The following is a 108,912-nucleotide window of genomic DNA, read 5'->3' on the forward strand; positions in this document are numbered from 1 at the left end:
AATAATTCTATAGATGTAGCACATGCCAACCACAAACAGCTTTGTTGCGTCCTGTGTGCGCAGAGTTTCAGCATTAATTAAATCACTTTGTTGCAGAAGGAGCCAAAGGAAGCTCATTTAATCTGGTATTAAATAAGCAAACAAGCAAACAAGCTCTCTGCAGTTCCTGGAGCATCTGCCTCTCCTCAACCATGGTGACCATGATGAGAGCAGGTTGGTGCTGAGGGTCACCGTGGTCTGCACCCTACAAAAATCCTAGAGTGTTTAATGCTGTTCAAGCCCCAGCAGATCTGTGGTTATAGTCAGTCTGCAAACATGTGGCTCATGCCAGTCACCAACAGTTGCTGGAGCACAAGGTGCTGCTCTGGTTTATGAGGTGGCTGCAGTGGGAGATCAGGTAGGAAAACTCACTGTCTGAGGTGGGGAGTTCTGCTACTTAATTCAGTTCATTTTTTTCCCTAGAAAAATAGAATTTCTGTTTCAGAAAGTGGTAAAATATACATTAAAATCCAGGATTGTGAAGGCCTGAAAGCTTTGTATAGGTGGATGAAAATCAAATTCCTTCTCCCTCCTCACGGCCACCCTGGCCAGACCCCAATGTAATTTCCCCCTTTTCCGGCTGCTTCATAAGGTCTGGAATGTTGGGTCACCCAAACCCCCGCTGTCAGGTCTGGTTCCAGGGTGCAAACGGGAACCTGTGTAAGGTGAGCCTGGCCAACGTAAGGAACCTGCCTGGTGAATATTGCCAGCTCCTTATCCCTACACTCTCCTTGCTTACGCTTCACCCAGCTCATGTAAATTAATAGCAGTGTTGGATTTCCATCATATCTACCTGCTGCTCTTGACAAGTTCAACTCTGAGCTGGGGAAAAAAAAAGCTTGGCTGTTGCTATGGAGACCATTAGATAGAGTGATACCAGGAACATCTTCCACACTGGTACCACAGGATGCTCACATGTAGGTCCCAGCACTCAGCTGCTGGCTGTGGAGGGAGTGGGGCACCCTTGCTCCTCAACCTACCCCTGTAATGCTCTGTGGGACTCCAATGAGGACTGATCTCTTGGGTCTCCTACAAGCTGGATTTAGGCAGGTCTTCCTCAGCTTGAAGCTTCTCTCAAGCTCTCTTTGAACAGGCTTGTGGGTTGGACATGTCCCCAGGAATGGATAGAGAAATGCAGGGCAGCAGGTCCTTCCTGATGCTGGCTCTAGGACTCTGGGAGCCTACTGTGTGATTGGAAAGGCTCAATGAAACAGGGTGTGTGACAAAACTGGTTGGTGGAGGAAGTTTCAATCATTTTCAACACTTCTGCTGCTCGTTCTGCCATGGCAGATGTGTTGGGAGCGGGTCCTGAGATTACGTAACACAGGTCCTCTGTTGAAGAGCAGGATGATGGTGACATTTAATGCATGTGCTCATAATGTCCCCAGTTCCTTGCCAGCTTTTTTGCTATAGTCAAAGCAAAGGGAGTAGTTCATGCACTGTGGCACAAAATCTCTAAATGTCCCTTCCATTTCTTCAGCACAGAGTGAGCTCAAAGATTCTATGAGGCTGGAGGATGCTGCCCAGAGCAGCCAAAGTGACAGGTTGTCCTCCTTGGAAATGATCGTGCAAGGAGCATCCCTGTGTGCTTGTACAACAGCCTCCCCTGTAGCTCCTCTAGACAAGGTCATGCAAGTTGTCAAAGCTCAGGTTTCAGCTCCAGGATGACTGACAGAGCCCTTTCATCCAGTGTCACAACATTTCAACCTGCATCAGAGGCTGCTGTGAGGCCTGTCAGGCTGACATGAATTTTCTTAAAGCTACTACAAGAAAAATTTGTAACCTGATGCCAGGCTCTCCAGGCCTGCCTTGCGTGATGCAGGCAGATCCTTATGGGACTCAGACACTTGACTAAACTGGGGAAACTCGATGTCCTTGATCAGCCCAAGGGAGAAATTAGAGCTATGGAGGAGAAGCCTTGGGCAATGGTATGACCGCTATCCAGAGAGACCAAACCAGATTACACAAACACCAGCAGCTCAGTGTTTTGAGTAAAAAAGAGCTGGATTTGGCATTTGTGAAGCAATCTCCTAAAATGAAATCCAACCTATGCCAGCAAACCACCTATGAAGAAATCACCCTGTCTAGGGACATGCCAAATCACACCTGTGGCTTTGTAGCTCTTCTGAATTATCCAACTTACCACTTTCCTCAAAAACAAGGAATAAGTGTAACTGGTAGTGTTTGTGAGGTCTCCCTGAAGAGAAGAGTTACAGCTGGGAATACTGATACTTAAAGCAGTTCATCAGTCAAGACCACTTCTACTGCCCTTCCCTCAGTGTTTAACAATGCCACTGATGAACACCCTGTATGGAACAGAGTGGGTGGATCTTTACAACCACTTGCATCTGGAAGCTGGGCTCTGGGCATCCTTGGCCCTCTTCCAGGAGAGAAGGGCATGATGGTCACCCAACATCTCACAGCTCAAGAGCTGGAGCATCCTACAGTTGACAGTCAAACAGGGAAGTGAGCAGTGCAATCACAGAAGTGGCAAATATTTGTTAGAAAATAAGTAACTTTAGTGTACTAAATAACTAAGTAACAGAGAAAGGTTATAACTGTTTATTAGATCTTGTACTGGGCTTATGATCCAAGCTCTAGATGTGCTCCAGGCCTTGTTACCTCTCACTCTTTATGACGGCAATGAGCTGATGGTTGTGGTTGGGCATCCACCCAACCCCACTGTCTGCTCCTCAGCTCTCAGGAGTTACAGCTCTTAGCTTTGGAACAGCACAGTGTCAGTGTATCTTCTGCCTGCAGTTTGCTTCTGCATCCAAAATGGATGATGTGGGTTTTTATCTTCCTTTGCCCTAAGCAATGCCTCCAAGTGAACAGTGACTTACAGGAAAAGCAAAACCCATCTTCTCCTTAACTCACCTGAGTGGAGGCTACAGAGCAAGTGGAGCAGAATAGGGCCCTCAGAGAAATGCATGTGGTGTCTTGGGACAGCTCTGCTCAGCCTGATAAATGCAGCAGAAGTGATTTGGAGCTCTGACCCCATAAAGTGAGTAGTTCCTTTACTTGTGCTTTGGGAGATCGAGCCTCTGCCCTCCAAAATTGCATTTTCTTGCCAGGTGAATAAACTGTTTTAAAAAGCATAAAGGAAAGCAGCAGGAGATGCTATTTAATTTTCTCATCTACTGCAAATAGATGATTTCTGGATCCATCATGTGGAGACATAACAAAAATACTTTAGGGAGAGACTTCAGGCACCTGGCCAAAGGAACTACTGTGCCATGCATATCAGCAGTCAAGGAAATCTCACCTTAACAATCCCTCTCTTCCCACCAGAGACGTGATCATCCACCCAGATCCCTCTGTCTGTTTGCACACACTCTCTTTGTTCAAGCTCCAAGCATTGATTTACTGAAAAGTAGCTACAACAATTCAAATAGCATTCCAGAAAAAATGATGTATTTCCAGGTGGAGAGTGTGAGGACTCAGCTGAGCTGAAGGCAATGCAAGCACCTGGGCCCGCCCTGCCCCAGCCTGACTTCTGACAAGGCAACAGAGGTGCTCAGTGTCCAGCAGCAGATCAGAAAAATGCAATGCAAACAGGGACTGGTGTGTTAGAGGCCAAGCAGCCTCACACCAGAGCTTGCAGAAGAGCCATGACTTCAATCCAAGCAGCATACCAGTGATATTTCCTGGGATGAGGCCACCTCATCCTGTGAGCCAGGGAAGCGCCATATGCCCCTCGCATTACATGCACGCGCTTCCCATCGCTTCTCCACTCTGCTGCTCTTGTGATCAGTCTGGTTCATGCACATCAGGATGAGTTTGGAGATCAGCATCCCCAGAAGTCCATCACTGCAATGTTTCCACCAAGCTGCTGGGGAGGGACCTTTATGCCTCACTCCAGTGCCTTTGCTTGCCCTGAGAGGAGGCACAGCCATATAATATGCTCAGGCTGGATACAGTGGAACAGCACATTTTCACAGCTGTGCAAAACATTTGCATTAAGCAAACTACTAGTGGTCACATCTAATGAAGGGCAATGCTTCGTTGTTTTTTCTTTTTCTCAGGAGAACTGCTCATTTTATCTGTATTCATACCAACCCACTTCATTCTGCACTGCAGGGCTGGCAGGATGCTCTTTATGCCCACACATAGAGCTGGAGAGGGAATGAAAAGGGTCCCAGTAAGTTTGGACTGCCAGCCCTAGCCAGGCACTGCAATTTGGAAAAATTGCAATTCAACAGCTTTGTGTATTTTGAATAGTCATTTTATCAATCTTATAGCACCTTCTGCTGCATCTTTGCCTTCATCAGATAGCTTCTATTCTAAATTTTATTCTCTTCTGTTTATCCCACACTATCCAGAGTTGGGCCACACTAACAATTACTCAGTTGAAGACAAATAAATATGTAGCACTAGTGGAATGGAAACCAGGTCCACTGGCACAATGTCTAAATCCAAATCTTGTTACTATAAATGACTGATGCGTCTACTTAACCCCAGAGTTTTAGTTTTCTTGGTAAGCAAAATGAAGGGAAAGATTCTATTAAATATGAATTACCACATTAAAAATGAACTGATAAACATATAATCATATGTTTATATATGGTCCCACATAACATCCTTATCTCCAAATTAGAGAGACATAGATCGCTGAATGGACTATTCAGTGGGTAAGGAATTAGCTGGATGGATGCAGCCAGAGGGTTGCAGTCACTGCCTTAATGTCTAGGTGGAGGCTGGTGAGGAGTGCTGTCCCTCATGGCTCTCTCTTGGAACTGGTGCTCTTCCATATATTCATAATTGACACAGAGGAAGGGGTTGAGTGCACCCTCAGCAACTTTGCAGATGACACTAAGTTGGGTGGTGCAGGTGACATACCTGAAGGATGGGATGCCATCCACAGGGAAGTTCAACAAGTCCAAGTGCAAGGTGCTGCACCTGGGTCAGGGCAATCCTAGACATAAGTACAGACTGGGAGAACTCACTGAGACCAGCCCGGTGGAGAAGACTTGGGGTTTCTCGTGGATGAAAAGCTAGACATGAGTCAACAATGTGTGTTCACAGCCCAGAAAGCCAGTTGTATTCTGGACTGCATCAAAAGTGTGGCCAGCTGGCCCAGGGAGGGGATTCTGCCTTTCAACTCTTGCAAGACCCCACCTGGAGCACTGCATCCAGCTCTGGGGCTGCTAACACAAGAAGGACATTGACCTGTACGAGCAGGTCCAGAGGGTCACAAAGATGATCAGCGGGCTGGAGCACCTCTCCTATAAAGTCAGGCTGAGAGAGTTGTTCAGCCTGGAGATGAGAAGCTCTGGGGAGAGCTCATCGCACCTTCCAGTACCTCAACGGGGCTTATAAAAGGGAGAGAGAGAGGACTTTTTATAGGGGCAGATAGTGACAGGTCAAAGGTTTTAAACTAAAAGAGTATAGGTTTAGATTAGACATCAGGAAGAAATTCTTTACTCAGAACAGGTTACCCAGAGCAGTTGTGGATATCCCATCCCTGAAAGTGTTCAAGCCCAGGCTGGATGGGGCCCTGAACAACCTCATCCAGTGAAAGGTGCCCCTGCCCATGGCAGGGGGGTTGGAACTTGATGATCTTTAAGGTCCTTTCCAACCCAAAACTTTCTATGATTCTATGTCTGAAACTGTTCTAATTTACTCAAAGTGAGCAGTTTTGTTGTGCAGGTAGGAACACAAAGCTAGCTATAACTCACTGCTAACTGCTCTAGAGATTTTTTTTTAATTAAACAAAAACAGCCCATCAATGAGGAAAATGAATCTTTATTTATTTTTTTTCTCTAAAAGCAGAATCCATGTACATGGTTTTTTGTATGGTTTAAAGGTGGTATAAAGATGTGAATAGTCACATCACAGAAATAATACAGAACAACCAGTGAAGGAACGAAGAGCCAGTTTGACAATTGCTTTATCAAGTAGTCCAAACATTATTTTTAACTAATGGTTTTGCCAGAATGGACTTCAGGACAGTATTAAAATCTCACCTACTCAACACAAGTCGAGAGGAAATGAGTGGGAAAAGAACTACAAAACACAATTATTGCTGCTGTATCTGCATTTGTTTCCTTGCAGGATATTCTAGTATGCTGAGAAAACAGTTTTAAAATATTAGTTTCATTAAGAATGTCATTCAGATAAATAGAAATTAACCAACCAGCCAAACTAACATGGTAAATTAGACTTCATCTGAGACCGAAAGAAAAAAAAGCGAAGAGGTTTTGTTTTATAAGGCAAAGAGTTGATCGTTATACTTTGAAACACTGAGAATATATGTGCTTAAACAGCTCAGGAAATTTGGTTTGTAGTTGTTCCCAACAACCACAAAGGGCAATCCTGGCCGAGTGACCTGTCAACACCAGGGAGATCTCACCTCTGTTTGGGAGGAGGTGGCTCTCCAGCTGTGCTCCTCAAGGCCCCAGCCCTCCTGCACTTACACACATGCCAGTTTTACCCAGGTCTTCTCTAATAGCAGTAGAATTGGCCCATGCAAGTACTTCTGTTGAAATCAGGTGTATGTGTCCGTGTTCAGGAGACTGGGCCCTCCAAGGGCTATTGAGTACGAGAGGGAATGAGAACTATTGCAATCATTTAGGTTAAAGGGTAGACAGAGTAATAAACACTTCAAGTACAAGTTATGACAACCCCTTAAGATCTGAAAATGGAAGCTGATAAATTATTTAAAGCAAACTCTTAACTATGAACTGCACACTGTATTCGGTAGTGCCTTTATAAACACCTACTTCATAGTGCATGTGTATGAGTGTATTACCTTATACTGCATAACAAGAAAAACCCAGCATACAGTAGGATGTTTCACACCAAAGGGACATTTCCCATGGGATTAGGTGCCTAGATCATCAGTTTCTGATGAAACCTTAAGATATATGAAATGTATTCTAGAACATCTGAAGATGAAGTCTGAACATCTCTCATGTTACTGAGCAAAAGGTTTTCTGGAGCAACCATTTCATACAGATGATTCTAGGTTTAGTTACATGATTAATCTAAACAATGTGCCCATACATATTTAATTTGAAGAAAATTCTTAAACTATGCCTCTAAAATTTATGAAGTATATAAAATACATGATTTTACATTTATAAAACCTCAGCCCTTTTATAAAAAACAAAACAAGGCCATAGTTTTAATTTTAAATCTATTGGTTTTTCTTCTCAGCAGTTTTAGTTCCTATGATAAAAAAAACCGCAACAAACAGCACTCCACCATGGCCTTATAACGCCAGGAATAAATTATCAAGTCACACTGTAAATAAAAATAAATAATTTTGAAGTTATTTTTATTAAAAAAAAATGGTCTCTTTAATTGCACAGTATTTTAAATTTTCAGTAGCAATGAAAAGTCATTTGGGTATTTTTCTAAATGCTCCAGAGAGTAGGAAAGCATTGTGTCTCATTAAACAAAATACCTCAGTCAAACTCATCAACTGATAAAACTGATAAATATTTTGGTAGTCTCTTACTGTGGCAAGATGCTGTGGTATCTCTCACCCAAGGCATTTAGTCCTCTGGTGCTCCCCTTGCTGGGCAAATGCCCCCAGCTTCCCATTCCAAGTGAGGTACTCTGGTTTACAGCGACAGCTTTGATATTTTTGGAAAGGTGTTCTCCATGAGCTACAACTTTCCCAGCAGAAGTTCATCAACAGCTCAACAACAGTCCACATCCTCCAAGGCTGCAAAAGTCTCCTTTGAGGGCTTCACCAGAATGGCACACCTTCTTTTTGGGGTGTCACATGAACACATCAGGCTTTTGGCTCTCCCCAGACCTATTCTGCAGTGGAGGACTAAGCTACAACTCAAACATACCAAATCAAATAGGACACCTGAAAAGATATGATCTTCAGACCATTAGCAGTATCTTAAACCCACTTGCCAAATATACATGTGTGTATATACAAGTATATATTTGTGAGTCCACAAACATATTTTAAAAAATAAAAGACAACAAACTGATTAATACTGCCATAGCCTGGGCATGTTTAGCTCAAAGATAATTATCTACAGGACATATTTAAAAAATTTAAATATTGGCAACAAGTTGTTGTATAGAAAACAGTTGTGGGCAGATGCATAATGTATGTGTATTCAAAATACCGTGTATCTATATACTATTACTGATGTAGCTACAACAGCTTGGGATTTTATCTAAAAATACAGAGTTTCTGCTAAGTATCAAAACAACTCTCAAGTACTGAAGACAAGGGAACGTGTTGCCCTCTTCTTAGCAGAGGGACAGCCCTAACTTGAAGGTGCTTAATCCTTCACTGCACCTCTACAACTCAGTTTGGGCAAAGACAGTATCACTGAACTACCTTTACTATTTAAGTATCATGGGACATTACAGGTCAGTTATTTGCATCAATGCAATGACATAAACAAAGGCAGTATTTGACCAGCATAATTGTGTCCATGTTTCTTACTAGTGTCCTCTTTAAAAGAGGACTGATCTCCTCATCATGGAGGAATTCACACACAACTCCTCCATCTGTTATCTCAGCAAAACAAAAGGAAGTATATTTTGTCCACAGTAAATTTGCTTTATCCAACAAAAGAGAGTCTAAGGAGGACTAGCACAACATTAAAACCCACCAAATCACTCCTGCTCTTACATTTTTAATGCATTTTCAGTGCTTGAGAACAAAACACAGAATCTATTACAAGAATTCTCTAGCAATCAACACACTTTTGGGGATTCAATACTGCACTGAGTGTACGCAGAGGCAATCAGTACTGACAACTCAGGTCCGGGCACAGCACACACGGTCCCACGCACCTCCTTGCACCATTATCACCACGTGGCTAAGCCTGCTGGTCCAGTGCTCTAGACCAGACTGCCACATGTACATGGTAGGAAGCATTCTGATGCTCACATGATAGAGAAAAAGACAAACCACTTCTATTATATGCACATGTTCCTGTTCATGCTCAAAGGAATTGAACTTTTGGCAGAAGTAAATCCCTACATAAAAAACAAAGGTAGAAACCCATTAAAAACACAAATATAATAATTTCATTATTAAAATAGCTGTATCTACACTATGGTGTAGTACTCAGTTTAATTCAATTTAAAAAATCTTAGTGTAAAACTAAGATGAGACCCATTTCCCAGTCCAAACCTCAGCATCAGCGCTGCATCGATCTCTACTTTAAAACATGCTCTACAGATGATGACCAACCAAATCCAGGGAAAAACTGTTGCCACAGGTGAAGAGATCTTCTCCCTAAACAGACAATGCAGGACAGATGGTGGAGAGCCCCTCTGGTATTGCCGCAGGGACGGGCAATGGCAGAACCTGCAGAACACCAGCAGTGGGAGCTGCGGGAGCACTACGTCCTGAATTGGTTTGCTGAACATGGTTCAGATTATTGGATATTTCTATAGCACAATGCTCTTTAGAAGCATTTACTGTATACCCAAACTCTACTTGCTGCAACACATGGTGTTGCACAAGTAGTGAAAACGTCTTCATATTCAAAAGTGCTTGGACATCATTTTCAGGCAGCATTTTACCTTTATTTTAGTGGGTTTCCACTACAAAGATTTTAGAAGGAAGATGCCAATAGTTTACTTTTTCTTTTTTATATGTGAAATTGAGACAGACACCTAAACGAATACCTACTGTTACTTGCCTTAGTCTATTCTATGTCTGAAATCTCTAATTTTTAAATAAGGGATAAAATGTTGCCCAAAAGACTAGTTATAATTATACATTTGTGTTTCTACTAAATCTAAAAATCAAAATAGTTCTCAGTTAAAAAGATACAATTTGTATCAACAGTGAAAGGTACTTTCTGGTTCTTCAGGGCCTTACTTAAAATTCCAGCAAGTGTATCAAAATTATAAGCTGTAATAGTGTAAACTAGTGACTTTTTTAAAATACTGAACATTCTTATCGTGGATGAAAACCTAAAACTGTCAGCAACTGATTATGTCACATAAGTACATCTGACATCAATTGCAATATCTATTTCTTTTATTTATATTTATATATGTAAGGTTATGATGAGGTGCTAGTAAAACCCATGATTTAAAACCAGAAATATCCCTTACTAATGCTAAAACAGACTTAGTTTGTCTGTTTCTAAAACTACACTATTTGTGGCAAGAATCAGGCCTACATGACGCAAAAGGCGAAAAACTAACTTCAGGAATGCATATGGTATCTTCTCTCCCCACAACCCTCCCCTCCCCCCCCAGCCGAAACAGAAAGGAAAAAAAAAGTTTAAGTTATTATTTTGAGCTACAATATCATTACCATAGTGCAGTTAATAAATGTTGCATATCCTGAACACACAAAACCTTTTCAGGCCAGCCTTGATAAATAGCAAGAAAAATCAAACAGTATCTTAAATACAAAACTTGCATTGAGATAATTAAATTCATTTAAAAACAGGTAAATATTTTATGAAAAACCATATTTTATCCAGTACAGTTATGCAGCAATACAAAGAAAAAACACATAAAACAACTAAACATGACCCTATGATTTCAGGTCCTCTTCTACTGACCAGAAATACACAGAGCTGGGTAACAACACAAGGGAACTGATAAAGGGTGGCCTGATTTGGGGCGGTTCTGAGCATTTGCAGCTTCTCTTACCTTCAAAGGGGGATGCAAATTCTCAGTACCTTTGAAAATCAGGCATTAAGGCTTTTACCATATCCATAAATTAGTAAAAAACAATTTTTTTCCTCCTCTGTTTGCATCTGATCTTACTAATTGACTGCATCAACAAAATATGTAACTATTTAAAATAAACAAAGAAAATAATGAAAAGTGCCATACTATAAATTACCAATATATTGTTATCCATTTCACTGTTAACTGGTAACTTAATTATTTGTTTAAAAAAACGAAGTCAGTGCTGTAGTAAATCTTTGTTTTCTATAAACAGATGATTACAGCACAAAAAAAGCTCACAAACCCAAACAAACATACATCAGACATACTTCTGGTGTTGTAAAAAGTTCACAAACTTGGCTTGAAAATTGCTTGCCAGAAGTAGCAAAATCCTCTTTCTGTAGGTTGTTTTAATACCTCACAGCCCAAGGACACGCATCCAGCAAGTTAAAAAACTAAACCAAAAATCCCAACAACATGTAACAAGGATAGAAAGTGCTGCATATAAACCCCTGATGCACCAAAGATTATAACCAGAGACCACAGATTATTTTTATATATATATATATATATATTAATTTAAACTGGAGCATCCTCCAGCTGTGAAAATAGCCATTTAAAAATTTTCAAACTAGAACACAAAACATATCTGGTACTTCCAATGCATGGGGCTATACACACAGACTCCATGATACAGTATTTCACATAAACGGATTACTATATAACCTCCTTGCTGAGAAGGAGATCACAAATGCTATTGTAGCAAACCTCCCTCAGCGTTAGAGCTGAGCTGAAAACTACTAGACACCACAAAGATGCATCATCTCTCAATAACCTAGCTGCGATTTTTCCACTAAGATGGCTGCAGCGAGCTGCTGAGCGTCCGTCACGTGAGGGTTCTTCTTCATGACAATCCTGACAAGATCAGGGGGGAAGATGTTGCAGAGGTTAATGTAAACCTTCTCGCGGGTGTCTTGATGCCTTGGAGGGTCTTGAGGGATTCCACAGTAAGGTACACGCCAAGTCTGGTCCTGCTGTTCAGGGAGGCTTTGGAAGGCAAACTGCTCATAACACGGCTGTGTGGGGTTACTCGGCAAGGAGTAGGTTTGGCGGTAGCCATATGCATCCATCCCGTAACTCTGCCTATCCCAACCTCCGAGCCCATCTTGGCCAGAATAAGGCTTTCTGTGTCTTAAAGGAGAATTATCATACAAACGTGAGTCTGAAATGCTGTCTATTCTCGTGGATACAAGGGCTCTCCCCAGGTGCATGGTCTTTGAATGTGGCGAACTCTGAGATGTGGAGTAGTCATTTGGACAACTAGACCGAGCACCGACTATCGGATGCTGCAGATGCACAGCCATGTATGGAATAGGAGATTTGTGGTGATGCTTTGGTTCTTCATGACTATAGCTCTGCACTCGCGTGAGAGGCTCATGGTAGCTCTGTAGGAAGGGCTGAGTGTTAAGGCGGCCATGTGGGTGCATATGTTGGCACTTCAAGTTCTCCTCCAGCTGTGGGTCAGGCGAACTCATGTAAGAGCGATCGCTGTAACCCATGTAGGAATCACTACTGCCACAGCTAATGCTCCCTTCACTGCTGCAGTCGGAAGCTACAGAGCTAATCCTATAATCTGTGTCCAAGGAGAAGCGCCTTTCGGGACTACGTGGACCAGATATACTTAGATTTGAATATGCACTCAGCATAGAGTAATACCCTACATCCACCGGAGATTCACATTTTGGATACTGGTCATAAGGCATTGGCGTTCCATGATTTTTGGTTGCCATCATCACTGTAGGATACTGGCCCTGTGGTCTTTGATCCTGAGGTGGGAAGTGAACTCCGGATGGAAGGCCGTTAGTTAAAGGTGCAGTACTTTGGGCTTTTCCAGCAGAGGAACTTGGTATACTAACTAAAGAAGGTACAGACCTGGTTTCCAATTTGTTTTTGGTGGGAAGCTTTTCCTCCAAGTCTTGATAGACTTGAGTCCTTATACTAGGATCCGATTGCCTCTTTGGAGCAGCACGCTTCAGCTCAGAAGTGCTATCATTTTTAGTGCTACAGGGAACACTATTGCTTTTTACCAGTCCTCCTTCACTTGTAGTTTTGGCAGCTGTGCTTCTAGACATGGCACGAAGTTCATCAGCTACAGAACGCTGAGGCTGATTTCCTCTTTCTGGATGATAGTATTTGCATTTGTGTCCATAGGTACATTTCTTCCCTATTAGTACAAACATAATCAGATTAAAAAAACCCTTCACATAAAATCTGTTTGAATTGAATATAATAGAAATAATAATAAATATCAACATCATATAAACATCAAATAATAGAAATGCCTCTCATTTAAAGTTTTACTGTTGATTTGAAAAGCCTTGCAAATGGTTTTGTGTGACATAGGGCAAGATTAAAGATCTCTTTTGTATTGCAGAGAAAAAAGGGGCAGTGGTAGCGTGCTGCAGCTAGTGCTCTACGAATGCAGACCAACAGTACCAGCCACATTTTGAGCTGAATGTGACACTGTCAGTGTGCCTGTACACACCTGCTGTATTGGGCCAGGACGATACACTGGCAGAAAACTTAATAGGAAAGTCCCCCAGAGTCATAAGACCAGCAGGTTTCAGCTTATCTTCAGATGCCTGTAGGGTTGCTCAGTAGCTAAACTTCAGATAATTCACTAAATTTTCTGGAAGAAAACCTCATTGTCTTATCACATTAGAAAAGGGCTTCTGGAGCCTGTAAGATTTAGGTGTTGTTTTGGATCTATTCCTATGAATGATTAACAAAGTTGCTCCGTAGATAGAAATGTTCTCTAACTAGCACATGAAAAAAAACACTTCAGTTTCCACCATCAGCTCAGCATTTGAACCACTATTAGGCTAAGACAACAGTGTTAAAACCAATGTTAGAGTTTTATTTTTGGCAGTGTTAAAATAAAGCAGGAGCTTGGTCCCAGCAATACAACAAATTGATGCGTTAAATCAAATTACCATAGGGACATGGTTGCTTCTTATGTTCTGGTACAATAGGCTTCTTCCTAAGAAAATTGTCCAGACTTGGACCATGGCGGCCAAGAGGATCATCAGGAGGCATAAATCTATAAAAAAAGAAAGAAGTATTACTGAAGCAAACAAGCCTTTCCATACTCCTTATGCAATGATCAAGAACCTCGTGACTGTGTCCCACACCATAATCTGCCATCTTGTAATTTTTAAGCCTGGGTACCTTGAGAGCAGTTTTGGCAGGCCACCTTTCTGCTGCAGGTACTGCCTGAGAGGTGAGTCATAGAAATAGTCTGCTTCAGTCTAGTTCAGTTTACGCTCTGTGGCAAAGTAGGGCTGCACACAACCCATCCCTAAATCAACAGTAAGGGCAGCAATACAGGCAGCATTTTCTTAAAATGCCTCAACTAACTTCACAAAACTGTGCTGACTGCCCAGGACTCTTGCATCAGTGTTCGGGCACTCACATACAAGTGTCTGCTCAGCGGAGCAAAGAAGCCACCTGTTGTAACTGCAGTTGATCTGTACGCCAGGGCACAAAGTTACTATAGATGGATCTAATCAGACAGTTGAACTACAGACCTCCTGAGGTTCATTCCAACATGTTTTTTTCTATGACCCTAGAACTTAGGAGTGTAACCACAGGCACTCAGAAACGCTGGCTCAGCATATCAAGAGATTTGAAATATTATACCATAGCAGACATAAAGATATCACTATAAAACCAGAGTTTTGAGTACTTTTAATTAGAAGAACAAATCTAAGATTGGCTATTCCTCCTGTTTTTCTACAGGTACCTAATGATTTGGGTGTAAGATAAAAAAATCATACAAATATTCAAACAGTCCTTTCCTACATTATTTTAGTGGCACATATAAAGACAGAATGACTTACTTGTCATTAACAAATGAATACATCAACAAGCGCTCATCTATGAACTTCTTCCATTCCGGCTTTTCATTAGCTAGATCCCTGTAATTATCATTAGAAACAATGATGCCATCTGACTCAAAGGCCAACTTCACTATAAATCGGTCATCGTAGCACACTACCCTTCTCCCTTGCACTCGCCGGGATGGTGTGAACACAAGAATCTTCTCCTTTTCTAATTTACGCAAGATTTCTTGATCTACAAGGAATAACAGTCAAAAGTTAAACAAGGAAGAAAAGAAAAATAAGTTTGTCTAATCCCTAAAGACATTAGATTTGAGGAAGAAAATCCAGTCATCTAGGACTAAAAATGTCTTTAAATGATTATAGTCCAGCAGAAGGTGTCCGATATATGATATCTGAAGTTAGAGTCAGCAGTCAGCTGGCAACACTTTCAAAAAAACCCCACAAACAAATTAAAACCTCCTGCTCCACACTAGTTCTCTAAGACTAACCCAAGGAGACTTCGGTCACATTCCTCTGGTTCAAAAGAAATACTACTTATCAAAACGCCCGTGAAAAACTCCTCTGGTTGAAAGAGTGGTTTTAAACATCACTGAATGTTTCAGTGAGTAGGATGAATATACCCAAGCCATGGGTTTCCTGTAACTGAGCTCCTAGGTAAAGACAGACCTTTTTCATCTATTTGTGGTACCCAGCAAGAAACACGTTTTGAAAGAATTCCAGTAGCACACATTAATGGGACTGTCTCATAAAAGTCTCAGCCCACCAAAAGAAAGGGTTGCTACCCATAAGTACTAGAAAACCCACATTCAGTACAAGCACTCAGGTTCTTCACAAATATTAACAGCATTCCCCAAAAGGACCTCTGATGTCATTTTGTAACCAACAGCAGAGGTGGTGGTGGTTTGGTTTTGGTTTTTTTTGTTAACATCAGCAATTGTTCAGATTGTACCTTTCCTTGAATGGTTTATATATTGTTTATACATAAATTCTTAACAAAGCCAAACAGATTTCCCTTTAATCCTGCTAAATAAGCATATTTAGCATTTTATGTAATTCCTTCTTGTCCTACACAATCTGTCAGTCACATATGCAAAAGCATTTTCTCTTTGTCTGTGTGGAAGCTGGAGATCCTAAGGAGCTTTGAAAGATGGACCTCAGGCTACTAAGGAGGTTGTACCTAGCACTGGGGCACCTACCCCTTATGTTAATTCTCCTACCTATCACCCTCCTCAGAGCAGACAAGCTATGAAAGAAAAATATGCAAAAAACTAGGCAACATCTAAACCAGCAGAAGAGTATGACTCATGGCTCTTAATAATGGTTAAGATCTCAAATAACTCAACTGTTTTGTAGCATAAGAAACTTGACAGGGAACGTGTTCCATCTGAAAATAAAAAAGACTCCAACAGAAAGAAATACAGCATTAATATTACATATAGGCAATATATTTGATACAAGCATTTATCAGCTTAGTAGAAAAAGCACAAGATTTTAAATTAAATATAACCTTTTTGTATTCACCCCTCCACAATATGGTAAATGATGAATGACAGCGCGATGGAAGTTGATTTTTTTCCCCAGTAAGAAAGAATAAAAAAATCTGCCATGTGATGACTGGCAGGTACTAATAACAAAGATGTGGCTGTTGTTTAGTCCAAGAGGCTTCTCATGAATACTGACAGTCTAGAGCCATCCTCACATTAGTCATCTAGGGCTTTTTCAAAATTCCAGGTGGCCACATGTTCCAGGTGCGTATCTCCGGAAATGGAGTGTCAGCACAATGTATTTCACAAGACTGGTAGCACACAGGCTCCCTGCATCCTGACAAGAAAACTGAAGAACCTCTGTTTTACAGAAAATACAATAACCTGCTTTGATCTTCCTCCCATTTTCAGGGTCCATGATGACACATGGAAAACTGATTTCTCATTATTAGGCAACTGGTCAATTCTGTGCATTGCTACTTTCTTGAAACTCCTTCTGGAGCTTCCAGCCCTATGCACACTTCTAGCTGATGTCACAGTTTATTTCTAAGTAGCCAAATTTTTATTACTTAGCCAATGTTCTTCCCATACCTCAAACACCAGTACAGTGAAAGAGAATGGCTTCAAAAGAAAGGCTCCACACTGCTTGTGAGGATGGGAGAACACCAACTTTCCAAATATTTTCTTGCATTAACTTGATATATTCTAGTAGCAATCAAGCAAAGAGAATGAAAATCTTTCCAGATATCTGAAAATCCACATGGCAATCAAAACACGTTTCCTTTTAGAAGTTAGATCTACTACTCTCAAAAGCTTTCCCCCCTTTAAAGGTAGCCACGTTGGGCCTCCCTCCAAAAAAAAACCTTTCCTTCCTTAAATTCTAGGGTTTTTTTAACCCCCAAATTCCCCTCTGTTTCATCTTTAGGGCAGATGGAGCATGCCTCTCCAGCCTTCACACAGAATCTGTTAGTTACATCAAGAAATAAATAGTTCTTCACCAATTTTTTTTCCTAGATAAACACATTCAAAATTAAAATATTCAAAATTTGTCTCACTTGTTAAAAGTAACAATGAAAAGAAAACCATTCCCTTTCTGTCAGAATAATTCCCATAACTCAAAGCACAGGCAGTGACTCACTGCAGGTGACTAGCAGACAGGCCAGCCTGTCTCACCACAATAAAGATCACCCAGCAAATGACTCACTTCAAACCTCTTCACTACTAATGATGCACGCGTATAGCAGATTTAAAAAATGGCAGTTACATTCTTTCAAGAAGTAAGTAGCAACATTAATGGAAACTTGATCAGATGAGCAGAAAAGGAAGACTTGGAAAGGGCATTGCTTTGTCTTTTTCTTTCCTAAAGATCACAAGGAAGTTACTACCCCAAAGATATTTTATTAGAACCTTTTACGTCTAAACATTTGTTCATTTGAGGAGTAGCACTCAAGATGTGCAAAGCATCGAACAAACCACTGAAGACGGAAAGGAGCTTACCTGTTATAAGAGCATCAGGTCTTGACTGTTCTTTCCTCCATGCTGGCACAAACACAGTAACATCCTTGTGGCCTCTTTCCAAAAACCAGTCTACTGCCAATTTGATTCCTCGACAAGAAAATACTTCTTTGTTCCCATGGCTGAAACACACATTCAAATTCTTTATTAGATGACTTTATTTTTCTATGACCATAAATGGAGCTCAACAAAATGCAAATCTCAAAGCCATGCTCTTCACTTGCTCCATGGTTCCTAAAGGCAGCTGGGTGTCAGTCTGAGCCTTGCTGAAACATGGCCATCACTTGCTCCATGGTGTGGGAGAGGGCTACTAAATCTGCCAAACATTTTCATCATCTGTACACAGATTTGACAAGTAAGGAAAGACATAAGCAGGGCGTGTTAAAAATCCTCATAGCCCAATGAAAAGTATGGGGTATAACGGGCAGCTTGGAGACTTGATGAGGGAAACTAAAAGGCCTGAAATACCAACATGGGAGTGCAATGTGTTTAGGAAATGCTAGCAGATGAGTACTGAACACTGGTGTACATGGCAGCAGGGGAAGAGACAGCACATCCCTGCTGGAAGAGCTCTGTCAGCTCCCATGTGAACAGGGAAAGAGAGTGGAGAAGGTTTCCAAGCCCAAGGGGATGGCAGGCACTCTGCAGGACAAATTAGGCAATCTGGAGAGACTGTCCAAAATCAACATGACAAAACTAAGAATTTGCTTCGTACTGCACTTCAGAAGAAGAAATTAACATGTATTAAAAAAGCCGTGGAGAGACAGTTAAACAGAAACTGATCAGACACAAGCAAAACAAAATATATGCGTCTGTTGTGCAATAACTGTCTGAAGTAAGGCAAGAGATGCAATTATGTCATATTCTAAAGGCAGACAAGTCCTTGCTCAACTTTTACATCCAGTTTTGGGCAGGACATATTATAAAAGACACAGATGAAATGGAAAGAATCCAAAAGAAAGTGAAATGAGACCTATGGGAAAAGGCTGAAGGAAGTACATTTGGTTAATCTGGAGGAAAAAAACCAGCTTGTGGAGGAACAAAACAATCTTCAATATATGAGTTAATTAAAATAGAGGAGAGCAATCAACGACTGGGTGTCCACAGAAAAGTTCTGGGAGCAAGGGGCTGCAAGGTGGTTGCTGGGAGAAGAGGTTGGGTCTGTCCCACACTGGGCATACCCAGCTCTAGCAGGCTCCACAATGAGGGAGAAGGGAATGAGGGAACACTTAGGCTTAAAGAGGAGAAGGTGCTTCATGAGGAGCAGGTACAGCCCCAGAGGGACTTGCAGACTGTGGAGAACAGGAAAAGTGCAAGAAGAAAGGAACAGCAGAGAAAAAGTGACAGCCTGACTCCAATTCCCTGCACTGCTCATGGCTGCTCTGAAGGGACTGACTGTCACCTGCAGCCATGACAAGCTGTGAGAGGTGTCTGAGTGAGGCTGTGATGACGTAGCATGGAGGACACATATTTGGAGTTTAGAGAGCCTGGGAGAAGGAGAGACATTCTTCCCCCCTGAATACTTTAATGTTTGCCTCTTTTGTTTCATAATACCTGATTCAGAATTAAATATTTATGTTAACTGGCTATAAATTAATTCAAATTCCACAAGATGAGTCTGTCTGACATAAAAAATTACTCAGTGAGTGATCTCCCTGTCATTATTTTGATCCAGGGGTTTTCTTGCTTCTGTTCCTCTTGTTTTCTCTCCGCCATTCTGCTAGGAAGGGGGGGGGGCCACAGTCAACCCACCATAGTCCCGCTGGGTAAGGACAGAGAAGTCCTTAACTAGCATCAGGCACTGTTAAGCACTATGCTAGTAAAAGCTTTCAACCTGATCTGTGAGACAGTCTGGCTGTAGATTTTTGGATCTCCTCACTGGACACTTTGCAGAACAAGTTAGACAGCTCCTCTGGGGCCATTCTGGGTTCTCCATGCACAGGAGGAGGCAAGCAACTTGTCTTTTGTGAGGTCTCTCCCAACGCCACAGCTCTGTGTAGTAAAAGAAACAGGGGAGCACGGAAATAAGCTATCACCTTTCACTTGGCTGGCTTGTTGTGTATAGCAGGTATGCCACAACCTGCTTTCCAGAAGGGTAAAAGACAATTCTTTCTCCATGATTTGTGAAGGGGACAATATTATGACAGATAGCCACAGGAATTTTAAAAGCTCCTTCTACATGCATGTTTTGAGGTAAATACAACCGCCAGAAAGTTACTGAAAAATACTTTTCCCCCCCTCAGTAGGGAAATTTTAAGTACCTATTATTTGCAGCTTTCTAAAACATAGCACTGCTGTATGTTTCTTGATACTGAGGGTGCTTGAGTAATTGTGCAATGGACAAAGTGCCAAAGTAAAAGTGAGAAAAACTTTGAAACAATGTTCAGATTCCAGAAGTCTGTGATAAGAGGTGGTGTACACATTCACCTGTGTCGAGAGAGAATGAGTCATGGCTAACACCTCTCACAAAGCAGCATCCTCAGCAGAAGCTGTGTTGAAGGTCACAGATCCCAAATAAAAGAAAAAAATAAGTAAAAAAAAAAAGGAAAAAGGAAAAAAAAATAGCCTACTACCTTTAGCTGGATTTAAGCAAGGAACTGTACTGTTTCCTCCTCTAATGATACTGGAGAGAGTACCTGGAAAGTTAATTATATAAGATATTGCAATTGTTGCCAGCCATAATAATCAAAGTTTGTCGATTTTAGCTGGCATGGGGTACTCCAAGGATAGTTTTAAATCCATCTTCTGTGCCTACACTAGGAAGGCTGTCAGGGACGATACAACTGTGTACCTCAATATCCTATTTAGCTATAGTTACAGGCCTCATATAGGGTATGGTTATAGGCATTCTCTGTTTTATATGATAATATCATGCAATACAGTAATGTAATTACCATTACACAGTAATGACACTGTAATAATAAAACACAGACCAATATTTTTCTAGGCACTGTTTTATACTACACAACTATTCTTGTGCTTATTTGTCTGAAAGAGTAGTATATTTGTGTATTTCAGGACTTATTGGGAGTCACAGACAGATGTGTCATGCTTAAAATGCACATGCACATATGCACAGCAAAAATGGTCAACAGTATTTCAGCCACAGAAGGTCTAATTACATCTCCCCACAACAACACAAAACCAGAACACCTGGTGTGCATTCAGTGCCCACTGGGCAGCCATAAGGCCTCCTTTGCAAAGCCTGATACAGGACATTACTGCTTGTGCTATCAGCAGGTTGTGTGCAACCACAAACATATTGTGAACCATTTTAAAACAGTCAGGAAGGGCTTGTTCCAGCTACTAAATTCCATTGGAATCACTGTGCTGTTATTACTCTAAACAATCTCTATGGTTTCGAATGGATAAAACCACTTTTCATTCCTGACACTGAACAAAAGGTGAGTTAGACTACATTTTAGTAACACTATGCTTCTTCCCATAAGTCTGAAAAATCATTTCTGGAATGAAATCCTGGACTCTCTGAAAGAAATGGATGTTCTTGCCTATTGCTTTCCATCCTGTTGTAATTCAGCCACATTTTTAAAGGCAGAGGGAGGGCCAGGCAGTTCAGCTCCTTAGTTTTTTCTAAGGAGTATTAAATAAAATTTAATACAGACTATTAAAATTCTTTCATCCAGAACATAAATTTTAAATATACTTACACTCCATGAAACAGAAATGGGGAATGCATTACCATGCATACTAGCTATTCTGCACTGCTGAGCAAGTGAATTTATAACTTGTGTAATTTTTCACTTTTTTTCTGTTCCTTTTCAGACGCATGCCTAAGCTGACAGCTGAGTGGATACAAATTCCAAGAAACTGAAATGATTAGTGAAAAAGTCTGTGAAAGAGATGTGCAATTAAAATTTGTTCTTTTGGTTTGTTGTCATGCAGATTTGACGCTGTTCATTTTGAGATTTTTGTGCTTCATCAGCTTTATGATACATCATGTGGTGAAAAGACTGGAATCATGCTGCTGCTTCTGACTTCTTTTCCTTCCGCTTAGTTGTAAAAAAGAGGAGAAATGTTTGTACTTCTTTGTTAAGAAAAATTCTTTTAAAAGTATCTTCCCAATTATTAGGAGTATGTGAAAACTCAGACCACTCAGGTTGACAGCTGTAGCCCTGGGTGAGATATTGGTGTATACTACTTTGGTTCTGCTTGCTGATTATGTTTAATCTAAAACTCCTAGTTGGAAGACACAGTATATTCCTTCAGAAGTGCCTATTTCTCTTTCATAGTACGCATGAATGATTCTTTTAAACATCGCTTTTATATTTGGCCTGTTGATAGTTGTAGTTTCATTTTTAAATGAAAAAAAAACACCTCCCGGGCAAAAATCAATCAATCATCTTCTAGGCTAGGAGAGTTAGTAGAAAGTGGTGAAACATCTGATGAGAACACTTTCATTTACTCTGTTACCTTCCCAGACTCTAGATCTTCTACTAGATTTTCTAGTGATCGTCTTGAAAAGACTTGTGGTACGCACACCAAAAAGTCTGACTGCTTAGAATACCTGCAAGACTTCTGGTGTGCTCTAATGCAATATTCAAACCAACACAGAGCTCACATTTTGAAAACTACAGCAAACATACACATTGATGACAAGAGCTGAGGTCTACAATAGTGCCTTGTTGCAATATGCATACAGTTTTTTATACAACTGAAATCTGCACACATCAAGGCACTTCCCATGTAAAAGCATATTGACTAAAAGCAAGAACAAAACTCAAGCTCAGTATGAGATATTACAGAGTTACAAACCAGTTTTCTTCTGTCATATCATAGGAGGAAAATAGTGTTCAGTCCATAGCACAAACAGAGAAGAATTTCCACCCTGTATCATATCAGTGACTCATAACCCTGGCAGCCTGGCTTTGTAACTAGCCTCATCCCTTTTTAAATTTTTTTAAGCTCTACTAATTTCCTAATCACAGAAATCATTTGTCCCAGAGCACTTCTCAGTAACGTGGGCCTTTTATCAGCCCTGCATTTGTTCCTTATAGATATATATATATTGGTGCTGATGGGAACAGTTCCCAAATGGGTTTTTTTGGTTTTTTTTAGCCCATGGCAAATTACTTCAATGCTTTGAGGTCTTTGAAGGAAAAAAAGCCTTGGAAGTTGTAGGGCTTCTAATGCCAGGGTACTGTATGGGTACAGTAAGCGCTGTCCCCAGCCAGACCTGCATGTGGGTGTCTGACCGAGCCAGAGTCACACACTCAGCAGTCAGAGGTCAAAATAGGCAAAGAGAAGCTATACTCAAAGCTGCCAGTGACAAGCTCCTATCCACATGATTGTTACTTGCTGGAAAAATGTTTTCATCTATTCCTTACAGTGACATCTCAAAATAACCTAAAAAAAAAGACAGATGGTGCTACTGAAAGATGTCTGAATCAATGTACCAAGATACAACCATGTCTACCAAACTCAGCAACACACAATCTGAGGAGGAGATAATGTAGCTAAACTGTTAGTTTTTTAAAATACATAAGCAATTAAATTTCCATATGAAAACTCCACGTGGCATAGACAAGACAATTGAGCCATCCTTTGGTTGACACAATTTGCAGTTGTGGAAAAACTTCTATGTAGGCAGGGTATCAGTGAACCTTTTACTACAGCCAGATAATCTGCCTCATGGTTAATACAAGGGGACATGACTCAGTTGCCTGAGCAGAGATATCTAATGCTGGTTAGGCACCCTAGTAACACCTCCTTCAGCTGATTCCCATTCCTGAATGGCACTGGGGTCCGAGCCATGACTGTCAGGCCTGGGTGTATGTTTCTGATGCCACCAAGCACCTAGAACATCCACAGGTGGATGGATGGCTGGGCACAAAAGCTGTAAGAAAATTGTAAAATACCTGTCCTAAAGTGGGAATGTATTTAACCAAAAAAAAAACCCTCCCCAAATCAGCATCTTCCTCTCACAAATAAAAATTATGTACACTAGTTATCTAGTGGTGCATTTCCCTTGTGCGATGATGTACAATCAAGGACTATTTAAATATACAGGCCAAGGTTTTCCAAAGAGGGAAACTGAAGTGCATCACCTTCCTGGCCTGGGAATCCTAAGGGCGAAGTTTTGAGAAGATGTAATTGTTCAAAACAAGATTAATAGATTTTGAGCTGCAAATCAAGATGACGCATGATCAAAATACTTTGATTCTTTTGCCTATAAAATTCTAAAAGTGGTTAGTTAAAAATAATAATACAGCAAGTAAAATATCCAATTATTTGCTTATCAGTGTTATCTTCACGTTGCACTCTGTAAGCACAGCAGACTTCTTTTTTGCCTATATGTTTTCAATATAAAGTTTTATATATATTTGAAACACTCTTTTCACTTTTAGCAAAGAAAGTCTGAAGGCACTCAGGGTAGCCATGTGGAACAAAAGTGAATTATTTAAATAGTTATCATTTCCCCGCAGTATTTGTAACTAACAACTCTGTTTCTTATTCCTTACTTCTTGGTGGCAGAAACCTGACTTTGATTCCAGCAAAGAGAAGTATCATAGCAATAACCAATTTTAGGCCATTTTCAGCATCCCAATCTTATGCTTGAAAAGGACAAGCAAAGGCAAAGGGCTGGGCAAATATGCTGCAGTATATTTCTCTCTTCAGAAGCAACTCCTTTGCTTTCAAACGAGCAGTAAAAGGAAGTCTTAAAACAAAGGAACAAAAGAGAAACTCAAAACCTTGTCTCTGCTGCCTCATGGAGAAACAGGACCTACCTCCATCACAAACTGTGGAGGCTCAGCTGAGGAAGCTGGGGATGCATAAAGAGCAGGTCCAAGTACGTACTGGAGAGCAGACAGAGGTAGAGGTGACAGTGACGATGAAGAGCTTGCAATGTACTGTTGTTAGATGGACAAAGATCGCCTTCTTTTGCTTACCTCAGTTAGGTAAAGGGTAAATTTAGGGTAGCTAAAATCTCATCACACAGGGATACAGAACTACTGTTGACTGAAATGTGTCCCCTGTCTATTATCTATGCTGTGCAGCCTACACTAAATACAGTCCTGAGTGCATTTTATGGAGGACAAATGCCTCTCTGACTCATGTGGATTAAGGCTCTAAATGAAGATTTTGCATTACAACATCATCATCTACATGCAAAAAACCAACCCACTTTATGAAACAGGGTTAGTGCTACACAGTTCTCTGGAAAGCTGGCATAGGTCAGTGCTCAGGTATGGTACGACTGAATTCTGAGTCCTATTCCTTAGTACAGCCTCACTCCTTGCTGTGGGAAGGGTCTATCAGAAGTTCCACAGCAGCTCTAGGGGATTATTTAATTTGCTGTTCAGGTCTGATTTTAAGTTTATGCACACACACATGGAAAAATCAGTCTCATCTGCAGGAGCATTTTAAAAAAAGACTTTGTGTGTGTGAGACTCAAACATGTAGGCATCTTTCCTCTTCTGGAAAAGGATTAAGTCAAGACTAGGAAAGCTAGAATAATGAAAGAACAAGACCAGATTTTAAGTATCCTATAGAAACTAAACAGCAATTCTTCAAGTCATAGCCGGCAAAAGCCACCTTTCTGCTACTCCATTGAAAGAGGGGGTTTGCTTTGTTTTTAAAACTTTAACATAATCATATTTTTAGAGCATATTGGAGCTTTAAACTTGAAATACACAAGATGCATCTGATCACCCATTTTCAGTTCAAGCAACGAATGACAAGCAATGCCATCTCAAAGTATAAGAAAAGCTTTCCAAGCATTAGCAAAAGGCAGAAAAATTGGGAATGCTGGCTTTTGCTTAACCTACAGTTTGCTAAAGCAGCTTGTCTGGAACAGGAGTAGTCAGCAGACTAGACCAGCATACATGCTGGCTCTGGCTGGCCAGAGGAAGTTATTCTGCCCAAAGCCTCATTCTGTGCTGCTGTCAAGGAATTCAAAAATCCACCCATCATCAACTGACCAGATGCAACCAGTTACACAAATATGAATACCCAATCACAAATCAGATATATCCTTTCTCCACACAGGCCAGCACAGTGTTCGATCTTTCCAGAAGAGGACAGCTGTCTCATCCTACTTGTATTATTGGAATCAGTCACCTCAACCTTCTCTACAAAACTTCCCCTCCCTATCAAATACATCCTTTAAATAAAAATTAGTAGTTCTTAGAATAATCAAGTATGTGTATTACAACAGTATGGGAGTAAGAATATAGATCACAGTCTAACCATTCCTGTGAGAACAAATGAGAAAGTCTTTTGAGAGATGTTCTTGGAAGCTATCTACAGTCTTGCTTAGGGCACAGGCCCATTTCTCTTTAGCAATTCCAAAGTGAACTCATCGGACATAGCTTGGAAGAGCAAAGAGGAAAGAAAAGACTGTGACAACTTATAGTTACTCATAACAGGACCCTGGACATTCAGACACAGAAATCTGAACAAGATTGAACTGCAAGTGAATCTCCCTCACTTCTTTGAACATTACTCTTCTACATGTAAAAGCTGAAATCTTTCCAGTATTTAAAATGCTTATTTACTATTAGCTATTTTCTTGAAGGGGAAAGGACAACTGGTGTCAGCAACTAGGACTCGTCTTTTACACACATGGGACTGGCTTCCATAATCAAGGACTGATTTCTAGGAAAAGGTGGGATGCACTTGACCAAGCAGCTAGTTGGCAAAGGTGCTTTTGTTCTGACCAACACAGCAAGACATGAGCAATCCAGGAAGCTTCTGGAGTGCACTGACAGTAACTTCTTAACATGGGTGACTGAGGATCCAACAAGGGAACCTCCTCGACGCTCACACTTAGAAATAAGGAAGAACGAGTCCAAGATGTGAAGGTCAGGGCAGCCTTGGCTGCAGTGACCTTGAATGGCAGAATCCTGTAAAGAAAGAGCTAGGCAAAAAGCAGGATTACAATGCCAGACTTCAAGAGAGCAGATTTTGGCCTGTTCAGGAGAATCCCACAGAGAGAAGAGTGCACAAGAGAGCTGGTTGATTTTCAAGGATCGACCTAGGCCAAGCTCAAGACTCGCCCACCACAATGTGCAGGAAGTTGGGCAAAGGTCACAGGGCAAGACTTTCCCTCAGCAGACTTTTGGGAACACTGAAATGTGTTACTGCCAAGCTGCTGGGCCCTGATGCAATGCACTCAAAGGTGTTGAAGGAGCTGGCCAATGATACTGCAATGCCACTCCTGGCAATTTTTGAAAGGTTGTGGTTATTGGGGATGTTCCTAAGGTCTAAAAGAGGGAAAATATCCCTTCCATTTTCAAGGAAGGCAACAAGGAATAATTCAGGGAACTACAAAGCTGGTCAGCCTCACCTTGATCCCTGCAAAGGTGATGAAGCAAATCTTCCTGGAAGACCTTTCTGTATGTAGATTGGATGAAGGTGACTGGAAACAGTCAGCAGGGATTTATGAAAGAAAAATACGCTTGACCAGCCTCATAGCCTTTTATGGTGAGATGACTGGCTCAGTGGATGAGGAGAGCAGTGGATGCTGTTTATTGTGGCTTTAATAAAGCTTCTGACAGTCTCTTCTAACAGGCTCACTGACTAATGAAGTAGGGGCAAAACAAGGGGACAGAGAGATGGACTGAAATCTGACTGCACGGCTGCACTCAAAGGGTTATGATTAGTGGCATAAAGTCCACCTGAAGGTCAATCAGTATTGGTGTACTCTAGGGACTGACACTGGCAAAAGCATTGCTTAAGATCTTCCTTAATGACTTAGATAACAGGACAGAGTTCACCATCAGCAAGTGCATAAGTAGGGGAGTACACCAGATGGATACAGTCCCATTCAGAGGGACCCTGGCCGAGGCATAGAAAAGGGCCAACAGGTAGCTCTGCAAGTTCAACAGAGGGAAATGCCAATCCTGCACCTGGGGAGGACTAACACTAGTCATCAATACAGGCTGGGGGCCAACCAACTGGAAAGCAATGCTGAAGTGAAGAACACTGTGGTTCTGGTGAACACCAAACTGATCGTGAGCCAGCAAGGTGCATTTGCAGCACAGAAGACCAATAGTCTCCTGGGCTGCATTAGGAAAAGTGTTGCCAGCAGGTCAAGGGAGATGATCCTTCCCCTACTCTCAGCCTTGGTAAGACACATCTGGAGTGCTGGGTTCAATTCTGGGCTCCCCAGTATAAGAGACATAGACAATACTAGAGGAAGGCCAATGAGGGACAACAAACTTAATCAAGGGACTGCAAAACCCGTCATACAAGGAGAGGCTGGGGGATCTGGGACTGTGCAGCCAGGAGAAGAGAAGGCTTGGGGAGATTTTATCCGTATCTATAAATACCCGATGGGAAGGAATAAAGAGGACAGAAACTGACTTCTCACCAGTGTCCAGTGATGGGACAAGAGGCAATGGACAAAAAATGGAATAGAAGAAATGTTGTTTAAACATAAATAAAGAAAACTTTCTTATATGAGGGCATTCAAACATTGACCCAGAGAATATGTCAAATCTCCATCCCTGGAGACATTTGAAACTCAACTTGACATGGCCTTGAACTGACACCGCTCTGTGTAGGGGATCTCCAGAGATCCCTTCCAAACTGAATGGTTCTGTGATTGCATTTGGTAGAAAACAAGTAAAGACCTGTTAAATTTGATTCTTGGATACAGAAATGTTCTATTAATAGATTTAATCTCTTTTAGGGCTCTGTATACATTTGTATTTGGCTCATTTGATGTAAGTGGTCAAGAAAGTAAATTGAGCACAGTAAGGCAGGTCCTAAATATTTATGCCAATAGCTGAATGAACATTAAGGAAAACTGACAGATATGGAGCTAATTCTGGAATGTGTTCAATGTAGTTTGTAGGAGAAGTTGAACCTAAGTCCACCCACCAAGACTAAGCTGCACTAACTACCTAACACTTACACAACTGTTTTGGATTTATGTGAAATACAATGCAAACTCTTTTTAGAAGTCTCTGAGTATCTTCTTGGTTGAGTACCAGAATAGTGTTTGTTCAACTGGACTTACTTCCTTTACAGCTTAACTTGAACAAAAAGATAAGGAATGACACATCCAGTAGAAAGAACTCACACAAATACCCCCTATTAAAAAAGTAATATCCTAGCTTTATGGGTTAACTCATCTGCTTAAATAAACAAAACCCACTATACTGGTGTAAATAAGAGGTATATTTAAATTTAATTTTTAAAAGTCTCATTTAAAGGGAATTGACTTGATTAGAAGCCTTAAAAAAAAAAACAAACTGGAATGGCCAGGGTTTTTTTAACCCAGAAATGTCTTGCATTAAGAAATGTCTTTTATTCCTAAGCTAATAAAAACCACATTGAGCCATCAGAAGATTAATATTGACCTTCTGAACCATAGTGCTAGTAATCAGATAATCCTTATGAGTTACTCAAATAGTTACTGATCAATTTATTGTTTAATTATTTATACTGCCATAACCCCTAATCTCTCAGCTCTGCCATTTCCTTCTCTCTTTTGTCACAGATGAAGTAGGAACCTCTCACCTTCACAGGCAAGGTTCTTGATATGCACATAAATGACTGGGATCAAGATTAGTAATGCTGTAGGCAAATGTGCCATCTGGGGGCACAAAAGTGAAAGTCTAAAGCATGCTAATCTCAACAATTAATGGCAATAAAACCTAACTCCAACATTGATAATCAAGACCAATTTTATGGACAGATCAGTTCTCATACATTAGCCTACCAAGAAGTATCCCTTAAGCTGCTTAATTCTACTTCACTATTTTATAATCTCAAGGAATCTTACATCTGCTATAGCTTTCTGTACGTAACTGGATACAGCAATTGCCCATAGCAATTGTGCCTGTAGCAATGGTGCCTACCAAAAATTAATTAAAGACTAGACTGGTGGGAAGAAGAGATTTGATAGCTGCCTACAAAAGGAGACTGACACTAACATAAGGTTGTTGTAACAGTGAGTATAAACCAAGGTAGCCCTACAGATCTCTAGCCTCATTATGAGACTGGCATACTGTGTGGTTGATAAAGATGCTTGCAAGAGAGTCTGCATATAGTTTTTTAGGCAGTTATACCAAACATCAGTGCTTGAATGGGGCAAGGCCATTCTGTTTCCATTTAAATAGAAAAGCAAAACCTTCATGGTCACATACCTCATTGCAACATTGCTGCCATCAATAACTATTGGCCTCAGGTTGTCACCATCCTCTGTCACATCCTCCTGCAGTGGAGACTCTGACCTCTGAGACTCTAGGGAAGACGCTTCACGCATTACACTAGTGTTAGCATTAGTTACAGTCTGATCAGTCTCAGTTTTATTCCCAAGTTTGACAAGTTCTCCCAAAATATCATTGATTAAAGCATCAGTACCAAGTTTATTGAGTACAAGTTGAACCTGCTCTTCAGAGTAACCCAACTTAAGTGCAAACTCCAGTTTGGTTTGATATTCTTTCACCACATCAGGGGGCTTTTTGACTTCCTTAGGTACTATCTGAGCCTCTTCTATCCTAAAGTCTTGCAAGATTTCATTTCTTTTTAGTATATGAGGCTCTAAGCAAGGAGATCGGCACAGCTCTCGGTGAGTCTTAGGCAATAAATGTGACTCCGATGCAGAATTATTCAGTCTCTCTGAATCATTATCAGAATTTGTGCTTTCTTCAGAGTCACAGCTGGAGCTTCCGGAAGTCTCTTCAGATGCCTCCTTTTCTACATCTTCTTTCCTAGAATTAACCTTATCCATTGTTGGCTTCTCCACCATTGACCAAGGTACAATTGCATTTATTTGTGTGCCAGTGCTCCCCACATAAAGGTGGCCTAAGTCATGCCCCAGATGATCCTTCAAGCCCATGAAGCTGCTGCATGTACTTGACTCCACCTTGTTGTTTTTCTTGTATTCCTGAATATAAAGTGTTCCGTATTCCTAAAGAGAAAACAAAAATGTTGCAACTGGTTACATGCATGACTTGTTTTGTATTTCCTTGCTGCTTCCTCAGAACTGCATTTATTCTTTCCCAGCAGAGAAACAGGACCTTTTTCTTTCTTTAAACATTTTCATTCTTTAAACTTTTTGTGGGAAAAACTTTTCCTAAGGAACATCTATAGCTAAGTGGATAAATAACTAACCATTCTGAGTTTATCAAATGTTTTTACTTACACAATTCTAGAAATGGATTTATGAAAGAATACGAAACCAAACACTGCAAGTTTACCTACTGCAGCACAGAGACAGGAGACTCGTCATGATTTAAAAACAATGAGATATTTCTTCTAGCTTAAGTCTATATTATAACAATGAAAAAATGTGACTCTAAAATACAAGTACTAGAAAAGCTTTTTTAAACTAAATATCTTAAACTATGTTGAATAGAAAGACATTAGCATAACATTAGATTATCTAGCTTATTAGTAACAGAAAATATGATTAAACAAAAACTTATTGGCCCTGAAAGACACTATCTGTTCAAGTGAATACAATCAAACTATGTCTGAATTCCCTTATAAAGTTGTAATTAAGCCAAGAAAGACTAATTGCTCTCCACAGAGTGCTGTATTACTAGCTCATACAGTATTTATGGACATGGATAGATCTAATGGCCAATAAAGTCAACGGAAGTTTTTGCACTGATTGCAACAGATCATTCACCAAGCCAACAAGTCAACAAAACTAAAAGCTGATTTCAGCTCTTGGACTAGACATGGACAAGCCTTTTTGCTGAATCAAAACTATACATATATAGACAGGAGTCATTTAGGAAGAATGGAAGAAGACAAGTTGCAGTTTTGTGGACTTCATACACTTGCCATATCAGTCTTTCTGGAGGAATTTTGCATAACAGTAATTATTCAGAAGTTAGCCATCCAGTTCATCACAAAGATTACTTCCACAGCCTACACTTAAAGGCAGATTGCTACCTCTTTCCCTTACTTTGTTCTTTCAAGCAGGAATATTTGCTAACTACTCCAATAAAGAAAGTAAAAGATAAACTATTTCTCATAAATAAAAATGGACCATATGGACCAATTGTACTGCAGGGTTACCATGAAAAAGAAGAATTTAAATTAAGGAAAGACTGTGAAACAAAGAGTTCTTTCACACTTCCATCTTGCAAGGCAGAATATAAAACAAGATATAGAGGCAAGGGACTTCATTTGAACTTGATAGATACACTACAGACACAAATTTCATCAAGGAGGACATACTTAGAAAAACATGTCCAACAGAACCTCTTGACCTATACTGATACAAATTACAGGTATATCTCCTGAACAGCCAAAATACATTAATTCGCCCATCCCCTTGCAGGAGCATTTAAGAATCATCCAGTATTTTTAAAATACAGTGTACTCTGCTCTTCTTAGGATAAAGATTTGCTAGTGTGCACCAGAGAAATTCATCCAGGATTAAGATTAGAGAGAATCAAAAAAACAATCAAATCCATGGTTCAGTAAAAGCAGACTCTATAGGCACTGACTCCCAAGACATCACCACTCTGGTGGAGCTTTTTAGTTATGAGGCACAAAAACTTACTTTACCTAGTTAAAATAAATAAATCTATCTATCATCAATGTTTTGATCTCCAACACCTTAATCCAGACAAGACTGATAGAAAAGAAAACAAAGTTTTACTTAGATCTTATCTTGTTAAAAGGCAGTAGGACTGTAATTCTCAGGCAGCGTATTAACGAATATTGCCCTCTCTTATCTCAAAGCTTTAGGATTTCAAGCAACACCACAGATTAAATACAACAAGATTTTAGGAAATTAACCTTTTCATATGATGATTTATTAACTAAGATAATACACTCGATAGCACAGAGATAGTAACAAATCACAATATCTCAATAAAAGGATACAGTTAAAAAAACAACACTGTGGCCTTCACAGAACTGACACCACAAAAAAAAAAAATAATTAAAACAAATCACAAACAAGCAGCCCCTATTGGAAGCCAGGCTGCTTAGCAACTGGCCTCCAGTTGCTAGGATGCGCTCCTTTAACATACCATCATGAATACTAGCACAGCGAAAGAATAATTTGGTATGAACAAAAGCCCATGAAAGAGAGCGGGACTTAAGTGCGTCTGGTTTCCCCTCCGAGAACAATGCAGCTGCCAAACCAATCTGGAAGCCCCGACATCATTGTTCCACCAACCCCACAATCTGCTCTGACTCGAGGAAGTCTAGTTAATGGGCAACACTTTTAAGCTGGACTGAAAAGTTGAGCTGGCTCATGTACCGCTGCTGCAGAATACAGGGAGATAATGGGTCACTGCCTAAATCCATGTACTGTGAAATGTCATTTTAGTATTGAACTAAAAGTGGAGGGAAGGTTTTTTTTTGGAAGGGGGGGGAAGAGGAGGTTGCATATTAACAGCATCAAATAATGAAAGTCTGAAGTACATAGATTAGAAGGAGGATTTTTTTTTTACTGTTAGTTAAAATAATACTTAAGTCATTCTCTAATCGCTTCTTTCTTGAAGTTTAAGTGCTTTATAGCAACTACAAGCATAACACCCTCCAATGGGATTCAAAGAAGTCACTAGCATATGAATGTGTCTGAAGATCAGGCATTATATGAAACGTACTTTAGATGATTTGCACATCAACTGCGTATGAAAAATGACCGCAGACTGAGGTTGGTCCATTGTCAGAAAATATACATAATCAGCCTCACATCTATCTGCTTAAAGTCTCCTGTCAATCTCCATCATGCTCCAATATACAATTGTTTATTTTGCACAGAACTCTACTGTTTTTCAGAAACTATTTAAAGAACAGAATAATAAAAGCAGCAGCTTTAACATCTCCCACATATAGAATATAGTCACTGTACTATTGCTTTAAAAGGGTAGTTAAAATTATGTTTGTACTGTAAACCCAAAACTAAAGATTTTTTAAATAGTTTTGCACAAGCAGTACACTATTCTGGCATTTGGCCTAAACCCTGCATGCAAACTGCAATTATTTTCAGGCAAATTTTTACAATGCCTGTGAACTTTGTACATTATATCTGTGGTCAGTAGCATCTCTTAGAAACATTACACTTTGGAGCTCCCATCATGATGTCCTTTATGAGATTCATTGACTAGAACCATGAAAATCAGATGTCACTGTTGAATGCTGCCAATTATTTTATCTTGATTTGGTTAGTGAAGAGCAACGTGCCAGCCAGTCCATTTGAATGTATTTGTATTCTAAACAAACACTAGTGTACCTCTATACATGACAATGAAGCTTGTGAAAACTAGAAAAGGTCATATTCATCCAAGGAGTAACATCAGCTAAGAACTCCTTTATTTAGAATGAACTCTCATTACACACATATGGTTTTAAAGTACGCTTTCTGATCAATGCAACAGAGCTAAAAAAGGTATCTGCTATGAATTCTGACTCAAATGAGAGCCAAACAAACAAACAAAAATAATAAAAAAAAAAATTCCTGTCAAGGAAGTCTTCAACTTTTGGTTATGCTCACCACAGTCTAGTAAAAGAATTTTATGAAATTTTATTTATGGAAAAAGTCAATAAAATGGGTAACTCCCAATTTAGACATAGCTATGACAACATAAGCTTTAAACTGTAGCCTGTTTAGAAGTACAGTATCTCACATTAGGTTCACTGTTAAAGGCCTAAAATACTGTGTCAAAGACATTTATCGAGTATAAATGTAAAAATCCAGACGAGCATTGTAGAAGTGTAATCTTTTCCCGTTTCTTAGAAGTCACCACTATTTTCCACTAACCATCAACAAGCAGCCTATTGATTAACCTTCATACAAACCAGAAATATTTCTCAAAGGAATGTGATTTCTCAAAGGCAAGTAGATCATCTAATCTTTTACTGCATATTCAGAATTTTTTCCACTTACAGTTGAGCATAAGAGAAGCAATTTAATGTGAATTTAGTTCACAAAGGAAAATAACAAAGAGTAATATAGTGTGTCATGTGGCACAGTATAAGAGAAATTGTGTATTCTCAAAAGACCATCAAAAAGTTTCTAAAGATACATTCCACAAGGAAATAGTTCAACATATTTTCACATAGGCAGACTTTTTCTAAGTCTTCTATACATGAAATGGAAAATATTGAAATCAGTTTGTTGAAACACTCATTACTTGCACAAGCAGAAGAGCAGAGTTGATCAGAAAAGAAAAAAAAGAATGTATCCAAAAGATACTGCAATAATGCAAATAAAATAATGAATATGTAATAAATACCTACTGCTGTAGTTTCCATGTATTTAATCACCATTGTATTTCAGCAAGTGCTGTTGTCTGCATCATTCTATCCAACAAAGGAGGGATGTCCCATTGAACAGATTGGTTAATGCTCTGGGGCAACAGATGTCTACTGGAACTGCAGGAGACCAGCAACTGGTGGCCTGCCCATCTTCTGAAAACTTTCAATAGACTCATGCATATGTTCAAACAATAGGGCATGTGGTAGAAATGCAAACCTCTTTTTAACCCTTTTATATGCTCTCTTTCCCTCCCAACTGATATATGAAGGTCTTTGTTTTGTTTTGTTTTTTTTTTTTTCCTTTTCTTTACAGGATCCTTGGAACACAGGCTCATGGAGAACACTGTGTTTGTTCTTCAGCCTAACATCTGAACTCAAAACATAAACCAAAACAGATTAGAAACTTTATAAAAACAGCCAGGCTAGATCTGACACACTGATAACTAGCTTTCAAAGCACAAAACCTTTGACTGGAACATCTGAGAGCATCCTAATGCTCTATCTTACACTACAGTATCTTCAGATAGCCCGCAATGGAGCTCTTCCTATTTTCACAAACACAGGAAATTTCACCTATTGTATGGTATAATGGAAAAGATCTTTAATTTTTTTTTCTTAAAAGCTTTTTCTACTAGTTACAATGTAAGTAATAGCTTATTTGCAAAAAAAGGGTAAATACCTATAAAGTTGAAACCTCTCCATCTCCCCAGTGGGCTAGAGAGAATTTGTTCTGTTGATGGCTACTGCCTACCATTTTCAAATTCTGGGAAATGCACCATTACCGATGCTTTTGAAAGTTCCTTAATAAAACACACTGGGCGAGATCATTGCTCTTTAATATACTTAGTCTTAAGACATAACTGTTTTTCTTTCCCTCTTTTTCCAAGAGACACCCAAAGTGTGCAAATCTCAGCTGACACACACGCTAGCTCATTGTCCAAATGCAAACTGGTAACACTGAAACACCTGAAAGGTGAAACATCCCATTTGTGCAGAGAGAAGCCCATATACTTACGTTTGCTGGAAAACACACAGACATTAGTTTCTCGTAGCTGTTCCAGAAGCAACTCCTTAACACGATTTCAGCTGCAGACTTCAGGCAAGCAAGCAGAACAATGAATGGACGAACAGATGGACCCGCGATGTCTTTGCTTAACCTATTACTGAGCAGCCGCGGAGCCAATCACGACCCGGAGAGCTCACAATTAGTTGGCTGGGCAGATGCAAGGCAACCTCCCCACCCTGCATCAGGTTCGGAGGTTTCTAAGATAAGCAAGTTGATGTCATTCTCAGGGTCTGCCCCGGGCAGCATGTGTATTAACGAGGGGTGTGCAGCAACAATAGGCCATACAAAAGAGACTAGCAGGCAGCTGCTGTATGAGAGCCAGAGTCATTAGGGAGCAGGCTGCCAACAAGAAACACCTGGCTTGGGCAGACTTCAGCTTCTCCTCATTGTTTCTAATTCATGAAACAAAGAAAAGAATTATTTTTTAAGTAGTAAAAATTGTGAGTTTCTATTAAAATATATCAGTCTCAAGGAATATAATCCCCTCTATTGTGGAAACAAAAAGTTCTTTGTCAGGAAAAATATTAAAGAGAAATAAATCTATCAGTAACTATTGTAGTCCCCTTTTCTTGTTAGCAAAATTAATCATATGGGTATAAAGCACAAGGAGGTATGAAAGGAGCCCACACTAAGTACTGAAATGTATTCAGAAACAGCTTTCTGAATTTTCTGGCACTTTTGTACATTAGTCAATAATTGAAACAAATTTGCACTTACACACAACTCTTAGAGGACCTGTGCATAATTTCAATGGAAGGTGAAAGTGATTAAACTAAAACCACATAATATTAATATGTGGAATAATGGATATTTTTAAGCAGTAGAAACATTAGAACACTTGATAGAAAGGAACTATTAACCACTCTTTTGTTCTCTAGTCACTCATATTTGTTTGCAAGAGAACTTCTTTCCTTTTTTTCCCCCCATAGATCTGTTCTAGATGCCAAGATCTTTCCATCTCTTCACAATGACAGAATATTTGAACAAAAGTCTGGAGCGAGGCTACAGCCAACTTTTTATTGTCTTTATTTTTAATTGAAGTAAGCCACATAGAAACAAACTCCAGTACACATCTCCCCTCACTGCCTAACATTTTCATTGCCCAACACAGACATCTAGCAATATAAAACTAGCAAGGTTTGATGCCAGAAAAAAAAAGTGGAGCACTGTGGACTTTCAAGTAAGAAGTTGCCATTGCTGATAACTTCAGTGAAGACAGGTCAACACACAGAAGGAAGGAATTCTACATTTGCAAGTGTTCATCTGAATGATTACTAGAAAAGTGTATTTACTGAACTTCAGCATCATTACATGACTAAAAGCAATACTAAGAACCACAGAGGCAGCTGTCCTTCTCTGTTTGCGAGGACAGGCAAACTGCTGGGAAATATCTACTGTGATTTAAAAGAAGAAAACAACGAGAACAGGTTTGTTAGAACTGTTTTGAGTAACTTCTCAAGCTTTATGTGGATATTAAAGCAATTCAACATAGTAAATGAAATTACATACCATCATGCTATTACACTGATGCATTTATCATGTGCCCAGATATTAAGCTTCAAAGAAGAAACTCCAACTATAGTTTCTCTGTACTATTCATTAAACACTCCTAAAAACAACTACTAACACCACAATTTTGGGGCTTTTAAGTCAGAGGCAGGAGGAGACTCCTCACTAATTTCTGCCACTGTGAGCACAAAGAGTGAGAGAAAGCTACCCATGAGCACAGTGGGATGCCTGATCTCCAGCACTGGATTAAGCCTCTTTGCAAACAGTGAATAAAAGCAGTGATCTGAAAAAGCTAATCAGTCCCTGCTGTGGTATTTAGACTACCTCAGTTGCCACTATTGGATAACGTTAAGCATATTAAAACTTCTGTAAGCAAAATAGGAAACGAGTCCAGTTCACCTATGTTGAAGAACTATCAATAAATGCAATCAGGATCACTTGGCTAATCATTCGTTGAGTATCTCCCTGATTAGAGCAGGTATTTCTTTTGCAATACCAGTGATCCTTGCTTTGCAGAGGACACATGATACCCTTTACAGACATCTATAACAAACAGAACTCTGTAGCAGAGAATTGGTGTACTTAGGGCTCTACAAGCAGATCTAGGGCAAGTGTATGATCTGGCTTATAAATCTGCCTTAAAAATAATGTTGTAAGACATTCACTCGCAAAGATCTGCCCCCTCTATATCCTCTACAGTAACAATAAGAATACTATCCTGTCTCATGTCCCTCCTCAACCCCCCATAATCCAACTCCCCACCTTCAAGGAACCAGGGCTAAACTTTAGTTGCAGATTAATGTTCATGAAAACACTATGCTGCAGCATTATGACCACAGTAAGAACAGATACAATCTGAAGACCTAATGTCATATTGTTTAATTTACTGAAAATATTCTAGCAAGCTGTAGTTGCATGAATTAAGAAGGCATTCTCTAATTCTACCTTATGCACAACATCAGTTGCTTAAACCAGCTTCCTGTTCTGGAAGCATCTTCTCAGCTCTTCCCTAAAAGACGATGGGCTGTCCAAGGTATACAAAGTGTCAGACAGTCCTATTATATCACACTTGTGATGATAGAAAAGCGTTCATATTAAGGTTCAACCAGTACATGAGGCTTCCTTCTGGGAATGATGAACTCACCAAAGACACCTTAGTACAAAGCAATGTAGCTCTCCTATCAAAACTGTGAAAAGCTGTAAGACTATCACTAGAAGGTATACATCACAAAAGGACATGGCAACGTTCTACTTCTTGTGCTAAAACCTCCAAATCCAATAACTAGTTCAACAATTTCCTATCACCATACCCAAAATACAAAGAGCATTTAAACTGGTGACCAGTTAAATCTGGTCACCAAAATACAAAGCAAACACAACAGCTCCTTCAAATTTCTGGTCTTGCAAGATAAGGAAGCTATAAAATCCTATTTTTGTGGCTGCCAGGTATTGGACATTTTGTACAGTGCTTGTCACGTCCCTAATGCCACTTGATTAAACAGCAGGGCAGCACAAAATCCTGAATTACCTGGAGGTGATGAGGCTGGGGACTCCGTGGTAGAAGGAGATTTCCAAATGGCATACAGCAAGGTGACGGGATGCTGTAGGGAGACACAGACAAGGGTGAACCCCTCGGTTTGGGTGAGGGGTGAGAAAGAGATCATCCGCCCCATACACTGCCCAGTTTGGTGTGAAAAGCATGCATGGAAGGATCAGAAAGACCTGAGGAAGAGCTGGAGCATCTGTGAAATTCAGCTAACATAGGCTGAAGATATAATGGAAGCCCTATTAAAAAGGGGAAAAAAGTCCCCCCCCCCCAAAAGCTCCTAGTTCCAGCCAACTCTTGTTGTTTCAAACACACTGAAAACAAAGCCTTATTTAAAAATAAATTATTTTATGCCAGCATACAAAATGGTCATTCTGTAACTCAAGTAGTATTATTGCAGCAACTAGAAAGACAACTTGTCCCATTAAAGTATTTAATTATCTTTTATTGTAGAACTTTATGCTAAGCCTGCAGTAATAAATGATGCATTTGCAAGAATACACTGCACAAGCTAAAACAATCACAGCAAAACCATAGCATTTATAAAATAGAAATGAAGGTTGTATGCTACAGCATACAACTCACCACTGCGCCATTGCAAAATATCCTACATTTACTGCTGGACTTGAGAGCTGCAAGGGAGATGCTTATCTTTAAAATTACAAGGTGGAAATACAACAGAAATTCTTTTCCAGTTAGTATGTGAAGAGATGCAAACTATACTAAGTAGAACACTTGAAAGAAGTTTACGTAGTTTTGAGGAATGGTCACAAAAACAAACAACCACCACCACTCTACAACTATATAGAAGAGTGAATTAAATGACCAGTAAAAAGTGGTCATTAATTCAGAAAAAGGATTGACATTATGATAAAGATGAGTAATGTTTTGCTTAAGAGAATAACTATCCTTTAAAAAAGCTGTATTTTAGAATAAGGGTCAACTGTATTTTCAAATGCAGTGTAAATGTTTGTAGAAAAATATGCACTTTCAAATGTATTAAAACAAAGTGGTGAAGAGTTTTTTCACTCTTTGAAACAAGACTGATCTCTCTCTAGTTATCCTTAAAATTTAAAAAGCAGAGATGCATATTCCAGAAGAATATCACCTTAAAAAAAAGGTCAGAATGTCCACAATTTCTAGTGTAATCCCACTAGATCAGCAGTATTGACTGCATGCAAAACTTGTGCAAAACCTGCAACATTTATCATGACGTCCTCTAATGTTTTGAAGAGAAGATTAAACCTCTAAGTTTTATCATAAGTAGTGATTACTTTTTTGCTAACCATGGGTAAAAACAGATCCAGTGTTTCCTTGTCTGTCAGTAGACAAAGGCAGTGACCATGAGCTGTTCATCATGAGATGACAAGGTGCCTGCCCGCAGCTGCACAATTTGCCTGCATTAGGAGCCCAACAGGCTTGAGCCACACCAGCCAACTACACAAAAAGCATTCTGCAACAGCAAAAACACTGTCGTCACCCTTCAGTACCACCCTGAGAAGTAGCTCCTGAAATGAAATACATTTTCTGAAGCAGACTTTCATTTTGAAAGTAAATAGTTTTGATTTTTTTTTTTTTTAACCTAAGAGGATGGTGAAAAAGTCATTGTCTCAGCACCATAACTTCAGATATTCACTGCAGGCATGGATCCCTATGCTGTGCTCCTTCCAAAGTATCACAGAATCACTGAGGTTGGAATAGACCTCTGAAGATCATCTAGTCCAAACCCTCTGCTCCAGCAGGACCACCAAGAGCCAGTTGCCCAGACCCTGTCCAGACAGCATCTGAACATCTCCAAGGACGGAGACTCCACAACCTCTCTGGGCAGCCTGTGCCAGTGCTTGGTCATCCTCACAGTAAAAATGCATTTCCTGATGTTCAGAGGGAACAGTCTATGCCCATTGCTTCTGGTCCTGTCCATGGGCACCACTGAAAAGACCTTGGCTCTATCTGCTTTGCACACACTCTTTGGGTATTTATATACATTGATAAGAAACCCATGAGCCTTCTCATCTCCAGGTGGAACAGTCCCAGTTCTTTCAGTCTTTCCTCCTAGGAGAGATGCTCCAGTCTCCTTATCATCTTCCTAGTCCTTTATTAAATTCACTGCAATTTGCCCATGTTTTCTTGTACTGGGGAGCCCGGCACTGGAACATAGCACTCCAGGTTGTCTCACCAGTGCTGAGCAGAGGGGAAGGATCCCTCCCTTGACCTGCTGCACCACTCCTTCTAACACAGCCCAGGACACTGCTGGCCACCTCTGCCACAATGACACATCAAAGCCTCAAGGATTTTCCCATTTTTAAGTGGATGCTCCAACTCAAGTGTGATTAAAACCCAGCACAAACATACAAGCCACTACAACCACACCTGCACACGTATACCGGGACACACACCCAGACATCATGATAGCGGAAATCTGTTTCCAAGGGCAGTAAGTCACGTGGCCAGAAATTCTTGGGTTTTTGGGGGAACAGACACACAAGAATATTGCACCAGATGTGCCAGGGAGATGTTTTCCTTTGCTAGGCACATAAGCAATATGACCATTTCCACAGTTTGTCTGGTTAAGGTTCAGTTTTGCAACTCTGCCTGTATTCATAACGGTAGATCCCTTCATCCCCTATTCTGATACAGCCACGTGTAAGACCCACACCATTTGGTGAAGTCTTTCTTTAGGACCGAGCCCTCAGCTACCATTTTCTGTGAAAACCCCCCCACCTTTTTATCATATTTAAAAATGCAAATATAAGGGAAAAATACAATAGCTGCCACTAGCACCATGAGATAGGTCTAACAGAGGTTTTTTTTTGCTTTCTTTAAAACTCTACTTAATATCTTGTGTTTATTTCTGTCCTTTTTAGGGATGCAAGAGTACAAAACATCTTTAGTTATCAAGAAAATTACCCAAACTAAAAATCCTTAAAAAAAAAACCCAACAAGAAACATCCTCCAGTTTTTCAAATTCCAGTCTATAGACACCAAACGGCCTATCCTGTTTTACACAAACAGCCAAAGAAACCCAAGGAAATTCAACCTGCAGTTTGGATACTTTAATGCTGGGCCTTCCAGCTCTACCAGAAAGTATTCAGGGGTTTGCAAGCCAGGAAGCATTGAAACCCCCTTCCATGCACTAAGATGGAACACCAGGGGAGTGAGGAATGCGCTGCCCATTTCCATATCAAATGGGGGAGCATTGCTTATTTTAAGATTATAACTAGACCCACTCTGTTTAACTTATTTTTTAATTTTATTATTTATTAATTGAAGCAGACACTGAGATGCAAAGCATACCAGGGGAAAAAAAAAAAAAGAAAAAAAGAATTTCCAGCAATACGTACATGTTAGATTTGATCTTCTCCCACTTCCAGAAAGAGTCATGCTGTCTGGATGCTTTCTGAGCATGAAAATTTGAACTGTCTAATTAACTTTCCCTGTGACAATACTGGGCAGCCAAACAATGCCTACAACTGTACATAGCGTACACCATCATGCTTAGCAAAGTACTTTTATTCAAATTTGTTCTGTCAGAAGAAAATCCTCTAACAAAACTAACATGTTTATGTGAAAAAAAAAGTATTCTCTTCACTTAAATCCAAGTTCAAGAGACTTAGCTAGTCAACCTAACATCTTTTATCTGTGCCACAGACTATTATTAAGAGTCTGAAAAGCTCGTCAGAGGAAAATAGGCCTCTCAAACTGTCTAGAGACATGGCCAGGTTATGTTTCAGGCCATGTTGCTGGCAATACAGCTCCATAATCTCCAGGGTTCCTGGACAGAGTTCAAGGTGTTAGTTGGACTCTGTGTTGCCCTAAATGGCTTCACAGTGTTATGCTTATTTGAGAGACAATTCCTGTGCCTGTACCACACGGCTGCAGTTGTCCTTTTGGACTGGAGCCTTCTGCGAGATAGCTGCCAGCAGTGGATTTTCTGCAAGACTTTCAACCTTGCCATTTACTCTCTACCAGGATGAAAGACTCAGAGAACATGTTAAGATTCAATTTTTTACCCGGATTTAGTAAGTTAAGAATCTGGGAAGACAGATCATGCAGTTTGTCGAGACATACTTAGTACATAATTGTTTCTTACTTTCTGGGAAGCTTTTAATAGTCCTGGCAAGTAGCAACAATAGCCAGATCGTATACAAAGTGAGTTACTGTAGCTGCAAATACAAGTTCAAAAAGAAATAGAAAGTAAACAGATACACAGAAGTCTATGTTACTTCCTGTCATTTAAGTATAGCTTTTCTTCAGATTTACTGTATCCCTGAACTCAGGAGAGACCATCAGAAAGTCCCCTGAGCTACATACACCAGGCTTTGAAATCCTAAAATTTTACACATTAATAAAACAGATTGCTCCCTTCTGTTTAATAACCTAATACATCAAAAAGAGATGAACCATATTAGTGATTTCATATGATTTTTCTAGGTCTTCACAGTCTGAGAGTAATTTCATTCTGAGCTCAGAAGTCTGCAACTCTTAAAGTAGAAATTAATATTGCAGACCAAATTTTCTTCCATTTAGTTGGAAAGCCAGCTAGATTTTAGACCTGTGAACTCATGCACAGACTTCTTCATTAAGGCTAATACTTTGAGCCCTTTTGGGCCCCCAGAGCTCACACTTTGCTCTTCAGAGTCCCATCTTGTCATGAAGTTAGATCTGATAACAACAGATGCAAATGGGAATGCTTAATTCAGAACTGATGATGCTATTAACATCTGGTATTAAATAATTTAATTTGGAAGGGATCTCTGGAGGCCAGCTAGTCCAACAAGCCCCCACTTAACACAGGGTCAACTACAGTAGGTTGCTCCGTGTCTTTTCCAAGTCAACTTCTGAGTATCTCCTAGGCTGGGGACTCCACAGTCTCCCCAAACATCTGCCCCAATATTTAATATTTATTTAATATTTATCCTCATGGTGACATTTTTTTTAATCTCCAGTCAGAATTCTTTTGCTGTAACTTGCAACTGCTGTCTCTCTCCCTTTTGCTACATGCCTCCAAACAGAGTACTTTGTCTTCTCCATACCCTCAAATTAACCAGCTGAAGACAGCAATAAGATTCCCCCTTAGTCTTCTCTTAAATAAGGCTGAACAAATTCAGCTCTCCCAGTGCCTCTCCTTATACACAATGTACTTCAGCACCCTAATCATCCTGGTAGCCATCCACTAGACTTGCCCACTAAATCAGTGTCTTCTCCTGTCCTTCAGAGACCAAAACTGGACAGAGTGCTCCGAATGCTCCAAATGCAAACTCATCAGGGCCAAAAAGAGGTAAATGATCACTCTGCTTGACACGATGCTAATACAGCCTATTTGGCCTTATTACCTATTTCTGCAACATCATCTTGCACTTATCAAGGGATGAGGCTTTACTTTCCACAAAAGGATTCCATGTCAGCAGATGAACTAAACCCTATTTACAATGCCCACTGGAGGCATCTGTTTTCAGTCTGCCTGCTACAAACATTTTCTCATCAGAGCTCCCACAGGCATACCGATGAGTATATCCAAGTTGCAGATGAACAAATCAAACTGCTCACAGAAGCAGGCAGCAAGAAAGATCAGCCTTAAGATGATGATGCTTGTTTCACACTAATGAATTCACTTATCTGAGGTCTCTCTTGCAACAGCTGTATATATCAAAAGGGAGCTGATTTGTAACATACTAGCATCCAAAATTTAGCAAAGTGTCCCGTGTGAACTACAGATTCCTACCACAGCCTCACAAAACTTTGGAGCTGCCAGTTTTATGAGACAAATCAGATGGAAGACCATCACCAAATAGTGAACAAAACCTTACAGAGAGACCATGCACGGTACCAACAGAGTTATACTTATCAAAACCAAAGAACAATTATTCGCACTCTTGAAAAAGACAGGCTGCATAATTCCACAATGCAAATGCATGCTAAATCTTTGTGAGATCTGTAGTTTAGGTTCTCCTAATTTATCAGGCAAGGGTGGTTTACCAAGGGTGCTTTTCACTTATAAGTGACAGCCAATTCAGTGAACAGAGCAAAGAGCTCATAAGAAAGAAAGTCAAGATTTGAATGAGTCCTGGCAGTAAAGTCAAACTCCAGCAAGTGGGCACTACCTAAATAAACACATTTATGAGCCATGCTGTCTTTTGCTGGAACCAGATGAAAGTCATATCAATGTACACATGATACCAGATGTTATTTTCTTCCACACAACAGCTACAGTAAAAAGTTACTAAAAGACAAGTGAACAAGTGGCTAGGGAAACAGTAGTTGAAGCAGAAAACGCTAACTTTAATCTTTCATCAGTAAGCATGGGCTCAACAACAACTTCAAGAAAGCCAGACTGTAATCCCAACAGTGACAGTTCCAGAAACTCTAATAAGTCCAATACACAGCTTGGCAAGAGCGGCAAAAGTCCAGTTGGCAGCCCAGCAAGAATGGCAGCACAAATCCCAGAAGCAGCTGCTACAGAGACTCGTGAACCCAGGTGCACAGCCCTGGGCATTTGTACATCACAGCCCTTCTCTAGCCAGAACAAACCATTTCCAGAGGTGTGTCTGGCATTACAAATAGCTTGTATTGGAATTACTGCTGAAGAAAAATCATCTGAGGTTTTCAAATTAGTTGAAAGTTTTAAGGTGGAGAGACCTTAGGGGATGTTGCTGCAAACTGTGATGCTCTAGGACTCTCCACTAAGTGTTTATCTCCATGAAAGTGTTTATGGCACTTTTTATAAGAGAACTGTTTCTCATCAAGAATGAGGCCATGCATTGAATCTAAAAAGATTAGATAACTCAGCGACTCAAAGATTAGCTGTACAGATGACAAAGGATTGAAGAGGCCTGTTGAGAGTCAGGGCACCAACTATAATGGCAACTGGTAAAGCACAGAGATGAAGAATTACATACCAGCTACTTACGTTAACAGTTTAAAGAACAAAAGGAGACTAGGGAAGTAGCTTCTGTTAAAGGAAAGTAGCTTCTGCTTAAGGAAATGCAATCTGTCCCTTTTCCAGGCAATCTCTGCCAAACCACCAAATTTCATTAATCCTAAAATGAAAGATCTAAGTAATAGCAAAAGAGAAATTTTCAGTTCATCACAAAACGTCAAAATTTGATGGGACTGATTCATTGATTTCACAACTTAACACATTAGTTTTTACAGCTCATAAGGGAGCATGGCTCACACAAACAGTCATTTAGGAATTATCCTGTTTTTACTTATTAGCAAAAGGCTCAAGGATTTTACTCTTTAAGATGCTTCCCACCCTCTGAGCTTTACCTACCTGTAGCAAGCAGAGTGCTTTTCAGGTATTTGCAATAACCCATGTCACATTTACTGAACACCTCCAGCGACACTGATTCTCCTGGCACTCCTCTGCAACTTTCAACCACCTCCCAAGACATTCCTTTCATACCAAAAGAAATTACTGTATTTCTTTCATTGGGAGGATTAACAATGTCCATTAAGCGTTCCTGCACTCCAAACCACTGAATGTCTTGCTTTGCCTCTCCCTCCTCTCTCCCCACTCTTTTCTCAAAATACCAGCTTCCTATAAAGTAAAATCCTCCCTCCTGAATAAAGCTTAAGTTTCTTCAGTATCCACCCACAAAAAACCTATAATTTTTAGATGGAATACATTTTAAACAGTCTGTATAATCCTGCAGAAATTTTATGCAAAGGACATCTTTATCCTGAAAGAATTTACAACCAAATCATTTTGGTCTAAAACAGAGGTATTGGGAGCTACATTTGTTAGCACATATGAAGTTGCTACATTCAAAGGACAGCAGATCCTGGGATGGTCTAGCATTCTATTTTGTATTTATCTACCCATTCACACATGAACATATAAATATACAAACAGACATCTACCCTCCCAGGGAGGAGGACAATGTATGTCCAATTTTAAAGTGTTAAAGTGGTATCATAAATCAAGCAAATACAACCTTAAAATGGCCAAGCCAACAGGAGAGGTAGTCTGGCACATGCTGTGAGGTAAGCCTGGAAGAATGATGAATCTCACAGTTGCAGAGGATGAGCTTCATTACTCCCCAGGGCAAACTTTGAAAATGTCTTGTCTGGACCTTTCCAGTCAGGACAGCTGAAGTACAAGTCTTAAAACTAAGGTACACTTTCAAAACATTCTCACTCTGCAGCTATGACTCAAGAATGAATAGAGCTTGAGTTTACCAAAAAGCTAAAATAATTCCTTAACTAGGTAATACATCCTTGCAGAATGCAAAAGTCAGTGGCAAATGTCAACCCCAGCACTTTGTGCTAAGCAAAACACAATTTGGATTTTTGGTAGCGCAAGCTCAGCCTTTTACACAAGAAATGTGATCTAACCTGAAGTAATCAATCCTGATAGGTAAAAGAGAAATGCCTAGTTCATCTAAGCAGAAAGCCCCAAGGTTATGAAATCCTCCGTCACTTTCTGCTCATCACTTAACAACTTGGTAATGAACATGCCTTTTGACAGAGCCTCAAGCTGTTACACAAAAACATTTAAAGATGCAGAGCTTTACAGTGAAAAATCTCCTCTAACTCTGGAGATCTGCCTATTCTACAAGGCATATAGAGCTAAAAATACAGATAGTGAGAAAAAAATAATGAATTAAAAAAGAAGAAAAAAGGGAGACAGGGAGGGCATGGGGAAGAGATAAGTGCAGGTGAAATGCCTCATAACTCTACCAGGAAGGCAATTATGAGCAGATTACAATTGATTTTCTATCTATTTGCTAACTGAAACAACTGCAGTTTGAGACCAGGAGGTAAAAATAATGACTGCTGCTTGTTACACCATCTCACCTCTGTTCTTATTATATTCTACCTTTAACATATAATTTAGTAATTAAGATGAATTGTCAATTCTTTCAAGCATAAAAATATGGGCTTGTACAATTAATGGGTTTCTTGCTTCAAACATATGGCAGAAGTAGTATATTTATTGTAAATATTTAGCAAGCTTGGAGACAGGAGGCATTTTAAACATAACTATATATAATAAGAGATATAAAGAATCACTACACAACAACTTCGGTCTGAGAACAGAAACATTTCAGTCTCTTCAAAGAAACAACTCACTGCAGTCTTGGTACAACATCTGTTTCTCACAGTACCTCATACAGTTTTCAGTACCACAAGTCAAAAAAACAAAGTCTAATCACCTTGATCACTACTAAGGCCGCCAGCTAGATGCCATGGCAACAAACACTACGGAAATGAGTGAACGATGAAATATCTCTCAAATAAATTAAAAAAACTCTTATCCATGACTACCTACCCAAATGTGAGACACTGCTTCACAGAACAGCAAAAGCAGCAGAATAATATTTACAGAAGAGGAAAAGGAGGTTTTACATCACACATTTTCTATCCTTCCTCTTAGTTACTATAACCCTCACTCCCACTTTCTTACTACTATTACTACTTACTACTCTCTATGAAGCACTTCACTTTTTAAGAATTATTTAAAATACAGACTATGAAGAGATTGATGATTGCAAGATAAGGCTACAAATCCAGATTATGATCTGTTTTAATTAAAAAATAAAGTGCAACTAAGGAAAAAACTACGCAGACACTAAGTTTTTAAGGCAGACTTTTTTTTTTTTTGATTACTGGTTCTAAATAGAAGTTGCAGATCTGATGCAGAAAATACCAAACAAGATTTCATGACTTCTGTAATGCAAGAAGTCAAACTAAGTCACAAATCTCCTTTCTACTGAATGGAGATGCTTAGCCTTAGCCATTTCTGAGTACAACAAAAACTGACCTGAGCCAAATAAGTTCCTCATTTCACTTCACATTGAATTGCTTTTTTTCCAGCTTTTTTAAAGAGTATTTTCAACTGCATGTTGGATGTATAAGATCTCACAAAATAAAACCTCATAAGGTTTTCAATTTACCTATGTAAAATTGAACAGTAAAGAGGTTTCATCAAACATCAAACTGAATCTCCAATCTTTCCAAGTCTTACTGACTGCAAGATTAGTTTTCTTCAAAAATACGAACAGCTCTGGAACACCAATAATGCTTTTAAAAGTTTGTACAACCCAGAGAAGCAGGCAGTGAAATCACTCCAGAGGAGTGTTGCTCAACTCAGCAGTCAGCCTGAAATGCACAATCTACACAGATGAGTCAAGTCTGGATAATCCCTTCACGCTCTGTCAGGTTGGGAGTATGGGGCTGTTTTTAAATTGCATACTTTCAATAAATTCCACTTTTCTGCATTTACATTATTAGACAACATGTTTTAAAATGCGTTGTGATTTGCAGATATGTAAAAATATTGCTAGTGGAGTTCTGTCTATCAGGACCTCATAAATAATAACTGCATTTTTAAAAAGATTGCAAATGGTAATGTTAATTATAACACCACCAAGTGACTGCTGCCCTATGGAAGTCCAGTGTAGTAATAAAGGTGTAATAACCATGGCAAGGTTTGTAGACAGTCGAAATACCCAGATATGTTTCAAGTAATCCCATTTGGAAAAGACAAAAAGAAAGGAAGTTTTTGAATTCTCAAGACTAAACAGTCTAATTAATAAAAAGGAAGGGGGAGCAGGGAGAAAGAAAACAGAAAAATTTCCTCCTACTTCCTTAAAATTGTTGCAAATGTTTTAAACTGACATAACAAATTCTCTTTAAAATAAAAACATGCTTGAATTCATATCCATTCATGACAGATTACACTTTGGAGCATCACCAGATAGAAAATTTATTTCACTAAAATATATCTAATACAGTCTTGGAAGAAGTCCTATTTTCAACTAGCAGGCACGCTACATGGGCAAATGGTTCGTGGTAAGGAGACAGTGGAAGAGGAAATACCCTGCCAATTTGAAAACCCAGACATACTTGAATGGTTTATTTTCCTTCCAGATCAAAAGACTATACTACTGCTATCTTAAGTATGTCGTTAATTGCATAACCCTAAGAGCCGCAATTATGAACTATGACTCTGCTTTGCAAACACAGATCAAGAGGACAAGACACAGTAAACAAGATATTTCAATACATCTGTTGTTCAAGAAGTGTGGTTTACTGTTCAGCAGGATGGGTTTACTTAACCCAACTTTCGGCAACACCATCGCTTAAGGGCTATTTGGCCCTGTCAGAGCTACCAAACCAGAACCTGGCACAGGAGTGTCAGACAGGGCCAGGTCCGACTGCAGAAGGTGTTGCAAAGCACAGCCCAGCGGAGTTTCCTCCCCCGGGGGCATTATAAAATAACGTCACCGCTCCACAAATACAACCCTACATGCCCGGCGTCACTCAGACATGCCTGCAGGATTAGGTCCAAAACACACAGGTGACTGAAAATTAATTTTTAAGAGAAATTAAAACTTAAAAGCCACAGCCAGATCTGAGAATGGTGAAACCAACACTTATCACGGTTCTGTTAAATAGAGCAAGCCAACTTATGCAGACGGTTCTCTCACTCAAAGCGCAGGGATAAACCTACACTTTCTCACAGAGCTATTAAAAGAAAACCCAGAAAACCAACCCCAAAAGTTAGAAGCAGGGGGACGGCAGGGTAGGTAAGAGTACCTGAAATAACTTTTAATTTCTTCTCAGGCTCCCGGTGCCCGCGGGTCCCCGGGACGGCGCAGCCCGGCGGGCGGGCCAGCCCGGCGCTGGGGAAGGGGCACGGCCGCCCCGCCGGCTCGACTAGCGGCTCCGCCGGGGTCGGCAGCGACCAGGTCGGGGAGAGCTTCCCGGAGGGACGGGGCCTGCCGAGGCGCGGGGCGATCCCGCCAGCCCCCCGGGGCACAGGGCTGGGGCTGTCTCCTCCCTCCCCGGGAAGCGCCGCCGCGCCGCGGCCTCCGCCGCCGGGGCGACCTCCGCAGGGCGACCTCAGGGAGGCGCCGGGGGCAGGGCCGGAGCCGCGGCCCCGTGCGGACACACGCGCCGGCCCGGCCCCAGCGGTGGGCGGCGCCGGGGCGGGGGCGCGGAGCAGGACGGCCGCGGCCCGGCGCTCCCCCCGCCCCCATCGCCGGGGCCCGCCCGCGGCCGCCGAGCTCTCGAGCCCCCGCGGGCTGCCACCCACCTGCAGCCCGCTGGCAGCCGCCGCCGCGGGCGGGAGGAGCGGCCGCAAGGTCGCCTTCACCTCGCCCGCCGCCGCCGGCGCCCGCATCCCCGCCGTACTGCGGGAGGCGCTGCGTGGGGCCCCGCTGGCCGCCGCCGGGCCGCCCCTCCCTGCTGCCCGCCGGGCAGAGCCGGGGCGGGCGGGAGCATCTGCTGCCGGGGCACCGCGAAACCCGGCTGGGGAACCGCCCGGCCCGGCCCGGCCTCCGCAGCGGCCGCGGGGGGTGGGCAGCCGAGGGACACGGCTCCCTCACAGCGCCGTGGATTCCTTCCGAGAATTCCCGAAGGCCGCCGTGGTGACCCCCTCCCAGAACACCGCAACGTTACCGGCTGGGGCCAGCGGGGAGGGCCAGGGCGGCGCGGCCTGGACAGCTGGTCCTCCGGCCCGGCAAAGGTCCTGCCGCCATCGGAGAACACCTCCGGGTGCTCAGGGACGCTCACTGTGCGGGTACCCCTGTGCCCCACTGCCCCAGCTTTGCAGCTGGAGAAAGGGCTGTCGGAGAGCTTTTTGGCAGGGATACTCAACTCTATGTCTATGGCAGAGTTGGTAGAGACCTTAATTTCCGTCCCGTGTTCTAATTACGAGATGTTTCCTCCCACCCCGCAGTTACTTTTATGCAGATGAAGCAATCTACCTCTCAGCATCCCACCCTGCCTTCTGTGCTCCTGCCGAAGCGGCTTAGCGCCAGGACCTGAAGATATGAATGAAAGTCTGGTGTTGTGATTACGGCTTGTAGCTGACGGAGTGTATCGTATACAAGATAAGACATACAGCTATTGCTACTCACAGGCTACAAATGTGAATATATATAACTATTACCCACTCCTGTTCTACTACTGGAGTTTATAAAATTTTTTTCTGGTACCCAGCAGAAGATGGGCTAGATTTTTTAAATTCTGCATCCAGTTTACACAAATCCTACACAGAAGGGCCACTTAGCAGTAGTTATTTTTCCAATAAAATGTGGTAGATTTGCCTGGACAAAATACTGTGGAGGCGCAGGGCTATGTTGCTTTCTTATATATGTTTCCATAAACCCTCCCTCTTAGAGCTGATACAGTCTGTAGAGTGATGGCATGATTTTGTTCATTTGACTCATTCATTACAAGGTGTGTTGAATTTTTCAGTGTATCTCATCCCCATCCTAGGTATGAGTTTGGAGTGTTCAGTTCTCAGTGCAAGAGGCCACTTCTCTCCCCTGTTTAGTTACTTACGTGTGCAGAAGGAATTTGAGGCCTCTACTTAAAAAAAATAAATAAAATGCTTGTTCCCTCAGTCCCACATGCTGATGCTGTTTCAAGCCAGAGTGGTGTCCAAATGTGACTATGAATATTAATTTAATAGAGGAAATTGGTGAAAGCAAGACTGAAGAATTTGACACTTGCAGTGCTACTTTACTGCTTATTATGGAAGCCTTTGCCGGTGATTGAGGAACATATGAGTCAGTTAAAAGCACTGCAGTGCTGGAGAAAATTATTCTCAATTATCAGAATAAGAAAGGACAGAATAATATGGAATTGATTTTGAAACTACTTAAAGTCACAAGAGTTTCACATTATCTTTTTTCTTGTTATACTATGCTTCCTGATAAGTTTGTGTAAAACATCATTTTGACCTTATTTGTTTTGAAAAGATTGTGATTCTGTAATCCTACAGTATCTTAAAACATGCCACCCGTAAACATGAGTTATGTCTGCTCAAATGTGAGGTGTACTCAAAATGAAGTGAGATGCTTGATGTCATTGCACTGCTCATTGGTAAGACCTTATTTCTTCCCCATTGCCTTAGGAAGCAACATACTTCGCAATTAAAGCAGACACTTGGGAGTCAGAATCCAGGATTTTTCTGTTCCGTGACCACAAAACAGAAATACACCAGTGGTACCTTGGAAGGAGGGGTTGTAAGTGTTAAAAGACTTTCTCAGGGTAGGACAGGAGAGGTTGGGGATTCATATTCCTCCAGAACTTCCCACATCTTTCTCTTCGTTCCCCATAGTATGTCCCCAATCACTCCCCCATCACTGTTCTTCAGGTTTTGATGAAGCCCAGAATTTCCATAGCTTCTTTGGGACTTTCACAAGTTTCATAACACTTTCCTGGTCATCTAATAGAAGAAAAAGTTGTTAGTGAATGAGAATACGCTGGAGGATAATCAGTACTTAAAAGCAAGAAAAGGAAAAATGGGACCTTCTGCCCTTTTTGGAAACCAGAACCTCCTTTGTTTCCAGAATCTATATTGGTATAACTACAACATAACAATACAGAATAGCAAAAGTATATAAACAATACTTTTTCTGTAAAACTGGTCCTATACATATGAACTTTGGTTTCCCTTCTGTCTTCTTTATGAATCTCTGTCAACTCAAACTTTTTGCAGCTTTGCATCAGTTATCTTTTTTAAGTATGAAAAAAATGCACATCTTTTCAGAATTTCTTTCCCTTCTCAATTATGCTGTGCATTTAATCTGCCATTTCCTCTCTTCCCTTATGAGCAACAGCTGTTTTTCAGGACTTGAATATTTTCTGCTTCTGATATAGAGAATACATCTTGTATTCCTGCAGTTGTCCAGAGAGCTGTCCAGCCCCTATAATTGAACCTACTCCTCACCCTCTCGGTCTGGGAAACCTGCATTTTGTGCCTCTATCCACAACAACCTACTTCTTAGGTAAACCCTGCCCAAACTCTCTTGATCCAGCTTGTGCTTGAGACTATCAAATATGCCAGAGCAGATAACAGATTTCAGCAGAATGTCGTAGTATTAGTGCCTGCCGCTTTTGTCTTCTTGAATAACTGCTGCTTTACTTGAAGGTCCATTTCTTGCTGGCTTTCTGTTTCAGTCATTTGAGCATCTTTTACAGGTAGACGCTTATCCTTTTCTTCCATTTAACCACAGTAATAGTCCTTGGTTCTAAACTGACATTCTTGATATGTCTAGATGATTTGTCAGCTCTTTGTTTAGCCTCCACCTGGCGTTATTTTACCTTTTCAGCCATCACATTTTGTGCGGATACTGTTTCATCTGAGAATCTTGGGCAGCTTCTGCCATTATTTGTGTAGAAAAGCCTACATGCTTATATGACAAAACTGCTACAATGTACATTTTGTTAATTTGTGTTACCACAGCAACTGAATCATACAGAAATGTAGTGTTCCATTGTCTTGTATTGCACCTTGGTATTCTGATAAAAAGCTAGGGAAATGTAGTCTGTGTGCAGCTGGTGTGGAGCTGGAGCTTAAATAGGTAGATAACTGTGCCTATCGAGTAGGTATCAACAGCTGGTGTCAAAATGAGTTTACCAGCTAGGATCCTCTAGGAATCTAAGTCCTGTTCTGTTCAGTTCTGTGAGGACTTGCAGGCATGCTGGAGGAGGAGGTTAGGATCTTGCCATTTGGAAAACTGGTCTAGAAAACATAAGGCACAGGTTGGGGGCATGAACGCAAGCTGCTGAGCCTGGGCAGGTATAACAAATTGCTCAAATTCAGGAAAGGAACAATTGGTGAAAAAGTAATCTATCAGAAAGGAATATGAAGTCTACCACAAGTCATTAGCTGAACATGAGTCAGCAATGTGTTTTCATGGCAAAAATGGTAAACATTCCAGGAAGATGTACATGTGGGAAGCAATCTGCGAGCTCTATGCAGTATCAGTAGCACATTAGTGGAATGACTATTTTTGTACACCATAGCTCAAGAAGAATGTGAACCATTAGGAGCCAGGACAGGTGGCAACAAGGATGAACATAGAACTGGGAAGACTGAAGGAGCTGGAGTTGTTCAGGCTAGAGGAAAGAAGGCAGAAGGTAGACATACTAAGAGTCTTTATGTACTTAAATGGCCATTGCAAAGAGAAGGGGAATAATCTCTTCATGGTAGGTAGGGTAAGATGTAATGGACTTAAATTGCATCAAGGAGGAAAAGCTTTTCTAATGGTAACATTAGTGAGGCACAGCTTTATATCACAGAGGGTGTAATAGTGTCTCCGTTACTGGATGTCTTTTAGTAGGTACTCGACAAATAGTAAGTACTATTGATCTGGCATTGAAATTGGAGGATGGACTAGGTGACTAATCAAGGTCTGTTACAGACCTATTTTTTCTGTGATTACATGTAATCTGAAGCTTCTCATTAATCATCATTTCTTTATCCAGTCCCACTGTACGTTCTGTTTTCTTTTCAAATCTGATCCCTCGTCGTTCCTGGGTTCTTTGGAGGACAAAATAAATGTTTTGTCCCATTTTTCTCTGTGTATAGTCAAAGACCAAAGCCTTTCTCATTTTTCTGGCAGCGCACAACAGACACAGACTGAGTTCTACTGCATTTTACTGCTAACTAATTTAATTACACAAGTCAAACATGCAATAAAAATTATTTCGATGACAGTTGTCAGTCTTTTCAGACATGTTCTACATAAACTATACATAATGTTAACATAAATATGAGACTCTTTAGTCATATACTAGACAAAATTACTCAATTCATAAAATGTTACTGTATTCCAGACCTACCTAATGCACATAATCCTAAATTCTCTGATCTTCACTGCCAGGAACCCATTTAAGATTTTAATGTGAATTGTATTATGTTACTTACTCTTTAGGCATGATTTGGTTTTGCAAAGTCTTGTATATTTAAAAAAGCCACCCACTTTTACATTTCAATTTAAGATAAACAGCTTATACCAAGAACAATTGGCATTTATTGACTTGGCAGATCTGATCAATGGGCAGCATTTTTTTTTTAACCAATTAGGTATTACTTCTTTCTACAAATATTTGCTGTTATAGCCTTAAATCAGCACGTCTGTGAGAGCAGACCCATACACATTTTGGGCACCCTTGAATAAAAGGAGCTATTTCAATAATTGCCAATGCTGAATACATTATTTGCTGAGCTTTTAAAGAGAATGTCCATCAGGAGTTTAGACCTACTCTTTTTCCTCTTGAGGACAATTTTGGCAAACTGTACAGTCATTTTATTCTTTTTGAAAATGAGGATTTTCTTCCTGTAGTAATTTCTTGTTGAAGATTAATAATGTATTTTTCAACACAGAATATGTATTGCCCGTGTACCTGTGCTGATCAATATATTCGTACGTGATAGGAAGAAGAGGTGGGGAACAAAGTAGCAAGATTTCACTATGATGTTGGATTTCTCAGGGTCATAAAAACTGAAATCCAACAATGAAGAACCATCGACTTTGTGTGGAGTGAAGGATATTGGAATGGTAATGAAAATGTCAGCGTTCAGCTGTGGCTGAAAGAAATACATACTAAGAAAAAAATAGGAAACATAAAGCATCATTATGCCACTGTTTATGGTGCTCCAGTTTTTTAATACCCCAAGTAGCTTTTGTCTTCATATTTCAAAAGAGATACAGTAGAAGTAGAAAAGAGAATTATGGATGATCGGGGATAGGGGACAGCTTTTCCATGAGGTGTGGCTGAATAGACAGATTCTTTGGCCTGAATAGGACACAACCAAGAAAGGGTATGAGAGGGATCTGTAAATCATGAGTGGCACAAACCCCATGAATAGAGTACCCATACTTTCTTAATAGAGGAATTGGGCAGCATCAGATAAAATTGTCAGATGTCAGTTTTCAGAGAGACAAAAACAAGAAATTCCCTAAAACTATCCGTGTTTTCAGAAAGAAAGTGGATATGTTCATGGAATAAAAATCCATCTAGAGCTGTTAAAAGCTAATATGTAGAAATCTCTATTTCAGCAAGCCCCTAAGACAGCCCCAAGTTCCAGCCCTGCTGGAGCCTTTATACATTTGTTTAATTCTTATGTTTGGCAGAAAATGTCTTCAGCTGACCACTGTCAGGGAGAGATCCTGGGCTGGATGGAGACACATGTCTCAGTGTGAGCATTCTTACTTTGTTGTTTATTTGCCTGCTGACTGAGAAGGCTCTGACACCCTTTGACTTGTACGGGTCTGTGCTTCTGCAACCTTACAGCACTGTGGGAGACACAGCCTGGGAAGCGATCAAAAGCATAAGCAGGAGGCAGAAATCTGCCTTTGATAAGTCACTTTTTTTTTAAGTTAAAAAAAAAAAAAAAGATTTCCTCCCACATCCTTGGACACAGTCAAGCATGGACAGATGCCTGATTCCATTATCACCTTCTCCTGCATCATGATAAAGCCAAGCAAACTCCTAAGGCACTTTAAGGCCACAAAGGGAGTCAATAATGCTGAGGGTGGGGAAAACAGTGAAGAAATTCCCTTGCTGTGCCTGCCAGAGAGTGAATCAAGTGGATGCAAACCTACTTTCTGCAGCTGGGAGACATCACTTGGGGCATCCCTGAAGTGGGTCCGTGCAGGGGTCACGCTTGCTGTTCTCAAAATTTCCAGAGCATCAGCAAGAAGGAGACTTATCCATTGTCAACATATCCAGAGGTATGATTGAAAACTAGCATGGGAATCTTATTTGCTGCAGAACACAAGGAAGCATGAATTTGATGTTTGAAAAAGTATGACTGACAGGAATATTAAATAGTCTTTCAGTTAGCAGGATGCTTCCATGTTGGCTTCTGGGGACCGGGAAGGTAGGAGTCACCTCAAGCCACAGCCTATTGGAAAACAGACATTGTACAGCCAGAGGAAGAAGGTCAGTGCTGAAGGATTCTTCACACGTATGATCCCCTTTAGGCTGCAGAGAACACTGGCAGAGGGCGAAACCCAACAGTAGCTGAAGAAAAAAAGTTTTGTCCCCTATTTTAGGCATGTCTTTATTTACCCCATATATTCATCTATTTGACTATTGCTGTGGTTTAGGGAATAAAGAGAGAAGGATATGGGAGTGTAAAATGCCTTCGTCCCATGTACTTACTATTGTGTATTTGTATTTTGAAGCAATGAAAATTCAAACAAAAACAGTGCTACAGTGTTTCAAATTTTGAATCAAAAACACTAAAACATTGAGAACTTTTGGATTCATACATTTTACAGAATCTTCATTAAGTAAAATAATTTGTGTTTCCATCTTTAGTTGGGGTTTTGATTCCTTGATTAGGATGAAATTTTCACTCTGAAATTTTCTTTATCTGAAAATATTTTAAATGTTAAAAATTCAAATGAAAGAGCACTTGGGTGATAATTTTCAGATACTCAAATGTTTTATTTTCTTCACAGCTGGCAAAAATTGGCAGAGCATTACAAAGGAACAAGCTCTTTTTTGTTCTTCTGCAGCCAATATGACGCTTAGTCATATTCTGCTGTTTCACTTGATGGTATCTTTTATTATGAGTTTTATAGCTCTGTACTGTGTGTAGTCAGTACTTTTGTAAGGTGAAGTGATACCATTTTGATTTCCTTCATTTTGGAGAAGTTTGATCCTACTGATGAAAAAAAACCGAAAAATCAATGCTGGGTTTTTTTTTTCCTGGAGGGGGAGTGGTGTTATTCTGTATATAGTTCTGTTTCATGCTGGCTTGGAAGTGAATGCAACAGTTACCACAAATGAACAAAATGGCTATTGGTTGCAGTAAGAATTCACTGTGCAATTTGCCCAAAAGCTGTTAACAACAAGCTACCATTTTTTTAGTGGGTTTGCATATCATTAATAAGATAGTAGTAATATCTTTTCTCTTAATGATTGCTGTTCTTTATACCTCATCTCCTTGGAGATGAGACTCTACTTTCTTTATTTCTTCTATTTATACAATTTTTTCTGGCCTCTTTTTTTGAACAAAGTCCTGAAAGCAAGCAAGCATTGAATCATCTCAGTATTTATTTATTCATTGTATTGGAGATAGAAATGCTATGATAGTTGGGACTGAGCATCCATGTTCTTAGACTTTGTTTCACTTTGATTTCTCTACTGATTTTTGAACCAACGGAACAGTTTCCAGTTTCCAGTCTGTAGTTTAGTTGCAAGGCAATAATTACTTTAGACGCTCATCTTCACTCTGCTCCAATCTTTGAGTCCCTTGGAGCCTATTTCCCCCATTCCTGGCCACATTTCTATCTCCTCTGCTGAGAGGCTGGTGAGACACTGCAACAGGTTGCCTACAGAAGGTGTGGATGCCCCAGCCCTAAAAGTGTTTGAAGCCAGGTTTATGCAGCTCTGAACAAACTTGTCTAGTGAAACATGTCCCTGCCCACTGCAGGGGGGTTGGAACTAGATGATCTTTAAGGACCCTTCCAGCCCAAACCATTCTATGATTTTATGATTATAAGCAGAATCATAGAAATCATAAAAATAGTATGAGAAGAAACATTATTTGACCCATCATTATACTCCACAGCAAGATCATCTCTATGTAAATTAGTTCTAAATGTGTTCGTTCTACTTCTTGAGAATGCCTGTTGATGGAGACACCATATACTTTGTAGGCAAAATTCTCCAGTACTGACTGGTCTGTACTGCTTATTTACTGAATAATTTCTCTGGGAAATGGCTTTCAAATAGTCATCATGGGATTAAATCTGTAATCGTATGTGTCTACAGGTATATATCTGCTAAAACTGTAGGGTTTGAACTTTCTGCTAGAAGAAGTCAAGATGTGGATCTTCCTTCAGTTGTCTACAGATAGGTGTTCGGAACTGTCTGAGCTGGAAAGAACACCCCTAATATCTAACCTATATTGAAAGCCATTTTGCTCTGTCTCATCCTTAGGACAAGGATGGAGTGCGATTTATTCCTTTCCTTTTTGTTGTACCCACCCTTATTTTTCTTGTTGCTTCTTGTCGTCTAAAGGCTAAACCAGTCACTATTTCTTTAAACACTGTTTATTTTCAAGTCGTCCTCTTTGTTCCTCTTTTGACTCCTTTCAGCTGGTTCATGTAGTTCTCATAATAAGGAACTTGAAACTAAGCACGTGGTGGAAGAGAGACTGCATGGCATTAAACATACTCTGCATGAACCCCAGCTTATCTTTTAAGACTGTGGGTGGGAAACTTCATCAGAGGAAAAGCTCTCTTCCATTACATCCCCATTGAAGCAAAAGCAGTACATGCAGCTCTGAATTCCTCGCTTCAGGCTATACTTACTGTAAAACAGAGCCTGGATACCAGCGAGCCACAAAGCTTGGTAGGAGAGTATCAAACTCAGCAAGCCTCACGTCAGCAAAACAGTGCTGGCTGTTTCTTCATCTCTACCATGCTTTAAAAAAGACACTTTCGAAAACAAGATGCCAGAAGTGTTCTTTTATTATCTCTATTGCAGGTTTGAGAAGATATTGCCTTCATTCTTGAAGTTGTGGAGTAAATTTTCAAGTTAGCATGTGAGGGAGAAATACTGAGAGGATTTTTTACATATATCTAAAAAGCAAGTTGATCTAAAAATATGCTCCATTGTCATTCAGTGATCAGAAATATTACTCTTTTCAGTTCTATTTTTATAAATAGCTTAAATAATAGTTCCTAAAAAAAATTTCTTATTACTATAGTACATCTTATGATGGAGGATAATTGTTTCTGAATCTTCTAATTGTTCATCTGTCAATCATTCCCTAAGAAACTCGGAACAGTTGTGTGAGAATAACAGAATGAACTTCAAGTAGAGCGAATTATCTGAGGTCAGAGAAAATAAAAAGAAAATACAAATGACCAGGCTGATGTTAGGGCTGTGGGAGAATGCGTGAGTATCTGCAAAGAGTGTTTGTGGTAAATCCATACTACTTTGATCATACCTTGATTTCAATAGCATTATGATACTAGTAATGACCATAATGCACATATAATTGTGGATTATGAATTTTACATTACTATCATTGGTTTAGAGAAATCATCACAGTTTTAAATATAGAAAATAAGACTGAAGATAGAAAATTTACTTCATGTGCTGTTGCCCCTGTTTGTTCCTCTAGAAACATAATATTTATCTCCTACTGCTTAGATGTTATGGGTTCAAAATCTTCTGAAGGAAAGACAGGATATTCTCTTCTCTGTGAAGACAGAGCTGAATTAGATCTCGAGTATGAACTGTCCTTGCACCTCCAGATCCCCAGGTGAGAGCACACTAGAGTGAGCTTTTTGATCCGTTGTTTTGATGCAGACTCTGGGTGAGTCCCAGCCATGGCATGTGGCCTGACACATGGGTTAAAAACATAATGAGAATTCTTTGGGTTTGTGATTCTGAAATTGAAGATGAATCAACATCTTGATTGGATACCTTCTGCTTTATGACATTGTCTAAGAAAATGTAAGATTTTCCACTTGCACTATAGTGCTTTGAATTCATATTGTTATTCATTAACAAATCTCTCTTGCAGTATTCTCTACTATGGTTACTGCTACTTGATATAGTTTTAAAATTAAGTTATTGGCAAATTAGAATCAGTTTATTCACAGAATCACAGAATCACAAAATATGGGGAGTTGGAAGGGGCTCACAAGGATCGTCAAGTCCAACTCTTAGCCCTGCAGAGGACATCTCCAAGAGTCACACCATGTGCCTGAGAGCACTGTCCAAACACTTCTTGAACTCTGTCAGACTTGGTGCTGTGACCGCTTTCCTGAGGAGCCTGTTCAGCGCCCAACCACCCTCTGGGTGAAAAACCTTTTTCTAATATCCAACCTAAACCTCCTCTGCTACAACTTCAGGCCATTCCCTCAGGTCCTGTCCCTGATCACCACAGAGAAGAGATCAGTGCCTGCCTCACCTCTTTCCCTCCTATGGAAGTTGTAGACAACAATGAGGTCTCTGCTCAGCATCCTCTTCTCCAGACTGAACAGACCAAGTGACCTCAGCCGCTCCTCATATGGCTTCCCTTTAAGGCCCTTCACCATCTTTGTTGCCCTCCTTTGGACACTCTCTAAGAGCTTAATATCCTTCTTATATTGTGGTACCCAACACTGCACACAACATTCAAGGTGAGGCTGCACCAGTGCAGAGCAGAGCGGGACAATCCCCTCCCTCGACCGGCTGGCGATGCTTTGCCTGATGCCCCCCCGGACACAATTGGCCCTCCTGGCTGCCAGGGCACTGCTGACTCATTGTGATGTATTAACTGCTTTTAAGTTTCTCCCTGGCCTTTTGGGTACAGTTTTGCTTTATAAGGCTTTACATTGTTCAGGACTTGCTGCCATAAAGAACAATCTGTTTCTTCCAGTTATTCAATTATTTTTTATTGTTTGTATTATTGTTACACTTAGTAGTAGTAGTAGATAGAGGACATGTTCTAGATGTTGTACAGGGAATGAAAAAATGACCTCTGTCCCCTCCACAGAACCTAACTTAGAACAAGAGAAAATAGATGACGCCACAGTCAGAGGCATGTGATCTGAACAACCATTGGTTTTCAAGATATGAAATGAGAGATTTCAAGATTTACATATAGAAATTCCTCTTTGCTCATCTGAAAGTGACTTTTCTGCTGAAACTGTATGATGAAAAAATCCCCAATCATAAAAAATGAACTGAAATATCTTTTTTTTCAGTTCTTGAAAATTTTCTCCAGGTGGAAAAATCGTTTGCATCTGCTTCTTCCCCGGAGACAGTGGGATGAGAGAAGGCTGTTTGGGTCTTGTGACATAGATGGCACAAACACAAGGATGCATACTGTAAACTGTACAACTTTGGATCAATATTGAGCAATTTTATAGTCAATATCCCTGATTTTGGCTTCTTCCAAGTAATACCTAATAGCAATTACTAAGCATGTCATCAGTGCTTCTCAAAATTTAGAGTTGACCTTGTTGTAGGTGACCTGTGTTAAAGGACAGCTTCTCTCTAGAAGCACTGTGAGAAGCTATGTTATAAACAAACTGAAACCATGGCTCCCAGCTTAGCATTTGAAAGGTAGGATGTGGAAAATGCCCTGACATTGGTTCTCTTTTCTGCTTGTCAGATGTCAGGTTACTGCTATTGCTTTTACTTGGTGTTTGCTCTATCTGCAATTGGTCTGAATTTGTTTTAGCACTGCAAACTATTAGGCAGTGTGAACTTAAGGCAGAGTGACACTAAGTAGGGTTGATTCTGTGTTAGCAGAAGATTTGTTATTGTTTGGGCACACTGTTGTGGAGTGAAATCTCACCATCTATTTAAAAGTAGAGATGTGAAAAGTTTAACAGCTTAGAGAGGCATAATTGTCTCCGATTTGATGTTTCAGTATGTCCTATTGCAGAATTTGATACTTCTTTGGCATGATTTCTCTGTGTGCAATTTGTCAAAATTACTTAAGCAAAACATGATTTGAAAGGGTGGCATCTTAGGCAGAGGTGAAAAGGCAGCTCAGAAATTCTTTCCTAACCCAAATATACTTGCCCCACAATAGACCTGCCCTAAAACTGGATGATTAATCTTCTAAATGTCTTGAAGTCCCCAAAAGTATTCCTACATTTCACTGTGTATAGAACGTATTAACTAAAATATACTTTGATAGCCTCCCTGGTTCAAGTAAAAATAATACTGCAATTGTTTATTACAATTCAGAATTAGATTTGCACAGGTCTAGAGGAATGTACATGATGCCATATGGAAAGATGCTCTTCTGAAAACCCCCTGCCTGTGGGTTTTCAGTAAATGAGGACATTTGGTGAAGTTTCAGCTTTCATAGATGAAAGGTAAGAAAGATTTACATTTATACATAAACATGCACAGCATGGGGGAGGCTCATCTGCCTCACAGCTTGCAGCAATTGTTCGAATGAAAATGAACACTTCTTAGGAGTACTATTCTGGGAAGCGCTAAGAGTCCATGCTGCTCACTGCGCCAGCGGCCCCAAGAGCAATACACCTCAGATGTATGCCACAGCATGCTCTGGCTAACAAGCGTATCCTCAGCTTCAAAGGGTTATGGACTTCAACAAATTGTTTATTGATCATACATGAAAGAGTCAGCAGCTACTGGTGGAGGTTCTACCATATTCCAGAAACATCCAGGCCTAGGGAGAGACACAGGTTGGTAATGAAACAAAATTAGCACAATTACTAACCCAACAAGAGGTGAGGGGGTGGGAAGAGTCTGGGCCGTAGATCTGCCTTGTTCTTGGGATAGATGGGAGAAATGATGTTACAGATTCATGTGATACTGTAGGATCCTCTTATTGGGAATGGCAGGGAATTTCTTGATGGCAATCAACACCTTTGATTTTAGCTCCATTGGTGGATTGTACCCCTTCTGACAATCCTGCTTCATGAGTGTGTTCAGGGTTCTGGCACCTAAGTGTTCTGCATGAGGTTTATGTTCACTTCGAATACTTGGGTAATTTTTGGTTGTCAAAGAACCAAACTGTGCCTGCTTGTTGAGCAGAAGAATGAATGCATACCAGGGAGAAAACAAATCCTGAAAACAACTCCCCAGGCTGCTTCTTAGAGCCATAAGCTGTTAGAGACAGAGTTAGGTGTTCCTGGGACAATCTAATGCCATGTTAGAGGGAATCAAGAGAGTACTAAAAAGAATTCACAAGGCTACTCTCTTTGCCTCCTCTAGGTCTTACTCAAAAGGGAATCACTTGGTCTCATATTTGCTGCTTTTTAGTAGGCAGCAGTGGGACTTAAGAGACCTGACATCAGCGAGGCCTTGAATTTAGTCTTACCTCCTTCTGCAAGGGGCGCTGCTAACCAAAGACTGGAATCTTGCAGCTTGGGCTTGGCTTTGCCATCTTTATAACAATTTATAGGCATCTTGCCAAAAAATTAGCATAACGTACCAGGACTGCCTCTAAGCCTATTGCTGCATGAGCAAAGCCTCTTCATCTGCTTCTCCAAGTTTGTTGCTGAAGGCTACAGTTGCAGGAGGTAATGGTTTGCATGAGGTTAAGTTTGTACCCTATTGTTTGAATAGAGCTTGCAGCAAGCCTGAATGAAACTTGCTGTTCTTTCCTTGTTTTCTGTTAAAATATTTTCGGATCATCTTCTAGTATTACTGCAAGTATATTTGCATCACACTTAATCAGTATGATTAATCTGCCATTTTTCACAGGTGACAATCTTCTGTATTAGGAAAATGCCAGGTCCTTGTTTAGATGTCACAACATTTCTTCCCATATCAGTTCTTATTTTGAGGATTAATTAAATTTGATTTAAATTATGTCATACCCTGGGATTAACATTCTTTTTATTTAAGAGTAGATAAATATTTCCTTCTTTAATGTGATTTATTGTTGGGCTGAGCAAGAGTTATGTGTCTGGAAGAAGGTTAAAGTTTAAAACAAGTAAATATGCAGCCTTCTGCTCAATTGCTTCTCATCCATATAGGGCAGAAATTTGTAAGATACCCAATTTATCTCTAACTAGATTAAGACCATGTCTTCACTGTAGCTAATAGTAGGGTATCTGAGCAGGTTTAAAACTAGATTGCTTAAGTACCACTGGCAGCTTCAATGTGCCAGCATGGTACCCCATCTGAGCTGTGAAACCTGATGGCATGACTTTGGGGAAGCTCTAATGACTCACAGGGTTTCCCCACTGCTCTGTTGCATGCCACCAACAGCCAGTGCTGGTCAGACTGCTCATGCGTGTGCCTGAACTATCTACTAGGCCTCCAAGGAGTCTGAGAGGGAATCTGTTGTCTTTGGGATCACCCCTAATTTTGGTGTATTTTAGTCTTTACTTTTCCAACTCCCCTAAAATCACACAGAAATATGCTAGGTTCTTTCTTTTTTGTTTACCTACAAAGCTTTCAGGTTGCTCACTGAATCAAGTTCTTCAGTGAGTCTCACACTCATATTTGCTTGTCTTGAAATGGATTCTGGTTTGGGTTCAAACTTATCGTCACAGTTTTTCTCCACAAGCCTGCAAGGAAGAGTTTAAGGAAGCTCACAAGTGACACTCTGTAAAGCTGTTTATGGACTTTTCGAGTACAGTTTATAACTGCAAAATGTAGCGTCTGAAAATGAAATTTTATGTGAACATATTAGTTGAGTATCCCATCTGAGTCAGAATGTTTATGTTGTTTATGTTTATATTTATAAAAAGGTGAAAAATCTAAGTGATTACTGGTGCTTTATAGGTAATACCTATGAAGATACCAAAATTAATCTAGGAGCAATAACATATTGGTGGCAAATGACTCCTCTCTTTTCCTGTAGTCCCCCAGCTCAGGCTTTCTGACAGTGGGATACCATGATATGTGCTAGAAAGTTGATAAAACCTCTGACAATTAGGTCTGTGCTGTTGGCAACACCACTGATCTTTGCACATCAAACAGCATTTTACACTGAGCAGATATTGTCACAAAATCTTTACTTTGAAGGTGCTCAGTTCAGCTGAAAGAGTGGCTTCATGGTGCAGCTTCTCACTGTTTGTTTCTGACCCGATGGCACTCATACTTCACTACTCTGTTGTGGGGGATGTGGAGGAAACTAGGAAACTGAGCCTTTTGTGAATTTTGACCTTTTTTTTTTTTATTCCATTGTTGTAAACTGCATTAACTCCAGCTGGTGGTGAAGTAAATATACCTTACATGTGCTCATGTATTTTTAAGAGCTCCAGCTATTGCTTGCGGGAGGTTTTATACACACACATATGTATATATCTATAAATATAAAATTAAATACTTTCTGCATACTCATCTGTGAACTCCTAATATTATTCATTGAGTAGCAATCAAATGAGGTATATTTTAAAATGTCTTTTTTTTGTTTCACTGGGCCCTGACATCCATGTAGTATCAGGGAGGGTGGCATTACTAACCCATACCATCTGATGTTCTGCACTTGTTGCTTGTGCTATTTTTTACTTTCGATTCTCAAGAAGTGCAGTACTTAGAAGATATCTTGAAAAATTGGTTTACCTTGCCAGATTTTTCTTCATATTTGATAAATATGGTTTCAGCAGGAAAGATTTTGATAGAGGGTTATTTTTTGCCTCTGCTCAGCGATTTTGTGCCAGGCTTTAGGAAGTGCTGATCTGTTTTCTGTCCAGAGAAAACATTGAATGATGGTATTAATATATATATGTATTATGTAAGGGGAAAATGATCACAGAGGATACATACTAGTGGCTACAGGAAGAGCTCTGTTCACTTCTAATGCAACTGCTGATGGGTTTTGCACTAAACTAATACAAAGTTGTCACAGGCTTATTGCAGTAACTTGTGAACCAGCCAAGGATGTGTTTCTGTTAATTCTGCACATGCACTCTTTGCAGAAAACTGTTGCTATAACCTATCAGATGGTGTTGATCACAGGAGCTCTGATGTGTGTCACTTTTTGATAAAGTGTCCTCAACTGCTGTCACTTTTCGTGGCATTGCTATCTGCAACTGACAACTCCAAGCAGTCACTGCAGAGTTGCTGCTACCTGGCTTCATCCACAGCCCTGGCTAGGAAGCAGGTGCTCCCAAATGGCAGCTCAGAGTGCTCAGAGTGACTGTCCAACCATCACCTCAATTTGTGCCAAGTTCATAGAACACTTCCCACATTGTTTTGATGTGGGCTAGCTGTTGATGTGTCAGACAAACTCTGATTTAGCACAGTCTAGGACTACTAGGGACATGGTTTAGTGGTGTACTTGGCAGTGCTTAGTTAACAGTCTGACTTGATGGTCTTAATGGTCTTTTCCAACCTAAATGACTCTACGATTCTATAATTCTGCTCCCTGCAGGCAGTTTGGATGAGGCAACTCTGTTTTAGTACATGGATGGAGGAGCATATCTGCATGGATATAGACTGTGCTGAACCAGTTGGTCAGTTCCTGAACTGTTTTATTTCCTTGTACAGATGTGCTGTAATGGATAAGCAAATGAGACTCACTATCTGTATTTTAATTATTTCTCTGTTATGTGAGTTTAGAAAATATTACAGAAATGCTCTGAGATGAAGTATACATTGAGAAAAGACTGTGAGATCCTCAGATATGTGGCTACTGGGACTACTTAAGCACTGTTGATTATCTGGAACACTGTATTTAATGAGTTTCTGCCATTTCTTCTCCTACTCTTCTCCAACTCAGCATAAATGACACTCAAAAATCATGGAGAAGTAATTATATAATATAATATAATATATAATAATGCAGAGGATGCATATAAGCCATCCTCCCCAAAGTAAATGATAGGAGAAAAATAACCATGTCATCAAGGGCATGTATTACTCTATTGCAAAGCATGTGAATTTTTCAATTGCTGTAGGAGTGAGTAAGCCTCTTGTTCCTACCCATTGTTACTCTTTGTTACTTTGTTTGACATAAGGAAAAGCATTTATAAGATCCTTTTAAAAAATTGGACAGTGTGCTACCATCCAAAAAGCATCTGTTTCTGCATACAAGGAGTCCTTTTACTCTCTTCTGCAGTACTTTTAGCACAAAGCCTGACTAGAAGAATACAGTGGGCTGTCCATCCCTGCTATCCCAAAGACTGTCCCTGACCATGTAGCCACAGCCTGTGGTGTGCCATATGCTGTAACTCATACATAGGTCTCAGTCAGCTCAAAAACCACAACACTTGATTGTGCCAAGTGACAACATGTTTGCTCTGGGACTGTACTCTGCTCTATATTGTCTGCCCTTCCAGTTCAGTGCCTGGTCCATGGACAATGTCCCCTGAAAGACCTTTACAACCCTGGCATGAGCCTCCTGGGCCCCCGCTGCTGCTGGTATAGTATGTGATGGAAGATGCTGGCCTCTTCTGAAGGACATTCTGGGCTTGTCCCATAGCCAGGCATACTCCAACTCCATCAAGGTCAAAGGCAATGCCATGCTCTGAGAGAGGAATATTTAAAGCCCTGAGTGTGCTGGAGCTTGGTTAGTATCAGAGGAATTCACACATACTAGCAGCTAAATAAATACCAAACTAACTGCAGACTCACAAACATGGAAAGTCCTTCCCAGATGAACTTTTAGTTAGGAATCACCATTCCCAAAATATGCATCTAGTTTGTCCCGTGGGTCACCCCAGCTATCTACTGTATTAATGAGACCAGGAATCACTCTCCATTCCAAGTGAAAATACGTGACAGGTGTCAGCATCCTTTCCGAGGTAGAAGGCCAGGCTGAATGTTTCCTTTCCAAATTAAAGGTCAGATGTGCCAGAAGAGAATTGCAGGAGCCGGAGCAAGATGCCACTAATCAGATACTTGAAGCATCTTGGCTCAGGGTGAAGCACGGGATGGAGGAATAGGGATCCGAAGTCCTTATCTCTCCTGTCCCTCAAGATGTCACAGCCCTGAGCTCCAGCTCTCTGTGTGCCATGTGTGCTCTGCCTGTCAGCTTCCATGGTCACTGTGCAGCAGGTTGCTCATCCCTCATACTTGGCAGGGACTATATGCTAGTAGCCCTTTTAAAGTGATTATTTTGAAGGGCAGCAGCTCAAGCAAGTGGGGTGGGGTTAAGAATTTTAAAGATGTTCACAAAATTACCAGAATCGGTTGTTGAAAAGTTGTGACTCAGATTCCTACACCCCACAGCCCCACTCCTCTACCCCAAGTTGCTGCTTTTTTTCTTTAAAACAGCAATTTATTTTTTCATCTGGCCCTCCCTCCCCACTGCTTGCTCATGTCTCCATACTTTATTCCTCCATGACAAGAGTTAGAAATGGAATTAATTTGCACTAAAGGCCAAACTCCTCACATGACTGCTGGAACTGGGCTTTAGGTTGGAAATGGGCAGGAGTTCAGATAACAGCCAGGCAGTCAAAACCAGGGACATCAGCCAAGACTGAGGGTGAAGAGCCCACTCCCAGGCCTTAGGCAAATTCAGAGGGCAGAGGGAAAAGGTAAAAACAGGAAATAAAATGTATTTTAGCAAGGTCAGAGGAGAAGGGCTAAGGACGAGGGACTCAAGGAACAATTTTGTAGTTTTGTACAAATCTGAGGAGGCATTAAGGAGCAGCATCAAGATGTTTGCCTTCCTGAGTCACTAGTGGGATTGCCTATGGTAAGTGCTCATCTTACCTTAAGATTGGTCCAGGATTGGAATTTTCTTTCCTGAGAGTAATTAAGATGCCCAGAAAAATATGTTTTTCCTTATGTTTTTGCTGATGACTGTTGTCAGCCTTTTGCAGACATTTTGGCTTGTATATGTCAGAATTAGACCTGCTGTTAATTGGGGTCCTGCATGGGCTTGCTCCGAGCCTGTTTTGTACTGCATCCTACTTCCTAGACCTGAAAGATCATTCTGATAAACTCCAAATGAATTTAGGAGAGTTCAGTGCCTTGAAGGGGACACTGGTGGTTGGGGCCAAAGATGTCAGGATGTTTCTTTTCCACTAACTATTAGTGCATAAAACCAGTGCTTATCACTCATCTGCAAAATATGCCCCTTAAAAATGTCAAAAATTGGTACATACAATAAAATTTTTAAAAATTGTACTATCATTTATTATGCATTTAGGTTTTTTGGCTAACAGGATTGTGAAAAAGAAATGCAAAATGGGTGAGCTCTAAAAATGGAATATAAATATTTTTTTCCCCTGTTATGAAACATAGCTGTTCCATTAGCTGAACTCCTCTCCTGGTGGGTCAATTCCAACAGTAGGGCTAAACTCTTCTTGCATTTAACACCTCTGAATGCTCCTGTGGTCATTACTTGCAGTGATACCCAGAACTAATTTGTAAGAACAACAGGCAAGAGAGGGGAAATTCAGTCTGAACATTTTGTCCTTGAAATTACGGGCACAAAGTTAATAACATAGCTAAACCCCTAATTAATGTTATTTTTAATCTTCTTTCTGAACCAGAATTACTGACATCTCGGGTGTAATCTTCTGAATGCAATCCCATAAAAGCCTTTGCCCACATAGCCCGTTGTGGGAACCAGAGCACCTGAACACATCCTTGTTTGTTGTCCTGTTCAATCAACATTATGAACTAGCAGCTTTGCCTGAGCAGCCATGCCTTGGGCATGTTTCCTCATGCTCTGTGCACTGACTCAGTAGCCTGCACTTTGCCATCAATCTAACCTTCCCTTTTCTTTCTTCAAAGCCCTTGAAGGCAAAAAACAATTTTCTGGTAATAGTTCTGCTTTTTTATGGATGGAGAAAATATTCTATTTCTTTGTGGATATTTACATTTACATTTCATATCCTTTTCCTTTTCTTGTTAGCTAAAAACATATTGCAAGCATTTCTTTTTCCCTTGCTGGATTTTTCCACATAATTAGTGAGAAATGGCAATTGCAGTGTTCACCATGTACTTGTGCTGTGGACAAATCACATTCAAACACTGTGAAAAATGTAGTGTCATTTCCCACCAAACTTAATGAACAATATCGTGTCACCTACTGAGTCGCAATCTGTAAAGCACTGGCTGCTCAGGAGTTGATGCAGAATGGTAATCTAGTGGCTGATGTTCTCTGTTTACTTACAAAGCCTAAGTAACATAAATTTGTAGTCCACAAGATTACGTATAGGATATAATTTTTATTTCAGAGTCCTTTCTGGAGGGATTGTCATGGTTTTGGTCTGTCTGAAAAACTGTCTATCAAACAGCCTCAGAAGTAAGGGTCATGCAGGGCAAATATGTGGGCTAGCTATAGCCAGCCATCTCAGGTACTGGTAGCAGGATAGCCATGATGCTCATCTTGTGCTGCCCATTTGCCCTTTGTCCCAGCCTGCTGGTTGAAGCTGGCAGCTTTTGGAGTGCGGATAAATTCCCACTAATAGTGGAACTAGGATCAGAAATCTAGTCATTCTATAAATACTTCAGCTTGAGAGGACTGAGATAAATGGACGTCTTGATGGATAAAAAGTCCTCAACACCTTCAGCTAAGCCTTCCAGCGAACCCACTTAGATTTTTATTGTGATGAAGCAGAGATACACTCACTGCCCTGTTCACTGTCTCCCCAAACCAACTAGGTAAAGCTGAGAACTCAAAAGAAAGGAAGGTCATTAAGTACCCTGCAAAATCCTGGTCCCTTCACTGAGTATAGTGCCCCTTAAACAAAACACTTTGCTGCTACACCATGCAACACATCCTCGTCTAGTTGGTATGCAAGGGCACATGCTGCATAGCTGGAACAAAAGAGCATGTAAAGGTGAAAAAAAATAATTCTCAGTCATTTACTGAAAATTTGCCTGTTTGACAACCCTAATAACAAAAATTTAATAGATGATTCAATATCTTATTTTACAGGGGACAGTAAAAGGTCAGTTCTTCACTGTTAAGAGAATGAGACTTGTATTACAGGTGTCCAGGGTGCTGTATATGTACTATGTGCAACACCCTGAGGATAAAACCTGAGTTTAACTCTCCTGACCTGTTTCTGACTCAGGAATTCCTAAGTAAAAAGGCCTGATCCCATGGTCCTTCAAAAACAAGAAAATTACTCCAGTGGACTTCCATCTAATAGAAGTAACTCTCTATCTTCAACCTCTGTTGAAGTCAATGAAACTGCTCAATATTTACCTGGGCATAGCAGAATAGGAAATTGTCCTAGTTAGAACAGCTGGGACCGGTTCATCACTGTGTGGGTGTAACCTGAACTGTGTATTCTACACCCTCCATGCCATTTCCCAGAAACTGTTAGACCATTTGCAGCATCTGCCCAGAGCACACCTGGCCCCACAGGCTATAAACTGGCTGTTAAGAGGCCTGTGAGAGAGGTCTCCTGTCCTCACACCCATGAGTTACAATCACCCATTGTGGAACTCCCTGCCCTAGGGGAGGCACTGGGCATTCCTGCCTGAACACCAGTGTATATAATCTTGGGGTCTTGGGACTTCTGGTACCCCTTGTGGGATCCAGAGGAGGACTAGAACCTCGACCAGACTGCGACCACCACTCTCAACCAGACAGTGACCATCACTCGCACCAACAGGTTTTTCCTCTCCTTTTACTTTTGGACTCAGGGGACCACATGGGGCTCAGCACAGGGGCCAACGAACAACATTCTGTTCGCACCCCAGGGTGCCAGGTTATACATCTGGGTTTTGTGGGTTAAACCAATTGTTTGTCCATATAATTGTATTTATGGTATTATTTTATTAAATTGTAACTCTAACTTATAATCTCTTTGGACTTGGGTTCATTTCTCCTGCCGGTTTACCTTTAAAGCAGCATAGAAACCCAGTAGATTATTTCTGCAACAAACCTCAGTTTGGAAGTCTGCAAACTCTCATCCTGGTCAACGGAGATGACCATTGCTATGTGCTTAGAAATCAGTGCAACAGAAGTTGCTTTCTACTCATGCCTTTCATTGTAAATCAACTGTAATATTTAACAGTTTTCAGCCAAAGAATTCTTTCACACCTTTATTGAAGAGGCCATTTCAACAATTCCTTGTTAGGTTACATGGAAGAGCATAGGAAACCAACTGCTATTTGTTTTAAATGAAATCAGAATCAGTACCCTTTTAAACAAGTGTTTTTCCTGGCAGTGTCAAAGTTTGTGGATGTCATGGAACATGCTATACTCCTAAGTGTGGGATGGGACCCCACGTGTGATATTGGACACACTGGCCCCTTTTCTTGTTCCAGTTTCCTATGTAGCTGAGAATTATAGTTGGAAAAAACAGGGTTGGATGGCTCCTTACAGGTCACCTACTTGTCCTTTTATGCAAGGAAAATGAACTGTGACTATGCCATCCCTGAAACATGTTTATCCAATATGTTCTTAAGGACAATGGGGATGAGCAGGTCTCAGCTGATGCCTCACCTGCTCTGAGCTGGTTCTGAGTATCTTCCACAGGTTTCCTGCTGGCCCACCTTCAGTTTATTTACTCATGAGATGATTTTTGTATTTTTGAATGAATTTGACTTTTCTTCATCCCATGCTTCTGTCTAGCTTTATCCTTTCCTAAGCAGTAGTTCATCTTCCTGTCTGTATATTGTGTCGGTAAATGGAAATTATGGATGTATGGAAGTATAAATATTGTGCTAAGGAAAAACAGAAATATTTTTCTGATTCTGAGTTGTTGTGGGGTTTTTGTTTGTTTTTGTTTGGTTTTGTGTTAGTTTTTTTTTTCTTTTTTCTATTTCTCTCTTGTTGTTGTCTTTGTTGAAATGTGTTTCAACACAGGAGGTTGGGAAAAAAGGGCAGCACTTTTCCTCTTGGTTTGGCTAACTCATAGCAAGTTTCCAGCTGTACTAATTCGAAGTCATTATCATGCCTTTTGGGTTGCCTGGATAATACAAGTTAGCTGGGTGCATTGTGACTGGATGCATCAACTATCATGTCCTCCCATGGTAGGAGAAACACGGAAAGTGACTTACCTTTTTACTCAGATATAAGCCTGGTCCAGCCACTCTAATTTTGAAATAAGAAGAGAAAGTGTCACTTGGGGCTGGTTCAATGGATTAATAAAGGATTTTAGCAATTGTAGCTAAAATTGAACATGGTCAACTTTCACTAGATTTATGAAGAAATGTAAACCCAGAGAAAACAGTATTATTTATAGGAGAGTATCACAGATGGAACAGGTTAACCAAGATCATGACCACATCTTTTTAAAATTCAGTAGCAGATCTACATTTCAAGGGGTAGTTCCTTTCTGTTTTCTCTTAGCTTAATTTCAGCAGGGCTAAACTCCTGTTTTCAGACTGATTTGCACATATGGATTATCTGGCAGAACAGGCCTGAAGAATCAGATTTCTGTAGCTGGTTGCCATAATTCACAGCATATTTGAAGCTGTAAAATTCTGCAGCAGAGGGAAAATAGAGAAGAAAAAATGGGAAGCAGGAGAAATTATGTCAAGGTCGTTTCAAGATCATTAAAGTCATGGAATGAAGATTCATTGATTTCTATAGCCTTTGGTTTGGGCCTATAGGAGACAATTTATGAGAGCACCAGGGCATTGGGGTGAGTTTGTCTCTGCAGTTTATTACAGGGAATGGGATTACAGCAAGAGTGAATTTAGTGGAGTTATCAATCTCTCAAAAAACTCCTCAACATGCTTCCCCTTCCCTCCTTCTATTTTGCTGTTCCTACCTTGATTTTGTAGCATGTGGAGTAAGAGGCAGATGCCTTTCAAGTGAGGCTGGGTTGTGGTATTGAAGACTCATCTGATTAATGTGCTGTGGGAAAGGAGGGTAGGTCAGGGGAGGAGAGGTGACTTCAGGGAAAGTTTACTTAGGGGTCCTCTGCTTGAGAGCTGAGGGCATCATCAACTTCTCCCAGTGTTCCCTGCACCTGTGAAAAGGTAGAAAAGATAATTTCTCCAGGCCTTTTGGATACATGAGTGTTGCTAATCCCTAGAGAAATAAAACTCCCCAGATGCCTCTCCAGCTTCTTCTGCAAGACAGTAGAAGACAAGACACAATTGACCAGCATTCAGGATAGGACTCAGTTTGAAATTACAAAACCTCAGTGTAGGAGATTGAGAGCTGCAGTGCCAAGGATCCCACCGCAGGTAACAGCATCCCAGCTGAGATATCCCTGGGCTGGAGAGAGCTGCTCAGTGGTCAGGCGCTAGAGACCTGCATGCCTGGTTGGCTGACAGCACACAGTGTCATTTAAGTTGCCTGGCCTCCAGCAGGCCATGGTCCCTTTTAGGTCTTGGGGAGTGCTGCCAGCCATGAGTGGATGTCTTGGGTGTCTCATGGCATCCCAAAGAGCACTAAATCCTTGTGTATGGAGAACTGAGCCAAAGAGTAGGCAAATATGTCAGGGTGAACTGAATTATTCTCTGGGGTCTGCTGGCTGTGCTTCCTCAGAATTCAATCCAGTTGTCTGCATATAGGAGCCTAGTGCTGATAAAGATGTCCTTGAGTATCCAAGACATCCATGTGGGCTGATACACATGCTACAGAAACCCATAGGAGATTAATAACCCATGTAGCAGCACTTGGGACCAGATCCATCAGACAGCACTGAACACCTAATCTGAACGGAGTTCTATGTCTCTGCTGACTGCAGTGGGCCCTCAGTGCCCAAGTCACATGTAGACTTCTCTCAGCATACGCCCAAATGTACATGTATACTCTGCAGCTGCTGCCTACTGTGGGTTAGCTACTCTTATCTCCTTTGCTAACCATGCCTTGATAAACCCAAAAGGCATTTTCACTAATTAAACATTGTTATGACTGTAGAGTGCATCCTTACATTTGAACAAATGAGGCCAAAATAATGGAATATAGACCAGAACTTTTAATCTCTGCTTGGGCAAAATAACATTCAGAGTTGTTGGCAGTGCTGGTGAGGAGCATTACTTCATTTTCACCATTTTTGTCAGTAATTGTGCCTCTTCCCTTCTCTCCCCTGACATTTCTTTGGTGAAATAAAAGGCTCTGTAGCTGTCTGTTTGAAGAAAACCCCCTCCCTGCTTCTGAAGACAAGCAGACAGTACTTTTGGTATAAGTTTCCGGTGTTAAACCCTAGTTCGAAGAAGCTTATGATTCACATATTCATAGTATAAATGCTATCTACCCACTGTTCACCACCTCTCGCTGTTATACAATCTCTCAAATCTGATAAACATTTCTAGGGCTTTGTCATATTCTCTTTGTTCAGGTACGAGAAGAGTCTTCTGCAGGGTAACACGATTGGTATAGTTTGACTTTCATTATACTGCAGGTTTAAATCCCCATGGATTTAAATCCTAGTTTATAAGAGGAGAGAAGTCTGCCATTTGGCAAAAAAGGGCTCAGTTCAGTACAAACTGCTCTCTAGTGAGGCTGAGAGGAAAATAAGGAAAACTATTTTAGTGAAAAACTAAAACTGGGAATTAGGAAAGAGGTTCATCATCAAGACTTTGAGGTAAATAATAGAAAAATCTCACCTCTAGGCCAGCTACACCGACTGTTGCAGGAGAAAACACTTTAATGGCAGAAAGGCAGAAAGCTGTCAAAGAGCTGTCAAATTTTTCTGTTAGTAGATCCCTTCTGCCAAGTGAGGACTCTTCACTGGAGATACTCCTTTTGGAAGTTCTATGGGAAATTTCTCCCTGTGGATGGGAAGAGGCAAGTTAAAATGAAAGATACTTTGGTTGCCAAGCATTTAGATAACTGGGTTTGTGACGCCAGCTGGATGCAACAGTGGAAGATCTTGTAGATCTCTACACAAACTTTTAGGGAGTATCTGCACGGTGGTCTCCCTTTTCCCATGGCAGTCTTTGCTCCCAGTGCCCCATGGCAGCACAGAAAGACTGAAAATCATTCTCAGGTTTTGATTTAAGAAATGAGGAAAAGAAATCATGCAGAGTTCACACCAGTGAAAAGCTTTTGAAAATGTGGGTTCTACATTAGAAATGGTAGAAATGGAAAGTGGCATTCAAATTGAAAAAAGCTGTATGGGAGATTATAATAAAGTGAGAAAGCCAAGAGCCATAGCGTCTGAAAGGCATGTCCTCTGGCATGAACGGAACAAAAAATAAGAGCTTCAGATGAGTGTAGTGTAGAGACTGATAACCCAGGAAAGAAACAGTGAAGAATAGTCTGGAAGAAAAAAATTTCTATTTAAACAAGCTGCATGAGCATGTGACCATGCACACACACACATACAAAAAGACACACGCGCGAGCGCGCACATGCACACGCACACACAGAGGTAACTGTATCAAAGGGCGTGTGCTTCCATTGAAATACGAGAAGTCTAAAAGCTGAAATCAGGGAACAGGTATGTTTGCTTTTAAATTTGAAAGTTGCCATGGTAGACACCTCTGAACCAGAAAGGAAAACCATAATAATTGCAATATTGTAATAACTAGGAAAAAATATTACCAAAAAAAAAAGAAAAAAGAGTGGCTGCCCAACTCTAATAGTGCTACTGTATGTTAAAGAAGACATGCAGTCTAATCAGATAAATAGTTTAAGTGATTGACTCAAAAAACAAAGTCACCACTCATAAAAACTCCAGCTCTCAATAGCAAAAATGCAGTGTTAAGACTATACTTTAGCCCAGGATGGATGGATAGAATAACTACAATGATGCAGAAAACCCAAAACAATGAGATGTGTGAGTTGTTTTATATATATTTAGCACCTGCAGTATGATTGCAAGACAATGCCTGGAATACATTTGTAGACTGCACCATAGAAGAGCTATTCACAGAAAAGGCAGGTGGAGCAGCATTTCTCCACTGAATCTGGAGCTGAGCTCAGGCCTTGGTTTAAAATCCCACTGTCAAAGCCACAGTTTTGAATTAAAAAACAAAACAACCAAAACCAACAAACAACAATATAAATATGACTGTATTTGAAAGGAAACAGATGAAAGGGTGGAGTGTTCACAGGTGACATAAGAATTGCCTGAAAATACCGCAGATTTGAACAAATACATGATCCCTCTCAACAGCGTCTGTAGGAAGACTAACAAAAAACCCCACCATCAAACTACTGTAGTTCAAGATTGAAGTAAGGCCATCCTTACCAAATTAGCATGGGAGTTAAGGCAATCTGGTTCATGTACTTGGGTTTTCAGAAGGCTTTCAGGAAGATCCAACACTAAAGACTTTTCAAAGGTAAGAAGGATTAAAGAACACACTTGCTCGTGGATTAATAACTCATTTAAAAATAGGTAAAAATGAAGACATGGATATAGAGATATTCAAAGACTTTTGAATCTTTGTGGGAGCTATTAAATCTCTTGCTGGAGATGGGAAAGTATCAGATAAGTATTTTGAGGAAGGTCATAGCTGTACTTTCATGTAATAACATTTCCTTCTAGAGTGAGACTTGATAAATAAAACAAATACCTCTTAGTTGCATAAAAGCAGCAGTATGTAAGGACCTCACAGGATTTCATTCAATTTCTTCTTTTCCAGTTTTGGTCCTATTCAAGTCTTTCAGTGAAAGTGATTCTGCACTGTGAAGACCAGTATTTATTTTAATTATCTTTTTTTAATGTATTTGGCTAAAAAAGAAACTTTCCATAGAATCCATAGAGTCATTTAGGTTGCAAAAGACCTTTAAGATCATCAAGTCCAACCATAAAACTAACACTGCAGAGCCCAGCACCCGGTGCTGAGATCTCATTGAACATATCCTGATGCCACAGGGCCCACTGCATGCGTGGACAAGCACTCATGCATGGACCTAGACTGTTCTCCAGCTGCAGGAGGAGTGGCAGGAAGCCACTGATTTGGATATTTGAGACTCATTGGGCTGGGTGGTGCAATGCAGATATACTGTTTGGGTCTCTTCCACAATTTGCAACAGGGGTTTCAAACTCTGCTTTGGGTCCGGAAAAGATGAGGGCAGGGACCAAATTTATCTCCTCAGTGCTGAGAAGAATGCAGTGGGAGGCAGAAGAGCTGAAGCTTCATTGACTTCCTCAGTGTGAGCTACAATGAATGCAAACCAGTCATCTGCCAACGAAAATGTTAAGAATTATTAAAAAAATCCCAGATACGTGTCTTGTCATTAAAATAAACCCATGAAAAAATAAAGTAGGTTGTGATGAGAACTTTTAAAATGTGTTCTCTTATTTTGTGCAGCCTACATCACAGAGCTAAAAATTATACTTACGTTTCAGTGTTGCTGTGGTTACTGATACTATTCTTCTGAGTCTTCAGAGGAAATGAGTTGATCGTGTTAAGGAGGCTGTATACAGGAGGTGACCTTGGACCTTCACAATGGTTTAATTTATATTGGTCTAATTTCAAACTTCCATGGCCTAAGCTACTCTTAGCTGAAGCAGTTGAAGTGTAATTTTTCTGGTTTTATATAGACAAGTTAAAACTCTAACACTAAAGGTTGAAAGTCTTAGCCTGAAATCATAGAAGACAGAATTTGTTGTTCATTTACTATTGCTTCCCAAAGCACTCCATGAGGTAAACACTTTGTTGAATGTCCGAATAGACTTTCCCATTTAATTTGATGAATTCTATGTATTTAAGAATAGAAAGATATGTTTTCCTTTTGTAATAAGGATGATCTGGCAATCAAAAACATTTGTTCTTTGAAGCCTTTTCTATCCCCTTTCTCCCAAACCCACACTGAGTCCTTGTGCTATTTGCTGTGAATCACAGCACCACGGGATAGCTCAGGTTGGGAGGGATCTCGGGAGGTCTATGCTCCAATCTCCTGCTCACAGCAGGTTGGCTCTGAGGTCAGACCTGGCAGCTCAGGGCTTCATCCAGCTTATGCTTGAAAACCTCTTAGGATGAAGTATTGGTTCCTGCCCCAAAACATTTGTGACTTCCACGTACAGGAGAGACAAAGGCAGAAGAAAAGCCAAGTCACAGGAGGGATTAGGAACATACCATTAGGCTGGTGACAGAGCCAGGAGCAAAGACCTGATCTCCGGTACTCAGGTTAAGTCAGCAAAAGTCAACAAACTATTCCATAGACACAGATGTTATGTAGTTCCCAATTTCTCCGGAAGCAGCACAGCTATGCAGCCCTTCACTGTAGGCAGACCTCTCCCTGGGGCATGCAGTCATGTGACAGTTAAGAAGACAATCTCATAGCTTTGGTGACAAAACCCCTCAGGATCATTTAGTTTGTGGCTGTGCTGTGAGAAGCTGAGTGCGTTAAAGCAGACACGGTTCTGCATTAATCTTCCTACCTGGTTGTGTTGGATGAAGTGGCTTATGGCTGTTAGCATGTGATGGTGGAGCGATGCCCCAGGGGAGGAAAGATAAGAGCTGCTGCTGCTTGATGATAAAGCCTTTCAGCAATGAACTGCAAGTGGTTTGAGTACGTGGATGATTTAAAATCAGGAGACATGCAGAACTGGCCTTGTTCTCGGTATGCTTGTGCTGTAAACACATTGCGCTGATGACACTTCTCTTAAGCTAACACATTAGCTGTGTTCAGAGCCTACTCATGGCAGCTCAGAGCTAACGCACATCTTGTCCTACAGTCTTACTTGCTAATGAGACCATTTGTTTCTTGGCTGGAGAAGGTGGAAGCATATGCAGTGATTTACGACTAACAATATTGTAGGGACAGCTTAACTTTGTCTAAACCTAGTTTAGCTTAAATCAATTGGGTAGTTGTTTGAATTCACACACACAGTGCTTGTATTGTTTTCATTAGCTGTGTTTGGAAATCACTCTAGCTAAATCAGGGCATCCCCTGGTGTGACATAATGACGTCTCTCCTCAGATGAGTTGCATTGATATAAAGAAGCTATACAGGAATGGTCAATGCAGCACAAAGCTCTCTGTAAATAAGCCTTAAGGCACAGCAGCTTTAGATGGCCTGCTCAGGCATTTGCACTAGTTTAATTAATTTGGTTTGTTAATTGAATTCCACTAAATTACAGAAAGTTTTGATTTTAGACAAAGCCTCAGGCCCTGATCTTCCGTTTGGACCTGGCGGTAGCACTGGCTGAACTGCTTTTGGTGAACGCTTCATTTGCAACAGCACAGTGTTGGTCATCACCAGACTATTAGTGAGTATGACCCAATTTGCAAAATGGTTTCCCTGAAAAGCAGATTTGGGGCTGATGATGAGGTGGTCTCCTATTTATGGTCTCTGAGCTCACTACTATGGCAGAACTTCAGGTAAAATCCAAGTTCACTTTCAATTGTCTTTCCAAGTGGATGTGAACTGATAGCTCCTCAGCTAAGCAAAAAGGTTTTCTTCCTCCTTTACCTTGAGAGCCACGTGCCCTGTAATGCCATTCCTTGTAGAGTTGCTTTGCACAGCATCTTGGAATATCCTGGTTTGGCTGCTCCAAGACCAAGGAAAATTAGAGGGAAAGAATGGGAAAGCAAGAGAAACAGAGTGGCTGAAATCAAGAAAGAGCCTTGTCAGTGCCCCATCTGGGAACTGTGCTAGCTAGGTTGCTGTGCCTTGTCTGAGCAAAAGCTCTGGGCTGTACTGGCTCCTCCTCAGACATGGGGTGACACTTTAATCTGGACTGGAAAATACTTAAAGGGGGTTTTCTCTTGAAAGTACTGTGAAGATTTGATATGGAGATTGAACCCCATGTTCTAACTCATTGGGTCATTGTGTTTCCACCTCTGTTTTCTTGTGGCCTGTTAAAAATAAACAATCAAACAAAAAAGCAACCAAATACCTAGGAGTTTAGGATAAGAGGATAAGTCACTGTAACTGGTATGGGCATGTGGTAGAGAGCATAATAGTTAATTCTGGGAATTGCATACTTTTAAAATGCAAGAAAGTACCTTCACTCCATGTAAATGCATACAATTATAATGTAACTTGATTAAGCTTTCTGTGAACAATACATATTTCCTTAGAGTGCCAAATAAGAGCAAAAAGAGATGATCCAATGAGTAGACTGCAGCATTTCCTTGGAAATGACTCCCTAATTCCCGCTATGGGAAATTTCACTGGCAGCAATGATAGCGCATCTTCCGAGGGTCTAGAAATTACCTGTGCCTCATAAAAGTACCAATTTGGGGTTACTAACTCTTTCATTTTCCTCCTCAGGTGTGCTGTCTGGCTATGTGAGGCCTTCCTAGGGCAGCACATCTCTTGGGATGCCTTGTGGTGCTGGCACAGCCACTTGCCATGGAAAAAGAAATGGGATATATCCCAGGAAACACAGTCCCTCCAAACAGCCTGGTTCAGAGAGAAGGGAGCAGAGGGCATTAATTTGGGCGGGGTTGTGTTATGTCTTAGCATGCCTGTTTGGTGCGAAGTGGGAAATACCTGACATGAAGTGGCTGATAAAAATGTTTCATGTGCTTGCAGCTCTGAGATGCTGTCAGGATGATGTGAAACCCTTTCCTTACCCTGGAGCAAAACCCTATATGAGGAGGGAGAGCCCTTCATTTCAATTATCAAGGGAGAGATGGAATAAGATGCCAGGAGGTACATAGCAAACAGACGAGTTGGTTATTTCCTGGAGCTGCAGGTACTGGCTTCCCCTGGGTCGAGGACTGGACTGTACAAAGGGCTGAGCTCTGCACTCTCCAAGGGGTTTTTGGCCTACCAGCTTTGGGACTGATTGTGCTGGACTGATTCCTGGGTGAGGAAATACATCAGCACTTCCTTGGAAATTTTGCTCATCTGGTTGGGTTTTTTGTGTGATTTTCATCTCTGCAAGGATGCATGCACCTGGCTGCATCCATACACTGTTGCATGGGACTGGTGTTGCTGCTGGGGCACCCCCGGATTCCTGGGCCTGCAATGACATTTCTGCAGTGGTCCCTGTGACTGGAGAGGTCTCATGGGTGGGTGTCCAGCTAGGGATCTCCGGGCAGAGGGCTGTTGAGGTGGATCCACGTGCGGACCCGGGCGCTGCTCCCGCAGCACAGCGGCGTGTCCCCTGTGCACATGCAGGGCATTTTCCAGGAAAAAAAAAAAGCAGAGCTGGAGTCTAACAGGCGTTTTAGGCCTTTAGGACGGCACCGTCTAGCGGGCTGTGTGAGTACTGCTGACAGCCGGAGGAGCTCCTGTCCCACTGTATCCTTTCACGTAGGCTGCCTTTTTTTTTTTGTCCTTTTTTTTTTTTTTCCCCTTGTGGCTCTCTAGTGCTACTCCCTACTCACCTCAGCCTCAGACAGTGTTTTGCTCAGGTTTTTAAGCCCTCTTTATTCCCCAGAAAGCATGGAGAAGAGAGAAGAGGGAGAGGGAGAAAGGGAGGGAAAGGGAAAGGAGATGAAATTGTTGAGATGTGCCAGTGCAGATGCTGCAGATGGAGGGGAGGGAGAGTGCTGAAGTCCATAGACCTGTCCAGTGCTTCTGTGCCTGCAGAGACATTAGGCAAGATGTGGAATAGTAATTTCAGGGTCAGAGGACAGAAGAGACAAGAATTATTCACTGAAAAATCAAACTTGGAAAGCCCTGAGCCACCTAATGCTATTTTGAAGTTGTCTCTACTTTGAGTGGACGCTGGACTACATGACTAGCAGAGATGCACTGCAGTCTAAATTGTTTTGTGATTCTAGTTTTGCTCTATGTCTGCATTTTAAAACAACAAAATTCTCCCTTGATGATGTATGGTTTTTGGGAATCATATTACTGGCATTAGCCTCAAAAAACTGACCAGCTGCTTCTCTGAAATACTGATACATCTGTCTGCAGCATGGGCACATTTCAAATGTTACATCTCCCTTCCTTAGAATTACAGGACATTTTCTGACAAGTTTGGAAAAGGAAGACTACACTGCAGGGTCCAGCTGTCAAATTATGGTTTTGAACACTGACTCCATTCCTGAAATCATATTTTAAGAAGCAGAAAAACATATTTGCTGATCATAAAATGACCCCACCTAGGGCAGAAATGAAACAGTTTAAATTAAATTGATATTACCTGGCTCTGCAGAGTTCATAGCAGTAGCGCTATTCCATATAAGCAAGATTTCCGGAAAGACAGCAAGTGTATGTTGCAGGGGCATTTAAAGTGAGTAATAGTTGAATTTCTGAAGAAAAGATGCAAGGTCGGTTAATGTCTTCTGTTACCACAAGCAGTAGGTAGAGGAAAGTCTTAGTTAATTTTTGAGATCAGTCGGACTTGAGAGCACAAAGTGCTCCCTGCTGGAGAAGTAATACTGCCAGTGATTTTGCCCCCTTGCAGGAGTTCGGGGTTACAAATGGTTCTTTGAGAATGCAGTGACTGAACAGTGATCAGTGCAAGCAGATGAGAGCGAATTGCAACAGAGCTGGGCCATGTTGTGCAGACCAGGGTGCCCTGCTCAGTCCTACTCTCCTCCCCTATGTCCACAGAGGGGCTGGGGTTTACCTCTTCCCTCACATTTCACAGAATGATTTTGAATAGCTGCATATGCTTAAGTTTATAGAGGTATGAGAAACAGAAACGGTTGTGATTATTCTGCATAACAAAGATATATGAGGCAGGGAGAGGGAAAAGAAACCCAGAGAGAAAGACCACATCTGTAGCTGTCTGCAGCATTACATAGCCATGGTACTCCCTATTCACTGAAAGCACATTTGCCCTTCAGTAGTTTCCACATTATTAATGCTTAGGAAGAAAAAGGTGAGCTCTGCAGAGATCTATGTGACGTCAGGCATGGCAGATGTCCGGTTCTAAAGCCCACACTTTTTTCTTTTAAAAAAAGAAATCCCCTCAGAAGCACTATAAAGAAAAGGATTTGTGTTACCCTGTGCCTTCTAATATAACCATGAAGCAGAGTAATTTTGCATATTTATGCTCTTATTCTACAGGCACTTGCTGAATATTTATTATAGTAACATCTCTCGTGCCTTTCTGTCTGTTCATAGACAGCTCAATACCAGTGATTTGAGCATTCATTGCTTTAAACTGAAGCCAATAGTTGCTGAAAGAAAGTGCTTATTCCACACAAGTTCCCCACATCTTCTGCAGAAAAGATGATTAAGGGAAAACTGTTAACTCTAGAATATGATAATGATGACCTGCCTTCGGGAATGAGGCACAATTAATTACCTGCCTTGGAGTGATTTGAGTCTTAATGACAGGTTTCAGGCAAGCCAGCTACCAGGTGCAGATCTCCTTTACCTTGTAAGAGGGGAAGCACCCGCGTAATTGAACTCAGCATTTCACAACTGTGGATCCTGGATCTCTGATGGTCTGCGTAGTGTCAGCAAGTGCTCTGTGAGTTAAGAACCAGAACTTACCATATTTGCTTGTAGGCAAGGAAGGAAACCAAATGAGTGGTGGCAAGTCACAAGTGGTGTTCCCCAGTGCTCAGTACTGGGGCCAGTCTTTTTTAATATCTTTATAGATGATCTAGACCAGAGAATTTAGTATACCCTCAGTTACCTTGCAGGCAACATCAAGTTGGGTAGGAGTGTTGATCTGCTGGAGGGTAGGAAGGCTCTGCAGAGGGATCTGGATTGATGAGTCAAGGCCAGTTGTATTAGGCTCAACAAGGTCAAGTTCCAGGTCCTGCCCTTGGGTCGCAACAATCCCGCACAGCGCTACAGGCTGCAGGCAGAGTGGCTGGAATGCTGCCCAGAGGAAATGGACCTGGTGGTGCTGGTCGACAGCTGCTGAACATGAGCCAGTAGTATGCCCAGGTGGCCAAGAAGGCCAATGGCATCCTGACCTGTATCAGCAATAGTGTGGCCAGCAGGACCAGGGCAATGACCGCCCTCCTGTACTCAGCACTGGTGAGGCCACTCCTTGAAAGTCTTGTTCAGTTTTGGGCCCCTCACTACAAGAAAGACGTTGAGGTGCTGGAGTGTGTCCAAAGAAGGACAACAGAACTGGGGAAGGGTTTAGAGATTTAGTCTTATGGGGAGTAGCTGAGGGAGCTGGGGTTGTTTAGCCTGGAGGAAAAGAGGCCCAGGGGGCACCTTATCACTCTCTGCAACTACCTGAAAGGAGGTTGTAGCAAGGTGGGGGTCAGCCTCTTCTCCCAGGCAACTAGTGATAGGACAAGAGGAAATGGCCTCACATTGTGCCAAGGGAGGTTCAGGTTGGATATTAGGAAAAATTTCTTAATTCAAAGAGTGGTTAAGCATTGGGACAGGCTTCCCAGTGAAGTGGTTGTGTCTTCACTGCTGGAAGTGTTCAAAAAGCTAGTGGATGTGGCACTAGGGTTAGCCTTGATCACCCTGGCGGTCTTTTCCAACCGTAATGATTCTGTGATTCTATAAACATTAGTAAATAAACGGTCAAAGCTGAAGATTTATTTCTCTAATTTTTTTACTGAAAGTGAGAACTACACAAGAAGGTCCATTATTTTTTTCCCAAAAGTGGTAGTTGATGTTGGTGGAAAAAATAACTTCATGCTCACTCCTTTTCTTGGGCTTCACAGTTTTGTGAACATGCTTCATTAAGTCCTTCTCGGTCAGATCTGCAGGATGGGGGATGCCAGTGAAGACACCCAGATCAGGGAGCATGAGTCTTAGAGATTAAACCTAGCTGAATACTTGCCTTGAGTTCCTGCTGATTGCCAGGGAGGCAGTGCCTGAATTCTGGAGCTGAGCACACCCTGCTCTGGTTCCTGCTGGCAGAGTTCTCTCAAGATGCTCATCCTGATTATTCCATCAGAGCCGTGACCTGCATTAGTATGGGATCTACAGTGAAAAAATTCATCATCTATCTTGGACAAATTTCTGTATTTTCAGAATGCATTTGCCTTTTTTGGGGGGGTCTTTTTACTGGTTTTGCTTGTGTTTTCTTTTCAACACAGGATGGGAAGAGGAGGTGTAGGAGATAAGGTCAATGAATCCGCACCAAGACTATGACTGTTTTTGGCTGTCTACTCAGACAGACTATTCACTGTTTCTTGGCTTTATTTTCTCAGGAAGTGAGGTTTATGAGATTGACATTGTGCTCTCCCTCTATTCTTCTCCCACTTGTTTCAACCACACTGGTCAGGAAAGTAGATATATCAAATAACCAAATAATCTGAAATGTCAGCACGTTTACTGTGGAAATAGCTGGAGAAGCTTGGTTTCTCATGGAGGGAAAAAACAAGGAGGTCCTGTCTAATCAGACACCAAAGAACCCAGCTTGGGTGGCTGGGATTGAGAGGGAAATACTGGATGCTGAGTCATGCTGGTTCTGCTGCTCACACAGCAGTGAGAGTCAGTGTGAGTCAATTCAGCAGTGGGGAAACACAACCCAGACAATCTCCAGTCACTTGCCAGTGGGGCACTGCTCTGAGCACCAAGTTCTGGTCTCTGCTGCCATTTGTGGATGGGTGCTTTGGGCAGTAGGTGTCTAGAGGAAGGTCTGGCCCCACTGCTTGAACAGGGATGGTCAATGACTGGACCAACGATGCCGTCAGTGGAAGAGACTGCTGGGCCCTCACAAGGTGGCTGGATGGTGCAGACTTGGTCCGGAAACCTCCCTGTGGATGTGGTCCATGGTGGTGACATGGCACAAATGTTGGCTGTACTCATTTTTTTTAGAAGGGGGATGGAGGCAATAGGGGGCAAAGTGTCTTTCCGTGCTCCGGAGGGGATCATTGTCCAGAGAGACTCAGACTGTGTCATTGCAGAAAGGGAAATAGTACACCAAGCTGTTAATCCTATCACCCTGTACAGAAAAAAGGGATAGGGTTTAAATATGATGCTCACCTTCTTTTTCTCCAAGCCGGGTGCAGAACTGAGACAGATGGGTGCAGTCTGTATTGACAGGGGCACTTGCTTTCTAAGAAGGAGTTTTGTTCATCTATCCATCTGCTTTGTATCCATGCAACAGTGAAATGGAGCAGCTTTTGCATATTTATACCCTTGTTCAGCCTACAGCATTATGAGAGCCAAATGACACGATCACAGGGACATTTGCCCACTTAGAAACACTCCAGCAACTGTAGCAGAATAAATGTGAACTGAATGTTATAATTTAATTTTTGTTAATCAATAGTAGAGCTTGGCAAATTCTGCAAAGAGGTATTCATCGGTGCTAGCTCAAACAAAAATTGTTCTTTTGCTTTGGTATTCACTCCCCTTTTTAGTGGCCATTTAGAATGTGAATACAAACGATTTGTGCTCAGCTGGATACAAGTGGTACAGAGAGGCCGTTCCCCATAAGGGAGAGTAGCCTTGTGGTCTAAGTGCCATGACCCAGGAGTAGGGGACAGCTACCTACTGCTGTTGCAAACTTTCTTTGTAACCTTGAGCAAGTAATTTCAGGGAAGCATTTTGGAGCACGTATTGGATCAGGCACTTGACCATCAGAATATGGATGCTAGATCTTTTGAGAAATTTTGCCCTACATGTATCCAAACAGCTTCAATTCCCTATTTGCAAAATTTGGATAATCACATTTCCTTGTCATCTGCAATTTGTCTTGTCTCCTTACACCATAGACTGTTGCAGGTGGGGGCTGTCCCTACCTGTGGGCTACCGGGGCTCACAGAGCAACTCTGAGATCTCTGGAGCCACTGTTACAGAAAATAAATGAGCAGACAGAAAAACCTTTCCAAGGTTCCTGAATTGGTCATCTTCAAATTCCTTTGTTTTCCTTCTAGCCACATGTCATTCGGGGCAGGGAGCACGGGGCCAAATCTGTGTGAACCCTCTTGGTTCCTCCTGAGCTGCAGCGTCTCTGGCATTACCTCCAGGCTATGCATTCACAATGGGTATAAGGTCTGAGAAGTCCAGAAAGATCAAAGCACCTGGCACAGAAGTTTTTTGCCCCACTTTGATAAAAGAAGTGGTTCAAACACCATATTGAAGAAGAAAGTACAGGACCAGGCCTAAGACATGACAGCCTTTGGCAAGGTGAGAGCAGCTGTGAGCAGCTTACTGACAGTGCAGTGACAACCAGGGATAATATCAGGGCTTTTGAAAGCCTCCCATGAAAAGACAAATTAAAATGACTTCTGTGGATAGTTCCCAGATACACGAAAGTATGAATCTGCTAACATATTGGCCACTATTGTGTAAATGAACACCATGGCTCACTGGATAGTGTCCTTTCTTTATGTTACAGCAGGATGCGTATAACACACCTTTGTATATGCCCAAATATGTGCCCGTATACATGCTTAATAGAGATTATGCTGCATAGAGGCAAAGCAAACACCGTGTGTAGAGGCAGAAATGGCACATTTTTTGGAAACTTCTCAAAAAAAATTCCAGAAGTATCTCCTAATTCAAACAAAATATGTAACTCCTCCTTTTCTCTGTAGGTTCAAAGGCCAGTGCAAGTCAAGGCTGAATCGAGGTGTAAGGGTCTCCCCCAGTAACACACTCTAGAGTGCTGTGAAGGACAGGGGACCCAGGCTTCAATGAGAGTGACCTCAGCCTGTCTGTCAGTTCTGCTGGCTGCTGTTACTACCCCTCTGGCTCACCCTGTTTGGGCAGCACTCAGCACATGCAAAGACAGACAGTAAGCAGGACATACACAACTCTGCACCATTCCATGTTGGGGTATCCCCAAATCTTGTAGCTGGTAGTGATGCCATGTCAACACCCTGCCTCTGCCCACTGTGTCACCTTTGTAATGGGTTAGTGTGGCAAGGTTTTGCAGGGGGGAGCCTACAGGGTTGGCTTCTGTGAGAAGCTGCCAGAAGCTTCCCTCATATCAAACAGAGCCAATGCAAGACATACCCAAGGGTGAGCCCATCAGCAATGGTAGTAGTGCCTCTGGGACAATGTGTCTAAGAAGGGAGGAAAAAACTGTGCAACTGCAGCTGAAGAGACGAGTAAGAAAATGTGAGAGAAACATCCCTGCAGATATCAAGGTCTATGAAGAAGAAGGGGGAGGAGGTGTTCCAGGTGCCAGAGCAGACATTCGCCTGCAGCCCGTGATGCAGACCATGTTGAGTCAGCTGTGCCTCTGAAGTCCTTGCAGGTCCATGGTGGAGCAGATATTCGCCTGCAGCCTGTGGAGGATCCCACGTTGGAGCAGATGGATGCCTGAAGGAGGCTGTGACTCCATGGGAAATCCACACTTGAGTAGGCTGCTGGCAGCACCTGTGGTCCTGTGGATAGAGGAGCCCATGCTGGAGCAGGTTTGCTTGATATCCATCAGTTCCATCTTTTTCCACTGGTAAAAAAACCTTAGTGGCAATGTTGGTGCAGTACTGTGCTCCTTCTGACATGTCTCTTCCAATCCCAGTGTCCCCAGAGCTGGAGGCTTTGTGGTTCTCTGAATTCTAACCCTAATGCTAACTGTAACCCTAGTGGCACTTTGGATTTTGAAGGTGAGGTTTTGAGCATCATGACTGGCCCAGATTATAAAGGTGTGGAGACAGCAGTGTTGGTGCAGTGACATGTTCCATTTGAAATGCCTTTTCCAGCACCAGTGAATGCATTTTCTCAAAGCTTGAACTAAGATTGATGAAATTGATGACATATCTTCTATGGGACTAATCAATTTGTTGTGATCAGCACTTCAATTGTTGGTTGCCCCTAATAAAGTATGGATGGGTCTGGGTCGCAGGAGGTTTTGAGCGGGTGGGCATCCCTACAGGTAGAATCAGGTATTTTTTTTGGGTCAGGCTTTACAGCTTGTTCCTTTTCCAGCTCTTGTGGTTTAGTTAATTAAAAGGCAATAAAGGTTGCTCCTCTGCCAGTATTTATGTTTTTTCCTTCAGTCCTCCGCTCCATGATCTGCTGGAATTCCCTCTTCTGTCTTCATCTCCAATGTTCTAGCAAAATTTCTGGCCTTTGCCTCGCTGGTTTTCTCCATTAACCTTCTTTTCTATGGAGCAAACCATTAGTGGCATTGCTACTGCTTGGACTGTTTCACAGACCCTTTTCTTTCTCTTTACATTTTCTATCTATCTATCTATCTATCTATCTATCTATCTATCTATCTATCTATCTATCTATGTTTGGTAAAATTTTTCTGCCTGAATGATTATTCTCTCAAGCTAGAGCTGAGTCGAACGCTGTTGAATTACAGGTTCAGTAATTGCCCTAGCAGTTGGTACCAACCCATCCATCCTTGCAGGTTTAATTTTTAATCTCAGCATTAGATTGCTATATTGGTCCCTTCTGCATGAAATCTGCATTCAGTATTGTATTCAGTACCTGCTTTCTTGATTAAAAAAACACAACCCTCTGGTCCTTCCTCAGCTTTCTCTTCTTCCAAACTGAACAACTACACCATGGTTATGGAGAGCAGCAGTTCCTCTGCAGTTCTCTGCAGCAGACCCTGGTGTTCTCCCACAGCCTCTTCCCCCAGTGCTGCTGACATTGGGATGAGGTTTGACAGCACTGTGGTGGGGTTATAATCACTCACAGCTGTTCCTGGGGCTCCTGCGAGTCCCACCACTCCTGTACAGCAGTATCCACACAGGGTACTAGCAGCCATCACACAGCTCTGTCTTGCTCCAGGCTCTGACTCAGATCTGGGTCAAACCTGCTGCTGCATCTCTTCATCAGTGGCTCTGTGCCAGTGGTGACTGGGGACATGCGGAGGGTAGGGGTACAGCCCTTTGCCAAGGAGAGGTCAGAGAGGAAGCACGAACCTGATGGCTGCGTATGAGCCTGCCTGGGATCAGACCACCTAGCTCCCTCCCCTGCCCCGGGATCAATATCGCCCTGGAATCCGTCTTGGAGAGGCCACAGCCTGCACAGCTCTTCCAAAGACTTAATCATCCTCTGGCAAACAAAAGCTTCAGCTCCATGCTGCTGAGTCTCTCTTGCTATAGTCCTCAGAGTTGTTGCCAAACTGGATCCAGATCTCAAGTTTCTGCTCTATATTAGCTCTTGTAAGCCATCTATCACATCCTACCTGGGCTTGCTCCCCCACCGGTGTGGATGAGGACCTCTGCTGCAGAGGTATGTGTGTTTCTGCTTCAATTCCTTCAGCATTTCAGTCTCTTAAAAATCCATCTTTCCCTTTTCTAGACCTACACTCTTCTGTCCAAGCCTTCCCTTTACCGCTTTTAGTAGTCAATGTAGCTGCAACTTTCTTTCCACAAAGCCCACTGCCAACAACCTTAATAAGTCCTGACTTCAGTGCTCTCCTGGCAGACTGTAAATGCTTTTTCTGCTTCCCCTGGAGCACTTTCGCCCATGCAGTTCACCAGCTGCTGTGGTTAGGCTCCTACTGCATGACTCGGATACTAAACTTTGCTGTGGATGGAGAGTCTGTCTTTCCCCCTGTGAGCAGCCTTGTTTGTATCTGGTTTGTGGTGCTTAGTACAGAAGTCCCAGTGAGATCTGAGCCTCACCCTGTTGTCATTCTGTTTGGGCACCCTTCAGCACTTGCAAGGAGGTGCTCCAAGCGGGACACACACAGCTCTGAAGCACAAAGCTTCTATTTACTAGTGAACACAGACAGGATAGCTGGGGCTAAGTGAGCTACCCATTTGAGCACAGGGAGCCCCCAACTCCCATACAGCACCCAGTACCTTTGCTGCTGCACAGGCACCACTTCAGGGGGAAAGTTGGTCTCTGCAGACCCAGGGCATATCCTTGATGGAGCTGAGTTTCCTTATTTTACCTCCCTGCTTGCTTCTTGAGAGTTTTATACCTTTCCATAATGGGGCTTTTCTCTCAAAGCCTTGAGCTGGTAGTGATTGTCACCTCAACAATCCTATGTGCCTGTAGTGTCACCTTTGTGGCCTTTCTTGGCTCTGTTCTGCAGATGTCCCAAGGCTTCCTGATAACTATAATACCCACTGCAGCCTAAGCTACAGCCATGAGGGTTGTACCAGAGCTGGGCTCTAGGATCTTAGGTGTAGACAGTCAGCCTCGAGGAGTTAAGAAGATGGTGACTGGGTTTGTAGACAGAGGTTTATATTCCCAGCTGCTGCTGGAGATAGTGCAGCAGCTGCAGGGAAGGGAACTCTAGTGACCCCTCTGATTAGCTCATGTAAACAAATGGATGCTGCTGATACCAGGTCTCCAGGACCACATCATCTCCATCCTGACTTCAGCAACATCACTTTTGGGATAAGTGCTGTGTCCACCATGTCAACCTGAGCAGAGACCTACATTAGTGAGCACTAGGAATGTCATTAAGATTTTTCCGTCTTCCACAGAAGAGAAAGGTTTCTTCTGAGCAAAAAACTGGCAGCAATAGGTGTGCATCAGCAGGATGTTTGAGCAACAGTGATTATAGGAGTGTAGTAAACAACAGGACTGAGCTGCAATGGTGCAGAGAGAACCAGAAGTTGTGTGTTTTGTCTGTGTATGTGGGCTGGCACATCGCTTTTGTAGCTCATCTGTATGATTTACCTTCTCCTCCTACTGTCTCCTTTTATTAAGTTAAATCAATCATCCCAGTGCTCTGTGATTTATGGCTTTATGTTTTGCTGGGAACGGTCACGAAGCAAAAAGTGGAAGTTTTGATGTATTAGTAAAACTAAACTTTTCTGCCGGGGGTGAGATTTAAAGAATTTAGTTTCCTCTTGGGTGAGTTCTGACAGATTATATAAATTTCCATCCTCCCTTCTTCCTCCTCCTCAATCCACACCTAGTCACAAAGAAAGGCCTTGAAATAAGTGGTGGACCAGGTTCAGCCATTTCCCAGTCTGTCAGCCTGTCCTGGCACACCTTGACCTACATCCTGCAATACCTGTGACACTTTAGCACTCTGTGGTGGCTCTGCCTTAAGCCATGGATGAATAAAGCTAAAGAACTCAGTCCCACCCCAGACTGCCCTGATGGCTTCCAACATCTGAGTGTGACTGGCACCAGCCATGGCCAACTGAGTGTTCAATGACTCCAAGGATGGAGATGTCATCAGCTAGCTGTCTGAGCAACAGTATGTGGCATGGTCAATCTTTGTCTCCACCAGGTTCATTTAAAAGAAAAAAAAGTTCATCCAAAGAAAATCTGACCAATGCAGGAGACTTTGTGCTGGGAGGGAATGGAAAAGGAGTTTCCCATTGAAGTGGAGGGGGAAATGGTTGGTCAAATACCAAGATCACAGTCTGTGGAGCACTGCAAACATACTGGCTTACCCACCACCCCATGTGCTCTCCATTTCACACCTGGACAGAGAGTTTTATTATTCTGTGTTGGAGAAAAAGGCAGAGGAGCAGGTATGGCCCTACCACAGCACTGTTCCCTCTTTCAGAAATGGAGACATTGTCTGTCCCTATCATATCCCTTTAACTGTGCCAAGCAGCTCCTATTACCCCTGTTCTCTCTATGTTATGGGGTATGTGTGGCCACAGGCCCTAAGAAACCACATAGGGATGTTAAGGTTTTACAGCTTTCTAAACCTACTGAAAGCCCTTTTTGTTTTTGCAGGGGGAATGTCTACTGTGTGTCTAAATCATGTCTCCTTGCCTCCTGTCCTTCCCAAGCTACTTCCCAAGTCCAACACTTCTCCTTTTGACTGGAGGCTTGAGAGCTAGTGGACTGAGATAGTAATGATGTTTATCAGTTAAGCAAAACATGCATCTAAAAAGCTTCTAATACCTTAACTACCTTATGAATACATAACTTTAGAGGTATAATTCCCAATTATGTTACTGCAAGTAATGCAAACTGACATTTCTACTGCTTATTAATGTTAGTACTGATACATAATTATATTACCATAAAGAAATCTTATAAATCAAGCACTTACTAAGTTGCAATTCTATTGCCTTTCTTCCTGCACTTAGTATTAAGGTACCAAGTCTATTTTCAAGGGTAATTTGTGACTTAAGTGAGTATTTCTTGGTTCTTACTGAATGGTAAGATAATAAAATCATAAAATTTTCCTTCAATCTCCTTCTGACAAGGGTTCCTTGTCCTCTCCCTGGCCAAATGGATGCTCTAGATCCCAGCTGTGACCATTTGTCCTTGCACATGGGGCTGAAAGCCAGAGCTCCATGCCCCACTGCCCAGTATGGTGGAACAGTGCCAGCTGATGTGCAAGGCTGCCGTCAAAAGGACAGTAAGCTCAGGTCTGCTCAGAGGGTATTCAGAGGCTGCTGCAGGGAGCCCTGGTCTGTGGCCTCCTCTGTACATCCTTCAAAATCCTGACTGACAACCCTGGACAGAGTCATCAGCTAACCCAGCTCGTCCTCACCTGCAGTGGGTGACAGAGTACCTGGGATGCTCCACAGGGGACCCAGTGCCCACTGAAGTTAGCATTGCATTTGGTCAGACCAAGCTCCAACACTGTGACTGGGGAAAACTCACCTTTGCCTCCTGCTAAAAAGACAGAAGACAAAATGTTTGTCCAGGCCTTGCCCCCTCACCCATAGTTCATGCCCCAGCCATCGCAGCACAAAGTTTTACTTCATTTCTTCTTATGCAACTTAGAAAGAAATAAAAGAAATTTTGTGACTACATCAGAGAGAATACCAGGTGAATTAAATCCGAGGCATTTGTAAATTCAGTAGAGCATAACAGCAGCTGGACCTTATCCAGATCCAGGAGGAGCACCCTACCCATGGAAACCATGTTCAGAGCAAGAGGAAGAGCAATGGGACAAAGGCTCAGCATAACAATGAGACAGCTGTCTTAGATGACTGGGGAGAGGCACACCAGTGAGGCAAGGAGATGTGTAAGCAGGGTCAAAAGGACTGCAGTCCCTGGGCAAGCACAGGCTGCCAACACTTTCCCCCTCACACAGTAACACAGATGTGGAGCTGTTGAGCAGCGAGTATCTTCCTTGTTGCAGCCTTATCCAGCCCCACTGAACCGGCAAGCTCCCATAACCCCCAGCTCAACTCATGCTTCACTCCAGAGTGCTGACAGCTTGGGCTGGATTGTTGGTCTCCTGTGCTCCTCAGGCTTCACCCCTAGCCTGGAGTTCTCCACTGCACCTTCAAGTTTCATACCCACATGTGGGGTGGCCAGTGCTCAGCCTAGGCCTGCAGGTGGTGGAAGGCACATGCAGACCTGGCTGCCGAGACCCAGTCTTGGTCCCAGGAGTCATAGGTGCCTTCTAGCAGAACAACCACTGCTTCTGATACCTTCTGCCAGAATGGGATCTGCTGTGCCTGCCAGTCAAACTCAGAGAAAAGGCATCTCTAGGCTCCTTCAGAAGAGCACAGAGGAGCTGCCAGTCTGTAACTGAAAACACTTTATAAGAAACAGAGTTGAAAAGCTACAAGTGTTGACTTTTTTTCCATATTTGCTACTTTATACAACTGCAAGTGTGAGAAAGGAAGAATGCTGAGCTTGAAGCAAAACCAGAGCATTATCACATTCTCTTTGAACATATGTCCATATTACTCTATTAAAGCACTTGCTTGGTTTACCTTTTAGGGTTTAAATTTTTCTAAACCTTATATTTAATCCTCTTTTTTTTTTTCCTTTAAGAAGCCAACCAACCAGCTCATCAAAAGAAGACACTGGAGAAGTAAAATATCCCTGTGGAGTTTTCAGTGTTTGAAGCCCTAAATCCTGCTGAGAACCACGGATATCAGATTTACAATACATCATTTTAAATAAGCTCTTTGCATCAAGGGATTCTTCAAACAGAGCAGCAGATATTACTACGTATATTTTGCCTGTTTCTTTATCAAAAAACAAATATAAAGCCTGGTTCTGTAACATAAACTACACTATCTAGAAGACTACTGTCTCTGTTAACATTAAACTGACATTTGCCTTATCACATTAATGTTATTTCATCGCTGTACCAAATTTTAAGACTAGGGCATGAGCATCTCATTTGAATGACCTGTCAGTTTTATGTAATTTACATTTACTTAAATCATTCTTGCCTAAATAATCTTTTTGTGCATGTGTATGTGGCAAGGATCGAGTACGAAGAATTCTTCTGCTGGGGTTTTCAAGTAGCAAAGTTATTTAGTCCTAGTAATGGACTAAAGTAAGCACTTCGCAAAAAGTCTCAGCTCCCCGACCTAAAAGAGATTATGTAGTTTGATATCTTTTTTCCTGATCTTGTTAGAAACTGCCACTTTATCTTAGCATGAGAGCAATACTGTGGGGAATGATTTGTGTGGCAATGTGTTATGCTTTAACCTCAGACAGCAACTAAGTCCTGTAAAACCACTCGCTCACTCCCCCCACATTGGATTGGACAGAGAATTGGAAAAGTGAGAAAGCTTGTGGGTTGAGATAAAGTCAGTTGAATAGGTAAAGCAAAACCCACGCATGTGAGCAAAGCAAAGCAAGGAATTAATCTACTACTTCCTATAGACGGCAGGTGTGCAGCCATCTCCAGAAAAGCAAGACTCCACCACACATAATGGTGACTTGGGGAGGCAAATGGCATTACTCCAAACATGCCCCCCTTCCTCCATCTTCTCCCGGTTTTATATGCTGAGCACAATGCCATATGGGATTGGTCAGTTGGAGTCAGCTGTCCCAGCTGTGTGTCCTCCCAACTCATTGTGCGCTTCCAGACTCCTTACTGTTGGGGTGGGGTGAGAGGCAGAATATACCCTGACTTTACTGTAAGCCCCGCTCAGCAGTGACTGAAACATCTCAGTATTATCAACACTGTTTCCAGCACAAATCCAAAACATAGCCCTGTACTCTACCCCAGCCAAAATCAGCACATTCTCTACCACTTATTCCATACCATTTATATCACGGTCAGGTCCCGCACTATGCAACACATCCTCCATAACAACCCTGCTGTCTTCCCATCCTTTGATACACAGATATCATTCCCCTAGCCTGTGGACCACCCCTGCATGTAAATGCATGTAAAATGTCTACAAATGTCCACTGAGTTAATTTAGTCCATGACTTCAGGTTCCATCTGTTATGGTGGTAGCTCAGGATAAGTGAGGTGGTGTGTTCCATGGAGTTACTGGGCACCAAAGGCAACTTGGGCTGGTCACTGCTGTGCTTATGCTGCCCCTTGCAAGGCTTGTCCTGCACTGATTGGGGTGGTTCCTGCTGATAGTAAGAAGCACAGTACTACAGCGAGCAGTGAAAGTAAAAATCAGCCACTAAGGAGCACTGGGCTCATTACAATCATACAATCAGTCAAGCAAGCCCCATGGCAAGCACAGGAGCCTGTCAATTAATAGCTAAACAGCAAGAACAGCTATAACTTCAGTCTAGCACCTTTCAGTCTGCCATTATCTGGAACTCTTCGAGCCCCACACTGGGAATCAAAAAGGATTTTATGGGTTTAATCCCAGTTGGCAACTAAGCACTGCCCAGGATGGGGGAGAGAACTGGAAGAGTATAAGTGAAGAAAACTCCTGGGTTCAGATAAGGGCAGCTTAAAAAATTAACTCTATCCCAGTCAAAACCACCACACAATGAATATAGATTACCTGACTGAAATAACAGAGTTTCTCAAAATGGGGTCATTGTAGGTGTCAGCCCTTAAAAGGTTTTCAGCTCTGCAGAAGTACAAGTAGAAGAAACCAGCTGCTTGCAAGGCTCATATCATTCAATGTAAGTGAATGAACTGTGAATATGCAGAGCTAGCTCTTTATCAAGAAAATATTAAAGTGATTTTACTTGTTAGAAAAATATCCATCTTAAATTCATGACATTTTTGCAAGGTTACAGTGCTTGGGCTTACTCAGGAAGATTGCTTTGAGTAGCAACCAAGTGTAAGCTTTAAGCTGTAAAGTAATACTAATATAATGTCAAAAAGTGCTGAGGCTGGTATGATGTATGTGAGAGACATACATGTGAGATTAGCCTGTAAAATTCAGATACTGTAGTGCATAAAGAAAAACTAGATCAGAGAAGACTTGGGAATAAAAAAGAATCAGTAAAGGTGAAAGTAGAAAGTATATATATGTTTTGATATGTATCTAAATCTTCCCCTTAGCTTGCCACTGTAGTTAACATCTTACTTTGCTATGCCATGTTAGAAACCCAAAGAGTATTAGCATGCCATGACAGGTCATGAGCTAAAGTTGGTCTTGTTGCTATGTTTTATCCCTTGATGGAGAGCAACTGCTTTGGCTTAGTGATGAAGAGGTATTAACTCACATCAGTGTTTGCTTTCTGTTGTGTGAACACTGAACCTCTCAAAGGAAAATTTGAGAGTTTGACAGCACAGAAATATGTTTACCCTCTGCTCTTTTGAATAACCCAGCTCTTGCTCCATGCACCACAGACATCTTAATAATCCCTGTCTTCACCAGTCAGGAGTTGGGTCTAGAAAATACTATTCTTAGGACCTAATCCTTGTATGCCTCTTGAAAATGAATATTCAAATTCACAGAATTAGAATGTTCAAAACACTGAAACATGCAGCAGGATAACACTTCATTTTCCTCATAAAAAAAAGCAAATCCTTCTTGATTTGATGTAAGTATAGACTTCAAAATCACTTTGCTTTAAATCATGAGTTTGAGGTACAATCTGAGGTACAGTCACAGGACAACAGGATAAGAACCTCTTTGTCACAAGCAAGGGTTGCAGTCCAGTACACTCTTCTTTTATGTCTGGAAAATGAGATGTTACTTTTTTTTCTCTATAAAGTGGAAGATTTTGTTCCTCTTCCCCCCTTCTTTTATTTTCCTACTTTACATCTTCTTAATCAGTGAGCCTTAGTCGTGTTGCATTTTCTGGGGAGTGAATGTTCTGGTGTAGCAATGCTGCTTAATATCTGTACCAAAGCTTAAGCCAACCCAAACATTTGCATCTGAGATGTATGAGGTTCCTGATCTAGGTACTATTTTAATCATGGCGCTGCTTTCACAATCGTTTTACTAAACTATTAAGAGAGAAAGAGAATCATTACGAATGACTCTCAGGAATCTGATAAAAAACCCACTCTAAAACATTGTGCAAGGCACAATATTTGTTTTAAATAAAGGGAAATCCTACCATGACAATACTGTGATTAAAATGCCAAGAAAACGGTTTAATAAACATCAGAGACATCATGGGTAACTCTTGCTTTGATGATCACTGATTAATTATCATATGGCGCTTATGCTTAATGTTTTTTGGACAAATTAGAAATTCTGCCTCAGGCCGCCAGACGCTGCACTCCCAGTACCGCACAAAATGGATGTGTGCTGAAGAATGACAGGATTTGGTTCAAAATGCTGAAAGCAAGCCAAAGCAACTGCAGATGCTTGCTCTGTAAATTGTCCCAGGGGCATCATCTGCAGGAGGAAATTACAGGTTTTCAGTTGCCCCACAGCACAGCTGTACCAGTAGTTTGTGTGAGAGTCACATATAGGAACAGAAGACACATTTTAATTCTACAGTCTCTTGCCTTCTTTGGATAAGGTTAGAGGCTGGAGCTAAACATCTCTGCATTTCATTTGTGGCACCTTGCTTTTGAGAGATTGGCAGCACATGCAGGTAATGCAGTAGTACATGCATTTGTGTGCACTAAGGCACTTCTTGAGCAGTAGAAGAGCTCAAACAGAGCAACTTAGGTGCTGTTCCTGATAGATCTTGTGCAATCTGTGCTACTAACTCTTCATAGCTTGTTCTGAAGCTTATTAAGTTGTCAGTATTTTCTCTCCTGATTTTTCACTGGTATTGTGCTTTACAGCACTACCTAAAGTTTTGCAAAATATTCAGAATGAAATCAGCAAAATGCATATGCCCAATTGAGATACTAATCTGATAAACTGAGGGTGTAACTTATTTACACATCCAGAGACCAAAGAGCTATGCTTAGTCTACAGCCATTTAGATTTTTCCTCACTCCCATAAAACTTAGTCTCAAATTCTAATTCTGCAAGCCATTTTTAACCCTATGAATATCAACACAAGTTCTTCTTTTTTCTTACCATGTAGTTATAATGCATAATAACCTTTAATGGGCAATAAACCTTTAATTTTCAATGAGCAGAGTTCAAACTGTAGTTCTGTTCTCTCAAATATTTTAGGAAAGGTTACTGTCTTAGTGTGGCAAGCTCCCCTGGCTACATCTCCTCAGTAATCTTTCTTTCTTAAGAAAGAGAAATAAGGCCTTAAGTACTTCATAACTAAAGCTTCTGTTAAATCATTTTGGCATATTAAGAATAGATGAGGAGAAAAGTGAAACTCTTTTTCACCTCTGTTATAATCTGAATTATTCTATCTCTACAGTTACCATTGACCAATGATCCTTTTCCTTCCCTTGGGGTGTTTTTAGTGATGATCTTTTTCTGATGACAAAACCCAATACCTTTTCAAAGAGCAGGTCACTTTGAGGGCACACAGGCTATGTTTATGTTATTTTACTTGGACACATATTCCTTTTGTCATTGGGATTTACAGCACAGTTAATATTTCTCCGTGTTTAGTCTTAAGTGACTGCACACCAGTTTTCCCTGAAGGAAAGAATAAATGATTACTGCTGGGGCTGCCCAGCTCTGGTCCTTCCAGATGGTGGTAATCAGAGATACTCAGCTGTTCCATAGGTAACTCGGGACATGCTGAGCTACCCGGTGGTTTCAAACTGAGCAAGTGCAACATTTTGTAAGACTAAAAGCTCAGTGAGTTTTTCTGCAGGGCGACATTGTCCAGCACAGACATAGATAGTACTGTCTACCTCCTGCAGGTTGCCAAAAGCAAGCGTGCACTTGCGGGTAAAGGACAGCAAGCAACTTATCAGTTACTCAGTAAGGACCACAACTTTCCTCATATGAAAATTTCAGAGGTTTCATACAAGCACTTATTCAAATGTCATCAGTGCTTCAGCTGAAAAACCGCTCTTCTGTCTGTACCTCAGTCTGAGGTACAGTCACAGGACAACAGGATAAGAACCTCTTTGTCACAAGCAAGGGTTGCAGTCCAGCACACTCTTCTTTTATGTCTGAGTTACCCAATCACCTCAATTACTTTAATGTGTCTCTGTGAAGGTTATTTGTCACTTAGAGCAATTTATCCTCAGGTGCTTTGCAGATCTACTCCAGTAATTTCCTGTTAATTAATTGTTTACTTACATAATGTTGTAAATAAAGGGAAAGTGGGGGAATCCCATTTAGGTTCCTAAATAAAAGCCAGCTGTTTGGCCATATTTACCCTCACTAACTGCTGTTTTCATAGCTATAGCGTTGTTAAAGGCTTTGGCTATTGCTACCATATTTTTTATTAAAATCCAGATGTTTAACAGGGTAACAATAAGATCTACTGAGCACTTCTGGCATGCTAGTTTTAGCTCATAAATCATGGAATGGTTTGGATTGGAAGGGACTTTAAGGATCATCTAGTTTCAACATTCCTGCTGTGGACCAGGGATACATTCCACTAGATCAGGTTGCTCAAAGCCCCATCCAACCTGGCCTTGAACACTTCCAGAGATGGGGCATCCACAAGTTCTCTGGGCAACCTGTTTTAGTGCCTTACCACCTAGACAGTGAATAATTTCATTCTAATGTGTAATCGAAACCTACACTTCTTCAGGTTAGAGCCATTGCCTCTTGTCCTATCACTTTATGTCTTTCAAAAAGTACCTCTCCAGCTCTCTAGTACCTTTAGGTACTAGAAGGCTGCTAGAAGGTCTCCCTGAAGCCCTTTCTTCTCCAGGCTGAACAGCATCAACTCTCTCAGCCTTTTCTCATAGGAGAGGAGTTCTGTTCATTCTGGTCATTTTTGTGTCCATTGTCTGGTCTCACTCCAGAAGGTCCATGTTGTTCTTATGCTGGGGGTCCCAGAACTGGACATGGTACTCCAGGTGGAGTCTCATAAGGGGAAGAATCAGCTTCTTCAACCTGCTGATCATGCTCCTTCTGATGCAGCCCAGGCTTTTTGGGCTGCAAGTGTACATTGTTTGGTCGTGTTGAGCTTCTGGTCAACCAACAACCCCAAATCCTCAGGGCTGTTTAAAATGCATTTAAAGCTATTACTTTACAAGTGCATCCATCAGGTTAGATCAGTATGTGTTTTCCTCCAAAACTCCTTTCTATGCGTCAAAAAAGAATAGAGACCTCTGTAGGTAAGAAATTGAGAACAAAGACCAATGCTTTGAATAGCCTCCTTTTCTACAATATTTCCTTAGTTTGTAATGTTAATGCTTAAATATTTGTATCTTTGTAATCTTGAATTTATTCCATTAAAGATCATACCTTTCTCTTCTCAGAGGGAGCCACTGCTGTTTGTCTGTTGTTTTTTGATGAGATTTATTAAGGCAGTTGGTGACCTTTCCTATATCCCCTATTGATTGTCTGAAGTGGCTTGGCCTGACAAAGGGGAAAATATCTACAGTGTTTTAGGGTGTCTAGGACTTGTTTATTTACCTGGTTATGCAAGGTACTTACAGAATGACTGGCTGATTGATTTAATGCTGCTTTGTACTGCTGCTGGCATCCTTCTGGGAAACAGGACTGAAAAAGGCCTTTCTGCAGCTAAGAGTTTATGCCTGTGTCCATGCATTAACAAACTGTATGTAAGGCATTTCAGTCAAAACCATCCCTTGGGACCCATGGCTGTTCATTTGATCAGGGTTTGGGATGGCCAGTCTAGGCTTATACATGCTGTTAGACTGCCCGGTGGCAGTGCAGCAAGTTACTGTTGGGACAGACTTGTGTCAAAATCCGTTTAAATGAAAAAGGGAAAAAATATCACGAAACGTAGCAAAAGAGCCACTCTAACTTCTGTTGCCACTATATAACAGAGCAAAGGAGACACAGGACAAAACAATGTCTTCCTTCAGCAATTCCAATCCTGGATTTATCCTGTGAAGGCCTAGGAAAGAGATCTTGGATAACTGGCAGAGTGGGGATCTGTGGCCAAATTGTGACTGCAAAGTGTGAATGGATCGGGGAGACCTTATTTTACCCTGGCAAACCAAGAATAAAGCACTTACGATGGTCCAGAAGCCACAACATGGATTTTCACTTCTGCAGCTAACTTGGGACAACTGATCCATGTGTTGGGGGGGGGGGGTGTCAGGAAAAGGTTTTTCACCCAAAGGGTGACTGGGCACTGGAACAGGCTTCCCAGGGAAGTGGTCACAGCACCAAGACTGCCAGAGCTCAAGAAGTATTTGGACAATGTTCTCAGGCACATGGTGTGTGTTCCTTCCAAATTAGGATATTCTATGATCCTATGACTCTATATGAGCAGCAGGAATCCTTTAACAAATAGTGAGTGAAGGTGAGGTCTGTCCTGTCACAGGGTGGTAGGCCAGTCAAACACTGTGGAACAGCATGTCTGCCACGGTTCCTGGCATCTGGGAGCAGATGATGGACATGGAAGAGCTAAGACCCATATGGAACAAAGGAAAAGGAAGGTGGAGAATAGTTAGATTTGGGATCTGGGGATGGGCAGTACTAAGCATAGAGACGCTCATGATCCTCTCTTAGGTCAGATGTGTTTTCTCATATTTTAAGGCAGCAAGCTATCAACTGACCACTCAAGAAAGAATAAACTGCCTTCTAGTGACTAAATCACTGCAATACTCTGAAACATAACACCACTGACTCACATCTCTTATCTGTCTCACATCAATAAACATAAATGATGCAAAGCTCTGGACGATGTGCCCAGAGGCACCGTGCTACTTCTCTTGGCTGAAACTGTATATGAGGGTAATTAATCACAGTTGGGTAACAATGCATCTGGGATGACTGATCCCCAAAATCATTCCTAAGGAGATAAATGATACTACCCCCTTAAAGGCTGGGACCAAGAGCCTTGAAACACTCAAGGGAAAACTTTCCCTTGCCTCTTAGTACTATCCAGGAAGAGAAAAGAACACCTCAGAGGAAGAACTATATACTTCTGGAAGTACCCAGTTCCATCAGAGAAAGCTGAAGCTAGTTTAGGATTTTAGTCTTCGGACAGGCATGGTCACAACAGGTGGCAGTGAGGTCCTGGCTGCAGAACATGCCCTAAAGGCATCGGCCGCCTGTGACTTCCAATGTGTGTGTGCTTTTGCGGTGCCACTTCCAGTCTTTTAACACTTGGTGGCACCAGCAATATAAAGAATCAGGGCCACGTCTCCAGCCTTCTCTTGAGCGAAGGGAGCTGTGATCCTGGGAGAGTGAGGTGCTATCCATTTATATGTTTATAGCCTTGACGCAGTGAATGAAAGAAAAACATTATTCTAGGAACAGACCTCAGGTAATAGTAGGATTAGGAACAGGTGAGGATATAAGATAGGAAAATTGTCTGTGTAGTTTGATTACTTCCACTGTGAAATTATTGCAGCTAAAAAAATCCCACCTGCGATTAGAGGTGGTTTTTTTTGTTGTTTGTTTTTTTTATCCTGTTGTCATAGATAAACCTTCTCCTCATAAAAAAAGAGGGAGAAAAGCAGTGGAGAGGTATGGCCAGTCCCAGGTCCTGTGACAGTGTTGTCCATGTCTCAGAGAGTGCTGGAGCTAGGATTGGCCCTTGTGGCTCCCCACTTCTTTGGCTACATTGCCCTGTGCACCAGGCAGCAAAGCAGGATCCGAGTGAGAGGCAGAGACACACCTTGCCTAACATGGGCTGCCAATGGCATCCCTTTGGCAGATAAAGCCAAGATCTTTGGGAAAAATACTCTGCATGCCTTTTTTTTCTTTTTTTTTTCCTTTTTTTTTTTTTTTGTGGGAGCCTAATGGCAGAAGTTTCTAGATGCCGAACTGGAGGAAATCATGTGCTCATTGTTGATAAATTCCAAGAGTGTAGTAACACAGAGGAGAAAGTTGTGGAGTTACTGCCTTACAGAGTACTTTGTATGCCTTCCTTAACATCTGTCATTTGTAACCAATGCCACTGAATGCAGTTATCCAATAAGATGCCAAACTGTCAGCATTTCATTAAAATATGATGCAGGGAGTAGTTCAGTAAACTACTTAGCATGCCAAATGCATAGTGTGTGCCAATATATTTATCGTATAATGTTCTTAAGAGCTGCAAGCCTCTGTTCATTGAGAGTAATCAATTCTATTTTCCTATGCAGTGGACCTTGAACCTTCTCACATTGTAACAATTTAATTTTTTCAAGGGACAATCGGGATAAGTAGATGCAGTACCTCTACCAGGAACATTGGCAATAAGCTCTATTGATATGCTGGGCTAAAAAAGCCCCACAGACTTCTGCACACTGTGGGGACAATCTAAAAATACATAATAAAAGCTTGATTAGTACAGCATGCAACACAGTGAGGAGTGTGCGCTGCTGAACAGAAATGAAGTCTTGACAATGTAAAAGCAACAAAACCAAATAAAGTGATTCAGCAACCAGAGTATTCAGCTCAGCCTTACTGCCATTTGAAATAAAGGACAGTTATGTTTTTAGTGGAGCTGAGAGAATCTACACCGCTGACAGGTAATTAATAGTTTGAGGACACCTTCAGTCCCCTACTCAGCCTTTGGGTTGCCTCATGAAACATTGTCAGTTTCTGGGACATATAAATCCCATGTGTCAAAAAGCATGGTTTTCATATACTCGGTGACCTTTCTTGTCTCTTATATCCCTTCTTTCCCTTTTGTCTGAATACCCCAAAGTTCTTACAGAGCCTGTTCCCAGAGAATTACTTGGTGTGCAGCTCCCCCACAGCTAAAATAGGGTCTCTCCTCTGCTATTGAAAACTAGGCAGCACTTCGTCAAGGCAGGACTTGTATACGTGTTCAGCAACCCTCCACCACCTCTCTCGATGGGAAGCCTGTCTCCTGAAACCTGGGGTTTTCATCTTTACTCAGTATAAGGTGCTGCCAAATAGTTGCAGTCAAGCCCGAAGGCCAGCAAAGGGGCATCAGCATGTGCCTGAGCCTTGTGTCCCTAACCCTTCTCATGCCGCGAAAGGGGCTCCAGCACCTCATTGCGCATATCTCTTTCTAAGGCAGAAAGGAAATATCTATGATACAACATATCTCCTGAAATCCTAAAATGCTACTCTGGTTCTACAGCAATACTAATAGATATCATCTGGTTTTTTTATAGCTGGGAGGCTCACAGAGGCCCTACTGCAGTGTTCTGCTGCTTCAGTTAAACAATACAAACCTAGAAATGAATTTGAGGTAAAATCTCATCTCTTACACCTCCATTGAGCATCCTGGCCTGTATCAGCAATAGTGCAGCCAGCAGGAACAGGGCAGTGATTGCCCCCCTATACTCAGCATTGGTGAGGCCACACCTCGAATCCTGTGCTCAGTTTTGGGCCCCTCACTACTAGAAAGACATTGAGGTGCTGGAGTGTGTCCAGAGAAGGGCAACAGAGCTAGGAAAGGATCTGGAGCACAAGTCTTAAGAGGAGTGGCTGAGGGGAGCTGGGGTTGTTTAGCCTGGAGGAAAGGAGGCTCAGAGGGGACCTTATCACTCTCTGCAACTACCTGAAAGGAGATTGTAGCCAGGTGGGAGTCCGCCTCTTCTCCCATGTAACAAATGACAGGACAAGGGGAAACAGCCTCAAGTTGTACCAGGGGAGGTTTGGATTGGATATTAGGGAAAATTTCTTCAAAGGGGTTTGTCAAGCATTGGGAAAAGGCTGCCCAGAGAAAGGTTGGGTCCCTATACCAGGAGGTATTTAAAAGGCTTGTAGATGTGGCGCTCAGGGACATGGTTTAGTGGGACTTGGTAGTGCTGGCTGGCAATGCTGGGTTAATGGTTGGACTTGATGATCCTAAAGGTATTTTTCAACCGAAAGGATGCTGTTCTAGGCTAGTCTAGTCTAGTCTAGTCTAGTCAATTCTCCCTGACCATGCTTCTAGGGGCTTTATTTCAGATCCCAGTGAGATCTATAAAGATTTGCAAGATTTACAACCTTGAAATTCAGATTACATATCAGAATTCCAAAAGAGGATGTGGAATCCCAGTTCTAAGCTTCAAAAAACAATAAAATAGTGCATAGACACACTTATACTTGCATAGACTGTGTTTACATTAGAAACATTTCATAAGGTCAGATAAGGGCTTTTCCCCAAAATGTGTGTCTCCTCAGGACAAGCTTACTGGAGGGGAAGATGTGGGGAAGAGTGGAAGGAAAGAAGGGAAGAAGCAGAGGAATAAATTCAATTTAAGCATGCACGGAAGGAGTAAGGAAACCTGTAAACCTATCCAGGGTTATAAATGATAACTGAAGCAAAGGGCTTTTAAAGATGTGAAATCCACCTCTCTAGCAAGGAGAGCTGAAGACAAATAAAGACTTATGATCTGTGTCAGACAGTTTGCTGCATGTTTGCCCTTCCCAGCACTACTGTGTATTCCCCTGAGGAAAATGGACTTGTTTGCTGCTGTGGAAAAGATAATGGCCCGGAGTGCTGCCTGGAAAGCAACTCCTATGCTGCTGCATAGCCCTGATACGTACAGAGTAAAAAGGTGCTCTTAATTACAGACAAGGCTCAGACTGCATACATCAAACCAGGTGCTCAGAGCGTTTACTACTTTGCCCGTATTTATAACATCCAAGCCCAAATCACAGCTATTTATTGTGGCCTTTCTCCCTCTCTGATCCTCCATTTTGGATGTGCTGGCCTGGCCCTGCAACCAGAGGATACAAGACAGTGGTACCTGTGGGACATCAGGCAGCAGGGCCGCTTTCCTGACCTTAAAGTGCAGGCTCAGACCTCGATTACTTGGAGGATTATACTTGAGTGGTCAGCTCCTATTACAGTCTTAATCACAGCAGAAACATAATTAATAAATTCTTCTTCTGCATTATGCAAACATTTTTATGGGCTGTGTCAGCTCTTTTGTGAGTGAAAGCTTGTTTTAATCACCTGAGAGAGGATCTGACTGACATAGATGCAGATCTGCTGAATACAGGAGTGAGTACTCTGGTAGAGTTGCTTTTCAGAGCAAAGTTTTCAGACTTTTCATTTATTTCCAGCTGCTCTTTTGTTTCATACCTTCAATACAGAAGACATGACAAAGCGTCAATGCCTGAAGCAAAGGCTGCATCAGATTAAGAATTAATTTGAAGGGATGTGCTTACTTCACACATAATAGAAGACTATGGTCACGCACTTCCTGGGCAGTTTTTAACAGAGAAATTGACACTTAACTGGTAAAATTTTGCTGTTAATCATAAAGCCTATTAGAACAATAGGTTGCTTATAATCATGCTGTTTACTCCTGTATCTATGATACTGTATAACACACAATTCCCATGTCTTTAGTACAGTAATTCATTCCTTCCTTCCTCCCTTCCTCCTTTCCTTCCTTCCTCCCTTCCTCCTTTCCTTCCTTCCTCCCT

At 41.4% G+C, this 108,912-nt stretch overlaps 1 protein-coding gene and 1 long non-coding RNA gene across 4 annotated transcripts; both read right to left on the reverse strand.

The window, feature by feature from the left end:
* Window positions 1–5,766: 5,766 nt before the first annotated feature.
* On the reverse strand, window positions 5,767–51,375 carry ZC3H12C (zinc finger CCCH-type containing 12C). Of its 3 annotated transcripts, none has more exons than XM_027677260.1 (6): window positions 51,292–51,375; window positions 29,677–30,443; window positions 17,543–17,682; window positions 14,559–14,793; window positions 13,653–13,759; window positions 5,767–12,883 (listed from the first exon to the last, which is right to left on the reverse strand). In XM_027677260.1, exons 2-6 carry the CDS (start codon window positions 30,369–30,371, stop codon window positions 11,487–11,489), a joined length of 2,574 nt encoding a protein of 857 aa, XP_027533061.1. In that variant the 5' UTR covers window positions 30,372–30,443; window positions 51,292–51,375; the 3' UTR covers window positions 5,767–11,486. The 3 variants fall into 3 exon arrangements, with proteins under 3 accessions (XP_027533061.1, XP_027533059.1, XP_027533060.1); XM_027677258.1 differs by lacking the exon at window positions 51,292–51,375 and adding an exon at window positions 50,927–51,283; XM_027677259.1 differs by lacking the exon at window positions 51,292–51,375 and adding an exon at window positions 50,428–50,510.
* Window positions 51,376–74,714: 23,339 nt separating this feature from the next.
* On the reverse strand, window positions 74,715–102,905 carry LOC113964697. Its single transcript, XR_003533263.1, has 3 exons — window positions 102,856–102,905; window positions 100,899–100,953; window positions 74,715–74,918 (listed from the first exon to the last, which is right to left on the reverse strand). It is a non-coding gene; the product is annotated as an uncharacterized LOC113964697 (long non-coding RNA).
* Between the last annotated feature and the right edge of the window lie 6,007 nt (window positions 102,906–108,912).

Source organism: Neopelma chrysocephalum, unplaced genomic scaffold, assembly GCF_003984885.1.
Source record: "Neopelma chrysocephalum unplaced genomic scaffold, ASM398488v2 Primary Assembly neopelma1_43, whole genome shotgun sequence".
NCBI classification, from domain to species: Eukaryota; Metazoa; Chordata; class Aves; order Passeriformes; family Pipridae; genus Neopelma; species Neopelma chrysocephalum.

Excerpts from the sequence above, each read along its gene's own strand:
- ZC3H12C (XM_027677258.1), bottom strand. The coding sequence starts at position 51,013 with ATGCGGGCGCCGGCGGCGGCGGGCGAGGTGAAGGCGACCTTGCGGCCG. Across the intron at positions 13,760-14,558 it reads TATTCATTTGTTAATGACAA|ATTTATGCCTCCTGATGATC; the intron begins GTAAGTCATTCT and ends CTTTTTTTATAG. Across the intron at positions 12,884-13,652 it reads GAAGCAACCATGTCCCTATG|GGAAGAAATGTACCTATGGA; the intron begins GTAATTTGATTT and ends TTGTACTAATAG.